Raw genomic sequence first — 128,480 nt, 5'->3', positions numbered from 1 at the left:
AAAAGTGGAAAACATTACGCCATAGTAGTAGCCTTTCAAATCACCTCTGGGGTTTCCAGCAGTGATCACAAAGCTTTATAATCCATTATAAACCTTTTTCTCATCCTTCTGTTAGCTTTTGTTTGGTGAATTCTTTTAGTGAATGTCAGGTAGTCCTGAAGGGTAAAGGGACTGTTTCTGAAAAACTGTTGCTCATGTTTCTGTCTGATTTTTCATGGTCTGTAAAAAGGTTATATTAATCAACAAATGATTGTTATAAAAAAATGAAATTCCATCACTTGGCTACACCAGCCTAGCATTTCACTGCAATCGGTTTGAGCTACAGCTATGCCTCTTCAGCCTTCCTCTGCTGAGGCTGCAATGCTCACACAGTAGAACGACTGCTCACACCTCATTATTGAGGTTATTTGCAGTAGTGTACAAAGAACCAAGTGACAGATGTTTTGAAATGGCTAATCAATTGTTATAGATTTAATTAAGTTGATGCCTGCACATCTTTACAATGTGGGTTTTTTTACCAAAGCTAGGGAAAGGATCTTACAAATTCACTCAAGCCCCTGTGAGGCTTAAGCTTCAACTTTAGAGCATAAATATTGCTTGCATGCAATTATAATAGTCTGGTTTGTCCACTTACACTGGAGTATTGTGTCTCTGAACTTCACTCTTGGAAAGATACATTTGGACTTAGATGTATGACACTTGTTGTTTGGAGTGACACACACAAATCCCCATACACCAGAATGAAAATTCAGCCCTAATCATCAAAGGGAAGTGAGGACTAAATGAATGTGTGTCATGCGTATCCAATTTCTCCACTGATCATCCAGAGAAAATAAATCACAGCGGATGTCCTTCCATTTCTTTTTTGTTTAAATAGCTAGAAGGAGTTCTGTGTTAAAGTCAACCCGGGTTTCTCCAGGGAATACTGAAATAAATTAACATTGGCTGATTAACTGTTTTGACCCATATTAAAGCCACTGGAAAATGATAGGCCTATTTTGTCATGGCAGCACTCCAGCTTTTTTGTGTACTACTGGCATTAGAGCATAAAACTGGAGGAGCACATATCAACTAAACTAATAACCAATTTCATTAATTTTTAATAAGTCCTTTTTCTGGGACTGTACTCTTTGAGATAGATTTATTGTGCATCAGTGTCTCAGCAATGTCTAGTGTCCAGCTATGCTGGGATCTCCTGCCATCTTCCCATTATGCATTTGAAAAAAGACAGCACAAGTGATCCACATAAAAGAGACAAAAATGGGGAAAGGTATTGCAGAAAGATCGGCTTGATTAAGGGGAAAATTTGAAACAGCACAAATTTGCAGATGACTATCCAAGTCACATTGATTTTCAATGAGAATAGGATAGCTTGCAGTCCCTCATCTCTCTCAAATGTTCCCTTACACCCTACGGCAATTTAATTTGGAAAGAATTGTTGGAAGAAATCTGATAGGTGTATAAAATGAGCAGTATAAAAAGCATGCTGTCACAGCAAGGGCAGTGCCCCGAGACTCAGAACATGCTCAAAAGTTAATTGAAATCAATTGGAGATACTTCTGTTGACTTAAATAAGCTCTGGATGAGCCGTTGGGAGACCTAGTTTCAATACCCAGGTTTACCACAGATTTCTTGAACGGCTCAGGGCAAGTCACTCAGGGCCATATACAGAATGGGATCCAGATATTGTAATGGGATTGCTTGAAGTGGGAAAAGTGAGAAAGGTTCTCCATGCAGCCTCACAGTTCAGGGCTCTTTTCAGAAGCGAGTTATGAGCTGCTAAGGTAAAACAAATAATAATTTCTACTTAACCTGTGGTGCTTACAGTTGTAGGATGCTGTCAAGACAATTTTAAAAAGTTTTGAAAATGATGATTAGGCATTTCAGATTATAAGAACAGCATCTGCAGTCAGATTAGCTTGAATAAAATGTCAGGGGCCACCAGTCCTCACGTTTCAGAGCATAAACTGTCCATCAGCTGGAATAATGAAGCAGATACCTCAGTGGAACTGTAAGGTACTGTTAAGCAATTTACAGTACCATTTATTATGTGCTGTTATCCAGACATATCTTTATGTGGATACTCCCTTGGAAAAGGGGGTCTGTTCTCACTGCCCAGGGAATGGCAGACCTGTCTGTAACTGGGGACATTTCCTGGAGGTGATGAAGGCTCCTGGTGAGTGCTTTACCCTCAGACCCACTGTGCTGGGTTCTTCTGGCTGCTTTAACCTCTTGTAAGCTCTAGCAGTGTTTTTAATGCTGTCAGGAAGGCTCTGTAAGCTACGGGAGCTGAGCAGTGCCTTGTGGGATGGAGCCTTAACCATCTGTCCTGGTTTCAAATACATACACATCCCTATGTCTCTCTGGGGTCTTCTGTTGGAATTGCTTTTTTGTGTTGAATCCCAGATCCAGGATGGTGTTTTTGCTGCAGTGCTTCACCACTGCTCAGGCCAGGGGCCTTGGGGATGAGTACTGAATGTCTCTTGAGGCTCTGAAGAGCTGAGGTTCCTTACCTACAGGTTGGTTAAGGTTGGTTGGTTGGTTAGTTGCTACTGCTTTGCCAAGAGGTGCCCAGGAAACCCCATCCTGGAAATTAAGCCAGTCCTTGTCCTCCTTCACCCTTCACCTCCTAAGTTCTGTCCATTTTTAGCCATTGCTGCCTCCCCTCTGGCTCACAGTTCTGCTTTCCTCCTTCAGTGCTCCAGCCAATAAGGTGCAAAATCTGCATCTTTCCACCACCTCTCCCCATCCTGGTGCAGCGCGCCTCCATTTCAGAGGGCCCAGCAAGAAGGCTGCTCCTGTCAGCAGGGGATGGGCCTGCAGTCCCTGTGCCTTGTGTTGCCTTAACCAGCAGCAGCAGCTGTGATTTGGGAAACCACAGTGAGTGTTAGCAGCTTTCAGCTGAACATACTCAGCACAGGCTGGATATAGATCACCACCAGCTAAATCACTAATGGCTCAGCCAAGTCATAGAATGGTAGAATGGTTTGGGTTTGAAGGTACCTTAAAGATCTTCTAGTCCCAACCCCCCTGCTGTGAGCAGGGACACCTTCCACTAGACCAGGTTGCTCCAAGCCCCATCCAACCTGGTCCTGAACACTTCTAGGGGCATCCACAGCTTCTCTGGGCAGCCTGCTCCACCCTCACCACCCTCACAGTGAAGAATTTCTTTCTAATATCTCATCTAAATCTACCCTCTTTCAGTTTAAAACCCTATCCCTACAGGCCTCTGTAAAAAGTCCCTCTCCAGCTTTCTTGTAGGACCCTGCTAGGTACTGGGAGGCTGCTATAAGGTCTCCCCAGAGCCTTCTCTTCTCCAGGCTGAACTACCTGAACTCTCTCAGCCTGTCTTCCTAGGAGAGGAGCTCTAGCCCTCTGGTCATCTTTGTGGCCTCCTCTGGACTTGCTCCAACAGGTCCATGTCCTTCTTACGTTGGGGACCCCAGAGCTGAACCCAGTATTTCAGATGGGGTCTCATGAGAGCTGGATGGAAGAGAAGAATCACCTCCCTTGACCTGCTGGTCACCCTTCTTTTGATGCAGCCCAGGGTATGGTTGGCTTTCTGGGCTGCAAGTGCATGCTGCCAGGTCGTGTTGAGCTTCTTGTCCACCAACAGGTCTTTCTCCTCAGGGCCATTTTCAATCCATTCTCTGCCCAGCCTGTATTTGTGCTTTGATTGCCCTGACCCAGGTGCAGGACCTTGCGCTTGGCCTTGTTGAACTTCATGAGGTTTGCGCAAGCCCACTTCTCAAGCCTGTTGTCAAGGTGTCTCTGGATGGCATCTCTTCCCTCCAGCATGTCAACTTCACTACTCACCTTTCATGTTGTCAGCAAACTGGCTGAGGGTGCACTCATTCCTGGTATCCCTGTCACTGACAAAGATGTTAAACTGCACTGGTCAGCATGGGGACCCCTGAGAAATGCCACTCATTACTGGTCTTCACTTGGACATTGAGCCATTGACTGCAACACTTTAAGTGCAACTGTCCAGCCAATTCCTTACCCACTGAGTGCTCCATCTGTCAGATCCATGTCTCTCCAGTTTAGAGACAATGATGTCATGTGGGACTGTGTCAAATGGTTTGCCAAGTCCAGGTAGATGATGTCAGTTGCTGTCATATGTGAAAAAAAGCAGGAGATTGTTCAGATGACTCAGGAAAACTTTTTTACGTAGCACTAGTAAGGCAGAAAAACTTGCAGGAAAAAAAGATGGAATTTAAGGAAATTAAACACGGAGATTGCAATGTTTTCCAAGCTTCTAGTCACAGAGGACAGAGAGAAGGAGCCACCAATTTCTGAGAAATTTTGGATCTTCTCTTTGGAGAGGTTTCTGTTGCTAAGTAAAAGTTTACTGACATTTTTCTGGGTTGCCTGAGGCTACCTAGTGAGGCCGGTGCCAGCTTACTTTAACATATCTAACAAATGTTGTCCTGCAGGCTGTGATAATGGCTGCAAGCCCCACATGTTTAAGTTAATGAAAAATCAATCAGAAGTTAAATAGGGCTTTTGGCTTTTCCTGTCTGCATCAAGAACAGAGCAGAAGAGATTTCTTGGAAAATACAGCTGAGGAGCAGAGGATAAATGTATGCTAACAGACTGCAATGTTTAATACACTGTTTGAGCATCATGATCAGTGCGAGTGAAGCAGAATTTCTGGGGAGCTCATTGCCTTAATTTTGTCATGCCTCTAGTGATGACTTCACTGAACCTTAGGTAGCTGGGCCAGGATGAGTGATTGTACCTCCTTACCCCATTCCCAGCTCCCTGGGATATCAGGTGCCTGCAGCTTTGTGTGCTGCAGCCAGCGTGAGATGAGCAGCCTTAGTTCCTGCTGCCTACAAATTCCATATGCCTTTTGCATTTAGGGACTTGTAGAAGGGGTCCGTGAGTGACTTGTGTGCACTTGCTGATGCCAAGGCACATAGGGTGTATCATATAAGCCATGCTGAGCAAACTCCTGTCACCCATTTGTACCGAAGAGAGCTGCATGCTTGGTTCTAAACTGAAAAACTTTACTTACAATTTGCTTGTAAACTACACAAGCTAAGGGAGCTTTCAGTGCCTAAAATGGATTGTGTGTTGTTTGGTTTGAAGAGACTGCTGTTTTCCCAGTTTTATAACTGGGCATTTCTGGAAATCAGAATTAATTTCATAAGTGATTTCAGGTGAGGACTTTCCCTGACTGAAGGGTGGTTTTGTTTTTCCTTGAATCCTGAGACTGAACTAATCCGATGGCTTTGCTTCAGTCTGTTTATGGACTGTATGGTAGTTCTTGCATTCCAGATTGTATGTGTGTAATGTTTGGAAGATTAGTAATGATGTGTTATGACAGCCAAGGGCAGTCCAAGTAAGAGCTTTGTGGATTGTGACTGATGGGTGGGTTTTATGCCACTTCTTTCACCCCGGGATTACTAGCCACAATTTCATCACACATCTTTTTTTAACAGCGGAGGGAAAAGGGACTGGGTTTATGAGGGGATTAAAGCATCTGACTCTCTTCAGCCAGTTTTTAAGTGACAAGCATCTTGACCTGACAGTATTTATTTTATATTTTGTGTGTGGAGATATGGCTTCTTCAGAGCTCTTACTTGGACAGATACTGCCTATTAGCTAAAGTATTTAATATATTTGAACTTAAAAATGCATCAATTAAACTAAGCTTTCCTTAGGCTCTGGTTCAGGGCTTCCTGCATGGAGCTGAGTTTAAGACATATTCTATGTGTGAAATCTTGCTGTCTGTTAAGGGCCTGTGCCTGCAGTGGCTTCTGTGTCTGGGAGAGGGATGTGGTTTTCAGAGATGCTCTATGACTTACATTCTTTCTAAGTACAAATACAAATATTTAAAATGTTTGTGTGATCTCTGCTTTTGTCTCTGTCCCTGATAAAACAGCCTTTTCTTCTTTCCTACTTTGACTATATTTATTCATCACTTTCAAGACCCTCTTCAGATGCATGGTCCTGCCATTTGTTAACGTAAAATGTTGGCAATCTTAAAACCTCCTGAACCATGGACTTGTAAGGAATGTGAAAAATTGCTGGAGCCTGCAAACTACACAAGTTACATCAACTTTTTGCACTTCTTGCTTTCTAAGGGATTTTGTGTATTTCATTGCGACCACAGAGTATGCTTGCTCCTGTAATCATGGAAAATGGGACATCTAGGAGTGATCTAATCCCTCCTCCTGCCCCAAAGGTGGATCATGTTTAAATCATTCCTGATAGATGTTTTGTGCAACCTATTTTTAAAACTGCTAGAGTCAGAGGTTTCAAAATTTGGCATACTCTCTTATTTGCCATTAGGAGGTTTAATCTGAACTTCTGTTGCTGTGATTTTAAGTCTGCTTTCTTCCATCTTATTCACCCTGGATATCAAAAACAATTTATTCCATTCTTCTTTAAAGGTTATTTTCTGCCGTCAGTCTTCTCCTTTGCAGACTGAACAATACTCTTTCCATCTTCCTTTTTTTATGGCTCTCCTTTTGTAGGCTTTTTGATCAGTCCTATCCTTTCTTCTGAATTGCTCAATCCACTTCCTACTTAAAGTGCAACTGCCAGCCTGGATGCAGCATTCTTACTGAGGCCTTATCACCACCAAGAAAAAATAGGGAATTACGTCAGATGAAACTCCTATTTGTGCAGCTCAGGTTGATGGATGCCTTCTTTGAGACAGCATGATATTGTTGACTCATGTTCAATTCTGATCCTCTGTAATACTCCCCAAGCCCTATTCAGAACAACTGTTATCCGTCTAGTCATTCCCCATCCTGTACTTTCCCAGACAATATTTTCCCTTCCTAAGTACAGGACTTAGCAGCTGTTCTTGCTCTATTGAATCCTGTTTTTCAGACTGTTTCTCTGATCTCTCCAAATATTTCTGAAAACTCTTTCTCTGCTCCAGTTTGCCTACGGCACCTTACACCCCCCCCCCCCACCCCCCCCCCACCCCCCAGATTTCAAATGTGTGGTCTGTTCTGTTACCCAGACTGTTGAATAACAATATAGGAAAATGACTTAACCCTTACCGATTCCCAAATGTCAGACTAGACCTTTCTAGTCTGACAGCAAACTACTCATACCAGCTGTGAGTAAAGTTTTCCAAGAAGCTGTGCAGCCATCATCTTGGAGCCTCATCTGTAGTGTGTCACTAGTATTCTGTTAAGAATATGTGCTGAGGTGGTGAAGCTTTTGCTGTGTTACCTATGACTGAGATATTGCTCTTCAAGTTTCTTATTATCCCAATATTTGTCCTTGCTGTTTCTCTTCTATGCCTTTTATCACAAGATGCTGATAAAGGAAGAGGTAAACTCGCTAGTACAGTGGGAAGTAACAAAGGAGAAGCCCTCCAGAGTTCAATTCAAAGGGTTTTTTTATTCTTATTGTTTCCCTGTCTTAGATGCCAGATATTACAATAAACTACTCTGTCATTAGAGATAATAATGGTTACCTTTTTCCTCCATGGTTACAATAATGTTTCAGGGCGGGGGGGCGTTCCACTCTATAATTGTCTGTCTCTCAAGACTGCTTTGTCATTTTTCAGTTCCTATGATAATTATTTGCAAAATCTATTTCTACAAGCCAATGGATGTTCTTCAGATTCTTAGTAGAAATATGACTTCAAAAGCCCTTTTAGCTTTTCTAAAGGGAAAGGACCTGGCAAAAGGTTAGCAGCTGTGGTCATTCAGTGAAACAAGTAAGAACTATAGGTTCTGAACTGAAAAGCTAATTTTAGAAGATGACCTTAACAGGTGAGCAGATCATTTCAGGTAACTTCAGAGTCCTTTGCTTCTCTGCATTAAATGTCAATGTGAATTTGTCTGTTGACTCTTACTCTGAATATATAGATCACAGGAGCTGAGTTAGATTCCAGGTCAGCAAGATCATGTTTTCCACTGGAAGCATTCCAGCTGATGATAAACATCATCAAATAACTTCAGGCTCTCCATGAACATTGATGAAAGCATACCTCAGACTTCAGGGACATATAGTCTCACCTACCCTATCTAAATGCCGCGTGAGTTGTTTGAAATCAGTGTAGTATCTATGCTGCAAATGCTGCATGGATTTAGCACATTCTTGCAAGACATCTTTCAGCTGCAGAGCTTGCCTCGCTGCAGTAGGCAGCTTTTTGTTACATGGCTGTGGGTCAGAATGTCAGTGGATTCCCTTCTTGTTCACTCAGGGTCCACAGTTCCCTCAAGAAGGTTGTCTCAATGTAGTGGCTCAGCGGCACTGTCTGGCATGCAGAACATTCCTGGTTTGTCTCTGGAGATCCGCAGTGCAAGTGCTGACATGTAACACCACAGCTGTGCAATTTGTCAGCAGACAAGGGGAAGGAGCTCTCCCTCAGTCCATCAGGAGGCAATGTAGCTCTGGCGTTCACTCTACATGAGCTTTGCACCTTTCCACAGTCAGAGCACCTAGGCAGGTCGTACCAGCAGAAGGGCCTTGGACAAGTGGCCTGTCAAAAACTCAGTCCTGCAGAACATCTTTCTCAAGTGAGAGGTCCCAGGAATAGATCTGTTTGTCATAGACCAGATCAGCGTGTGTCAGTCATTTTAGTCCAGACCAGCCTTCCTGGCAGAGATAAGTCTCTTGTCCCTGGCTGCTTTCAGTGATATTTCTCTTTTCCTGTTGCCCCTCACATGCTGACCTCTAAGGACAGCAAAGCAGAACTTAGGTATGGTAACTCCATTGGTTGCCAGATGTTTCCAATATGTGGTTCTAAGAAAATTTTTCATCAGAAGAATAATAATAGAAAAATAAATCTTGATTTTGTGTTGGAGACAGCATGCCAAGCACAAAACCCCCATGGACTGTACTTCTTAAAGAAATACAAGGTTTTCTTGATAGCTACCCACTCTTCTTTCTTGTTTTAAAACCCAGATGCTGTAAATGCTCAGCTTAGTCCGTGCTGGTGTTCAGCCTCAGTAGCAGTATACAAGAACTATTGATAATCAAGTGCATCTCTAAGTGAAAAGGGGTTTGGTTCGATACCAAAATGACTTGCAGGATTTTAACGATGAAATTAATATTTTGCTTGGTTAATAAGGCCCAACTCTGCAAGATGATAAAATCACCATGGCCAAACATCAGTTATAGGTACATAAGATGTGCAGTGTTTGGTGCTGTACTACTTAAGCATACTTTTAGAAATCAGTTGTCTTCATACAAAAATTTAAAAGGCCCTACTTTGCATTTAAATTATGTTCAGTTTGTCCTTGAGCATCGGTACTATTCACCTGTATCGAATGGCACTTGGCAGTTTTGCATCAATCAGTGTTTTTCCGGGGGGGGGGGGGGGGGGGGCGGAAACATTAAAGTTTAGACTTTGCCTCCAGCTATGCATAGAACTTGCTTGTCCATAGAACTTGCAGGCACATAAAGAAGATTTAGTATTGAAAGGCTTGGAAAATTAAGCTTTTTAAGGGCTGGATAATATTTCTAGTCTAATATGCTTAAAAATTAAAAATGACTGAGGTAGAATCTGTAATAAATGTATTAATTATAGTTATATTCACTAATAGTAAAAGGGTACTTGTTATTATCCACAGCTTCAGGGATGAGAGAAAAAATCCCCAATATAAATGCACATGTGTTAGAAAGGGATGGGGTAAACAAATAAATAAGCAATTATTATAAATTCTCTTGTGCTTCTGGGGTCATGAAGGATGAGAACCAGAAGTGAGGATGACTGGAAACAGACCAGTTATGCCATGATGTGAATTGAAGTATGCAGTAGTGAAGGCATGGAAAGATAAGCTGCGTTATTAACATGCATGTTTTGGTTATCTCGAGAGCTGAAAGTAACGCCAAGGATTTTTTTTAAAGCACAGTTGTTCCTCAGAGTAATTTAACATGAGTTTTTTACTGTGCCCATTATGCTTCCTTTTGATTCCTTTTTGCTTTTCTTTAAGCAGTTGGCTAATGTAGTTAAAACTATAAACATTTGCCATTTCTAAAGCTAGAAAGGAGCATGACACAAGCCATTAATGACATAAGCCAGTATTTTGGGATCAAACAGTATGTGTAAATATCCTAGGTATGATCAGTTACGCATTCCAACCTTTTCTAAATTTACAATATGTGAATTGAGGATTATACTGTCACCGGCTTGAGGTGCTGAGGAAGTGTACAGGTTTTCACAGTAGTTGCAGAAGGACGACATTAATTTATTCCACATCGTTCTGCATCAGGGCTAAAATTCTGCAGTACTTGCCTTTCATTAGCTGGCTGCCCCAGTATATTTGAAAGTCTTGGCTGTCCATGGATGAGTCTCTGCTAACTTGTCTCCAAAGGTTATCCTTTTGCATCGTGATCTGCTTGAATCTTAAAGATGCATGATCATCACTGCAGTGGTCAGTCCAGCTCCTGCGTTTTGTCTCTCTCCTTTCACCGATCTGAAACAAGGCTGTCTGTCTTGGTGCATCGTTCAAAAGTTTCATTTTCTGATTGTTCATGGCGTGATTAGCCTGCTTCCAACCTAATGTGTTTACTCAAATTCTTCAGGTGATGCTGTTTCCCTATAAATAGCCAAATACTTTTAAAGCACGAGATGTCCCGTGTATTTTCCTTTCAAACCATTAGGAAACTTTCTGGTCCTTTCAAATGTCAGACAATCTTTTTTGTTTGATTATAAAGCAACCTGGGGCCCTGAGCTAAATTTTACCTGGTCCTTTGTAAATGTACCCTGAGTATTTCTGAACACCACCATGCCACTTACATGCAGTCATGGGCAGTGGAGCCCATGCAGGTGCAGGAAAAAGCAAAGCAAGAACCTGCCAGTTGTGTCCACCTGTTTCCATTCACATCCAGTGAAAAGAAAATCACCAAGAAGGAACAAGTGAAAAAGGGTGCTGACTGAAGTATTTTTCAGGAGCAGCTGATAGCAAAAGCTCATAAAGTGAATAGAGACTTACCCAGAAGGCAGATTTCATACACCCAGGCACTGGAAATTTCTGCTTCAGTCTTCAGCTTCTCTATCCAAACAATGATCGGAGAGAACAACAAGCAGGCACGCTCAGTGAGCTCCAGAAAGAGAGTTCAGCATAACTGGGGAAAAGCTAATGTGTTAATAGTCATAATCTGCCACATGTGAAGTGTTTTCCATCTTTTTTTCTGGAATTTGTAGGTATTTTCTTGCGTTAGTTTTAGAAGTCGAGTAAGAGAGTGCTTTCCTGCCTCCCTCCGCAGTGTGTTAAGGAGTATGATGTTGCCATTCTTCCTAGATGAAGTCTTTTATTCCTGCAACTGGATACTTGTGTTACTTCAGTCCTGTTTAAGAGCTGACATCTTATTCTTCATGAAATCATTTTTGTATTTTAATGACTATTTAATTGCTGCTTGTGGAACCATTACAACACTATCTAGATCACTATCTAGATCACACTTTATAAACAGGAATTAAAATTCCTGTGCACTGTAGTAACAGTAAAAGACAGAGTTTATTCTCTATTATTTCTGGGTGCCTTACCCAGTTTGGGAGTAAGTTACACGTGCAGCAGTACCTGAATGGGTTCTGCACTTTGCAGCTTAACTGAGCAGGACATTCACACTGGGGCACAAGGCTTGTGAACAGGCCCACTCTGGCACAGAAGTATTTGTATTATCTACGTTTTACATCTTCCAGTTTTTCAACCCGTTTCCCCTGATAATGGAGGGTTGGTTGTATATTAATTTCACAGGGGATTAGATTTAGTGTATTGAATTCTTCACAAAAGATTAAATTTCGGGTTACAGAGAAACAGACAGGTTCGGACATGAATCAAAGAAAGGTCTTAGACTAGTCGGCATATTGACTTGATATAATCTTTTATTCTTAGATGTGTTTCCTTGCTACTGCGTAACTCTATGGTTAATTGAGCTCTTAAAGCAATGAAGTTATGGCTATTTTTGTTATTTGATGCTGAACTATTTGGGGACACAGTATTCTGTGTGTGCCTGGCTCCATCACTTTTCTACTTCTTACTTTCTCTACTTTTTCTGCTTTTTTTTTCCTGGTTTCTGTCCATACCTTTGTTAATCTGCCCTCCTAAAAAGTAAACATTCTGGCTGTGACTCCATGTATACCAAAGAGCTGTTTCTTATTTATGTCCTACAAGTTAGAACAGCACTTGGATCAGGATTTCGGTTTTGGCATGCAGACTCCTACAACTGGCAAACCAAAAAAGGCATTGTAAAAAAAGGGGGTTGCTTTTTATCATATTTGGAAATGCAGTGAATGTGTTAATCTCAGCTGAGATTATTAGCTAGGAGTGTTTTTTGCATGAGTGCTCATTGACACACATGGCATAGATATGTTGAAAAAATGAACATTTTTAATCTAAAATCATAGACATTTAATAAGGTGGACATAAGCAATGGGAAGGTCAGTGTTTTGCCAGGTCCATTGCCGAAATCACCCTTGGCTGACAGTTACACTAACATAGAACGCAACTCTAGCCGAGGGAAAAGACCTATAGACACGATTTCTCCGCGTGCCTAAGTAACCACATTCCGTATTCGGAGAATAGGAACTTGTACACCAGTTTGCACTTGTTCTGTTCTACTCCAAAATCCAGACCCTAAAATGACATTGTTTGGCCCAGATACTGTTCTTCCTCTCTTATGGCAGCGCTCCAGAAATACCATAAGGCTTGGACAGAGAACTGTTTATGTTGATTTCTTGAATAAGAGAGTCCATGAACCTGTAGTCAGTCTGTGCTTGTTCTCAAGCAGTAATATACCCACCCATTTATTTCCACGTGGGACAACCAGTGAAATAACCTGGTCATCCTAGTGAGCCTTGTGCTAATGTGTTCTGGTAAGGCAGGGACCGGCTGGGGACGAGGGGGCAGAGCTCCAGCCACACCTGATCATGCCAAGCCAAACACTATGGTATGACAGAAAGAGAGAAAAAAAAATCTCGACAAAAAGCAGACATGAGGATAAGGACTGGGGCTTTAAAGAAAGTGAACGGAGAAAATCTTTGCAGAATTTTAAGACCCCCTGCTGAGTCTGAATGCCAAGTTGTACACTGTATGTATTAAATGCAGAAATAGTAGTGCCTAGTACAACACACTTGATCCATTTTTACAACTGATGTAATACAACTGTCTGTGTGAAGTAACACGTTCTTGTGACTATCCACCTTCTAATCCAGGGCCGTGCATTAGTGTCATAGCTGTGTTCTTGCTGCCCTCTGAGCCATGAGTCACCATCTTTCACTTCCTCAAATAATTACAGGCAGCAGAAAGTGTCTGGCGCTTGGTCTCTCAAGGGCTTTCTCCGCCCCTGTGATAAGAAGGAAATTCACACAAAGCCACTTTTTTCTGTAGATGATCAGTCGGCACCTGAGACTCACTTTAAACCTCAGGCAAAGATAGCACCGCATACTAAACTTTTTGTTTCCATGGATTGCCTCACCTGTCTGCCAGATCCTACCTTTCCTTTGCTGGAATATCACCCATCTGTTAGCGAAACAGCGCTGACCACCCCTTGGCCTTCGCTGAACCAGAAAACAATATTGCAAAATTTTCTTCCTTGGTGGAAAGGATGTGAACCTCTGTTGTTTGTCTTTCTCAGAAAACAGTGTGTGTAAGTTGATGTGTCTAAACGAGTACTGACTGCCATTTGTTTTTAGAAAGTGGGTTTGGTGTTGCGTTACTACTAAGTAGCTGTGCAACCAACATGTGGCCAGATTCTCTGCTGCCCTTGCACCTGGTTAGTGCTCCCCATCTGCAAAGTGCAAAGTACGTGATAAATGCAAGTAACTTAAAATTTTCCAGTCACTGGTGGTAGTATTTTGTACCCATTTACAAGGCTACATAACTTGTAAATGACTATGCCAGGTGCAGAGGGGAGGGGAACCTGACCCTCATCCAATATTAATCTTTCCCCTGAATTAGGATTAATTTTTCAAAGAAGCCGGGATGTTTCTGCTTTCCTTGGTGCGTGCATGCATGTGTGTGCGTATGTGTGTGTGCTGGGTGGAGGATGCATGGCATACAGAGGCAGTGCAGGAGTGAGTATCGAAATGGTCTTTGACTCAGCCCTCTCTAACAAAGCGTGTTAGAAAGGAAGCAAGAAGACCTGGAAGGAACGTTTTTGGTGTTGCTTGTTTGCCACGAGCAGTGCGAATTCTGTTCCACCAGTCCTCTGAAATGTCCTCCCAAAACCTGTGCAGGTAAAACCTTTTTGTCACATGGTGTCATCGTGGGGCGATTCCAACCCTTAGTCCCACGGGCAAAGCCTTGCTGGGTAGGTCTTGACCCCACCAAGGCACGTCTTTGGAAGGGGGAGCCCAAGACTGGCAACCCTTTATTAAAAGCAGGTTCTTTGGTTGGGCCCAGACTGGGGTCGCTCTGTTACTCGAGGGGATTTGTATTGTCGGCCAGGGCAGGGGCACGCTCTCCTTCCCCGTTCCTATCGGCTGACAGAGCCTATGTCTGATAAATGACTAATAACATTTCTGCAGAGGTGTCACCGGCGGGGGATTAACGTGGTGCGCACGCTTTGCCCCCTGCCCTTGGGAAGGAGAAGGGGTCGGTGCTTGTCAGCCACGGCCCAAGCCAGCTGGCCGGTGCCGCCTGTGCCTCCCCTGCTGCCCCCAGGCCGAGCCCCGGGTACGGCCAGGTGCGCCCCGGGCCGCCCCCGGCACCGAGCCGCTTGTGCCGGCCGCCCCCCGGGGGTCTCCCCCCGGCCCTCCCCCCCCGGGCGGGGGTCCGTTCCGCCGGGCAGGTGCCGGCGGCGGGAGGCAGCGGGCCCGGCGCCCAGGTGGGGCCGGCGGCAGAGGCGCGGCCCGCGGCGGGGGGGGCTGGGGGTGCCGCCCGCCCCTCCGGCCCCGCCGAGGCTCCCGTGCGGCGCCGGCCGCCCCCGGCCGGTAGCGGCAGCCCTCCCGCAGGGCGGGCTCAGCCGCAGGACGCTGCCCGGCCCGCCGCCGCCAGCCCGGCCGCAGCCCGGCGGGGGGGGGGCGGCGGGGGGAGCGCGGTTGCCTCCAGGGCCGGTCCTCTGCCCCCGCCCTCCCGCCCTGCCGCCGCTGCGGAGGGCTGCGCGGCCAGCCGCGCCTCCCGCCGCCGGGGCCTCCCCGCATGGTCCCCGCCGCTGCCATGAGCCAGGCCCCGGTCCCCCGCGGCGCTGACCCGCCGGAGAGCGATGCCCGCAGCGGGGCCGCCAGCCGCGGCTCCGGCCGAGGGATGCCGCCGCCGCCCAGCCTGCCCCAGCTCCTCCACAAGTAAGAGCCGCCCTCGTTCCGCCGGGCCGGGCCGGGAGGGCGGGCGGGCGCGGGTGTCTCTCCCTCCCCGGCGGCGGTGCCCCCCTTCCCTCCCCCGCGGGCAGACTGACAGCCGGGCGGGCGGCGGGGCGCCCCGGCCCCTTGGCGGACGGTGCCCGGCGGGCTGAGCCTCGCCCCGCTGATGCGGGGCACCTATCTCTCCCCGAGGACCGGCCCCGGCCCCGCTCCCCGGCGCGGGCGTTCTGCCCGCAGGGCCGCCCGTGCCGCTTTCCCCAGGGCTGGCCTGGCACCGCATCTCGCCGGGGCCGGGGCCGCGCCGCTCGCTCGGGAAAGTTTCCTTCGCCCTTCGGGGGTGCCCGCCGTGCCCCGCCGTCCCCCGGCCTGCGGGCCGCCGCATCGCCGCCGAGCTCTCACGGGAAAAGTGACCTGTGCGGGAAAGGTGGAGGGCTCCTGGAGGAGGGCAGCGGGGCGGGCGGCGTTTTGCTGTTCCTTTCCGTGCGGGAAGAGGGGAAAAGTGCATTTGCTGCACAGATGTAGTGGTGCCCACCATAACTTTTCTGGGAAGCTGGAAGGCAAACCGAGCGCTCCATAGCTCGCGCGGGGAGCGTCAGGGAAACAAGTGGATCCGTGCTGGTTCAAGATGCACCCTATCTTATTTTTCCCAATTTGAAACATGTTCAAAGAGATGGGGGCTTTTAACAGAGCCGTAAATCTCCTGGCGAACGCCCGGTTGCGGGGCCATTGTAATTGCCTTCTATTACTTTAAGGTTTGCTGCCAGAGCTTGGCGAGCAGGAGGCCAGGCGCAGCGCAGCGGCATAGGTTGGGGAACGCTTTTGACATTCTGTCCCAGGCCAGCAGCCGGGCCGAGGCCGCGCTGGCCGCCAGGCAGGGCGCCGGTGTGACACAGCACCGGGAGCGGTGGCCCTGCCGCTGGGCTGGCGCTGCTGCCCGGCCACGAGCCCCGCAGCAAGGGCGCTGGCTTGGGCATCCTTTACTGCTTTGTCAACAAAACCCAACCGCGTAACTAACGGAGGAGACGCTGTCAGCTCTCTCCATTATGCTTGCAAAACACAGATGTGCATGTATATAAATACATGTGTGCATGTATGCTTGAACATTACAGCAAACTGAGCGTGAACGTTGTTTTAAGTTGGGAACCATGTTGTCTTTTACAAGTCTGTATGGAAGCGGACTTTTAAAGTTGCTGCAGAGCATGGCCCGTGCATTTCTCGATGCTTGGTTTTCCTTTTGTCTGTTTGCTTTTAAATCATGTTTTGTGACTTCGTTGTGAAAACTTTAATGGTTTCTGTTATCCACGTTTTTATTCCTAATTGGAAATATAGACTTGGGAGTTTGCATTGAAACTGAAACATTAATGGTCACTTCCTAAGTCCGCTGGGCAGCTGCAGTGCTACATATGAATGATTTTGCAACCAGAAGGTAATTTATACCTACTCAAGATCAGTCTTAAATTTTAAACTAGTCTCTAAGGATGGCCCGTATTTTTTCACATTTATCAAGATTTCATGTGGATGTGTATTGCCAGTCAGATCGGCAAAGCTGCCGAGACTGCTTCATGGTTGTATTTCTCATGCGGCGCATACTACGTACAAAGGCATCATGGTTTTGCCAGTCATGCCTGCTAGCGAATTATAAGTAGGAAATCTTGACATGGTTTCCTTTTGAGCCTATCTTTAAGGGAAAGATTTGAGAGGGGTGCCATGTTCTGACTGTTTTTTTGTCATGGTAATGTGACACAGAATGGCAAATGTGGAACATCTCCATCTAAGGTCCTGCAACTCGATCGTACAGTTTTGTAACCGTGTGGCATAATTTGGTGTGTGCCTCTGTGTTTACCTGATGGTTAGTATATCTCCATGCGTCATTTAATTGGAAATGCAGGCAAATTATATTTTGCTTTACTGCTAATAACTTGGTGCTTTGTAAGCTGAATTGGGTATTTGGTGATTGTTAGGAAGGGAGATGTTAGGGAATATCTTAAGTGGCTCTTCTGAATTTATTTCTAATATGCTAGAACAGGTATCATGACTGGCAAAATAGGATGGAAAGGAAAGCAGTGAGTCTTCTACAAAATGATGTTGCAGTTTCATTACTAGGAAAGAAAACACTGACTTCTTTTCCCAAACATTTTAATTTTCTTTGCTGGTTTTTTTTGGTTTTGTTTTTTTGTGGGTTCCGTTTTGTTTTTAACAATTGCCATCTTTTTGCTTTGTGAGCTGCAATAGCAAATGTGCAGTCGCAGAATGCTAATTGAGAGCCATGTAGGGCAGAATATTGTGTGGTGTTGAACTGGATCTCTCTGTTTTAACACCGCTATTTTTCATTATACCACTTAAACTTTAAAAGTTCTATGGATTCCTTCTCTCTCCCCCTTAGTACTTTTGGCAGAAATTTTTGCAGATGTTAGGTGAAGACCAATATAATTTAAAAAAATTGCTTCCTATGTGAGCAGCTGGTAAACTTTCACTGTGAATACTGAGTATTGAACAAGGATTAAAATTTAGCAAAACCGGAGATCTGAAATGGTTTTGGTAGCAGCTACATTGGCTAACTCATGCAAAGCAGGTAGCAGGTACCATGTTCTTTAAATGCCTCTCTTCTAACATTTGTAATGTAATTTTAATATTAAAATATAACTGAATCCCTAGTTTGAAATTCCCTGCTGATAGTACCCAAATACAGTAAGATATAAATTGAAATATGCTTTCTACATGTTGTATTTTCCTCCGAGTGACGTCGTTTCAGTTGATAATAAAGGTCCAATCGTAAGATTTACTGAGCAGTTAAAGCTTTCTATCTATGCAGGTTGTTGTGATGTTTGACGGGAAAATACTTTGTATTTTCCAAAAGTAAAAGCGTTATTGCATTCAAAGTCCTTCAGTTGTAGAGCTGAGAATGGAAAGTTGGTGGAGAAGGGAAACCTGAATTTACAGACTAGAGAGGATGACTTGCAAAAACATGTGCTTGCTAATGAAATAAAGCAGAAGACTGAGAAGAAGAAGGACGGTTGTAATGGTGCTGGTTAGTGTTCGTAACTGGTTTGTACTGCGGTTGTGTGGAAGGAGTGGGAATGCAGGGTAGGGTCTGTAGTACCAGCGGGTGAAACAGGTGTGGGAAATCTCTGAAGAGACCTCAAGTATCTGTTCTGCACAGAAAGGTTTTAATGTGTTTTTGGAACTACTGGTTTATTTGCTCACCCGCGCCCCCCTCCCCCCTTCTGCTCTTAGGAGAAAATGTTTATTTATGATTTGGAGATTTTGTTTATAATTTGCAACTATGTTGCAAAATGTAATTTGTAGATGACAGCTCTGTGTGTGAGAACTTTTCGCACCTGCTGTTCCACGACTGGAGTGCCCAAGCAGCATGAGAGCGCCCAGACTCCTATTAATAATCCCAGGTGTGTGATTCATGGCAGTCTGCTGGAGCAACTTGCTGGAAATAACTGAGAGAAGGGGCCGAGTGGTGACTGTGGGCTAACTATCAAGATGTTGCACAGAGAGTGCTTTCTCTGATAGTCCTCGCTTAAAACATGCTGCAAGTAAACTCCATAATTGTAGGAGACTTAATTGTATTGAAATGCAATCTCTTTGTATGTTTTGATGGTTGGTTGCGTGCTTCCAGTTCTAATGGTTTGTCATGGGTAATATCTGTCCACTGGGATGGAGCAGTTTTTAACTCCCTGTGTTGATACAGGCGTGTACTTTTGTTTTACAGATTGAATAAAGACGTCTTAAAACAATGGGGGGAAAACCAAAGTAAATATTTTTTTTCATAAGGGGTTGTGCCCTGGAGATTTTGAGCTCTTCTGGAAGGAAGATGGAATTTCCAACATCTGCGCCCGAGTTATCATCAGTTTGTGCCGGTTCTGGGGGCAGACAGGAGTAAGCAGGCTGGTGCTGAATACTTTGAGTCCTTTATTTCCTATAGCAACGAGGAGGCAACTTGTGGGGGAAAATAACCTCCAACTTTATTTTTTTTTAAACTTAAACCCCTTATGTTAAACATGCTTTTTGATTTGCTTCCTTGTGCATTTATTTCATGTAAAGTGTGGGATTTTCTTTTTCATTTTCCTTTCTTTCCGCGCCCCCCCCCCCCCCCCCCCCCCCAAGTCAGGGTCTCTCAGGAGGGATAAAATATGAAATGTACTCCCATTATATACATTAGTCACGGCAAATAGTTTGGCATATATGGCAAAGGCTAAACTGATACTTAACAAGGGGATATTAGGAGAAACACTGGTTTTACTGTTTCTCTTCTTACTGTTACTGATCCAGGCTTTTCATATTTATTTGCCTTTTAAAGTACATCTCCAAAATCTGTGTTGCTTCCCTGGCCAACAGAGCTCTGGAAACTCATGGAGTTTGTGTTGTAATAACTTTTAACAGCCCTGAATGGAGATGAAAACAAAACAGAAAGTGCTGTAGCTGTCTTAGCTGAGAAGCTTTACCAAAATAAGGGGCAGGAGCTGGAAAATCAGCCTGCACGGTGTGGGACTTGCCAGAAAATGTGGGAACTAAACCCGTGTTATGAAACTCCTCCTTGGTTTGCCATTCGCCGTTTCTGTATCTTATGAAACTAACATCGAGGGAACCTCAGTTTTCTTGGAGTTGTCTGGCTCCTTGCTGTGTAGTTATTGAGGCTTTTCTTAGACCTCACCTGATGTTAAAATCACATTAAACTGTGTGTACCAAATGTGTGTGCGCATGGGAGGGCAGGGACAGCAATACTGTAGGGGGTGCTTCAGTTTTAAGTTTTAGTTGCTTACAAAAAATAGCATCAGCGATGATAATTACCTTCAAGTCAGGTAATTAGAAGTTCTCTTTCTCTTAACATTTCCTTTTCTTAATATTTCTCACTTGAAACACTTTTTTTCTTTTTTTAAATGTAAACCAGTGACGCCTGCTGTATATCAGGTGAGACCCAGAGCTTAAAGATACATTAATCATATGAATGCTTTCTGTTTTAAAGAAAAATGCCTGAAAGTGTGGGTTTCTTTGTCTTGAACTCTTTTGCGTTGGTTTGGGTTTTTTTTGTTTTGTTTTGTTTTTTAAACTGTCATTTAAAACCTGACAGCTTATTGGCAGAAAAACACAAAAAAAGTTGAATTTGAGGCTTGAAGAGGGAGCACAGAGGTACAGACTGGAAAGGGGTCAGAAAAAAGAATTTAGAAGGAATGCCTTGCATACGAACATCTCATGTAATCTGGCTTGAGTTATCAGTTATCAATCAATTCTTAGTTGCCTGGAAATGTCAAAATTCTTTCACATATTTTAGTGGAGAGAGAGTTAACAGCAGTGATATCAACTTTAGTAAAAAGTTAGATAAGATGTAAAATAAGATGTACTTTATAAGAAGCAATGTAATAAGTGGGTTTTGGACCACAACACATGGCAATGGAGTCCTCTTTACTGAAACGAAGTTCCCTGGATGTTGCTTTTTTATTGGAAATTTAATACTAGTGTTCCCATCAATGGGAAGACTGGGAAATGTGTTCTTTTGTTTTTCCTCTTAATTCAGCCCTTGACCCTTCAAAGCTGCATGCTGCTGAGTAGCTAGGTGTGACACCTGCTGAGCTACTGCTAAGCTGTAGTGATGATGCTAGAATCTTCTGACCCCCCCTGGAGGAAGGGAAAATGAAGATGGGTAAAAAACTCAATACCTTTTAGTTCTGATCCTTTCTGGGGGCTGTCAAAATGAGAGGAACTAGATCTTCAGAGATATATTTGTACTTCATAGAGGACTTCAGAAATTTATTTAGGAGAGTAAAAATGGACTGTTTGCATGAAATAATAATTTTAGTCACTTTAAAACACCCCTTCAAACAGAATCTGCTTTTTCTGAAGAGTAAGCTGTCTTGATTTTTTTTTATTGTTTAAACGAACTTCTTTGATCTGATTTGCGGCTAGACACTTTATCAGACTGACCTTATTCTCCTCAATATACTCACCCCATTTTCCCCCCTCTTCATCCTTTGTAACATTTTATAGTTGACTTAAGGATGTAATCGCTCTTTTAGCCTCTGCCCCTCATTGTCCAGCTGCTTTCTTTTTGTCACGCTAATGACTGGTCACAGTGAAGCTGTTGCTTGACACGCTGAGTGAAACCAGAAAACCTGCCCCTTTGGGTTTTAGAAAGGTTTAATATCTGTCTTGTTCTGACAACTCCAGCCTAGCCTGTTTTACAAATGTCTCTTGCCAATTTAGAAAAAATGCCAAATAAAAGCATTGGGTATTCTGTTGCAGGAAGGGGGCAAAGGCTTGTTTTCTTAAAGGATCAGTATTTATGTCTGCACAGACAATTATTTTGTTGCAGGCTTACTGCATTTGTGGTGTGTGTGCACGTGTGCATGTGCACTAAATGATGCTGTTCAGATTTGTCCTCCATCACCTCCGTTGTTTAAGGATATGCAGGTGGCTCACCAGCCTTTGCAGAATGCTCCAAAGATGCCACGAGCCCTGCCTGACTCTGGGGATGATACGAATCTGAGCTATACTGGTTGTGAAGTGTAGTCCATCTCCTGCATGGTTTTAACTTCAAAGCCTGTGTTACATGAAATGTTAATGATGGTGACTGCTTTAAGAGGGATGGGAGAATATTCTGCTTCATCACTTCTGGATATTTTTCTTACTAGGAGAAGACAGGGACAGGATAAGGAAGTGTTTAACTCCTGTTCCCTCGAGTAATGTCTTCTGCTGGCCAGGAAGGACAGAGAAAATGGTATTGTGGGCAGGTTATAAGCAAACTCCCTGGCTGATTTCTGATCACCTGGTCCCTTCCCTGGCTTACTGGCTTTTGAGATACCAAAAGCATCTGATGTTATCTAGTCTGAGCTTTCCTTAACTTGCCATAGAACTTGCAGTGTTCTGTACAGTAGGCTGCAGTGTATTAGAATTCAGGCAATGTAAAATGTCTTGAATTTGATAATGTCAAAAGCTACAGTTTTACGTGTCGTGGCTTTTTTCCTGAAGGGGAGGAGGCGTGAGTGATGGTGTCTGTGAGCTAGGGCCACTTCTTTGGAAATGTGTGGGAGTTGCTTTTGCTTTTTTACTTACATTTGAATCTTTGTTTTAAGAAATAGACTGTAAGTACCCCTGCAACAAGTGGCTTGATGGCTGGCGGTTCCTTTACTGAGACAATAAATACTCTTCTGTGGTCTTTTGCATATTGTATAATTGAAAAGCAGCAGTAAATTGACCACAGTCTGTTTCTGCAGTAAGAAATACTAGTTCTGTCTCTGCTGATTAACATGTTCTCCTCTTGGGGGAAGATGTGCTGAGCAATTTTATTAGTTTGATGACACAACAGTTCATTACACTGACCAACTTTTATTGTACTCTTTCTGGCCTCATTTTTTAAAAAAGCTGTAAAAGAAAATTGCAAAATACTTATTGAGAACAAAATGCCGTATAATGCTTGAATAGTCTTTTTCACCCTTCTTCATGGAACTAGAACTAGAACTCACCTGGAACTAGAGTGAGGGCAGATTAATTTCTGGTGCAGAGAAGTTTGCTCCACTTTCTGCAGACCTGGGCATCGCTATGTATGTGTGTGGTTTGCAGTCTGGATGCTACTCCAGAGATTGTCAGGGATTTCCTCTGCTCCCTCCCATAACATTCTTTGTCAAGGATTATGCGTAATTCAAACTGAGGATGGGATTTGGAGGAAAAATGACTCTTTGTCTCCTGAAACCATAGAGAGAAATATTAACAAACTAAGGTGAGATTTTTTTTCAGCCCTAGGCTCCTCTTATCTTCCAAACTCTTCCATTAACACATCTTAACATTTACACCGCTGCTATCCATGTGCTCTGCGCCATCCATTTGTGCCCCACTCATGGCACATTCTTGTAAGGTCACCTACAGCTTTCCACTGTCCTGCCAGCTGACAACCAAACATTGGGCTCTCTTCTTTATTTACTGCTTCATTCAAGGTCACTATTCTATCCTGTAGCAACACCTTCTCCTCACGGTACAGGCAGTGCTTACCCTTTTGCTGGCATCTTTCTGTTGACTTTTTTGAGGTGGCTCAAGACATTTGCCTCAGGTTACTCTGATGTGCATTGCGCTTAGGAAAGGGTCATTGATGTGTCTAGAAATGAACATGTTTGTAAGTAATACAGAAGAATAGTGGTTGATAGGGATGGTGTTTTTAGATCCCTCTGTTGGCAGCATGGGCAAACAGGTTCATAGGTGGTGTAAACAAAAGAGCAAAAGTTCTGCTGTACTTGAATCAAAGTCAACTCTTGTATTTTCTGCACTGGTTTGGATATTATTTGAATGTACCTTCCCTTTTCCAGCTTCTGGTGAATTAAAAAGTGCTAACTAACTACTTCAAATCTGGCAGCAAAATTTAAGTTAATCACTTATCAGTGGATCTTTGGTAGATCAGACTTCTAAAGACAAGGAATCATTACTGTTCAACCTAGGTTTTGTAGGTTTTCTGTGTTGCAAAGTATTAAAGGATTGAATTTCCTTCCCCTCCCCCCCCCCCCCAAAAAAAGCAGTAAAATGGAAATTTATCAGGGCTTGAAGGAATTTAGCCATTTTGTTTAGATGGCTAAAGTATATCTATGCAGAATGAAGTAACATGTCTCATATATTACATAAATATGTTAGGTGGCCAAGCCAGTTTGCTTGTCAGGGGTAAAAAAGACTTAAAATCCTCTTTGGATGTAGTGTATATACTTTAAGACTGATCTTGCAAAACTGTATTCATACACGTGAAGATTATTTATGTGTTCAAGGCTTTAGAGGATCGTATCCTTTCATCTAAGTCTGCAAGGTTTCATGACTATTGACTGCTTGGGTTTGGTGGCTTTATTTTTTGGCCAGGTCACTAGGCATCCTGCACAGAAATGTTAAGAGCAGTGATTGCTGATAGGAGCGATCTGGTAGAGTAGAAGCCAAAGAAAATAATAGGAAGGTACCTTGTCTTCCAGCACTGAAACTTCTCTTTTAAAAGAGAGCATGGAGCTGTGCAGGGAGGAAGTGTGGATCCATGCCTCTTTGTGCTTCTGAATAGCGTATTAATGGTCTGACGTGTTTTAAAACCAGTACTCTGGGGTGTGAAATCCTCACTAGCTACAGGGGTTTGTAGAGTCGGGCATGGAGAGGGATTTACAAAGAGCCCATCAACTCCTCTGTGCAGTGCTGCACTGACAGGTGTCCATCACTGCTGTCTTCAATTTGTGCTGAGCATTTGGGAGAAAAAAGGCACGGTCTTACATCTCTTGTCTAAGTTGGCTACTTGCTTTGTTTTCCATGTAAGTTCTCAGGGTTTGTTTTTTTTGGTTTTGGGTTTGTTTTGTTGTTGTTGTTTTGTTTTGTTTTGTTGTTGTTGTTTTGTTTTGTTTTGTTGTTGTTGTTTTGTTTTGTTTTGTTGTTGTTACATTTGCTACAGGAATAACATGAAAGTAACATACAATTTTGTGTTATTTCCCCTATACTCAAAGGAGCTTTTATAAATTTTATGAAGATCCCATTTTATCTGAATCCATATGGCAAGGACATAAACTATTAGCAACTAAGATTACTTTATGGATTGCTGGCATAATTTACAGGAGGAATCTGCTCTAAACTGCCAGACAACCATTTGTAACCTTTTCTGTACAACATACTGTCTCTTACTGTGAATTTTGGCAGTCCTTGGCATTGCTGTGTTTGTAGTCTCCTCCTGCTCTGTAGAATATAAGACTTTTACACAAAGATACAAGCACACAGAAAAGAGACCCCTCCCCCCATTTCTTATTGATCTGTTTAATATGATAGATTTTTCTTTTGTGTGTCCTTCTTTGATGCATTAAAACCTACTGTTTTGCTTTGGCGCTTCTATAATTTCAAGCTGTATTATATGAAAGTTGGTAGCAGTGTTCCAAAGCCGAAGACTTGATTGGCAAGTTTTAGCTGTGAGTAAATTTTCACAGCTGATCCATAAATCCCCGACAGACTATTAGGAGCTTCAGAGCGGCTCTGGCAAGCTCCCCTACAATAATTGTAGTTTTAAGTTTGTTATATTTAGGTTTCTCACCTCTTAGCTGGATGCCAGGGGGACCTCACTGGAAGCAAAGCAGCCCTGTGTCTACTTTTCCTTCCAAGTTGGCAGTTTGTACAAGGAGCACGGCGTGGGAGAAGGGCTTGCAGGTTGACTCCCAGTGGTCAAGGCAGAGACTGGCTGAGTGTGTGACTTGTGACAAATGCGTCCCAGATCTGGGGTTCAGCGTTCCAGTAATTCAAGGAGACTTGGAGTACATCATTTCTCACCCCCCACCTCCAGCCCCTGCTCTTAAGAAATAACAGATTCATCAAGGGAGGCAGAAAAAATGCTTCTTCAGGCTTAAACATGGCAGAGTTGTATATCACTCTGTGAGACTCTTAATTTAAATTCCCTGAGGTAATTGTACTTATCTATCTGTAGCGAAGCTGGCAGAGTGACCAGAATTCGGGAGTGACTGCTGCTGTCAGAACAGAACTGCATGGGTTGAGAGTGGTGAGAGCAGCAGGCGTTTCTTCTGGGTGCCAGGGTTCGATGGTAACGATGTTCTGGATCCAGCTGGAAGCCTTGCTTTGAGACCACATCCCCTTTAGTCTCATTGCTGTATAATCATGCAGTAAAATCAGTGCTATAGTGACTGTATTTTGCATCTTTGATAACCCTGGAGAATGCTTCTTATATACTAGGGCCCCAGTGGGCAGCCGAATAAAGCCAGAGGAGAGGTTCCTATTGTTCGCCGGGCTTTGGATCCTGCTGGAAGGTCTCTGGAAGCAAACTCAGGCTTGGCTGCTTGTTTGAGCAATTAATGAATATGTTTCCTTCTGAAATCTGAACGGCTTTGCCAAGGATGTACTTGCCATTTGGTGGAGTCTGGTGTCTTACTTTGTTGAAGGGGCAAGGGGACTGTTTAGAAGGGTGTGTCTACATGGTAAGCTCTTACAAAGGGATTTTTTTTTCCCTTTCTAGAAGAGGGAAAGATAAATTGTATACCTTTATCCTCTGCTGCGTAAAACCAGCCTCTCATACCTGTAACCCATTAATCGTTTCTTTACACAGGAGGGTGATAGAGAAGCATCATCTAAACTATTTATGAAAAGGAAAGGAAGAAGAATTGGTGGTGGTCTTTTGATCTTATTTACAATTATATATATATATTTATTTTTTAGAGCAAGAAAAGCAGAAAGTTCATTCATATTAAAAGCTCTTTCAAACAAAAATTCCTTCATGTTAAATTTTAATTTAGGAGGACAAGAAACTTTGTTGATTAGGGTCTTGTTAGGATAAGGATAGAGCAAGTAACTATAAATAGTGATACAGTGAGTGATGATCTCGCCCTACAAACTTTGTGTTGAACTTAAGCAGGAGAAAGTAAAAATATCAGCTGCCAACCTTCTTGCAAGGAGGCATCTCTGATTAAAATAAAGGGATTTTCAGTAAAAGAAACCGAATCAGTCAACAATTTAGTCCTTAGTTTCAAGTGCTTTAAATTCATTTGATGGAAGAAGTCAAGTGGAAGATGTCATTCCTGTGGTGGGAATAGAGTGCTGTTGATGCCTGGGCCAGTTTTAAGCCTGACACTTAAACTAGAAATGCTAGGAGTGATAAGAGTAAATGAGCTAATTACGTGTGTGCAAATGAAATTCAGAGCATGCTTCAGCAGCAAGGAAAGACAACACCTTTCATCTGTATATTATAATGGAAAAAAGTTTTCAGAACAATATGGAACTTCTAGCATGAGTTGGTATTGGAATAGGATAGTGGGAAAAAAATACAGTAATTGAAAATGCAAAACAGTGTTCAGATTAAAAAGAAAAGATACCAGTTATATGGGTGTAAGCAAACTACATACATCTTCCTCTGTTCACCTGCGTAAGTGTTGTGCTCTGCTTCATTTCCTCAAGAACTGAATGGATGGGAAGCAGGTCACAAAGAGGACAGTATGGAACTCCTACGCTTTTGGGCAAACAGTTCATTAGATAAGAATGGCAGAGCACCCCTGCCTAGTAATTGCTGACCGGCAGGATCTTAATGCAAGCTTCCGTTAACTCACATTGCATCTCCCTGGCAAATAAAATTTGCAAGTGCTTATTCACAGAAGTAGCTGGAGTGAATCAATGACCAGTTTTTTACACACGTAAGAGGCTTACAGGTGGAGCCAGGCAGAGCCTAAATGACTATAATTAAAGGCTAAACATAAGAGGGGGTGGATGAATCTAGAGCCTTATTGCTGGTTGTTGCTCTAAAATACAAGGAAGGGAACGCAACTGCGGAGGATGAGAGGAGAGTTTAGCAGGCTTGTTTTCGCTGCAGGGTTAACTCAGACTCCTGCCTAGGTTTTAACCGTTACCGTCTAGCAAGCAAAATTAGTCATAGTTAAAAAGGTGCTTTTGAGACCGCTGAGGATTTTGGGGAGAATCTGATCTTCACCTGGATAGCTGACACTTTGGGAAGAATATGTTGGAGAGCAATCTGCATGCTGGTTATCCTGCATTTCCACCATTTCCTGAAGGACAGGAGAGTTCTCCATGGGATGCTATTGACCAGGAAGTGCTTCAGCCCTGCCCCGCTGTGCGAATTTGCCAGAGCGAAGCAGTGTTGAATGGGTTGGGACCTGCTGTGGGCAAGCTTCTGCTTGGGTTGGAAAAGTCAGAGATATGCAGGAAGCTGAAGCGTGTGGGGGAGCCAGGCCCAGAAGAAAAATTAATCTTTCTTTATGTGGGGAAAAGCCTATGTAGTTCTCCCCAACTTCTTTGGGAGAGCCTAGGCGTTATGCCGGCATTAAGTCAAGAAACTTTTCCTTCCTCCCCTTTCTGCAATGTAGTCTTGGTCTAGCTGGTATAGTTTTCTTTTCCAGCTATTAGTTAAAATGAGACTGAAGTTAAACTTATCTCGTTTCAAACTCAAGTCATTTGATTTTCCTTCCTCGTGAGCAGAAAGAAGCATACTTACTACAACTTTAGTAATTGCAAGCGGGAACTGATGGGAAAAGTAAGTAAGCGTCTTTCGCTATGTGGATGTTATTCACCTGGGAAGTGGATGGGGCAGTCGTGAGGTTCTCCAGCTTGCGTATGTGTTTTTGAGAGTACAAGTGATTTGCAGAAACAAACCAGAACTTTTTCCTGATTGAAAGGGTGCCTAGACTTATCTAGGGCTACAGCGGGATATTAATAGAACATACTGCATTTCCTTTGCATAAAAATACGAAGGGCACTTTGCTGAGAAAAAATCCTGCTGTGCCTTTCTGTCTTTGGGACCAGCTCATCACCCAGCTAAAATTAAAAGGTGAAGTCAGGCAGTTCTTGCCCTCTATTTTTAAACTGCTTCAGCATATGCATGTGAGTGTGAAATCTTTCTTTAGGCTTCTCTTAACTTAATTACCTACTTATTCAAAATATTCTCATCTCAAATTGCTGAGCTATAATTATATTAATCTTTTCTGTGGACACACTTTAGCTACTTGATATTTGTTTAATTAGTTTTATGCTTAATTTGTAGTTCTGTGGTTACATACAGTGATGGAACCCTCGTGCTAAGTATTTAAAATCTATTTTGATCTGCTAAAAAATTAGCAAGTAGATGATGGTTTTGCATATCTGGTCCATGTTTTTCTTCTGGAAAATATGATGAGGAAGTCCACTTAAAAAAACCCAAACACCAAACAGTAAAATGGATTCAATGAATTTCGTTTGACCTTAATAACAGAAAGTTACATAATAACTGAAATGTTTTGTTACACTTTCATTTCTTCAGATCTTATGTTCTGTGCAAACTTGTTCCTATTTTATTTTGTTTATAAGCCTTTTCTTTCATTTGGGTGGAAGGGGTGTTGTGGCCCTAGCACAGGAGGTGCAGTAGAACTGTTTATAAACCATAGATTTGTCCCTTTTCTCTGCTGATTTGGAGATACTAAATTTTCCTTCCTGCATTTCAGTGGATCTATGAAAACTCCCCGTCAACCACCTTTGTAATTAAATTGAGCCCTCTCTGCTTGAGCAGAGAAATGTTTTCCAGTCTCCGAGTTTCAGCCTGCAGAGGGTGTGCTTTCCTCCTCCAAACCATCATCTCCCAGCGCAGCGGGTAATGCACCTGCCCTTAGCACCGCGCTGCGCACCCGGCGTTGCACCCAGAGGTACGAAGGGAAAAGGGCATCTGCCCATCTCTGTCCCCTGTGACATCTGTCCTTCAATTTCTTTGACTGTCAGCCATTTGAAGCACAGGCGGTGGGACTGCTTCCCAGCTGACCCCTTTCACAGCGAAAAGGACACTCCTGAGAGAACACAGTGTTTCTTTGCATCGTCTTCTGGGACTGGCTGTCCATCCTAAACATAGTACAAAATGGAGATACGTGCGTTTTCTGTCTCAGTCTTTTCCTGGTTCCTTTGCTTTTGTCAGTGGGAGCAGCTGTGGTGTCGGAGATCTTGGGAGAGCTTTCCCCGCAGTTTCCAGTGTCTGGCCAAGCAGTGATCAGGCTCGGCTCTGCTGGGTCGTTTGTGTGTTGTCAGGTACCTGAAGCTGGATGAAGTGGTAAGTTTTGAAAGGCGTTGCCTTCAGCATCCACATGTTCCTGGAGCACACGTATGGGAGTCTGTATGGAGTCCTGCCTTTGACAACTAAATAAGTAAACGGTCTGCTGCAAACTGGCTTTAGGGTGGCTGGTACCTGGGGACCGCACTAAGTGTGGTTACGTCTCCCCAGGCAAATCCCACGTGCTGTTGATCTGACTCCCTCTCCTGCTTACCAGAAATACCAGAGACTTCATAGGTTTGGGTGTTAGGTGACAGCGTGTTTGTATTGCTGGTGAGAAACATGTTGCTATTCACGGGGTTTAGTGGCAGTCTAGTTAGATAGCTAGACAGTGATGTTAAGTAACACAAACCTGGAGCCACAGTCTTTTGGACACATCTTCCCATGCCAATCTTGGTGCTTGGAACAGTTTGCCCATTAATTTGTTCCAAGCTTCCAGCCCCTGCCTGCCCTCTCCAGAAAACCCTTGGCAAACCATCTCTTCTGTAAATCCTCCTGCCTCAGCTGGCCACTGCCCCTCTGTTCACGCTGCCCTGTCCTGTTGCCCATTTTTGACTTCAAACTGAAAATTTGTCAGCACAGAGGTTGATGTGGGCATTTTACGTCTTGTAAGGAAAAAGACCCCTTATTCTTTCAGAAATGAAGAGTTGCATTTTAAGACTCAAATACGAACATGATGTTCACTGAGACAGTGGGGTTTTTTATAAGGCTAATTATATTAATAGATTTTCTTTTCTGCAACTGAAGACTATAGTCCAATATTAGAAATGCTGCACTAACCATACCAGCAGAACTGCTGCTGCTCTCTGCATCTACTTCTGCTCTTTAGCTTTCAACACTGATTGGGTTTTGTATGTTTGTCTTTGTAAATGGACATAGTTATTGCATATTAGTGAAACACGTTTGACACAAGCATCTTGACAAACGCAGTGGGTTTTAACGGTGTTCACATATTTCTGTGCTTGAAATGGAGCCAGAAGAATTTGTCCTCTGGAATCTTACATTATGTTTTGGCTGTTGGAAATGGAGCACCTGACAGCATTAAGCTATCAGAAGGATTTCCAGTCATGGGCAAGCAGCCATTATGTATATGTTAATCCACAGTAGGAGATTTGGACAGCTTTTGATTTACTAGTGCTCATCTGTTCAATATCAGCTGGAGATCAGCACAGCAGTTAACTTTAAAATTGATTGAAGAATACTGAAAGGGAAAGAAGAATTTTATGGGTACGAAGCAAATCTAGTAGAATTGCTAATTGTGCTTCTAGATTATCTTAAAAGTGCTCTTCTCAAGGTGGCTTAAGGACTGTGTTGTAATTGCTACGCCTGTTTAAAAATATGTTACTGGCTTTGTCTTATTTTAAAGCAGACATTTTAAATTCTCTACTGTCCTTTTCAGTAGATTGGATTAAATAATTGGAGAACTAGAAACTCTATCCATTTTTTAGGAGGTTGAGCATTTATACATTTGAATGCTGCAGAGTTTACATGAACAGATTGATTAGCTGAGCTAAACGTACCGTTTTAGAACTAGACTATAAAAATTTTTGGCTCTTTTCATATTGTGGCTTGAAATAGTTTTAATAGCACTTTATTTGAAGAATTTGAAGCATCCTTGGTTTTATTTCCAAGAACGGTACATGAAATATATTTATTTAAGTGTGTTATAAAACTAAAGAGCCAGGTCATGAAGGGGTGTTCACTAAGACATATAAAAGTAATACAAAGATTCCTGTCGTGATCTCATAACAAAACAAGAGGAGATAACTTTGTGTAGCATGTCATGCAGGTGGAATAGAAAACACCTATGTCAACATTAGTAATACAGATGTATGTAATAGTGTCAACATTTTTATGTGCGCATGGTTTTTTGGGGGGTGTGTGTGTGTGCACTTATATAGAGTTTTATTTATTTAAGGAATTCCTATTTTAGAAATCATTCACAATTTTAGCTATTAATATTGCTAACCTTTCCCAGCATATAAATACTCCATCGTGGTCCCCCACACAGCTGTTGTGTCCTCCAAAAAGACCTGTGCTCCTTTAAACAGGGAATTGGGTAAAAATGGTGTTAGGACAATGATGTATATGATAAACTGTATTGTCCAAAAGGTCAGTTGGTTTCTTACTACATTGCTGGGGCAGTCTGGGTGAAAGCATTGACATGATGGAAACTATCTTTATATTCTCAGGGTGTGATTTTAAAAACAGACAGACTTGAACTGTTCCACATCTTCCCCCCCAGCTCCTGGCTTTTCTGTCAGTTGAGATTCCAGGTTATCACGCGGCCCATGGAGTGACCTAACTTTTACAGCAGCTTCTTTAAGATCAGATAAAAATCGGTAAAACCTTCAATAGGTTTTGCCACATTTGTAATAAATTTGTGACGAGGTTAGCCTGACCTGACTGTTTGGAGGGTTGGGGATTGTGGAAGAGTTGAGAATGTCATATGAGCATGGCTTTGTATAGGGAGTGCATGTGTACAAATGTGTATGTTTTCTTGAGCTGTGGATAATAACCCTGTTGCATATCTCCTTAGGGATGCTGAAGTCTTGAGAGTAAAATGGGAATGGCTGCCTGGGAAAGCCAGTCCAGAGGTTTTATTTGCTGAGCATTCCGCAGGTTGCCCTGTGAAGGGCTTGGCTTTGTCTTTCTGGAAAAAAATATCTCAAGGAGCATGGTGGGATGTATCAGCCCAGGGCGATCTGTGAAGGGGATCCACTGTGAAACTAAACTGCTGTGTGTTGTTGACCCTTGTTGGCTTTCAGCCATGGAGCAAGTTTCACAGAAATGGATCTAAGTGCTGTTGTATAAACTTTGCTTCGCATGTCAGAAGTGGTGCTAGTCCCTTGCTGGCAAGGAGCATGTCTGGCTTCTCTTGGAAGTGAGAGCGAGCCCTGCCGCACACGCATCATGGGCCAGAAATAACATAGGATGCTGGGCATTCCTGATGGGAAAAGTGGGTGATACTAAAGGCAACTGCGACTATACAAAACCCAGTGTTTAGCTGCTGAGTTGCTCTCCGGTGCATTCTTCAGGCAGTGTTTCTTTTCAGCAGCTGACCATGAGCAGTTTTTTCTGCCTCTGCTAGCACAGGAATAACATATAGCACAGCAATAACATACAGCACAGCAATAACCTATAAGCCCCCATGACTGCAGTGGCTCTGTCCGCTGCCAGCCTGTCCCACCCACTCGCTGAGCTGTTTGGGGCAGTGACCTTAAATTTCGGTGTTGCTGTCAAATACCATCACACTTTTGAATCTCACTGCATACCTGACACAAGCTGCTCAGCAGTCACTGGGTTATCTTCAAATCACCTTGCTCTATCCCAGTATGGTTTCCCTGGGCTAACTAATCCACTGCAGGGATGGATTTAGCAAGACAACTTATCAGTGTACATTTGCATTGATATATAATTGGTTAAGGATATAAGCTGAAATTCAAATTTGTACTTAGATATGGTTTTTATTAAAAACAATATCCTACTTAGGATTTCAGTAGTGTATTTTACAAATCACCCTTCAGATACTCTTTCTGGAGCTCAGATGGTTACGTTATAAATGAAGAACGGATTCAGGAGGCTTCACAGTATTAGTGATTATCTTATAATGTTTTCCAGATGGCAGAACATGATGTAATCCATACTGTCCTGTTTGTTCCACTGCACTGTATACTCTGTCATACCCAGTAAGTAACTGAGAGACTTTAAGAAGCTCATCAGGCTGTTATGACGATAGCTGGTTAATCCAAATGTTCTTTAGTACGCTATGAAAACTTCAGATTAACAAATCACTTGTTGGTGAGCGCAGGAAGATTGATTGCTACTCGAAGCTCTGCAAGAACTAGATACGCAACTTGGATTAGTTTAGCTCAAGCTACGCTTTGGTGAATGAGTTCCATTTTCCTCAGGGCTATGAAGTAGTTTACATCTGCTCAATTGTAAATTTCTCTAGCAGCACTGGGTAGTTTTGATTTGGAGATTTCTTTGGAGAAGCGATGGGAATGTTTATTTGTCGTTGTTTGCATTGATCTGAAATAAAACCACAGCACTAGCATCACTGGTTGCGTGGGCATAGTGGCTAAGGTCAAATTAATGGCAGCTTGCAGTTGCTCGTAATTCTGCCAGTGTTCGTGCAATAATGTTGTTTACTAACTGTGCTTTTATTAGGCTGACAGACCATCATTTGAATGGCAAACCCATCAAATTTAAGTAGGCACTTAGCTCAGGATTTTCTCAGCATTAATTGAAGGCGCCAGGGGTACTGTGCTGGGACAGGTGCAGCCTTGCTGCGCAGAGGCAGGATTTGAGGACTACATGGGGAACGAAAGCTCCCTGTGCATCCTGAGATCCAGCTGTGTAGGGTTTCTCACTTCAACTCACATCCAAGAAGTCTTCAAGGGAGATTAGGGCTGGGGTAGGAGGTTTCAGTCCTCTGGCAGTTGTCCTGTAGAGTAGGTTTTGTAGGCACTTATTCAGGCTCTCATACCCTTTGGTTAAGCCCAGAAACATGGGATGGAGAGAAGAATAGCAAAAGAGGCGTAAATACATGGTAGTAACTTGCTTCTGGAAGGGAGGAGAAAATTTAAAAGTGGGTTTAGTATCTTGTGTCTGTCTCATCATCCACAGAGCAGCTGTCCATAGGTTGCCATTGGTAGGACACAGATCGCTGAGCTCGTTGATCTGATCTGGCATGGCACCTTCTGCCCTGTCTGTATGTGTTCAGGCAAGGTTGGAACAGGAGCCGAGAAACACTGGGAAGAAGAGTGGTTTCCAACCAGTTGTCATTTTGATGGTTGTGCCATGTTTGTTTGTGGTGGTGTTGTACACAGTGACTTCCTCATCTGGTTTTTATCATGCCTGGCATGGCTTGGCTGGTAGCTGGTTTTGGTTTTCATTTATCGTGTCTCTGGGGAATTCCACAGTTCAGTGTCAAAACATCCCCTCGTAGGGGAGGAGGAGGAGAGGTTTACATGATACACATGTCTCATTTCACAGTTGCCTGATGATCTCCAGTTTGGCTGCTTGCAAGGAGCATTCGTTCGTCATAGTCCCTCAGTCCAGGCTCATTTATCAACTCAAGCTGTCCTTGCTTGCTGCGGAGTTGCTGGTGATTAATGTGCTTTGCTGTCCTGATTTCTACGGCTTGTCCTGTGAAACAAAATTAATGACAGTGGCTTTTGGAAACTGAGGAGCAGCAGAAAGCTAATTACATTTTTCATTAAATATTCCTACCCGAGTCCAGGGGAACGGCTGTGATGCTCGGTTTTACACAGCCTCTTTGCCTCTTTCTCTGCATCTTTTTCAAAGAGTATATGGAAAATGGGCTCACCAGTGAAATAAGGGCTGGGAGAGTGGACGGAGGAAGGGAAAGAGTCCTGAAAGGATGGTATTTTCATGCCTTTCTTCCACAGCCCCTCTTTTTTCCTCCCCTACTGCTCAGCAACTTTTCTTGCAGGCTTCCTCCCACACAAAACCTTTCTAGTCCTGCTGATGCCCTGTCATGTCCTAATCTGACAGATCCCTAGTTTCTACTCTACCAAACTTTCTTTAGTTTTAAGCTTTTTCTGTAAGAATAGGCTGCTTCTTCCTCAACAGCTAAACCTTGTATATAAATTACAAAGAAGAAATATCCATTGCTTTTTCCTGTTTGCAAGAAATGCCATAGAAAATCACAGCAGATTTGGTACCTTGGAAAGGTTTTTGCTCGGTTCAGCTCGCTGACTTGGTTTAAGGTGGTGGGAATGGAAATTGAGCATTTGTTTGTCTGGAAGAGGTCAGAGATTTTCCAAGCTGGTAAAGAGGAAGCTTTATGTTCTGGAAATGTAACATTTATCAAAGGGCTGAAAATGCTTTATTAGCAGTGGCTTTCTAGCACTGTACGGTCTCTGCTCCAAAAAAAATTGACTTTGGTGACGGAAGGAGTGACTATGACAGACGTTACCTTCCTAGGGAGGAGTAGGGATCCCTTTCCTATGTTTTGAAGAGACTGTAAAACAAGTTGAAATCCTGCCTTGAAGGATTTTTGGCGTGCAGAGCGCTGCTGTAAGCGTAGATTTTATGTTGGCTCAGCGCAGAGACTGCAGGTCTCGTAGTCGTAAGCGCAAAAGGTCAGGATTGTATTTAGCCTATAACTATCAACTCTGTGATACACTATTAGTCATAGAAACTTGAGAAATTTGTTAAGATATTCTCAGTTTGATTTTGATATATTGGAACAGCTTTTAAAATTCCACCATGGTTTAAAGTGGTACTGCCAGTAAGAAAGTCAGTTGGTCAAAACACAGTGCTTTTAAAAGACTTTACTCCTCTTAATGCTTTTTCTGAATTTACCATTACCTTCTAATTTTAAGAGAAAAAAGTTATCTGTAGGTGTACAATTTGTCTGTGTAGAAGTAAATCCTTTATGCGTAATACGGTTAAAATAACCTTCATGTAATTTTTCAGTTGTAGTACAAAATCATTTTAGCAGCAGTAGGTTACAAAAATTCAGAAACAAGATATTTTTTTTTAATGTTGCAAATGATCCTTTAAAGTTCTTAATTATATTTTTATTTCCACCTTAGCCCCCAGTTTCTAAGTAATCCCAATTAGGCAATTTTTGTTAATCAGTAACGTGGTACTGTATTTTGTCGTTGTTTCCTAGGAGCTGTGGTTATCTAAATCAGCTATGTCAAACCATAACTTTTATAGAAAAAGTCAGAGCAAACCATAAACCACTTCTGCGTAAATCACTTACTCTAGTCTTCGAACATCAGGCTGTATGTATTAACCTTGCCCTTTTTCTGTTTAAAGGTGGAGGTTTTTATGAAGTAGTTGTGTAGCATGGTCCAGTCAGTCTTTTGTTATACTTACATAAAAAAGAGTGATTTTTGCAGAAATCATAGAACAGGATATCAAACTCTGTTGCTTGTTTTCCCCTCCCACATTGATAATAGGTAAGATCAAACTGATAACCATCCAGAAGTCTTGTTCTGTGCAGAGACTGCTGAGTAGATTGCGGGGGGTGATGGGACACTGCAGTGTGGATGGGACAAGCAAAATGGTTAATCACTCAAGTTTATCCATCAGTCAGTAATAGCATACTGTGGTATGTTGTGCGATTTTACTGTAATTAAATATTTTCCATTTAGAGATGTTAAAGAAAACACTGGCTCACATTTATTCATATTGTAGCTCATTCTTGCTTACCATTTCAGTGTATATCTGCTCTCAAAGGCTATTGCAAATATGTCCCATTTTTGTGTTTATTCTCTAGATATGTTGAGCACAGAGATTTAAATCATTATCTGAAGAAGCTATTACTTTCTGAGAGATACTGGCTTATTTAAAATTGTTTCACATTCTTGTATATATATGTAGCGCAGAAAGAAAATACATGTTTTCATCTGTATCCCATCAAGAGGATTGTGTGTCATTGCAAAAGCCCTCTTCTAAAAGTGAGAGTTTATTTTTCTGGCAAAGGAAGTACCTTTGGGGTTAGAATCCCAGATTGGAGACAGGCAGGTCAAATTCTTTATCACTTCTAAACTAAACATATATAATGTGAAAGCTATTTAGGCATGTGTGAATCTCCATGGTACTATTTTGAATTACTTTTCAGAGCACATATAGGAAATTTTGGTTTTACATATAATTATTTTTATTTTTTTTTAAGTCGGGCTTGGAAATACTCAGTTATTTAAATTTCTGGATACAAGGCTTTGAATTACGAGGAAATGCACATTCAGGAACAGATTTCATGGAATAATGCTAATTTCATCTGGTCTGGTAGGGATTTTTGTCCTGTTCTGTACGCTGAATCGCACTATATCTGAAGGTTTTGAAAGTCAAATATTAATTATTTTCTAAAGTTTTCTGTTAAATATCAAGGTTATTGGTAGAATTTTCTTCCAGTGAAAATTCTGAGTAAAATGCAAATGGGAGATTTTTTTTCTTGTACAGTTTGAAAAATTATGCTTTCAGTAGTGAAAATATCTTTATGCAACAATGCGATCTAGTCACAGTATGGAATTCTTAAATTACTATAGCTTTGGAAGGTGTCTTTAAAACTTGGTTTCTGATCTTGAATTTAAAAAAAATGTAGAAATTTATGTTATATAGTCTTTAAAAAAATCTATCATACTCAGTTTGTAGAATTTATTATTTTTAAATAAAAGCAAAGATTTTCCTTAAAGAAAAACGTTTCTTATGCAAGACAGCCTTGCAATGGAAAAAGCTTTTTTTTGCTCTTCTGCAAAGAAATCTCCATGTCTCAGCTAAAAAGCTTTACACCTTTTTATTAATTAAATTATGAATCTCAGAAATGGGGTTATTTAATTTTGTTATGAAATTATAAAACTTAATGAAGAAAATGTCGGTCCAATACCTGCCTATTCAAAACAGCTTAAATGAATTGAGAAGTAATTAGTAACATCTAGTGGAACCTGGCAGATGATCTTGTTGTCAATGCATTTACTCAATTGTTAATCTACAAACTGTAACATTACATTGATTTACAGAGTGTCCTGCCCTTAAGTTCTCTTCCAAGCACCCCATTCCCTTTCAAAAGATAAACTTTCCATAGGCCAGTGCTTATCTGCCTGGCTTCCTGGCCGGCTGGGATTTAAACTATACTGGCTTGGACAATGCATGCATTTGAATATTGCTAACTGGTGTGAGTGCTCAGCAAGAACATGGGGAATTACTGAATTTTTATCAATAAGCAGAGGAAAAGCTCAAAAGTAAAGATAATGAATCAGAAAAGGTAACGTATTCATTTAACTTGGTGGTACTGGTTTGTTGTAAGATTGAATAATATAAGTTAATGACATTTCTTTCCTAGGTTCCAAAAAGGAGAACGCAGGGTATCTTAGTGCTGTGTGTGGCTATTTGATCTCTCATTAGAAGCCTTTGTGCCTCCAGTGTGTAATATTATTGTGTTGGTTAGCAAAGGCGGATGAAGGTCTGTGTGTTTTGCTTTGAATTCTTATTGTGAAAGGGCTGGTGGTGGCATTTTTAAAGAAGTCATCTACTTGTGTTGAAAGCATAATGCACAGACACAAGAGAAAGGACTTCAAGGTAGGATTTCTTTTTCTTAATTGTTCCTGTTGCCCTTGACAAACTTGTTTTTTCTCAAACATGATACAGAGTTGTTCCCAAATGAGATACAGCAGATACGGATGCCATTACATGAAGTGCTTAATGTGGTTTACAAAACAACTCACAATGAGATAACTATGGGAATGTTCTCTGCTGCTTTCAGATGCAGACAGTCTATTTTTGACCTGGAGACCAATATCAAACCCTGGATTTTGTCGGGTCAGGGGGTGGGCACCAAAGAAGTTATCTCTTTTTTCCCTCTCTCCTTTGTTGACCACATATCCTTATCCTTCCTGGGTCCTGGGGTGACTGCTTGATAGCACTGGTATTTAAAACGCCTAGATAGGAGAAGTCACAAACTTCTTTTTCTATTTTTAAGGATGCTTATTAAAGTTGTTAGCAAGGCGCAGTGAACTGCAGGGGTGCGGGATGAGACTTGGGAGAACACTGCTAGTGAGACCAGAAAACCATGGAAAAGCATGCTGCCTGCAACAGTGCTTTGTTAAACAGGGATGTATTAAAAGCATAAATTAATCTTACATAAGCTTAAACAATTTGCAAGTATTAAATGATTCATAAACTTCCGCATTTATGTATTTCTTAGTTTTATTTAATAGGTGTACTTTCAGGACAAGTATATTTTTCTGGTGCATTTGGGAAATTTTTAACTAAACAGTTAATTTTTTTTGCTTTTTTATAGGGAGGAGTACTGCAATTAACATTGTGTTTCATTTAAGGGAAATGTTACGTGCATGTTTTTTAAAGATTTACTGTAAGATAAACAGCATTATACACCTTTTAAAGGTAAGATAAGGAGTTGAAGGAAGCTTAAAAATATCTAATAGGAGCACATCAAATTCTGTGCAAACCATTAGAATGCGTAAAGGAGTGCTTGGTTTGTGTTGGAGTTTGGTAATAGCCAGATTCACTCACATTATGTTAAATGTTTTTTTTTTTGTTTAAGCATTTCGTGTCTTGGCTCAGCATTGCCCCTCTGCCCCAAATTCTTGGACTGTCTAGTTTTGAAAGAGCAAAGCAGTTTAACTGCAGAGTTACTACTGTCTCTGTGGGTTAATAATAAAGAATTACATAACTAAGAAACCGTATGTTTTTATTGGTTTTATTTATAGTGGGCTTTAAAAGTAGAAGAAAATAATGTAAACAAACTGTAACTCTGTGAGAATTAAGAAATCTGCAGCTATAAGTAATGCACAGTCTTCCAGAAGAAATGATGAGTATCTGCTCAAAAGAAAAAATCTCTTAAGAGGTTGTGCTGCATAGCTTCTTACTGCTACGGTATCACTACGGATAAATACTGGTTTTGGCAAAGTGGTAGTTCTTCCTCTGTTTTCAGTCTCTTTCGTATCATAACAGCTCTTCCTTTACTGGAGGGGAGGGGGCAAAGGGAAAGAGAAGAAACAATTTATTCAATATAGGCATTTAACTGCAAATGGTTCCCTGTCTAAAGACACATTTTCAAAATTTAAATAGGGCTTTGAAGGAGGAAGTGAAAATGCATGGATTTACGTATTAATGGGAAAATGAATGCTTTTTAGTGTATTCAGATTGTATAAAATGTAATTATTAATAATTTTTTAGTTGCTTCTGTCTCTTCTACTTAATCTTAACATGGAAAATGTATTACAGGAGTATTTTCCTCATGGAAAACATGGAATTTTCTTTTTGTTTGGTGGTTGCTGAGTGGTTTGTATGCCATTTGTTGGCATGCCTACCGACATGAACAATCGTTGTATAATCAGCAATAGTGGGGAATCATACCTGAAAAACAAAATTAAGGTGACAAATAGTATGTATTTGAGCTTGCGTTAGTGAAGCCTGGCAGAAGCTACTATTTGACACCTGCATCTATATAATATTATTAAGCAACGGATGCAAATCTCTGTATGAGGAGGAAGTACTGCTTTAAGCAAAGGAAAATTGAAATTCTTTCATCTTTCAATACAAATTCTTAATCAGAGAAAACATCACAGTGGCAGTTCATGCAGTCCAGTAGCTCATTTATGAGGTCTTCCCTGGACATCTTCAGCGTGCTTAGTGCTGTATATCTGCATTTTCATTATCTGCAAAATGAGTCTCACGGGATTCTGTGTGGAGTGGTTTAAAATGGTTGGAAATAATTTTATGAAATCTGACTAATGATAATTTGACTCAGAATATTTCTGTAGCAAATGAAAACAAGTGCTACATGTTGGTATTGAGTAAGATTAAAAAGTAGTTAAAAGAGCTGAACAGATATTCCTTGATACTGTACTTCTTATCAGTACATAAAGTTTTTCAGTTATAGTCTCAGGTGAAAAACGGGAATTAACACTGAAGAATAAACTGTGGGTTAATCATGTCCCTGCTTTTCCTGTAGTGACAAAGATCTTCATACCCTTTAGGAAAATGTTGACAGTCTATCTTATTATTTACTGTTATGATAACTTGTTTTGTGGCAGTCATCCCCATGAGTGCCACTCCTGTATTAACTACATACAGTCCTACTTGTATGAACTGAAAAATCCAAATCACACAATTCAGTCACTCCTTGTTCTGGGAGTCTGTATTTCCAGCTACACAGGTTTGTTAAATGCTCTTATAAAAATTATAAATTCAGCAATATAGACTTATAATCAGATTTCTAATCCTGTGGATTTTAAGTGTAGATTAATCCCCAGAGACTCCTAGGACTAGATGAGTAGGTATGAAAACATTTGCCTGTTAAGAAAATGTACATTCTGTGTCACAGTGGATTGTATGGGGGTTCTGGTTGCAGATCTATAGAGTTGCCATGTGGAAGTTTTTATCTTTTTTAGTGTCATTCACTGTCACAAAGAAAGGAAAAAAGTTTAGAGGGGGAAAAAAAGGAAGAAAAAAGAACTATAGTAAAGAATAAGCTACTTTGGTCCTAGCCGGATCCTCTCTACCTCTCCAGTTAGAGATGAGATTTCTTCTTAAAGATTTGCACTCATATTATTATAAATGTAATATATATAATTGCACTTACTGATTTGCACAATATGCCAAATATCACCTTGATGCTACATGATATTTATCTTTTAAAAATACTCTGAAGCCATTGTTAAGATACACTAATAAAATCAGGAAGGAATTATATTCCTTAGGAATAATTAGCTCTGAAACAGTTCTTTACATGTACCTTTTTACTCAGTGTGTATACGTTACAGGCATACAACTAAGCAAATCGTGTAGCTTTATAAATCCTATTTTACCAATAAATATGTTCTATCCCCAAAGAGCAGCAGGGAGCGTGAAGTCTTCCTTTCCGGGAACATGTGAATACATTTCATGTTCCTTTCTGTCTCTTTATCGTGTATCACAGTGAGCTTGTACCAACAATTAATGTTTTAGAGAGTCCTGTTCAGCGTTCTCAGAGTTGTGTTTGCATGCAAAATTGCCAAAGGCAGCTGGTTTAGCGTTTTCTGTTTGTTATTCATTAGTCCTGCTGGAGCTTGAAAATGTCCTTTTTAGAATTAGCCGTTCTTTTTCTGATTCTTTGCTTGGGGAAACACGCTAGGGAATCCTCCATATACTCTGTCGTATCTAAGCAAAATAGATGTTAAGGTCCAGTTTTAAGCTTGGTTAAACATCCCACAGAATCCATAAATACTGACTTTCTCAATAAAATGACTGAAAAAAGAATGGGAATCTTGTGTTGAGCAGGAAAATAACTTCATTGCATTCAGTTAGTGATTTCAGATACTCCTTTATGAATGACTGGCATGGGACAGTTTGAAGCCCAAGCCCAATTAATTGTCATTGATGGATCTTAAATCTTAGAGCTGTTGCATTCATGGAAATTTGTTAATTTATTTTTTGGGGCTTGAGAGAATAACAAAAATGACCTTAAAATAAACCAACAGATGAGGAGTTACCCACTGTGGAGGTGTTGGTGACCTTGGCCTCTCTCATTGAGAAGTGCCCCCATAAGCAGCCCGTGGAATTCGTGATTTTGTTTCCTTCGTAGCACAACTGGGACACAGAAACCCTGTTTTCTGTAGCGAGAATGCTTGGATGCCCTCCAATCCAGTGGGAACAAAGAGTTGTCTGTCAGGGTCCCAGGAGCCCCCACATCTGCTTTTTAAAACAGGATGTGGGGAAGGGTAAAAATCCTCTCCATCTGTGACGCTAACACGGCTTTGGGGACACCTGGAATTACCAGAGCCAGCGTTAGAAGCTTATCGCTGGAGTTGATTTCTGATAGACTAAATAAATGACTTTGGGGGCCAAGTTTCTCTGCTGTGTGGGAGCCCAGTGTTTGGGCAGATTTTTCACTGGAGGATCTGGACCCTAAAATTTGAATGCAGTCCTCCTTTGGAAAACTGTGAAATAATTTCAACAAATAACCTTCAGGAGACTATTTAGCCCAGTTTTAGCTTTTATAAAAAAAAAAAAACACAAACCAAAAAAAACCCCAACAACAACAACAAAAATAATCCTTTGAGTAATTTTACTGCATTTTACTGTCCACTCAGAATTTTGTAAGCAAACACATCAAATCTATGCCTTTATTTTTGTTAATTGCTTTCTGCTGATTTCACTTGTGTGAATATCTAACAAAGCAGAGAACATTAAGCACACAACTGGGTGGTTTAAGGGAAGTTCCTTCTGTGCTCAAAAGAGTATTAAAAAATACCTGTGCGTTTTCAGTAGAGCCTGGAAGTGTTTCCTCTGATCAATGTGCAGTGCAAACGGCCCAAGTATGCCCTGTTATCAGTCAGCTTTTAACAGAATGTAAGTAAACAGTTACTTAGATAATTGGCTAGCTAGTAAAAAGAAGAAGAAATATTTTTGTGGACAATTTGTGAAAGGAAAACTGTTTCTAGGCTTCCTCATATTAATTATTTATCTGTCTCTGTTTTCAACTAAATATGCTGTTGGTGAATTCTGTCAACAATTTCAAATTATTAGCGTTGTTTAATTTGATTAAAGCTGTCTTAGGTTCCTGTGTATCATGTCAAAAAGGTTTGTTGGGTTTCTGTTATTTTATTTGTTTCATTTGCAAGGGGGAAACAACAGTGGGCTACCATGTCCTGGCTCTGAGACTTCTGGATTTCAGGAATAGCAATAATTAAACTTGTCTGGGCAACTTATAAAAGCTCTGCTTTCTATTTCAAAGATTGTTAGTTTAAATTAGCGACCTATTTAGCTGCATATTAATTTGTGTAGAATTTTTTAATATAAAAATAATGTGGTTTGGAATACATGTCACAATATATTTTAGAAAGTTGTCATAAGAAAAAATGTGGTTACAGTCATCTTTATTTCTGGAATGTTAAAGTTTGCAGGAAAACAAAAACTGAAAGGTTGACAGGTATAATTGTAATTGTGTTCTTGAAGCTAGTAGGTGAGTACATTAATGACTGCTTTCTGTAATCACTAATCATCAATAGTACATAATCTTAAAAGATCATCAACAGTGTTTGATGTTTTTAGTATTGAAAAAACCACAACCCTGCCTATTAAGGAAGATATACAGTGCAGATTGAGAGGCAACCGAGTGTGTTAATTCTTGTTGTTTCATGTTTGTGTTAAATCCCAAAAGTTAAGGATGCTCATGGTTTTTATGGTCAGCTGAGTTTCTGCTGGTTTTCTCAAGTATAAGTCTGAAATTATATGCTTGGGTTTAAGATTTGATTGTTTTGGAAGTCAGATGCAGTTATTAAGAATAAATATTCAATTTCATCTCTTGTGTGACTCTCTTAAAAGAAAATATTTAAATTGCCATGAACTACAATAGAGTTAATGTGTCAGCTGGGTTGGTTACGTCCTTCTTAACAGAGAAGTCTGTGAAATACTGAAACTATAGACCTGGACTTAGTGACTTCTTAAGTTCAAATAAAGACACCGATAAGATCGTTTGAAGGATTACTTTTAGATTTAAGAAGTAGTGAGTATTTTAAATGGAAAAAAATGTATGAAATGAGGTGATAGGAGGAAAATCCCAGTGACGGAACATTTGTGTTAATCTGTCTCGCAGTTTGCCTTCACTTTTTCTTCTGACAGTCTTAACACTCTGTAATCTTTCGTAATCTAAAACTGGGTATGCACTGCTTTTTCTGTGAAATAAAATATCAGCTAGAGGGGAACAAAAAAGAAAGAGTAACAGTTAAAAACAACCCACCCCCCGGTTTATAACAGAAGTTTTTCTAATTACTTGGCCAAAAGTATCAGTGTTGCTGTAACTTTAAGAATAATTTTCCATTACTGTACTGCTGACAATTTATTCAACATTTAAGAAATTTTTATTTTGGTATTCCTGTTCTGAGTGGCTTGGCTTGCACGTACAGCTGCAGCTGCTGCACTGGTGGCTTGTTGGGAAAAGTGCAATGAAAATTTCCCTAGACATTGGCTGTTATAGTAGAAACATCTTATTTAAAAGCCATCTCGTTCTTTGTGAATGCTCTAAAAGTAAATGGTTTGTATTAGAAACTTGTTTTTAAAATATAGTAACACCTGGCTTCAACTGGCACTTTTTTATCCTTTTCAGTCAAATATTTTCAAATATTCAATTTTCTAAGTAATTTTAAATTATATTTCTAAGACGCATAGTGTAACAAAAGTATAGCAGAGTTGAAAGACCGTTGAACAGTAGTAAGGAAAAAACAACCAATCTCTTGAACAAGGCATTTCATCCGTATGTGAGAGTAGTTAAAATGTTACAGAATTTGTTTCTTTGAAGGTAATACATTCATACTAGCGCTGGCAATGAAGTAAATTTTCTTGAAATCAGCACTGAGCTCAGTAAGTAGCGTTCTGTGCTGTCCAGAGAGTACAGGGAACAAATGCAGAAGCATTATAATATATGAGAGTTGTAATTAAATGTCAGTATGCTACAGTGATTGAACAATACGAACTTTTCATATCAGTTGGACAATTCTTTGATGTGTTTGGCATTAGATTTTGGGGGGGATGTATAACAGATATATTACATAAATATTGTTCGTTATCGTTAATCCACATTATAATACAGAAGTCAACTAATGATTAACTATTTCAGGTTTTTTAATGTTGCATTTTAAAACTGTAAAGATAGAAACATTGTTTTCCTTCCTATCATTTAAATATCTTGAAAGAAGTTTTAATTTTCTTTTGATTGTATAGCTGTACTTTTCCTTTATGGAGCTCACTTTTGTTGTTCTACCTTAGGGGAAAGTGTTTGCCATACAAAAATACCGTAGTGTATTACTCGTCCCCTTTAAAATGGAATGGAAATACAGAGCCATCGCATACATCATGAATCCCCTGTCTAGACACACACACATACTGTACAATCTCTTCTTTCTTCCCTATATGGTGATTTTCTTCTTTTTCTTTTTGAAACTAGTTTAGAAGGCTTGAACCTAGCTGGCTTGTTCAAAAACAAAGAGTTTGTATTAGATTCCTTTTGGTTTTTATATCCAAACTGATTATCAGGGCTTTCTTTTCAAGTACTTTTAAGGGCTATACAAAACAAAAATACCTGGGAAATATCTGGTAACTCCTGTACAATCTGTGAAGAGTAAAGACTGGAAGAGAGAGAGGATGAAATTACAGACAATGCAATAATCTACCGTTTTACTGCAATAACTAATTAAAAATGTAACAACTAAGTAAAAGCGTGAGGACACTGTCTTTCCCACGATTATTTAGGGCAGGAACAGCCTGCCGGTGCTCAGAAAAAGAGGGGGCAGTTGCAGTAAACCTGCTGCATTACCCACCTGGCCGTACACATGTGGCAGGGGACTCCCGGCATGAGGGCGGCTCGCCCCTTGCTCCCTGGTGGCATCCCTGGCGAGGCTGCCGGCATCCCACGGCGCACGGGGCTGCCCCCAGCCTCCTCGCCGGAGCTTTTGCCCTCCGTATCCCTACGGCTTAGATTGCAGGGGGGCTGAGAGGTCTCGGGGCCGTTCCCATGGGCGCCGTGCACATCTAACGGGAGTGGTTGCCTCTACTTCAAAGACTTTGTTAAGGATTAGAGGGCTTTAGCAAGGATTGTGTGGTTTCATTGCTCCAAGCGTTGGAAAATGCAGTTGTGGCTTACGCGGGTAGAGGTTACGGTCCAGTTTGAAAGATGAGCTACAAGAGGTCCCTATAATACTGTGAATTGAATAATGCGAGCTGAAGCGCAACAGAGGAGATAATAAACATGGGGAGGACAAAGGAGAGGAATAACACTGACAAGTGAACTGGGCACACAGGCTGGTTCCAGGAGCGCTGGGGTTGCCTTGAGACAATAGTAAACAATTTAATAGCAATTTGCCAATATATGTTTGGCTGCTGGTAAGGCTCTACAATATCTTGCATCCTTTTTTGTTTACATGTTGATTAAAAATAGAACATATTACTCTTTCTCATGTGAATGAACTGGGATACTCCCCGAGTGCAGTTTAAAGGATCAGTATTATAATCTAAACCATAGAAAACACAGGTGCAGGGAACATAAATAAGATTGCACATGCTTTACCCATTCCATGTCATGAACTGCTTAATTATCCTTCTTTGCTTGTAATTGAATACAGCAAAACCAGGCTTGTGTTTATGAACAGCAATGGGTGATATTTCTATGAGATTCCTTGATGGGATTGCCATCCTGCCTGACACTCTTGAGCAAAAGTCGTTTCCTTACCCTTCTAGCTCATCAAGATCATAGACTTGTTTTTTTCACAGCTGGATGACAGATGAGACTAGTGCGCTGCACATGGGAATCTTCTTTGTGCTAAGATATAAAAGAATGAGCTTTACAGCAGAGAATTAAGGCGGTGGGATTTTTTTTCCAAATAACATGAAGAGCATTGATGTGGGACATTAACAGTAATAGTCAGCTCTAAGGAAAAGGCACCTGCCTGGATGCTTCGTGGGGATAGGGAAAGGCTGTCTGTGTTCAGGCCATGGCTTTGAGTGTAAAACCCTGTTAGAAGTAGCTGAGGTTGGGTGGTTTTGGTGACTCCAGCACAGCAAACTGATAGGGCTGATCTGGATTCCCAGTGAATAAGCATCTGTATCACCAAGCCTGGTTATTGGTCTTGGCAAAGGGAGACTGTATTACCTTAACCTCTGGAGGAGTCGATGTTCTCTGCTGTGTGGGAGCTACTTGGGTTTACTCTATTCCTTCCTGGCTGTGTTGCTGCTCTTTGGTGCATCAGTAGGATCCTGGTGGCCAGTCTGGCGCTTTTTCCCAGTAGAGTGAGTACCTCTCTATTTCATCTTTCTAGGCAACCAAGATTTACATGTGGGTTTCAGTGGCCTTTTCAAGATGCTAAGATGGCCACAATTTGTTCTGAGGTTGCCTGACTCAGCCAGTCGCAACTGGGGGCTCTCCATAACTCATGTAGGAAGTGTTAAAGAGAAAGGGAATGTGAAAGAGGGGTGAAGCCCCTGTGGAAACTGGTGGGCTTCTGAAGTCGTTGTTAGAATTGTGGTCAATTTAATTACTAGCAATTAAGGGTGACATTTGAGAAACAACACACAACACACCACCACCACCCCAAAACCAGACCTGCCATCCCAAACAAGAAGAAAAATGTCACCTTTTCTGGAAGTGCACTGCATGGAAGCAACTTACAGGCTTTTACATACTTTTTTCAACTCAAGGAGGTAGGTTTATTCAGGCCAGTGTTAGAGTGGAGAAAGATTTGTGAAGAGGTCACCAAGTTGTTGGGAGAATTACTGTGACATCGCTGCAGTTAGTGGATTTGTCACTTTGGGGCACTGGAGTGACAATGCGGCTGGTTGATCTCTTCCAGAGACCTGTGGGACTCCAAGATTAAGTTTAAAGGTGATTATAGTATGTTCTGTCATTTACATAACTTATCTATCAGTGACACTTCCCGTATCGTCAAAAGTGTATGTGTTTATATATATAGCCTGCTGAAAGGATCGGGTTCAAAGGATAAACTGTGACAGTGATGCAGACCTAATTTGACCTTGTAAAAAGGTAAGTACCTCCTCCTTGGTTGTACTGGTTTTTATAAAAGAAAAAGCAAATGCCTGCATTAGCTATTTCTTCTTCCACTACACAGGCTGTGCAGGACTTCTTGTAAAAAAAAAGGAGTGTATCTGGTTATACCCCTTGAGTTAAGCTTTTGTTTTGGTTTTGTTCGTAAGCATTTGCTGTTGTTAGACTTGACTCACAATTAGGATAAACAGCTGGAATAACAAGGATTTGGGTCACTGTTAGTAGTCAGCAGTGCCTGTAAGGGTGGCTTTTCACCAGGCTTCATGCCATATTAATCACAAAGTTTGGAGCAGCGGTGAGACCCGTCTCCTCGCCGTCAGACCCCGCAGCCGGTGCACTGGATGTGTCAGCACAATGCCACTGGCAGATGGAAGAATTGCAGTAAATATGCGCAGTTATGGTTTAAGTGAAAAAGCTGTGGGAAAGGAAATACATTAATCCATTGCGGCTGTTTTTTCTTTCAAGTAAGCCTCTGTAATAAATTGCAAGTTTTTGCTGGACTTACCCTTTGTATTTCTAGATTCCTTTCTGGAGTGGGGGGGGGGAGTGGAATAGAAATTGAACTGAAGCATTATAATAAATATTAAAATACAGAAGCAACTGAAAATTAAGTTAAGTTCTGCATGTGGAAAGAAAACCTCTTCCATACGCTCTCTTTCATGAACATGTGTCAGGAGATCCTGGTCTAGCAGATCATAAAATACGCGCTATGCATACGAGTGCATCGTTTGTTTAGGTGGTGCAGAGGTGATATTTAGGAAGTGCTTTAAAGGCAGAAAACCAGAGATCCCCGAATCTGTGGATAGCTAAACGTTATGAACAATTGAGTGTGGGCTGGCTTTCTGAAAGTATATTAAATGTTTGGTCTTTCAGCTCTTTGGGTTTTAGGTACTTTCTTCCTACATGATCAGGAATGTCATGTCTGATCCTCTTTCTCTGATTTTTGCAATTTTAAGAACATTTAGTGTGTATTTGGCCAAAAAGAAGAGGATATTGAATATTTTATGAAACATTTTTTAAAATGTTTCTATTTTAAACTATTAGTATAATTTTGAAAATGCTTTTGTTTCTCAGGTGCCTAATTTTCATTTTGATTCTTATGTCATAATTTTGCTGTTTTCCCAGTTGTTACATTTTTTTATATCCTAGAAGGACCAGATATCCTAAGACGGCAATTTCCTGCGCTGTACAAGTGTGGAGAAAAATACTTTATTTGTCTCCCATTTCCCCTTCTCCCTTAATTGTAAATCACCTTTGAGGCACATGAAGACTTTATTCCTTACTTTTAGAAATACTGTGACCCGTGCTTGGTGTGGCAGCGATGCAGGGTGCCTGCTGTTCCCCTGCAGTGTCTCCGCAGGGCTCCGTAGCATCTCCATAAAGTACGAGGGAGGAGTTTAGGCTCCCGCTCTCTGCAGACGCCACAGCTGCTGTTGCTGTATCAACACAGCTCATTTGCCTGTTTGATGTTGATGTGGGTGTTGCTGCAAGGGCTGGCGACAAGTGGCTGTATGCTGAGGACATGGGTAGCAGGAGTTTAAACTTCATCTGCAGAAGCGCTGTTAAAATGGGATAAAACGCCTGCTCAAAGATAGGGTGGGAGCGACGGAGCCTGCACACAAAGCTGAGCTCAGGGGTGGGCGCTGGTCCAAGCCTGAAGTATCTGCAAGCTGTGCCAGTTGCTTTTGGTCCTTGTTGGGATAGATGAAGCCATGGCAGAGCTCTGTGTTGTTACATCTAGACCCATTTCTTGTGCTGAAGCCAGTTTATTTTAAGCTAGCTTGAAATATCTTTATGCTGCACCATAGTGGGTAATGTATGCAAAGTCATGCATCTCAGTGGTATCAGTTGCAAATGACTCTTCTGTCACATGGAAACCTTACAGGGAAAATAAGATAAATAGAAGTAAATAGTGTAAAACTCTAGCTAAACCCCTGCTGACTCTTAAATATTGGTCTCTTGCTTTCCAGAAATTTTGTGGAAGCTGGAAAGACTCTAGGAAAAGGTGGCCAGCTAAGGACACTTGGCTGAATTAAGTCATGGCTTATGTGGCTTCTGTTGTGTCAGTAATTTCATATCCTCCTAAGAGCTCGTTGATCTTCTTACAAGGGTTTGATGTGAACAAAGTCAGGGCAGAAGCTGATGCAAAATATGTATTACACAGCCAAGTCATGCACAGCAAAATGTGTAAACCCACATGCATATGTCCTGCGGGCGCCTGCTCATTGGTTAAATGTTATTTTTGTTCAGGTCTGTTATGGTACTTATATACGCATGACAACTTGTGTTCATCACCTTCTGATGGCTTTCAGACACTGAAAACACATTTGAAAAAGTGCAAATATTACCTGAATAAGCTAACACTCAGAAAAAGCGTAGCAGAGCTGATTTTTTTCTTTTTTTAATGTCACTGAAGCACATTGTGAGCAGAATAGCTTCAAGTTCAACTCTCAAAGCAGCTTTTGTCCTTAGAGAAAAATCTCTTCCAAAGGAAACTGTGCACTGGCTAGCGCTACTGCTAATGCAGATGGGGCACCTAATTCCCTCACGAAGGAGAAATTGTAGCCATGTAAACAGGAGGAGATGCAGATGTTTTCCTTGTTCCGATCTGCTCCTCAGATAATGCTGTACTGTGCACCATGTGTGCACCACGCCATGTGGATCCTGCAATTCTCAGAAGGGCTTTCTTTAAACATGCGCTGCAGCATTCCAGAGCTGTGGCGACATGAATGCCCATCACAACCTTTCTCCTTCATGCGTCTTTTCTGGTGCTTAACCCATGCCAGATACATAAGTATTTTAGGAATGAAGCTTTTACAGACTGCTTTCCTGTACTGCTTATTTTCTCCTGTAGATTTTACTCCTGTTTCTTGTGTCAGTTGTATCTGTTGTCAGAAGAAAGGTGCAATTCCTTGTTCACAACCAAGGGACTGCAATCTGAAGTTTCATTAGTGTTTGTGCAACTTTCTGCCCCCCTTGCATTTTGAGATACAAAACATGAATCTTTTCTACTCCACAGGCTGATGGGTTACCTTTCTTCTTCAGTGTTTTAATTGTTCTGTTGCTTATCAAAGTGACATACCCCAGATATTTCCCCCCTACCAGAGCAGGGAGTTTTCTTGACCTCAAGACAACAGAATCCTGTTTCTCTCAAGAAACAGCCTAATGTTTTGTTGGGGCAGAAAACTGTGATTCTGGCCTCTTGAGTGCTTTGTGAGCAGTGTGTATAATGGAAATATGTGATGGCATACATGGAGACTGAGAGGAAGAATAATCCTAGGTTTCTGAGGCTGTTTCAGCATCGAGGGAACAATTTCATCAGCTGGGGGAATGAAATCGTCACTCTGTTGTATTTTGGAAAATAAGCTTCAACCTAATTACTTTAAAACATTTTTAAAGTACCTTTTGTTGCATGAGGAGAACATAGCAGTCTTATACCAGCTGACTTTTTGATAAATGTCCCTACATAGACTAGCAGAGGCTGTGACATTCCTCATATCCCCTCTTGATAATCTGAAAATCTTCTGTGCTGGAGCATCTGCTCCAGGGCAGTAACATAGGAACGTCAGATAAATTCTGTGCTTCATTCCCTGGTGGATACGTTAGCCAGCGAGTTATACAACAAGCCTGTGTGGGGAAAAAGGCGTTGCACCAAAACCCAATGGGATGTCTTCCCTAGGAATCCGAAAATGAGAAATCTATTAATGGCAATGCAGAAAGATATTGATGACTAGAAGAAATGGGACAGACTCATGATATGATTACATTATCTAAGCAGGAAATCTTATACTAATCTTCAGAAAGAGCATTGTAAGCCCACTGCTTAATCCCTGTATATTATAGCAGAGCCATAGCTCCGCTGCACTTGAGCTGGAGAGCTCCATTCCCTTGGGTGTTCAGTTTTCTGAGGACTCTAAAATCAGTAGCTTTTCTTGGGCTGTCATGAAATTTGGGGCTTCATTGCATGACAGAATAAGCCTTCTAAGCTTGGGGGATCGTCTGCTGTCATGTTTCGCAAAATACAGCATCCCCTCCGCCACAGAAGCTTTTCTTTCAGCAGATTTTACTGCTTTTTTATATGAACATGTGGGAATAACTATTGTTCTGATCATATGCCAAAAGCAGCAGGGGCTCTGCAGGTTCACCTGCATAGCGTGGGGCTCCCTTCATCTTTAGTAGAGCGAAAGTGAAAAGCTTAAAAATTCATCTGGGGGATAAGAGAGGCAGGAATTTGATATGCAGGAGATACAGATTACCCTACACGTGCAAAGATCATATTGCCAAAAGGGCTTTTAGTCTCTCAGACATCATGAGAGCTGGATAGTCTGAGGAGACGTCCGACAGCCAGTTGAACGTCATTTTTAACCAGCCAGTTTCAGTTCCTTACTATTGGTTGTCGTGATGTGTTTTAGCATGTTCATCCGAGGGCTGAGAGGCTTTTAGCCTTCCTCTGAAGAACTGACTGTTGTGGACAAATATTAAAGAAGGTTTGTTCATCAGTAAGTAAATATTTGTTGTAATGAATGAAAGTAATGGTGCTGATTAAATAGAAGTTGCAGCCGTCAGTAAGTTCTGAAAAAATTAGCACCAAGTGCCCTGTTTTTTCTCTTGATGAATCAGATCTCTGAAAGCCTGTTAGCACTCGGTCTTTCCTGCAAGTCCCCCTGCTTTTTTGTAAAGATGTACCTCAAGGGCAGCAGTGACATCTTGCTCTTGTTCACCTCTCTTGAGCTCTGTTAGTGTTCAGCAGCTCCCCAGAGCCTATGGCATTGCTCTTCAGCCGGTTGTTCAAACGTGCTGGAATGCAAAGTGACCTTCGCTCTTAACGAATGCTATGGAGATCAGTGGAAATGCAGCAGCATATCCCAGCAGTAAATCTGGCATCCTTAATTTCAATTACATGTATTTTTCTAAATCACTTGTGCAACCAGGCTGAAGTTTGGGCTCAATGTGGCTCAAAAGTGGAAGTTAATTCTAGAATTATGAACAAATCCTTATTTTTCAAAGTCTTCTTCAGTTCAAGCTGGAATTGGAACACAGATTTGAAGATATTTAACTGTGTCAATAAGCAATTGAATGCAACAGCCTAAAACTTAATTCACTTAGATTTTTTTTTAAACGAACTTGACACCTGGCACAAGACCTCCAAAGCACAAAAGTGAGAATGATGCACATTATGTTGTTGCACAATCCAAAGTGCTTGCCAAGGAGTAAAGAACTATAATCTCCATAGAAGAGGGAGACAGTAAGATGTTAATATATTTATTGTCCCAGCCACTGATATGTGCAAACATCACATTATTTTGAGAGGTACATATGTGTGTGGATATCTGTAATAGTTAATTACTCCCACCTTCCATTCCAGGACAAGATTACTATAATGTGCCAGATTTGGCACAGAATGTGAAATCATTTAGAAGATAAAGCCAGTGCAGTATGTGTCGGCTTGTTTTTTAAAGCAGCGTCCCTCTATGAAAAATGCAACTTGTATTGTCTGATTCTGAAATAATGGGCTTTTTCTTGCAAGCATTTAAGATCTAAAATTTCTGACTGGTCTTTTATTCCTCTCAACTGATGCAAGCAGGAGCTCCCTTCTTGAGAAAAGCACTGTCTCTGCATCCATCGCTGCGTTGGAGCTGAGCTCTCTGAGTTGCGTTGGCCCTTTGGCTCAGGTGTCGGCATGTGGAGGAGCTCTCCGCAGAGAAGCTGCGGTCCCTGATGGCTTCGGCAGCGTGTGCCTGGGCTCCCAGGACATCCAGCCTCTGGCCGCAGAGCCAGGAGCTGAGCCTGGGCTGCACCCAGTGCTTCAAGTTCCTGCCTCCACAAACACGTGGCTCGGCCATGCTTTGCCCAGCTCTTTGCTGGGGACTCGGCAGCCCAGCCCTGCCTGCAGCCCGCTCTGCCAGGGCTTGGCCAGGTTTGCTCCCTGGAGGAAGCGTACCAGGAGCCTGCCCCTGGAGACTGCAGGCTACACCAGGCTGGCAGGGAACCCAAGGAGACCAGCCAGCCTTGTCATGCTCAGTACTTTTGCACAGGATATTTTGATTGCAAATTAATTAAGGACTCAGGGGTCAGAGGTGAGACTTTTAAAGGCATAAGTGTATGATGAAAATAATTGATTATTTTCCATGGAAATAAATAGAAATCTTTCTCTGGCTTCAGCAAGTTTTGGTATAACATCAGGATAGTTGTTTTTAATTGCCCTGAGTATTCTAAGAAATGAAGTTGAGGAGGTCATGGTCATTATTTACATAGTGGATATTAATTCACAGTGTAAAATTATTTACATGAGTATTCATCTAAGCATGACAAGTGATACAGACTAAGCTTGGGTTCTCTGGACAGTAATCACTGAAGAATTGTGTCCTTGTAAATAAGAAATGAGAATTTATCAAGTATAATTTACACGGTGAACTGGAGTTGGTGAGGCATGAGGTGATAGTTCTGTTTTGGAAGTCAGATTTCAGACTTGTTTGCTGTGCTTAGAGAATGAATTCCAGGTGAGGCTGTGTGCCTGGTTTAGATGCAAGATGATCTAGGCTTTATTTAACATGAATTCATTAAGAAGAGAATTGAAACAGGAATCTGTTTTATCTTTCAGAAGCTCAAATTCTGTTAATTAGGCTTATAAAGAAGACCAGACTTGGTTTTATTTCTTGTGGTAATTAGTCATAGAGAAATTTTGCATTGTTCCCAACCTAGGCAGTCCAAAATCCAAATTATGACCTTCATGTGTCTTTATTTGTTGACCATCAACTTTATTTATTGATTATAAATGAAACCAAGCGTGATGATGAATTTAGGCTTATCATATTTATAGTGTGGTGGGCAAATATAATAACATTCCCAGGGAGAATTAGCTTGATTTGAAAAAACATGCAATTCCTTCTTCCATCCTTTGTATTATTACTAGATTGAACCGTAGAGCAGCTTTTCTGGGCTGAAATGCAGTCACTGTTTAATAGAGCAGAGAAGACCCACCACAGAGCAACTGAGTCCTGATCCTGTAAATCACTACCTATGATCAAATTCTTGTGTTTATCCAGACCTGGTGATTTAAGGTCTTGTTGCCCTTTACAGCTTCCCTCAGCATCCTACCCAAAGCAGTCAACAAGGGAGAGGTGTGCCAGGGGACTTTGTGAGGGAGTTGCTCATGAGTTTGTGGTAGGGACATAGAGACATGGTGACAGACAACAGGAAACTAATACAAACATAAAAGGTAATAAAGGCAGTAAAGGAGATATTTGAAAATACTGTGCAAAATAAATGGCTTTGCATTTCACACCTGCATATTTCACAGGTATTTACAATTACCTGCAGGCTTAATTTAAGGTGAAATGATATTGAAATTGATAAAATGTGAAGCAGAGGATATTGAGTAATGTATCCAGCTCTCAGGTCTGAGTTCTTGCCTTCTTTCCACTATCTTCTGCAGATGGGCTTGTTTGTTTTGTTTTGTTTTCCAGATAAGTTATCTGCTGCTTCTGGGAGGTTTCCTGGTGCGGGGGGGGTGGCTCTGCCTATGTAATTGGCACTTCCCACTTGAATACCTGAGCAGCAGGGAAAGCAAGCTGGTAACTGAGGTCAGCAATTCTCCCGTATGTTTCTGTAGGCACAAGGATTAAAAGACATACTTGAGAGACACCACAGAAGTCACTGCTGTAGTGTTTACTCAAGCTTTATGTCTGATAGAGAAGGGTTAAATTTATTTGCCTGTTGGAGAGTAATAAACAGTTGTCACTGATAATAAATTATCTAAACTGCAGGTGGTCTTTGGTAATGACAAATGCAGACTTTATGACCTATGTTCAAGCTAGTAAACACTTCAGTGCATCTCGGTGCTAGCTGGGCTAAAAATAGCCTCTAACCCCAGTGAAATCTACTTCAAGGATTTCTGTACTTAAATAACATTTGTATTTTACTACCCACACTGCAAGAGAGAATGAATAAGAGGGGCAGATCGAAATCGGTAAAATCGTTATGGAAAATAAGAAGAGTCTAGGAGAGGAGTGATTACAGCAGCCGTGTGCAAAGGCTCACGGGTAACACTAACCATTTGTTTATATTTGTGTCCTAAAATTATGGCAGTGCTACAAGCAAGGAAGCAATTTCCCTGCAACATCTGTAAAATCTCAATCAGCGAGACTGCCATTTGCTTTAAATTGTTTCTCAGCATTTAGATTATTTTTATGCTGCAGGATAGTTATTTTTATGTGATCATGATTCCAATTAACTATTAGGCATCTGAGAACTTCTGCATATGGTTATTAATTGTAGCTGCAAGACAGAAATGCAACAAGCCTTAGAATAGACAAGCAGTCCTAATTTCCTGGGATCTTTCTAGAACTTGCAGTTATTTGCCTGGTGCATTGCTTCAATCAGTATCTAGATAAGCTTGAAGGAGGAACGAACACCTTCCCTTCAGAGCACTGTTTATTTAACTTGTGGAAGGCTTACTGAAGTCGTGTGGGTACACCTCCTGCTAGTTAAGCATGCGTGCTCACCCAGCCTGTTTAAGAGGATGCCAGTGCTGTGGTCCTGCTTGTGGAGGATTTGCTTGATTTCTGTGCCTTCCCTCTCTTTGCTTACCTGTAAAAAGTGCATTAAGGTCAATAGTCGACAATCCAAAACTGTAAACCATAATTAAGGAAAAATTACTAAAGCACCTTGTTGTTCCGGGAGTTCAGTCAGATGATTGAAACACCGAAGGTTCATTTTGCAGAGGCAAGACCAACAATACAGACCTTTAGTGGTAAATCCCAATTAATCTCCTATGATGTTGCAAAGCAGAGAGGAACAGGACAGCAAGTATTATGCCTGTGTATGTTTGCATAGTACCTACCAAAACCTGTATGTTTTGTGCTAGCTGCTAGGCACTAAGGCAGGGTGAAGTATTTTGCCTGGAATCTATAATTTCACTGCAGTGATCCCCATGCAAGCAAGGATGTTTGCAGAAGGGGTGGGATTCAGCTGCATCTTTGTTCAACACATGGAGGCTGTTGCTTATTCCATGGCGGGAGTGGGAAGGAAGAAGGAAAATTTCTAAAACTCAGCATGGGGAAGTGCTGAGGGTATTTCCAATTAGTGTTTTTGTTTCATTTGCATTCTCTGTTATGAATTAAGGTTTACCAAGTGTTTGTCCTAACAGACAGGTTTGTATACTCGTGATTCCTTGTTCTGAAGACTCTGTGCTGCTAGATTGACCCTGTTCACTGCAGTGCCCAGGAGAAGTGCATCCATACTGTCCCATTTAATGAACGCTATAGGATGCCAATAATTGTTGACAGGTGTGTGGTCCGATACCCTGTGGATCCTAGTAATCCATGCCTGACTTTATCCACGGAGCTGTCATTATATTATAAAAGCAGCAGACACAATAAATGTTAGTTTGTATAAATTTAATTTCATGTAGGTCACAAATGCTTCACTTTGACCTGTTCTGAAAGCATGTATGCACATCTGCTCCAATAAGGACTTGTAAGACAGGTTGTGGAAGTAAAGTTATTCCTTTGCTTTTATCTCTGCAGAATCAGGCTCTAGGTGTTGAACTACATACAAATGGGTTTAAAATAGCCCAAAGAGGAGAGGGGAGGTGTACTGTTCCTGTTGTAAGGCTGACTACAGAAAATCCTTGATAAGGATTACTTATACTAAATTGTAGTGCTCAGAATAATTTCTCTTCCTATAACTACTTTGAATAGGGGAATGGAGAGAAAGAAAAAGGTTCCTTACATTCTTTCTCGGATACATGCTTTTTCAGTGTACTGAATTAACTTCTTTGCTATGCTCTGCAGCTTGTAACAATCACCTGCTGCCCTTCATGTGGGTATGTGCAATCCAGTTCTGCTAGGTCTGTCTTGGCTCCTGGGAAGCTAAAAACAGCTTGCCTATCCACATGTAAATGTTAAACACTGCAAATTGCCCATGGGCAAGTGAATCCCTTTTTGCATCTGTTTCTGTGAAAGGTTTGATGTTCCAGGTTATTTATATCCTGTAGCTATTGCCAAATATATGATGTAATTTCCTAACTTGCAGCCTCATGACTACTTGCTGATGTTATTCCATTTCACAAATAGCATGAATGAAATACAAACTTCATACACCTAAAAGAAAACTTGTCTCGTCTGCTTCTCCCACCTGTTGTCTCTCTGTACCCATAGACAATGCGGCTGCTGCTGCTGGCTTTAGAGATCATGCGGCAAACTGCTCCTCGGAAGACAGTTCTTGTATACATCAGCCTGTAAGAAATACAAAATACCTTTTCTCTTTTGTGCCTATATATATATTGTAGGTTCAGGGTTCTGATACATCCCAAGGCGCTGCTGCATATAGTTTTATCTGTTTACATATGTATTTCTCATGGTCCAATAGCCTTGTGTGTCTTGAATTGGTGGGGTCAGGCAATTTAAAATCCACTGCCCTTGTAAAAACAATAATTTTATGGTTTATAGCTGTATGGCGTGTGCACAGTAGGCTAAGCTGATTGGTAACACCAGGGTTTCCCGTGAAGCTGGTGGGATTGACAGCCACAGCTTGATGATGAAGACAGATGGAAATCTGCTGTGTCTGCAGGCGGTCATGCCCAGCAGGTTTTAAGGCTGCAGCTATGTGAACACCAGTCACACAGTGAAGTCAAAGTCCCAAACCCCTGGTCCCTGGAACTGGTAGGATATGGAGGAATGAAAACAGCCTTCCCTAAATGCCTTTTATTGTTAGGCTTCTTGGCTTGCTGCTCGGGAGAGCTAATGTAAGATGCTGGTATTAAAAGAAGCTGCAATTGGTGCAGCAATCTCACTGAGGTGAGGAACAAAGTCTGTCATATATTTGTCCTTCTTTCCCCAGTGAAGATCTAACCTACATCTACTTCACTTCTGTGTTGTTGATGCATTTGCCGAGCCCATGTCAGGAAAGTTGCCGTCATTTAACATTGCTTCTCTGGACCAAGTGTTACCTTCTCTCGCGAGCTGGGCCAGGGCAGGCGATGGCCAGGGTCAGCCAGTGGTTGTATTTGGGTATCGTGGTTGTCTCTTCTGAGGCACTGGGGCCTGAATGCCAGTTTTAATTAATACGAAGAAAGTTTTCCTTATTCCTCTGTGTCTTTCAAGACAGATATCTGGAAGTGATGCTTTTTTCCCAGCCAAGAACAGGAAAAATTTTGTTTCATACCCATCTCTCATCTACAAGAACATTTTTTTAAAAATACATTATTCTCATTTTCCTTTACATTTCACATATTTTGTTGGATATTACTTTTCCACCAATTTTAAATCAAAATATGGATGGTGTCAATAGGAAAATGTATGCTTAGTATCTTTCTATTTGCCTCCTTTTTTAACATACAGATGCAGTTACTCTAAGTATGTAACAGTGTGATATATTTAAGTTATTTATCTTTACACATTATTTCTGGTAGCTGGCTTTAGTCTCCCCATCATCATCTTCATCTAATTTTAGCTTTGCAGATTGGACCTTCTTTGCTTCCCACTCTTACCTGCACGAGATGTCTCTAGATGTAGCTAAGAAAAAAAAATAAAATCCTGTTGTTCTAGTTCTGATCTACAACCAAAAGATAATCGCCAGAAGAAAGGAAGAAAACTATGCAGCAGCTTACAAACTGTTTCTTTACAAGCCAACAAAATTTGTCCTGATAGTAAAGCCCAAGCACAACTCTGGGCCATGTTCCAGGGAGCTATAGAGCTCTGTGTGTGCAGCAGCCTGTACTTCAGAAACTGAAAGGCAAAGCCTGTCTGGACATTATAAGAAGCACATATGAAGGCACTGAATCGACATTTAATTTACAAGACTGTGTGCTATCACTGAGTCAAATGTACAAGCTATGCTCAGCTTGCTGTGAACAAATTGATCCCCTATTACAAAACATGTGAGAGAGAAATTGCTCACGCAGCACTGATGGGCTGTGGAAGACCAGCAGGAGGGAACTGATATTCTCAGTGAACTTAAGAAATGTGTATTGCTGAAATCTTGGTGAGCTATTTGCGTGATGAGGGTGATGAAACTGTTAGGATACTTGAACCCGTGGCAAGCCAGGTTATCTTGACTGAACAGTGGGTTTGCGAAATAGGTGCAACTCTTGCAAGGGAGCTCACCCAGCCCCAGTGGAAGCAAATCTACATCTGCCTAAGCTGGGGCTCTGCCATCACGCTCTCTGGTCCTTGCCTTGCTATACGGTGCCCATCCATTTCTCATACTTCCAAATGCACTGCTTGTTTATGTGCATCTGGTGCAATGTAGTTTTCTATGGGCTATACTCTGTAACTTCCCTCCCTGCCCATGTGGTCAGCCGTACTCTTAGAAACGATGAGCATAAAAAAAAGAAATGATGCTGTATTTTATAGTATTCAAGAATTGATGAGTAACTCATATCCACTGAGTTTTGACTGCATAAGGAATAATTTGATAACCAAGTTCTGGAGAAGAATCCATTAAATAAAACCAGAGATCAGTTGGAACTAGTCTGTGGTATGGCAGTGTGTGGGAGGAGAAGGAAAATAGCTGTGGAATATTTAAAAATGGACCATTCAATATATCAGAGATCTGATGCAGCCAATAGTAACTCACTTAGCATTGCTAAAAATAGATAATAATCTTTTAATACAAGAAAACACAGCACACAATACCAGCTGAATCCATTTCAGACGTCATAAACAGGGATGCAGATGAATTGATCAAGGGAGTGAGATTTGATGGTTGCCTAGGGACCAGCGAGCATGACCTACTTCCCAACCAAGAGGCATATGCTGGTTTACACTGGTAACACACTGACGTGGTGTTTCAGAAAGGCTGAATTTCATCACTTTGGGGAAAATCTTAGGGCAAAGTCGATTGAAAAGAAAAAAATTAGAAGGGTATAAATTAAATTGGGATTTTGTTAAGAAGCACTTGCAAAATATCTGCTGTACTCTTCCCACTCAATAACCAAAAACCAACACAGGGGCATTCTGTCTGGGAAGTTAAAAATAAAAGAGTAAGATCCACGGTAAATGGAAAAATTTAGGTGTTTCAGGAGAAGGGTGTTAGAAAGGAGGGAGACCCTGTACCAGAGAAGGACTGTAAAGGGGCTAGAATTGATGCAAAATCCTCGCAGAACTGTTCAATAAGTACCTCGCTTTCTAATAAATACTTCATTTTCTTTTTGGAAAAGAGCAGGATAACCTAATTGTGTTGAACAAGGCTGTTACAGTAGTCCAAAGTAAATATTTAATGAAGATACGGTAATGTTTATCCTAGTAGAACTGCACTAAAAATCAATGTCTGGTTAGCTGCACCAAGGGATCCAAAGAGTTGGATCTGGAAGTTCCTTGAGATTTTTGTCCTGAGAGTTTAAAAAAATCATGGAATATAGGAGTAAATCCAGACTGGCGAAGAAGGGCTAACCATTGGAAAATGCTGACTGGGGTGATCTGTGTAGCTGTAGTGTTGGTTAGTCTGGTATGAGTAAGGGACAACATTACAGGAATTTTTAAGGTGAATACAGTTAGCAAAGACTAAAACAACAAAAGCTTAGAGGGTAGAACTATAATTATTTCAGTCAGCGTAATCTTCTGTTAGAAGGAGCGTGGTGAATATTTTTTTCTTAAGATCTTTAGTTTTGTTTGATAAAGGTTGATAAAGAGACAGTAAGATTTCATGTTTGGAAGAAAGGTATGTGGCTTCCTATCTCCCAGTCTTTTGGTTTTTAGGAAGAAAACACATTATCAGTACAGAAACTCCTGACTGGATTAAACACCCCAAAACTTAGAAATGTCTGAGAACCATTGGCAGTAGCAAATTTCCTTCAACTAGGGATGTTTTCAGTGTGATATCACAGGGGCTTGGCAACACTCTTATTCAGCATTTTTACTAACAGTTTGGAGTAAACCTAGAGGCTATTCACTAGAGGCATAAAGATTACTGCAGTTTTAAGTAACAATAGGACTGTAACCTTAGTTTGTGTAGCAAGCTGGGCCCCTATTAACGCAACACTTTTTAATGCCAAATCCAAAGTAGTACGTTCAGATACGGCTATTTAAATTTGCATAAAATTCCGTTTTAATAGTAAGGGCAATAAGCCACTGCAACATATCAGAAGGAGATAAACCGAATCAATTCTGCCTCTCTTGACTAACATAGTTCAAGACTGTGGTGTTTTGCAGGAAGTCTTGCTTTCAGGCAAACGTGTGTTGCCGGGATAGCTGGGTGAAGCATCCCAGGCTGTGGCACACAGGACAACGCAGGGTGGACCACTGGCATGTCCAGCCTTGAACTTTACAAAACTGTGATTTTGTGCAGCCTTATGAGAAGAGGAGTGGAAAAGGCAGATGATGCAGAGGGTCAGGATTAAACCAAAGCTTGCAAACGGAGGAAAAGATTGAACAAGCGGTTTTCCAGGTAGAGACAGGAAACCTGAATTGTGTTTATCCAGCAGGGAAGCAGTGAAAGGATTAAAAAGGGAGAAGTGGTAAAAAGTGGTATAAATCTCTCATAATCTCTTATCATCTCCAACTGCTTTGCTCCCTCCTCTGCTTTGATTTCTGGCTCATGAGCAACGATTTTTGCTAAAATCCTGTTTCTGTTTGTTTTAGAGTGATGGGAACAGCTTGATCACCAGTAGTCAGCGTTAAGTACTGGCTCCTCATGCTGTGGCATCATATCCTTGTCTGTTACCCACACCTGTGTCAGAATGAAAAGCAAGACAGGCTGGGGATGATCCTGATTTGTCTGTCTCGCTAGAACAAAACAGGCAGTAGGTGAGGAATGCTGAGATATTTGATGGTTCAGGTATGCTGGTTTCCAGACTTTCAGACGGGCTAGCTTGCAGTGGGTTTTGGTTTTTTTTTTGCTATAAATAGGGTTGTCTACACGCTAGCAAGCTGCCCGTGGTGGCATGTAATTATAAAGGTCACAAGTCTGTGAGCCCATCTGGATCTTGTGTGTTCGCCATTGCAGTGCTGGAGACTTGTCTATAGTTCCCTCTTGGGCCAAAGATCTTTAGATTCTGTAAGGGTGTTTGTGCTGGGCAAGTGGTCATCACATAAATACTGTATATGACTCAGCTGTCATATGTTGTCTTTGATGTGAAGGAGGCTTATAACTTAATGGAGTGTGAAGAGATACTTACCTAGTTCATTTTGCTCATACTGAAAGATTAGCTCCTCTAATGTGAGAGCGGGTACACATCACTCCTGGGATTTTTGCTTTCTTTCCCTGAACATTTTATTCTACAGTAAGGGTGGAGCAAATGCTGTAATAATAAATAAATAATTTTATAAACTATTAAATAATTATATAAATAATTTAATAAATAATGTATGAATAAATAAATAATTAAATAAATAAAATAAATGTATAAATATAATACCATACTACATAGCTTCATTGACACTTAGTAAATGGGGACTACTGGAAGCAACAGAAGTGGTTATTTGAGTTATTCCACTGGCTTAAACCCATCAGTAGCCCACTGAACATGAAACACATGCTTCAGTGGCCTGGAAGAATTAGTGGGTAAGCAAATAACCACATGATTGATTTTTAACTTTGTAAAATTACAGTATATTATAGCTTTGTCTTTGGCAAGTGTTCAGCTCTAACCATGGGTGGTAATGCCATTTCGACTATACTGGAATGTTTTGTGAGGGGATTCTGTAAAAAATTGACGACAGAATCTTAAATTTGCGGGCCTATTAGGATGTTCAAATTGGCATTTGGGAAGGAGGATAAGTGTTCCTAAGCTGTGAAACATCAGACCACAATTAGCAAGGTTCCTCTGTGCTTCTCCTAAAGCAATTTACATTGAGCTGAATGGGACTCTTGGGCTGAAATTCCTCCAGCGGTGTCAAGGAGCCTGTGCTTTTGCTGAGGATGGAGATGTTGTGAAGCGGTGTGAGGCCAGTGGGCTTTCCCCGGGCGTCAGGTGGTGAAGCATTTGCTATTGGGAGACCAAACAGGTAAGTTTTAATTCAGAGCTCTGAGACCTTTCACAGATACAACCACATTCTTGTTAAGCTTCTTGAAATCACAAGAGATTTTGAGATCTTTTGCACACCCTACTTCTTATTAAGCACATAATTTGTAGGCTTCAGGCAGACTCCTCCTCTTTCTTCTTTTGGCAATGCTATGAACATCTAAAGGAAGAAAAGAAGGCATGGGTATCTACCACAGTGGTAATGAGCGGCTCAGACCATAAATTGGGCAGGCTTAGATGGTGAGGGTGCAAGTCCCCTGACCTTCAGAGAACATCACAGTTTTACTGAGCATTGCCCCTCCAAATGGGTGAAGCTATCTAGGAGGACCGAGGTAGCCAGTGCTATGTGGTCTGCAGCTACACCAAGTCATAAAAATCTTTTTAAGAACGTAGTCATCTTAATTTTGTATATGTCTCTCTTAATGTATGTATTACATCTGTAGTTGTTTGTACTGACGTGAAGACATCCATGTATATGTGCATATTTCATCACAGGGGCTTTTTATTTCTATTCCATTTCTACAGCTTCTAAGAGATATTTGCCCTAATTTCAGTTGCTCATTTTTATGTACGTTGAAAAGTATTAAGAACCTCCCCTCCCTAAAATAACTTCCAGTGTTTAAAACTGTCTATAACAGAACATTTCTAGAGTTCACTTTTGCTGCACGCATGCTACTGATAACAACTTTAAGTGGGCTCAGCCCTTTCAGCACTCCAAAGACAGACTGCTTGTTATGAGACCTTCAGCGGTTGTCCTGGCTATCAGGTGGGTTGTCAAAATGCAGTTTTCCCCTTTCACTTAATAATTCCTCTTAACTTTTTTCCTGGGTTCAAGCAAATCAAACTTGACCAGATACTACATAGAGCTCATCTGCATGGCAGCTAATATTCCATGTTAATAGAGAACTTTTTCTTTCCCTTCTGTTCATGCACTAAATGGCTGCTAGGACTCCCTGGTGGGTCTTTTAAAAAAGTAGAAAAGGTCAAATATGTGTACAGAGTGCTTCAAAATTATGATAAAAATGAATCTACAACATTTAGTTGAAGAGAAGTTGTATTGTTTGTAAGCACTTTCACTCACTGCATGCAAGTCCCACGCTGGAGCAGAGTGGGCACAAGGGCAGTATTGTTTGCGAGTCCTGGCGTAAATCCCTGTCTTACTGCTCCAACACCCCGGAGCAATGCAGAGGAATTGCAACGCTGCAGGCAAATTGCTTTTTGCAAGCCATTCAGTGGCTGCTCTGGAGGACACACTTGCAGTGGCGGTTTGACTGACGGTCATACAAATGTAGCGTGGTCAGAAGACATTTCTGGTGGGGTTTTGAGTCCTGATGATTTCACACTTCCGCGCTGTCCTGTGCAGATGCCAGGGTACTGATCTTGAATGCTAGCCCAGAATTCCCAGAGGGCCAGTGCTCAAGTGCTGGATGCAAGTTATAAGACTTCTACAGATGGTTGCAAGGCAGTTTTAAAGGCGCTTTTGGGAATGTGAGAGCTGGCACCAAAATTATTTTGGAATACAGTCCGTCAGAAAGATGTGATATAAAACAGATTTCTGTGTGCTGTTATGAGTTAGTACAATATTAATTTGATTTAATTAGTATCATCCAATGTAAAGAGAGATTGTTTTGTGGTTTCTCACTGCTTTTTATGAAAGTCTTTGAAACACAACAGGCCATAACAGTGTATTTGGCTTCATTTTTATACTGAATAGTGTGTGAAGAGAAGGCAGTTAAAGGGCTGCCTTCCTCACTGCCGTGAGTACAGTTTCGCTGGAATTATGGCCACTTAACTGACAGTAAACTGGATCAAAAAGCTGGTCTAGCAAACCTTTGTTCATTTTGGGCCTGACCCAAAGGCCAGGCAGGGAACTGGAAATACTTCCACCAATCTGTGTTCTGGGTCAGAACCTCTATGAAAACCATTTTTATAGCTCAGCTTTTATGGCTTCATGTGTCTTATAAATTACTAGGAACTGACATCCATAGGTGTAAAATCATTTGGCAAATGTGTCTTTTGAGACCTGGGACATGGAGCGTTTTAAAGTTTGAAACGACATCTTTGGTAGGAGAGGTTAAATGATGAGCATTTGAGAACTTAAGTGAGATTCAGAGCTTTGCAAAGGCTTGACAGGAAGAGGGTGCTTTTCTGTGGGAGAAAAATCTAAATCAGGATAAAATTCTGTGTCACAAAGGGTCGTCCAAATCACATGCTGCAGCTTGCTTCTCTTTCTCGTAATGCTGTTTGACATACTGTCAGCAACACCAAGTATGTTTTTTCCCTTCCTCACCCTGTATGTGTCAACACATTTACAGCTGTGATTAAGAATCCTCTGTTTTAAGTTTCATATGTTTTTGGATTATATTACACTGAAATAAGCCAGTCTTCATCTGACAGTGCTAAACTGTGTGTACATCACATTGCTTTTCCATAATAAAAGAGCTCTGAGAAGGAACCGTGTGTGAAATAATGGAATCGTATATGTGCCCACCAAGGGAAAAAGTTGAGGAGAAAGCCGAAGGCAAGCGTAGCTGAGCATGAGTTTACTCCTACAGTGTGTTGGAAAATGCCATAAATGTATTCACATTTTTTTAAAATTCTGGAGGGAGGTGGGAGGGTCTCTAAGGTGACAAGTGAAGATTTACTGCCATCTACTGTGCAGCTGAACCCTGGTTATGCATAATACCTTTAAAAATATACAGATGTTTTGGGTTGGTAATGTTGTTTTGGAGGGGGATATGGGTTAGGATTTAAGTTATTATCCCAGACAGACAGTGGGGTCTGAAGTTTTGCTTCAGCAATGGCAGGGCGATGGTGCAGGCCAGAAGCTGGTGTGTTAACTTTGGGACCCTGTGCGTGACCAAGCGGCTGGGTACAACCCTGGGCTCTCCCACACGGGGTTACAGCTACAGATCCCAGGGTATCTTTAAAGATGTTGTCCCTCAAGTGCTAGAAGAACCTGCATCTGTTTGTAATGGAGCTGACTTTTATTATCTTCATAAGGCAGGAAATTAATCTTAAAAAACCCAGACTTGCTGTGGGTGGTATCGCTTAGCAGATTTGCTATGGAATAGACTTTTTCCCAGAGGTAGGGATTCCTTAAAATTTCTGCATGTTTTTTAAGGCAAAAGGCAAGACACTGAGTGGAAAATAGTTTAAAAGCGTTTCAATGCCACAGCAGAGAGGGGAAGCCTAGAAAGTAGCTTCCGTTAGTTAGTGCCCTCCTACGTGTAACAAGGAGCCTTTTGAACTTCTCACACACGTTTTGCCATGATTTGTGACTTGTTACTGCAATATAAATCTCTACTTAGTACATAACTGGCCGGGCTTCTTAGCATGGGCATCCTCCAAGTGGAGCTGCAGGTCCCTTCACGCCAGCCAGGAACACAGCCCTTCGGATTACTGAATCCCTGTGCCACTCCCAGGCCAGCAGGATTCTTTAGGCTCTGCCCTGTCTCCTGCCAATGCAAGGTTGTTCCAAAATTTGGGAAGTGCATCAGCCTGCGCCAGCTGCTGAACCCACACCAGCTCGCTGCGGTGCCTGGCCATTGGGGTGTTCGGACGCAGGTGCTGCCGTTCGAACTTGCCCTTTGGGATCTGCATTGCACTTCAAACATTTGCTAGACAGGTCTTTGTAATCTAAGAGAGAGATGAAATGGTCCTCCAGCATTAATGCATCTTTTCTTTACATTGAAACCATGCATTTCTTTTAAGGTTTAATTAAGCCTAGAAAAGCCTTGAATTGGTTTTAAGGCAATTCTAGGCAATGGGGAAGTGAAATGATCAGGGAATGCAGGCTGTTGTGAAATCCTTTTCTCTCCCAAGCACAGAAGCCCCCAGTCTTCTTTTCACATCTTCACCTAGTTAGGTGCAATGTTATTTGGGATCAAAACTTAAAACTTAGTTTAATATATAGGCACAGACCCCCACGTCCACACCCATATGTTTATATTCTTGCAGTGGAAGGGCATGAATCATTTAGGGAAGAAACAGGAAGGATTCTTCTACCTTTTGCTTCTTGCAAGATTGCAGTTTCTTCTGAAAAATTTGTATGCATTGGCTTGCAAATAACTTGGTGTGGTGCCTTGCGGCATTTTGGCAGAGTGAGCTTTAATTTTCTGCTGTTTAATATTCTTCTGCTGTATAGGATCTGTGGTGCTGGTCTTATTACAACTGCGTACTACTACAACCCTGTTGCATATAAGTTTATTTCTTTTACTGTAAAGGTGCAGTAAAACCTGATAGTAATAATGCTAATTATATCAGGAAGGAAAACAAACAGTGCTGGCATTAGAGAGCAGTCCTTTTTCACACTTCCAAGACACCGTTATGGAGAGGTGAAATTTCTTATTAAATTGTTGGGAAAAAATTGCATCTCTCTTCTCTTACCCTTTCTACTGTATTGTGTAATCATCTCTTTATCATCATTTATCTAGCAGTTTGCTAGAATTAGAGAAGATTTCCACAAGGATAACAATGTCTGGTTTCTAACTGAGGCTGTTCCCATCTTCTGTGGAGTGTTGTATGATGTGGGTGTGTTTTTTGTAGTCTGGGAAAATCAGTCACTGAAACTCTGATGGATATGTGTGTGCATGTCAGTTGTTAATTTCTTCTAATTCATTATCAAATTTCTTGATAGATCACTCCTGAGGCCTCTGTATAAAGCATGTTAAAAAACCCCCACTGTTTCTGGAAAACAGATCCTGGGAGACTAATGAAGTATTCAGATTGTCACAAAGGCTGGTGTGGAAAGATAGATTTTCTAGCTTGCTTTTAAGAGTTCTGCTCAGCTTGATCATACTTAAGGCTTTTCGCTGCGGTATTGGAGTTCAGTGTGAAACTATGCAGTAACTATTATGTTATTTATACAGTTTGCTCCTAGTCTGTCAAAGGAATGTGTCAGGGTGCCTACTGTTAATGAGTTCCTAAGGTACTAGTAGGTCTCATGCATTATAAGTGAACAAGATGTACTAGAAATACCACTGTATAACTTTTGCTGGACTACTTGAAGTTGTGCTACTTAAAATAGTGCTGCTTAAAACTGACGGATACTTTTAATGACATTTTCGGTTTTCACATTTGAAACAGAGTGTGGAATTCATTCATTTGGGGGGAGGGGTCTTACAACGTCTGCTCATATTTTCTGCCTAGCTGTGCACCCTGCTGCTCTAAAACATGCGTTCCCCGGGAGTGTATTGGGGTGGCAAGATCCAGATGTAGAAGAGGGACAAGGATTCTTTCCCCAGTGGAATCTGGCTTTTTGGCAGGCGCTATAGGCAGACAGGTGTGGGCAACTTTGGAGCTGGCTTTAGGTCTGTCACTCGATAGGGCTGCTAATGAGCTGTTTTATGCTTCCTTGCTGTAGTGGATGATGTTGTAATTCCGAAGATGGTCTCGGGTTTCCTTTTGGGAGTATTGTCCATAGCTCCTCAAGAGATCTCTGCACAGGATCTTTCATGGAGCTGTAGCTGAAGTCTTTTCTGATGCTCACATGTAAGTTATTCTTTTAATAAACCAGAGTGCCCACCCAGATACTGGTATGCTCAAGCATAATGTGCTGAATTATTTTCTTCATGCCTGATGGGAGGGAATTCCACAGCGTAATTGGCTGCACAGAGCACTGAGCAGGACCAGAGCATGGGGCAGCACTGTGCCTTGCAAATGGCGAAATGCCCCTTCACAGTCAGAGGCATGGCGTGCGAGAGTCTGTAGTAGCCTGTCCGAACGTTTGCCAATGCAAACACATGAAACTCAGAATTGCAAGCAGTGCCTGCAGTTGAAAACAAGCTAGGGGAGCAATTTTAAGTCATCCCAACTGGGTCTTGGTCAGTTTATACGGTGACCTTGTCTTGCAGTTTACTTTGAATATGTGTCTGAGAAGGGGATTAAAATGAGGTCATTACATAAATATATTTTTAATTATATTGAAGGATTTTTTTTCTATCACTGTGGTGTGATATGTTGATGTGCAAATTTTGGACTGAATCTTGTATTGTAAATGCACTGAGGCTCCTATGTGAACCTTAACAGCATCTTCTCAGGTCTCAAATATGTTACACAGCAAATTCCCCGTGGAGGCTGAGTCTGTACTGATGAGATCAATAAATATTTTATCTTTGGCCAAGATGAATGGTAGATCAAGAATACAGCCTGCAGTGCTTTTTATATTTACCTTTACAGTAAGTTGAAAGCCATGACAAAATGTATTGGACGTTAACTATTTTTTTTTCCCTTCTCAGAGTTTGAAAACCTGACCAAATATGTGTAATCTCTGAAACACAGCTTTAGAAATCAATCCAAGATTTTGCACGTTGAGGAAAACTTTTTTTTAATAACCATTTTTCTTAGTTTTTTACCATTTTTCACTTTTACATAATGGTGTTTTAAAAAGAGATGCCCAGCTACTTTCAAAGCAAAAAACAGGCATGTTTTGTTTGTAATCTTTTACTTGGGACAAAGAAAAACAGTCAATGAAGAGTTTAAAAGGTTTGATGTCTTTTCCAGTGTGTACAAATACCAGTTAAAAAGTTTTTATGTAAGTAGTTTTCAGCTGGAATAAAAGGAAGACCCAGTTTATTCGAAATACCCCCAAATCTGTCTGTATTCCTAACAGCGTTCCCCAGGTGTCTTCTGTGGGTTTGGTCTTAATCGTACGAAAAGTTGTTGTGAACTTGTCATGTGCTTTTTCAAAGAAAGTAATTATGTGTAGATATGTATTGTTCCTACGTATGGTTGTCTACATCTATGGGAAAGCGTAATCACATTCTTTTGCAATTACAAGCTGCGACCAATGAAATGCAAAGAGCACACAGAAGTCTGACTTCGGTGTGCATCCTTCTCTTGACATATACTAGAATTTTTAAATGACATATAGAATATTTTAAGTATCTCTGAGTAGTTCCCCACTGCCTACTTCTTTATGATTATTTGGGCAGTTGCTTTCAGGCACTGGGGAGAAGAGAAATATTACAAGAAGAGATTTGAGGATGGAGGGAAAAGAGGCCTTAGATTTCAGTGCAGAGGGCATTGCACTCATGAGGAGGAAGAGGCACAAGTGAGCAAGTGGGCCCCAAAGCTGATAAAGCGGGAGGGAAAAGAGCATTGCCAGTGCTGTGAAGAGTTTGAAGGTGAGGAGTGACAACATGGGCTTCATGCTCCTGGACCTACAGAACCATTTGAAGAGGGGGAACATTTGGGCAGGAGCTCTGCCATGGGTTGGAGGGGCGGGGGTCATGCAAACGTTACGAAGGGGTGGGTGTCCCATTAGTTGACGATTGAGATGCATGTTGAAGTTCTATTTGTAACCTGAAAGTAAAAAGACATGGATAGAGAAGCAGCAAAATTTGACCACCAGATGCGGGAGGAGGGAGGAGAGGACCCAGAAGGTTAGCAGCGTGGAAAAGAGGACAAGCAGGCAAGAGGAGGACCAAGAGCAGGAGAAGCCACGAAAGATACCTTGTCAGAGAAGAGAGATGGTCTGAAGTGTGAGAACCTGCCAGGAGGTCAGGGGGAATGCACCAGCAGTTTGGTCTTGTCTGGATATTTGTTGAAACTATTTTCAGGTCAGTTTGGGAATATGCACATTGACCTGATACCATTATTCTGCCTACATATTTCTCTCATACTGTTTATCTGTCCCTTGCACAATATGAATCAATTCCTTGGTCTTTTACTCAATCCAGAGAAAGACAAGGAGAAGGCAAGCGCATGGGCTCTTTCCGCTTTTTCCTCTTTCCCTCCTTTCGAATACTCTGAAAAGGCTGTATGGCAGAGGGTGACTGGGGCGCCTCTCGGGTTTCCTACATTCCGAGCCAGACATCCCCATCTAGTGGCTGTTCCACCTTCACTCACCGGGTACCAGTCTGGGGAGAAGGATGCCTTGCACATCCGCACAGCAATAAGACCAGTTGTAGCCCTCGTGCTCCCTCCGTTATCCCAGTGTTTTCCTTGTGGATGTCTGAAACTGCTGTGAATACAGAATAAAGTACTTACAAATTTTTTTCCGTAAAGGAATTTTTTTACTACTTATAATTTGCGTGTGGAAAATAACTTGCTGCTATATTGAAGGGAATTATTTTACTACTGCTTCTGACACAGAAAATGCAGATGAGAAAGTTTTTCATCATACCCGTATGTAGAGTGAGAAAATACAGCAGTGTCAGGGTTGTTTGCTAACAACAAAATGACAAAAAGAATTGGTTACTGGATAGTAATTCGTGAATTAAATTATTACATTAAAGTAAAATCATTGAGACCTTATATAGCTTGTATAATGATGCAGTATCATGTTTCTGCTGCAGGTAGCCCTTTTTTGGCCTTTCAGAAAAAAACATAATCACCCGTTTCTCTTGTGGCAGTCCTGCTCCCTACAGGTTTCACTATAACTCACTGGATTTGGTCCCACGTGGCTGATGGGCGCTGGTGTTTGGCCCTGAGTGAGGAGCAGTTCAAGGCTGGGGTTTGGTTGGGATTTGTCCTGGTGAGGGCTGTCGTGCAGCCGTATGGCCCTCCCTGGGCGTGAGGGGAATGGGGCCAATGGATGTGCTCAGGATGTCACGGCCTAAGATGGCGAGACATTTTTAGGACTGCTTGGGACTGGAAAGGGAAACAGGGAGACCCCCAGTTACGTACAGGCAAACCCAAGGCGTGCGCCAGGCTGGCGACTACAACCCCCCAGCTTCTTCCTCACAAGAAGCTTTACAGCGCTTTCTCCATCGTGGAGTCCCCTCCACCCCGGGCAAAGAAGTCACGCGTGAACTTGAGTGCAGGAATGGAGCTAGATTTTTCTGTTTCTCTCCTCAGTCTTGGCCTTTTAATTCCTTTTGCCTCTCTTCTTGAGGGCCTTTTTGCTTTATCTACATAGATACATATTCAAAGGTCACAGGATAACTTGTTGGATCCATCTCTCTCTCCGCTGAATTAAAAACTCTTGAGGGCCAGTCGGTGTTTGCCTTACGTCAGGTAGGGCTAAAGTGTAGCCGGGCTTACGGCTGCCTGCAGAGTTTTTGGGAGGTACTATCCACACAGCTCCCCCCATCCGATACCCAGCGCCTGTCACGGTACCTGGGAATAAGTATTTTCTTGCTGTGTAAACTGGGCGCTGAGTTTCCCCCTCTGAAGGTCTGGGTTGGTTCTTAAATGTCTGGGGAAAAAATTGCCTGGAGGCAGCTCCTGTTACTGATCAGGGACTGGGGTGCAAGGGGAAGGAGAAAGTGGCTTTTGATCCCTTCTTCTGCAGTTGGGGAACATCTTCAGGAGTGCCTGGCTGAGTACTGAGTGCAGGAGATGGTATCCATCTGACTGGAATCGCTCACCTGTGTTTATTGCTGGTATGAATCTTCATCTGAAATTCTGAGAACTTGTTCCATTTCCCCCTTCGTCAAATGAGTATTTTTAACGTGTATTTTATATAATTTTTCATAAGCTATCTTATGTGGAAGTTGCCTACACAGGTACTTTCTGTTCCCATAGCAGAAGTAGAGGTGTTTCCACATTTCATCTGCTTTCATTATTTATTTTTTCTTAAGCTGTTAATGACTAAAAAACCATTGGGTGGCAGTATCAGCCAGTGAGCATCTCAAGTAGTTGCTGAGCTAAATGCAAAAGTCTAGATAGGAAAGATTACGAATGACAAGTTTCTTTAAATGGAAAAAATGCATTGGTTTGTATTTGTAAAGGCTGTGTTTAACTTCACACGATATATGTTTTGAAAATCTTTTAAATAACATCTATAACTAATGAGAAGATACAATGCGTTACAACAGGTTTGTAGTTGCAGGTAAGGCTTTTGAACCTGAAGTTCTTTTCTCTGCATAAGTTCAACCACAAATTGAGAGGGCTCCCTCTGATTTTATGGTCGAAATACAGTGAAATGCCAAAAAGCCCCGAAACCAAACAAAACCCCACCAGTAAGAAAATAATGAACTTTCTGATTGTATCACATTTAGGAAGGTAGTTACTACCTCTGCAATTGCTGCTGAGACAGGTGAGGTTTTAAGGACTTGGCGATAAAGAGTCAGCTGGTGTCACGATATTGTTGTTGTTAAAGGAGTTACCCTGATGCCCAGAGCTCAGACCTGGCCTGTTTTTAATCAGGGTGGTGACCTTTTTGCTTTAATTTCCTTAGGAGGGAAAGTTTTAATTTGTAATGTCAAAAATTCTTTGGGTTTAGTTTTTTAAGTTTTTCTTCTGAAGTCCCTATGAATGTAGACCAAAATTAATCCCGTGCTAAGGGTAAGAGAAACTGCTGTGCAGGAGGAGCTCTGGGCGGTGCGCTGTGCGCTTTTAGGGCGTGCTTGCACAGGAGCTTAGGTGCTGTTTGAGCTTGGTGTTCCTGAGCTGGGCACACACATTGTGGGAACAGCATCTGGGCTTCACATCGCATGTTTATTTTAATTTTCCTTTTATTCACTTTTTAGTTAATACAAAACTCAGTTATGTGTTCGGCTTCACAATTGGAAAATAGTATTTGTGATGACCCACTATTTAATTCTACATTTGGAAGCAGAAGACTTTAAATATCAATGTATTTGTAGTGATGTAAAACTTGCAAAACTCACTAAGAGTGCGCACTTTAGGCTCTATTTCGAGCTAAGGTTGTGTTTTCTGTAATAGGATTCATAGTTATTTTTGTCGTGGTATATGGTGTCAGCGCGATTATAGGCATTTTCACAGAACTACTGCTCTTTACGTTCACGTTGTTAACTCACAGCTAAGTTCAGGCTGGCAAGACCATGAAAGCTACAGGCAAATTTTAACTTGTTCGTAATATCCTTCACTTCACAAACCCCATCCAAACAGGAACATTTTGTGTGGTGCCAAAAAAAGCCCCACTATCATGTTGTTCACATCTTGCTTTCAAATGCACCAGATAATGCCACTTGTTTAAGCTTAGTCACGTCTCGGGGAATGTCAGAAGTCTGCATCACATGAGCTGCTCCTCAGATTTCCCAGCCCAGTATCAGCATGTTTTCCTGGGGAGCAGCGGTGTGGAGATGTTATTAAAATGGCTCATCCTATTTTTTAGTATTGATATTTAAATCTCAGGCATATTCCTGTGATTTTCATGCAACATTTCACATTGACATTCAGCTGCTTTATGTGAAAAAAGTATCTTTCTTTTCTTAAGGTGTATGTATCAGATGGAAGAACATATATTCTAACTAACCACGCTGCTTGCATTCTTGTTGACATTTTCATGTTCTGCTCAGCCCCCAGATTTACCACCTTTGAGCAGCTTTGCGCCTGCCTTTAGCTTAATTTTAAACACGTCTATCCTCTCCACTGCATGATCTGTTTATAGACCTGATGGTGCTTGTCCTCCCTCCTTGGAGATCAGGAGGCCAAGAGGACTGGCTTGTGCTTCATGCCGGCAGCCTTCTCCAGAGCAAATATAGCACGTGATGGACAGGGGAGACACGCGATACAATCTGGGTTTGTTCCCTACTGTCTCCCGCCTTCATGGTGCTGGTGATAAATGTACCACGTACAGAACCTGGAGATGCTCCAAACTGGGCAGATCATTGAGCCTTTCCTCCTCAGCATCACTTTTGGATGCTCAGGTGCCACTGTACTCATCATGCCAGCTGTGCAAACCCTAGAGAGAATGAGAGATGAGGAACCAGAAAGGCTGGCAGCACCGAAACGCTGGGCTGTCTTACGCCTTGCTATTGGGAAGCTTCTATTCAGGACAAAATCTGCTCAGCGTGTCTGACTGTGCCCCAGAGGAAGGCGCTGGCTCTGTTCCCAGGGCCTCTGATCCTGTTTCAAGAGTCAGAAATTGATTGACATTGCTTCCCAAGGCCTCGAGCGTGTGCTGTGTCTGTCCCGTCCCTCCCCGGTGGTGCACGCGGAGTTGGACGCCCCGTATGTGCCCATAAAGGGAAGGTTGGAACTTTCTTGTTGACATTGGCTAATCCAGCCAGGCATGCCAAGGGGCAGCAGAGTGTGACGCTCACATGTAGCAGGGCAGATGGCACTCGGGACTGGCTGTCTCCATCACACCCCCCAAGGCTGACATACAGGACAGGGAAAGTGCTTTTTTACATACCTCTGCACGCTCCCAACAAAGCTACTGATGAGCTGGGCTGTGGGAGCCCCGCGTATTGAGCAACACTCATTCCTAGAGGAGAAAATTAATGCATCTTTAGTGGGCTGCAGGTTAATGGTAGCTCTGCAATACTTTTAATTCATACAAAATCTGTGCATTGTATTAGGTGAAAATAGCCGAGCAGGGCAAGAAGCCTTGCCATAAATGCCAGCCTGTATTGGTGAAAGCCTACTTGACCAGTCCTTCTTTTCTGGATGTATGGCCAAATGAGACAAAACCCAACTAAATGCTTCATTACTGAGGGACATCAATTACTCAACGACATCTAGGTAGCCCTCTTTAAGTTACCCATATGCTAATGCTGGAGTGGGCAGCAGAGTTTGTTGTGTGTATCATTTTCTTCCAAACTGCAATGGTGAATGGAGGCTTTGCCTTCAATAGTCAAATCAGGGGTAAAAGCATCTGAAAGTATTACTGACACAGAGGCCACAGGCCAGATTACAGCCAGAAGACCCAACTGAAGACTTACTAAATCTGATGAGAGAGACTTCAAGACTGATCTGTTGTGCTGGAGGATTTCAGGTAATCCAATCAGGTAATTCAAAAACAAGACACCTATGGAAACTGCTCAAGGTCTCTTTATAATTGTGCTTAACGCTTACACTATCTTCAGCTGCTGTCCCATCCACCAGATTGTTTCCCTGTGTGATAATGAACCACTGCGTTCACTATGGACGAAAATACAAAACCCAGTAGAAATGACAGAAAATAGGAAAAATACCATTAAAGCAGGTAACTGTCCTCTGCCTGTAGATGGGAACCAGCTGGCACTAGTGCAGGCAGCAGTGAAAGGTCTTCAGCCCACGGTGCACACATAGGCAACTGGGGACTTACTGGTCCTGTTTAAAATTGAACTATTTTCTCTAAATTGTATTTTCTATGGAGCTAAAATACTTGTGTTAAAGCATTTGATTTTGTGCAGTAGTTGAACTAGCTATAGAACAAGCGTGGACGGTGGACACACGAGCAAATCCTGCACGCTTCCTTCTGGGCATTCGGAGGTTGGCTTGCTTCTCATCCCAGCTCAGCAGAGGTTTTGTGGGCTTGAAAGGACCATTAAATGATCAAGTCTGACTGTAGGTGTATCAGATATCTCATCCCGTGGTACTCGGAGAGTGCTTTGACCCTCCCAAAACCAGATTTTACAGCTTATCCCAGCAGGTTTGATGCCAGGGAGCAGGAGTGACCCTGACCCTGGCAGCAGCGCTATGCTGTAGTCTGGATAGTTTATACCAGCAGTTGGGTTGGATGCTGCCAGTCTCTGAAGCTTTACTCTCTACAGACGCTTCAGCAACTAAGAAAAAAGTTAGAAATGCTGATACAGGCCTGTTTTACTATCTAACAGCAGCTGCACCCATAATCCTGGAAGACTATGGTAAGGTTTGTCACTGTTTCTTGCTGTTACGCTAAAAAGTACTTATGAACTTTGAATGAGTTGGCTAGTGGTCCTCCAAAAATGTCAATGTGTAGACACCCAAAAATTTTGGAATCACAGTTCTGTGGAGTATTTCTGTTTATTAGTTGAGATACAGACATGTAAGACAGATATTTACTTCTCCTGTCTGTCATAAAGAAGCTGTAGATGAAGTTGACTGATTCCAGTCCCAGTAAGGAAGCTGGTTTGCTGTCCTGGCAAAATCAGGCTGTAATAGTGGCTGCAAAAAGAATTGTAGCTGGATTTTTTTTAATCATTTGTTTGAATATTACTATACAGAGCAGGATGAGAGTTCAGGAGGAGTGACTGGCTGCAAATAAAATCAGAAAAAATACATGTGAAGTTTTCTGCATGAACTGTGATGACAGCTTCTTTATCTCTTCTTTCTTGAGGGAAGAACACTTCTGTTTTATTGCATATGTCATTATAAAAGTTGAGATGGATGTAACAAACTTCTTTTAAAGAACTTAGATTGTTACATCAGTTCTTACAGTAGATCCAACCACAAGTCTATCTGTCTGCCAGTGTCTCGTGTTTTAGGGTATTATAGAAAGCATGACTATAAAGCTCATTTTTGTGGAATATGGAGATAAGCTTCTTCCAATCCCCACGCTGAAGATGGTGGTTTATGCCAGGAGATTTTCAGGCTCATGTTTCATCCAGCCACCAGGATATGTCATTTATCTGATAATCTTCTCTAAGTGGGGATGCTCCCATATCTGGAGATCTCTGTCCATTCTTTTTTTAATTCTGCTGTTTAAATATTCAAATTGATCTGTCACATCCCTGCTTGACTTGCATTGATGCGTCTGACTTCTCAGGATGTTTTTGAGATGATGTACTGGTGTTTTTTGTAACAGCATACTGTGATCCAGAAGCCCCAGAGACAGGGACAGAATCTGGTTTGTTTTCTTGGGGCTTGCTGTAATAAAAATATATTTTTAAATGTGTTAAGAGATATCAGAGTCCAGAGATTATGCTAGGCAACATCTGTGAAAAGGTTGACCTCTCAATTAGAAAGCCATGCCTAAACAACCCCCAAGTAGAGTGTCAGAGAGCAAAATTTCCTGAAAAGCAGGACTTCCAGCTCCTCATCGGGTATATTACTGTCTTTGACTCGATTTCTCTCCACGTGTGCCAACTGCTCAGTTAAAATTTGCTCTCAGCTGCATTACTTTCTTTGCTTTTTTTGTGTGTGTGATACAAGTGGTCTGAATGATTTTTATTTTTTTTTCCTTACCTCCACTAATACCCAGAGACTTCCAATGAGCCTTTCTAGTCTTACCAGCCCCTGGAAGCATCATATTACCTTAGCGAAGGTGTCAGGCAGTTGGGAGACCTCGCATGTGCCTGCAAGGTGGGTATTGAGACTAGCACATTGTTCCTATCTGAAAACAATGAAATCTGAAATTTAACCAGCTGAGAGGCTTCACTGTTTCTCTCTGAAGTGTATTCACTTTCAAAAGTAACGTGTATTTTAATCACTTTTAATTAAGGTAGCAAAAAGACTGGAAAGGTGCATCATAGCAAATGTTAACTGACTTATTCTGACCGGCAGGTCTTTCCTCAGAGGGAGGGAGACAGGGAAAGGAGTAGCTGCTTGTGTCTGTCTGGTGGGTTTTTTCTCTTCCTTCTTTCTTTCTTTTTTCTTTCTTTTTTCCCCATCTCAGCAGATAGATGAGGCAAGGACACACCACAGGGATGAGACTTGCCAGATTGCCTGGAACGCTGTTGTTTTGGGGCAATTTCTTTCTCTGGGTGTGAAGCGAAACATGAGTATCTGACGACAGATGAAAATGCCGGTTAGGGAAAACGGTAGAGCTGAGCGAGTGAATCTTTTTCCTCTCTAGAGAGACCAGGGAGCGTACAGCCTGCGTGTTAGGTAGCATTTTCTGAAATCAAATCGCATGTGTTACTTGCCTTGCTTTCCTTCGTTGTTGGCCTGCTCTGACTCGGTGGAAAAAATGCAAGTCCATCTGCTGACACAGTCCAGTTGGCCAGCCCTGCCCGTGCCGAGGGGCCGGCAGCTGCAAACAGGGAGGAACCTGCAGCGCTCAGTCACAAGCCATATGCGGGCAGCGGTGAGGATTAGCTCTGCTCCTGGCCGGAAAGGTCCCGACGCGGTTCCCAGGCTGAACTTGCCATATGTGTTTCACGTGATTGTCCTGAGGGTGACGTGAAATGGAGAGTTCAGATTCGAGTGAAAGTTGGTTTGTGTTTCTTCGTCCTGGTTAATGCAATGCAGATGCAGAGGAGAGCGTGAGGGCGCCTGTGCAGGGGGGAGATGCGACAGGCGGCAGAAAAGCCCCGTAGGTTTTACTAATTCCTTCTCCTTCCCCTGAATTTTCCGCTGTTTCCTGATGGGAGTTGCATGTGTGAGGGAACACCTGTTGGGTGCCTTTCCCCTTTCAGTCACAGTCTTAGCCATCTCCTAAAGATAGGGCTTTTTTATTTGGAGAAAAGCCAGAAACTTCAACAGTAGTTTTCTGCTTTGGAGAGGTGGGGAGGGAGCTCTGACATGGCACAGGAAGGAAGAAAGAAGACGAGAAAGAAATTAGAAAACATGGATGGAGACCCCTCTGGGCTCCACTTTGAGCAAGTGTGAAGTATCGCAGAATTATAATGTATTTTTTTAAAAGGTAAGAGGTACATATTCACAGGCTGATTTAGTTTGTCGCTTCCCTTACTGCAAAGTAATTTTGGAAGCGGCATCCTCCATAAAAGGATCATGTCACATACAGGCGTTTCCAGACTGCTGCTATTAACTGCAAAAAGAAAGTTTATCAAGCGCGTACTGTATCCCAGGTGGTTAGTGGAGTGGCCAGCTAAACAGCTGTAAGGAGAGTGGTCTGATGGGCTGAAGGGGCTAATGTACCCTAGGCACAAATAGGAATATTTGGCTTATTTTGATCTTTGGACACAGGATAACAGCTCGTTTATTTCTTACTTGACGTATACACTATGGTATGTTAGAAGCAGGGACTGGGAAATAGCATTTTTTATGTCTATGTTAATTTTTGAATAATGTGAAATATAGGAAAGATCATAATTTTGCCACCCAGATGTAAAGCATAGAATATTTTCATTTAGAAAGGTACAAAACTTGTTCTTGAAAAGCTTTGGTTTAACAAGGACGGATCAGACACGTGAAGAGACCTGCTGAGATAAGTCATCAAATACTGCGTTAAGGATGGGAAGGGTTTACTTTTGCTCTTGCCCTTGCTTTGGAGTCCCAGCACAGCCTGGGGGGCAGGTCAGCGCTCGTTTCCATTTGGGACATGGGTTAGCGCTGAATAATGAATTTCCTTTCTCTTGACTGTTTCTGAGCAGGCAGATAGCTGACCTGAGCAATAATATTAACCCAAATAACAACAGTGTCTTTCCTCAAAACCTCAACTGTCCTTAGGAGAAATCTGAACATGGACAAATTGCTCAGGGGCTAAACCACAACATATTTGAGTGCATGTTTTAAGAAACGGTTAAAACTTTAGCTGGGTAATGTTTGTTGCCTCCCAGAGCGAGGATATGCTTTGTAAAAGTCAGTCCCTCTCAGTCTTCGTTAGCGTGCCGTGTTTTTGCCACAGTTTGCCTCATTAATCTGTGACCCTCTCCCTGGTAGGACCCCATGGCATTACCCTGTGCAGAAACAGGATTTTGGTGCCGATACATGAAGAGACGGAGAACATATGGCATAAACATCAACCGATATTGTTTGCCATCCACACTCGCTGCGTGTAATGCAACAAGACCGGCTCCTGGCAGCCACGTGACCCGCCTTCCAGTCCTCCATTTGGGGTGGGTTGGTTTTTTTTTTTTCATTCCTAAGGTTGTGACTTTCTGGAAGGAAGCTTGTAAATAGTCAGGGCACAGAAAGCAGGTAGAATGTCAGTGGGATGTTACCAGGAGGCATGTGCACAACGCTGACATCGGCTCCTGGCCGCGCTTCCTCCGCACCGGCTGGTTGCTCCCAGCAGCCCTATATGTTGCAAGAAGGTAAGATCATGTCGTGTCACCCGCGTCTTCCCACTGCCGCGCCGAAACTCTTGTCTCCCTTGTCTCCAGCAAGGAGGGACGCTAATCTGCCAAGCGGAGTACCTTAGTGATCTGTAAAGCACAGCTCTTTCCGTAGCGAAGGGAAAAGGCAGGCGTGTGCAGCTCTGGCGGTAACAGCTAACTGGGATTTCAAGTTAACGATACGATCTGGTTTGTGCAGTAGCTTCTTAGCGCGCTTAGCTTTTCGTAATACCAGGGCTCTTATACTTTAAAAGACATTCCACGCCAAATTGTATCCTATTGATTTGCCATGGTTAACCACCCTGTAATAAGCCTCATAGTCTTTGTGAGTAGACACAAAGCAGAATTAGATTAATGTTGTTTACAGCCAGTGGGCAAAGAATTATTTGCAGAATGTGAAAGAAGGTAAAATACCAAAATATTTCAAAGACAGTTGAATCTGGAAATGCTGTCATTAGACTGTGAATAGAGTTCCTTGGAATAAAAAAAGAGAAAGAATCAGAGCAACATTATTAATGGGGGCTTGTGGGGGGGTGTGTGGGGGTGGTTTGGGTGTTTGGGAATTTTTTTGAATAACTGATACTTTATAGCTCAAGACAGCTTTTTAATTTTAGAAGTAAAGCCTGGGAAATAAAAAAAAAATTGAAAGAAAATAATTACATTTTTAAAAAAAAAAAACCCGAACCAACCAATAGTGGTCACAACTTGCTTAGACATCTTTTCATGCAGAAAACTGAATCTGAGTCCCAGAACATTCTGACATTGAAAGATACACCAGTTACACAAGGTGTAACACCTACTATGCCAAACAGCAGAATGAATTAAAACCTATTTGTCCTTAGTTGTATAAACTACTTAGACATCTAGACTATAGTTACTGAGCAGAGCATGTGCAGTACAGTAAAAACAGACAAAACCAGCAAGTAAAAATTAAGAGGAAATAACGCACTGCTTAACCAAAGCGTAGTGGCCGGCCGCCTGCATTGACAGTTTTGTCAGCAGGACTGGGCAAATGCCCAGCTGAGCGTTGTGGACAGGTTAACATCTTCACACTTTTTCCTTCTTCACAGCTGCCACATGCAGTGCTCTGAAACCCAATATTTTTCATCAAAAACTGATTCTTATTTTCCATCTTAGTGTACTAATCAATTTTACCATGCAGAGCTTGGAGCATATTCACTGTCAATTACTCCTAATTAATACTGAAGGCAGACAAAAAGGTAGAGCAAAATAATTGGCGTTATTTAATATAAAATGCCTCTCCAGATTTTATTTCCTTTGTGGAAAAACTCTTTTGGTCCCTGTTCAAGATTTAAGCACCGGCCTGTTTTATGTTTTGTTTCACAAGGTTGATTGAATGGCAGTTTATTATTCAAGACAATAAATTAAACTTCTCAAAGCTAAAGAGTTCCAGCAGTTCTGGCACAGGCTGTTTTCAGCCAGAAGGAACACGCTCAGGTCTGATTCATACTAACTGTTGCACTTTAACATAAGAAAAATAAATAAAACCTCCTATATATTTTGCAAGGTTCACATTAAAATTTCTTTAGCATAGAAATTGGGGTGCATTAAAGAAAAAAGTGAGCAACATTCGTTGCAAAATAGATAATGAAAGCTTCTAGGCTAAAATACACTGCGTATTACTTCCATGTAACAGTATGAATATTATGACCTAGTATTAAAGGCTGATTTCAAACAGATCATGAAAAGAGAGCAATCTTCTTTGATGTTCTATGATTAAATTAAATATAACCAAAAAAGGATACAGAAGCATTGCTCTTGCTACAGTGAAATCAGGAAAGGCTTTGGAGCACACTTCACTAACAGCTGAATTAGATCTGGGCTTTGTAAGATTCATGTATAATTTAGGTATACCGGTAATGCGTGTAGGTATGTAAACAATCAGAATTTATAACATTTATGTGCTTTTAAAATATACATAAAAGGAAAATGAAAAATAGGCTTAAGAATATAGTTATCTAATATATATGTTAGGAAATCAGCAGAAGTTCTGGTTTTCTAATCAGAAATCTGATTAAAAAAAATAAGTGAAGCTGTGTTGTTGGGTGTGGTTTTGTTTTTTAATTTATAACTTTATGTTGCCTACTTTAGAATAGTAGCCATAAAGAGAAATTATATTGGCCACTTTAGATAGAAGGTATTCCAGTGTTTTTTCTTGTGCACTCCCGTGCTATGGTGGTTAGTAAGACGTAGCATTTAAACAGCTTTTAGAGGAAGTGGTGATAATAGATAAATTATGAAATTATTGTTATGCTCCCAGGTGACTTTTAGTCACCAGCTGCCGCTTTTCGGCTGACCTCGGGTGCAAACAGAAGAGCTCAAGGTTTGCGCACCATTTCTGTAGCCCGTGCCGTTGCCATTATGAATGCTGGCTAGTGTTCTCCTAGGGACTTAGTTTACTAATGTGCTTTTTCATTAAACTTTTCAAATATATCATTGGGACTAATATTTAAGAATAAAAGGATAAAAAAGGTGAGTTTAATATTTTTCATTTTTTCCACAAATGGCAATCCTTTCTTTGAGCACAAATGAAGCTACTTAGAAGTAAAAATCCTCCTTAGTACTTTACCCTTTCCACAGTTACATGTCATTTTCCTGTCTACAAACTGAAGAATTACCTTTGTAAAAGGGCTTTTCTATTGTCTTATAGTACTGTGAAATAGAAAGGGTTTATTCAAATGAGGGATTATCTGCCTACCACATTATGCTTCCTACTTTTGACACACAAATGAAAAAGGCTGTGCCTCCAGGCTGTGTGAGATATTGATATGCTCAAACTTATTATTTTTGTAGTGGTTAACAATACCGTGCAGAAAGCACATCAGCAGAAGGTGCGGTGAGATATTACTGTAATATCTTTTCTAGTAAGTGTTATATGCCAAGGATTATTCTTCAGTTGGGCATTTGTCTATGTGCTCATGTAGAAAGCCTTTGAAAGGTTTCTGACTTGGGGGGCATTTTTGTTGTTTTTTTTTTTAAAGGCTGTATTTTCTTTTTTTTTTTTTTTCCCTTAAGTTATAATAAGCTTTATTCTCCCCAGATTTCTTTTATTTTTGAGGGGAGGCTGGGAGCAGCACTGCAAGCACGGGGCACAGCAGCGGGCGCAGTCCCCGAAGGAGGGGTGCATTTGCTGGAGTCGCTCGCCCCATTCCCCTGGGGTTACCTGGCTCTGCCAGCGCTAATCTCTGTCCTGGCCTCCCTGCTCACCCTATGGATTTGCATCACTGTCCACACCACCTTTTCTTCTCCTTTTCCCCTCCCAAAAGGCCTCCTGTGCCCCTCGGCCTCCAGGCAAGCCCCCAGGGCTGTGCCGATCGCTGCCCGGGCAGGAGCAGACGGGGGCTGGGGACATGGCCGCACAGCACCCTGGCACTGTCCTCTGCATGCGGTCCGTGGCTGTCAGGGTGGCTGGGGACCCCTAACACCCCTTCTTGCAGGAGCCCTGCTGGGATGCTGGTTGGCAGGGATAGTCCAGCCTGGGTATTTTGCACTGTAAAGGGTATTTGAAGCCTAGATGATAAGGGCTGTTGCAGGAAGGGTGCTGGGGAGGCAGGCACGGGCAGCGTGGCACTGCCAGACGGGCACAGCATGCCCTGGAAGCTCCATAAATCTGTGATGCCATTTCTCTACTAACTTAGACCTTTGCGACATGTTACGGAGGGCACTGATCTGGTGCTATAGCTGTTTCTGACAGTTTTTAGCATACATTTAAAGTATTTTTATTTTTTTAAAAATACAATTTTGAAATTCTTTAATTTCAGTGAACAAAGAGTTACATTTCCTTGGGAAGCAGTTGCAGATAGATGGTTACAATATAGCTAAGGGAATTTGTATGGCTGCCTATTGAAATTTAAAGTATAGACCAGTGTTTGTATGCGCACAATAATCCTCAGATACATCCCTGACATACTGTGGCATATCATCAAAACAGAACAAGATTTAAATGTCATGAAACAAAGCAATAACTTTTCCAACTTCTGGAAATTACTTACAACCTTGGCTTTAGGTGGTACTTTTGCAGGACTGTGTCCCTTACTTGAAAGGAGTTGAACTTTGCCTAATTAAATATTTATTGTTGCATGGGGGAAAGCAGAAAGAAACAAGCCCAGTATACAATCTGGAGTTCCACGCAACATAAGAAACATATTTCCAGGGTAAAATATATACTGAATAACGGGGTGAGGAAGCGTGATGGCCAGTGCGGACTTCGGTGGTACCTGGTTTTGTTGTTCTTGCGCCATAAGTGCAGGCTGTTGTCTATGGCACTGGATTCAGCATTTGAAAGCGGCTAAATCAAACAGAAGCAAATGTTGCTGTAATGAAACCAGATCAGATTTTAAACAATTCCAAACAGCTCTCCCAGAACTATAAAGCAAGAATTGTTTATAAGAAATCAGTCTCACCAGAGATGATCCACCCTTTTTATCTTGCAACTGCAAATAGGACAGCTGCTTTTTTTTAGCAGAAGGGACCACCAAGGAGGAAATAGCATGGTCTTTTCAGCACACAAAGCAGAGCTGCAAGGTTGGTAAGTTGTCCTTGAATTACTGGTGTTTGGGGAGAAAATGGAAAGGTGCATCGCGATTCCCTTCTTGGGAACAATCTTTAGTCTATTTGGCACTTTTGTTGATGATTTGGGTGAACAAAGCACCCATTAAATCTGCAGCTAGCGCCAGGAGGAGAGGATTTATGATTGCTCTGGAGGCAGAATGGGAATCCAGAGTAACCCTGGCAAACCGGACCTGACGTAACCTGGATGCAGCATTGATGAGGACAGTATGAAATGGTGATATGATAAATCCATTGGACAGTCCAAAGAAGAAAGGATTGAGCTAGCCTTTCCTGTGTGGGAAGTCAGACCAGCTGAGCTTCAGAGAACACTCCCAACCAACGCCTCTCGGCTGGACAGGGGCTGGATGTAACAGGGGACCGCGGGGCTGTGCTGTTACGAAGCAAAGCAATCACACTGGGCGTTATGAACAAGTGCAATGCACAAAACGTGCAGCGAAAGGAGCTGGGATGGTTGTAGAGAAGATTGGATAGCAGCTTGCAGGAAGGTAAGAGAAGCCCTTCTTGGTGTGCATGGGGAGACTGGTTTGTGCTGTCAGCAGAGAGCCACCACAGGCTTTAAGAGGAGCTTTATAAGACTGAGGGTTGTTGAACAATCAGTTGTCCCTGGAGGTTGTGAAATCTCCACCAAAGAAGGTTCCTAAGAGCAGATTAAATAAATATATCAGGAGTGGCTGAGTTCAGCTTGATCTCACCTCAGGAGCTGGTCTAACCATCCTCCTAAGATTGCTCCCCATTTTATTTTTGTGCTGACAACCATTATCCAAGACACAGCGACTGTGTTTGCCCCTTTATCGTGTCCCTTTCCCAGTGGAAGTTGCCCGACTTCTCTGCCTTTGTTTATATGCAGAGAACATTTTGGCTGAAAGTTTCAAATAAGTAAAGAGGACTCTCAGTAGGAGGCAGGCACTTAACTCCTATTAGCTTTGTAAACCTTGAGTTTAGCAGCTCTGTGATAACATTTTACGTTTCGTCTTCCAGCTGTTAGGTTGGATGATTGTCCAGATAATAGAGTTTAGCATTGTCAAACGTATGCAAAACTCACTTGGCAAAGCACATGTATATATTGGCTGATGTTGTATTTTACTCCCTCAATAGTATAATGGAGAGCTTTAAAAACTGTTATTTGGAATAAGAAGGGTTTTACTTGCAGCTTATAAATGTATTAAAGTAGCTTAAGGTTTTTAGTGCTCCCCATCATTAGCTGAACTTACTGTGAAACATGATCTCTTCTTTTTTGTCATTTCTAACTAGAACTCAGCAAAAAAAAAAGTTTGGTGGCAGATGATTTTGGAGCTTAAATTATAAGGGTGGAGGGGTTTTCTCCATTCAGCAGACTTTCCAAGCTTTTCTGACCAAGAAAGTAATTTTACTAAAAGCCAAAGAAAATATTTCTTATGTACTTGTGGAGCTAAAGAGAAAGTAAACAGTCATTTAGTATCAGCCAGATGCAGTCTAGAGTTTAGGAAAAAGTTCCTGTGTCCATTTTTTAGCCAGCGCTCCAGTTTTTTATTGATGAAAGTGCTGAGTTTATTCAGCAAGCAAAAATGAACGTAAACTTTGTATTCTTAATGGAGTCAGCGAAATAGCATAGCATAAAATATAATTTAAATTATTCTAATAATGAATATCTATAATTGAGATTGCTGAACTTTGTCTTTACTTCTACCAGTGTTTGAAGTGTGGCTTTGCAGTTCCCTTGAATTCAAGAAGCTGAATTCTGTCGTCACATACAAACATAATCTCACTGAAGTACTGTCAAATGGTGCATTTTTATTTGAAGACTAGGTTTACCTCTAAATATCTTACCAGCTCCATCCATACACCAATTAATTTGTTTATTTTTAAGGCTTTTTAAATTTGTCTTTTAGTACAGCGGCAACTGTTTTGGAGGAGTTTGAGAAGGCAGTCCCATGTGTTTTGAATACATGATGCATTACAGGGAAGGGCTGTTCACACTTCCACATAGCAGATTATAATTGATTTTGTGTTTGGAGAATTAGGAAATGGTTCTCTTTGATGTATTCAAGAGCTCTGAATTAAAAATTTAAAGTTTTCTAACTGTTAGAAAAACTGATTTAGAAACAGCTCTAATGGATGAAAGAGCAGTGTACTACTGCAAATACAGTCTCAGGTCTAATACTATCCTAACGCAGAGTAGTCACATCTAGGATACTTGGGTATCTTAATATCTTTGGCCATTTTAATTCTGAAATCAACACAGTAATACAGACAGCTTGGGAAAAAATGTGCACATTTTGGAACAAAAAAGATTAAAAATTTATCTTTTAAAGATTTTGACAAGTAGATGTGATTACGTGTAAAGGCAAATGTGTCACAGGGGAGGGAAGCAGCATTTCAAAGATTTGTGAGTATAAATACTTCCTAAATAAAAAGTTGCAGCTAAGGTCATAACTTTGTTAGTTCAGATCTTTTTTTTAGTTATTTCTTAATTTTAAAAGGTGCTGGGCAGCACTTTAAAATCCTTAATTTTGTCATTTGAAAATCAAGCTCTAGGTTGTCGGTCTGTTCTAATAGATGTGTTTTGTGTTCGGCCTTTTCATTGCTCTTGTAGACAGGATTACTCAAATAATCCAGCCATCTAGATTACTTCACCTCTGCCACTGTGTGTTGCTCACTGTTCTTGGATGCTAAAAGCATAATAAAGATTACAGGGGTAACAGATGGGCTGAACTGATTTCTAGCAATATAGCTTGCCAGTGTTTGCAATCTCATTGTGAGTATTGCAGTAGTCGACGCACATCTTCAGCTCCTGCCTCCCAGAGCTGTGAAAACTTGCCTGGTTTATGGATTTCTTTGTGGAAACTGTACGGCAGCGCTCCTGCCTGTCATTATTTTAGTAAAGCAAGACCATTTCTGGCTCTCCTGGTTGTACAAAGAGGTTGCTGGTATAGCCCTGCTGTACAACTAACATTAAATAAATAAACAAAGAGGACAACTTCTGTTTACTTTTTACATCACTGACCTTATAATTGGGAATGTTTTGCACAGGATAGAGCTAACTTTGGCTGACGCAGGCTAATTCCCTGGGCACTTGATGGAGAATGAGAGCTTCATTCAGCTGCTTTGACTCATCTTGTGGCAGAGACCCCCCACGAGCAGATGGGGGCTGTGTTTTGGTAACCTGAGGATGAGATGGGGTGGGAGGTGTATGTGTACGAGTGGTCAGTGGCCCCCACAAAATGCCTTAGCAGAGTGCTATCTTCACTTTGCATGTGCAGTTTCCAATGGTTTAGTAAATCTGTAGCAGGATTATTTTCAAAATGATGTTACCAAAGATATAAATATTATGGTTCTAGAACAGAAAGAGGGAAAGGAACTTTCAAAGCTGTGCATGCTGGTCCCATGTGTCTCTTACGTCCTGTATTTCATAACAGAACAGAAATCCTTAAATGTGGGTGTCACTCTAAAAGATGCTTTATACACAGCTCTTCTTCCAACCTCCCATCTGTGTATTTGCTTTTCCCACTGACCCATGAACATGCCCTTGCTTCTTTGCCTTGATTAGATGATAGAATATTCTGTTTCTGCTGTGGGAGGATAAAACTTGCAACCTGAAACACCCTGAAATCTGAAAATTCTTAACAGGCAAATGGATTTGGAGGCTGTGGCTATTCCCAAACCTATTGGTGTGTGGGAATGACCCTTCTCACTAACTCCATCCCTTTGTGAGTGGCTTGGGGGCTGCAGCTTCTCCTTACGTGTTTTTTCTGCAGGTAAGGCTCCCTGCAGCCCCCCAGCCCACCCCACCGCTGACTTGCGGTCCAGGGATGGAGCTGGCAGGTGCAGGGAGCAGGGTGCTGCCTGGCTCCACAGCAGGGCTTGAAAGCTGTTGGCCTGAGATGGCCAGAGGAGCCCACCATGCAGCTGTGCAGGGCGCTGCTGCCCTTGCTGCAGAGCCAGGGAGCAGCAAGCGCCCCGGGCATGCCCAGCGGGGGGTTGCTCTGGCAGGGCACTACTGATGTGCTGGGGGCTTCTCAGAGACAGTGCTCCAAAGCTGGTCAAAACAGGGAGGGGCTGAGGGAGCTTCAGGGCTTGTGGCAGTGTCAAGTGAGGTGGGTTCACTGGAGAGAGGGAGCCCGTGCCCACATCCAGCAGGTAGCCACCAGAGTTGGGAAGCAGCTGCAGCTGTTGGGACATGCATGCTGCCATGTAGGCTTGCCGCACGGTGGAATGGGACTGCTGGGAACAGGAGTAATCTGTGGCTCCTGAGCCTGAAAGCTTCATATTCTGGCTGCTGGCTTTTCTTTTTATTTTAAGACCACCAGGCTGTTCTTACTTGCACGCTCTATAAAACTCTTAATTTTTAAGAGTTTTACAGCTTACTTAGCGTACTGAACGTATAACCAGCTATAAAATGAATCAGTTGTTAAGACTGCAGCATGTCCCACACAGCACATCATAAGTTGGGATGCTGCAGATGCTGGTGGCACAATACAGCCTGGGCACAGGTTTTTGCCATGTTCCCCAGCAGTGACAACAGTATGCGTGCCAGTGCGGGATCCCCCGCTCGCTGAGCCCCTCGCACCCCACGGGGCTCCTCGGTAGCTTTTCTGGGTCCTCAAGGACTCACGGGCTGGGTTTTCTGACAGCTTCCATATTGTTTTGACTGTACTTGAACCCTGACTCTCATCCATAATCAAATTTACAGCAAAGTGTGCTATGAGTGCAAGTCAGAGAGTCAGCGATGGAAACCACACAGGAAAACAAAAGGCACCTCAGCTCTGAAGCTCACTGGTGTCAGCTTGTGCTGGCAGGGAGTCTTGTCATTACATAATGATGCACTCATCCAAACGGCGTTTTGTATTTTGGGAGACAGATGTGCCTTGCAGTTGCTAGTGGAAGTTAAACGTTAAATATGAAACCCATTCATTTTCTCTTAGTCATACTTTGGATTTAAGCAGATGTTTTCCTAATTTGTGGTTTTCAAATGTAGCATGCTGACAAGACATTTATCATTAACTACAACTTCATCCATGCAGTTTAGCAAATTGGCCAATTATTAACAGTGAGGGTTGTGTGGCGGTTGATGCATAGCTCCTGCTGCTTTGAAAGGCCTAAATTGAAACTCAATACATTTTTACAATATAAATTAATTGAGCTTTGGACCACATCCCTGTTATTCGAGTGCTTTCTGCTCTCATTTTCAGAATGAACAGCCATTTGTAATGTGCTGCGTAGCTCTGCTGTCTGTGAGCAGAGGCTCCTGGTGGTGGAAAAAGTGATGGCTAACATTATTCTTCTAGGGGTGTGAAAATGTCTGGTGATATCCAAGCGTAAGCAGCATGACATACAGAAGGGAGCGTGGCCATGGGACGGTGTACCTACATGTGGACCAGGCTGGCTTTGCCACAGATGATGCAGAGGGCACCCTGAAAGGGCACAGCAGCGGGCTGGTAGAAGCAGGATGGGTGCAGCTGCCTGGAAGCTAGCGCTGCCTAGTATTTTCCATTATGACATTTTGCTTGCTTATAACTTTGCTGGACTTTACCCATTTTGATTTTTTTTTTCTGGTTTATGTTTGTAGGGTTTGATGGGGTGGGGGGAAGAAGGGTTGGTGGTGGTGTTGTGTGGTGCTGTGAACTGGTGAGATGTCCCAAAGCTGCCTTCCAAAGCCAGGAATCACCATATGCCTGAAAATATAATCTATTTTCCCAACTCTGGAATTCAGGCAGGCAATTTAGTCATCATTTATCCATCTAATGTACAAGACTTGAGGAAGAGCACTTAATGCACCTCTGATTTCTAGAAAGTATAAAGACCTTGATTTTCACCAGCTGGCACTGCAGAAATTTTGCCTTACATTCCCATGAACTGTGAAAACTCTTCGGGACATTTTGTTCGTAGCTGCTCCAGCTTCTGGCAAGTCATTCCCTTTTTTTTCCCCTCCTCTATATTTGCATCTGTACAACAGGGAAACGATATACTTTGTTACAGAACGGGCTGCCGTGCAGGTTAATTAAACGAGAACTGTAAACAATTAAAACACGTGGTGCATTTCATCTTGCTTTGTTCAGCCAGATGTGCTAGGTGTGAAGTATCTATAGGGCTGGCTTTACAGTCCCATTTGATGCCCTTTTCTTCACATCCCCTTGCTCTCTGGGAAAAGGGAGTCATGGTGACGTTGCAAAATCAGTCAGGAGCGGTGAAGTCTCAACAGAAAGGCTGGGGATTGCAAGAAATGCAGCAAAGAGGAAAACTTGTAGATTTGGCGATGTAGATGGTGGTGGGAGGGTTTGTGTCACCTCTCTTTCTGGTCTGCATTAGAGGTGTGAGTCCTATAGGTACTTAAAATGAGCTGAAGAGGCCTGATCCAGACGTTGATGAGGGGTGCAATGGGGGTTTTAAAGCGAGACCTTTGGTGTAGTTGTCTCCCTAGTAGCTTTTTGATTGAAAGCAGCAGATGTGGAAGGGAAGATGACATGTTATGGCTACGTTCTCAATCACCACCTTGCATTCTCTGGGTTTAGATAAGCTAAATCTCCGGAAGCAGCTGCATATCCCATGCCAGGCTTTAGCGGGAGGTGAGCACGGGTAGATGTTGGATGAATTTGGCTAACCCAGATTCTGATCCTTTGCAGCGCTGCCAAGCTTCTGGAGAAGAGTCCGTTCTCCGTCGGCACCCCGAGCCCCCTGCTCCCCTCGCCGGCGAGCCTGCAGCTGGCGCAGCTCCAGGCACAGCTCACGCTCCACAGGCTGAAGTTGGCTCAGACTGCCGTCACCAACAACCCGGCCGCTGCCACCGTCCTCAACCAGGTGCTTTCCAAAGTCGCCATGTCCCAGCCGCTCTTCAACCAGCTGAGGCACCCCACTGTGATGAACACCCCGCAGGGCCACAGCACGGGGCCACCGCAGGGACCTGGCATCGCCGGCACTGGGTTCCCCTCCGGCGGCATTGCCTTTCCTGGCCAGAGCCCAGCCTTAGCCACGCCGGGGGGCAGCCTGGGGCCCGTCCAGGCCCAGACTCCCAACGCCATCGTCATGAGCCCCTTCGGAGGCGTCATGGCTTCCGGCTCCAGTCAGCAACCCGTGGTGGTGGGTCTTAACAAGGTGGGTGCCTCCACCTCCGCTGCTGCAGCTGCTGCGGGGGGCTTTTATGAGTACAACAAGCAAAACACCGCTGCCGCCACCCCTCAGACGTACGCCTCGGAGGGGGAGCAGCCCAGCCAGCATGGCTTCCACGGCAGCGGGGCCCACGCAGCCTCCTCGGCAGCAGGGCCGCGCTATGAGGGTCACTTCGGGGCTCCCGGCCCGCTGCAGCACGAGGCGGCGGCGGGCGCCTTTCCCAAGGAGGCCTATGGGGCGGTGGCGGCAGCACAGCATGGGGCACCGCGGGCCTTCCCCAGCGACCCGCACACAGGCTCCCACCCGAAAGGAGATCCCGGCCCCGTCTTGCATGGCAGCGGTACAAGCAACCAGTGGGAAAATATCCCTAATTTCCCCGGCCAAAACAAGCCTGACCTCGTGCCCAGCGACAGCCTGTGGTCGTCAGCAAGTCAGCAGCAGTATGAAATAAGAAACGAGCTCTACAACCCTGAAGAGCCGACACCTGACACAAAGTTCAGCGCGGCTGCCCCCCCGGCCTTCGGCCGCCTCAACCACAGCAAGCAGAGCTTCAGCAGCCCTCGCATGAGGCAGAAAGAGGAGCGGAGTGGCGGCGCGCCCGACCTGCCCGCCCGCTCCCTGCCGCCGCACCAGCTGGGCGACCTCCGCAGCACAGCCCCCCTCCACTTCCCCCACATCTGCACCCTGTGTGACAAGAAGATCTTCGATCTGAAGGTGAGCGGTTTTAAGGCGCCCCCAGGGCACGGTTTGGACCCCTGAACAGGCTGCCTGGCGATTGATCTGCCCGCCGGCTCCTGCCACCCCTTGCTACCAGCATCCATTGCCACCGAGGTGCCCCGAGAGAAGCGGAAACAAAGGGCCATAGTTTCGCGTAGGGTGTCGTCCATCTGTTTCATGGCAATTAGTGGGGTTTCAAGATCTGGTTTTGTTCCGCATCTCGCTGTGAAAGTTGGTGAGATTACAGCGCTGGCGTGAGAAACGTGAGGTCTGAGCTGGGGTCGCAGCTCATCTCATGGGCCCGAAGCGAGGGGAGGAGGAGCCTGAAGCCGATCCCCTGCTTTCCAAGCCAGTATTGTAACCACACATCAGCAGTTTCATCTGCCTCTCCCTTTCTCTTTGCATTTCTGATCCCAACATCTTCCTGTGACAGCCTTGTGGAAGCAGTTTGCTTAAACAAAACAGTGCATTTTGATAAAACTATTTTAATAATTCCTCTGTTGGAATCTCTTCCTCCTCCTAGAATCTCTAAGGAAAGTTTAGAACTCAGGGTCCCCAGAAACTTTGTCCTGAAAGCAAGAAGCTGCTCAGCACGTGTGGTGCAGACCACGGTCACGCTTCTCTGTTCATGCTGCCAAGGGGAGCTGCAAATCCAACCCCACCCTTGAGAAGCAGCTTCCCAGTTGCCCAGAGAGCCTGTGTGCTAGGTCATGTTATACAGGTCAGGTCTGAAGAAGGCCACTTACGTGGCCTTCAGAGCCACACAGCCATTCGTGGGCTCTGGCTGGGGTTATTCTGGCCTCCTGGGGAGCCCTGCTCAACAAGTCCTCACAATCTTTTCCATCGCCTCGCAGGACTGGCACCTAACCACAAAGGCATGTGTTTTCATGCTGATGGTGGCCTGACGAAAACATTACAACAGCGTGTGTATAGGAAGGAAGATGTCCAGCAAATGAAATAGCCCCTGATACTTACACGGCCCAGGGCTTTGGGATATTTGAATACGTTGGCTCTTTCATGTTTCCCTTTTACTCTTTGAGCAGCTGCTTGCAAAAGGATTTGCTGTGGTTACTGCAGCTACAAGGCTGGTCTGAGGCAGCCCCCATCTAGGGCATGCTGGGCATTTATTTTCTTCATTACCATTTAAAAAGGGCAGGGGAAATGTCATCACAGCGAGTTTTGGTTCATCTGTTCGTCAGCGTTTAATACACTGCCTCATTTGGATCATAGAAGTGTAAAGAGCTAAATGTGATTGCACAGATTTTGCTAATCTATTGAAATGAATAAGCGCTGCCCTGGCTGCCCTGTGTGCTGAGCACCTTCTTTATGGACACTGCAGCAGCTGAGGGTGCTCAGCACATGCAGGATGAGCTCTTCAGCTAGGGTGAAGTAACTGAATTAATAGAAATATACTGGATTTAAAAACTAATACAGAGAATCTCTCCTTTTGTAAAGCAAACGATAATTTTACCTACAAATAACAAATCAGTAAATGCATTGGATGAAAGTGTGCTTGGCTCCAGCATCGCACAACATGATCTTCAGTGTCTCAGTATTGTTTTTAGAATAAGGTAAACTGAATGGAGAAGCAATCTCTTGTAAATTTGTCTCAGGAATTTCCTATGCTCATAATCTCTTTGTTTCAACATAGGACTGGGATCAGCACATTAAGGGAAGTCTTCACATCCAAAAATGTATGGCTTTTTCTGATAAGTAAGTATTATTTTAGAGACAGTCTTCCAACTGAATTTCTAACAGACCATCCCTTACTTCAGTGGCTTTACACCGGGTATTTACTGTCTAATAATTAAGCTTTAATATTTATGGCACTTTATGCATGTTCATAAAGTTCTTTTCTTTCTTTTCCAGCATTGGTGTCCGATGTGTGTTAAGCTCAGCAGATGGAACATTGCATTTATCACCAAATAATGCAGCAGTTTTCAATCCATCTAGTATCGAAGGTGAATGGTTGTATGTGCAATAGTTAAAAACACTTTTTTTTTTTTTTTTTTAATTGAAAGTGAAGTCACTCTCTGGGGGAAAAGTGGACATTTTACATGCAGTGCGAGTTTCCAAGGTTGTGCACAGAAAAGCTAAGAGCCAGTACTGTGCCTTTCAAAGTATGAATTTATTATTCTTCCAAACAATGGCTTGTTTTCACAGTACAATGAAACAGTCTATAATTTGGTGTAGAGACTATGAAATGAATTATGTAAATGGGGCATTGCTTACTGAGCACACTAATGCAATTAATATGAGTCAAGATTTTCATGAAATCTGTATAATCCATTATTTAGATTATCCACCAAATGTCGGCGCATCTTTTATCACTACGTCAGCAAGATCCTTTGGCCAGCCAGGTCCTACATTTTCTTCTCCTCCATCAGGGGTAAGAGTGAGTACCTAAGCAAACTGATCTCCTTGTCAAGATTCTTGTTGAAGCCACTTCTACTTACTGGAATTAAAACTATGAAGGCTTCATTTTAGACAACAATCTGATTGTTCACTCTGTTATTTCAACTTCTCCACAGTGCTTTTATGCTTTTGATTTTGGCCAAATCAGAACCTGATTCTAGGGGTTTTTTTCAGTGCTTAAGGTTGTTTGCTTTTTAGAGGGATTTGGGGAGGAGGGTAAATGGTTTTGTGTATATCCCATTGACATTTCCCCCCAGCTTTCTGAGTCTTTTCAGCCCAGGGAAGTCAGCTTCAGCTTGGAATGAATATTTGGATTAGTTTTTACTTACTCTGAGTATTGATCCCAGCAAGCAGCCTTCCATTTCTCTGGTTATTTATTTGTAGCAATTGCTTTCTGCCTCTCCCATGCTGGGGTCCTTCTCCCAGATAGCAATAGTGGCAAAGATAGTGGCTGCACCTTCGCTGTTACTCACCTGGAGGTCCCAGGTCAATTCGTTATATTGTACTAAATTTTTCTTAGTTTATTTTAGTGTACCATTTATATCATCTGCTGCCACCGGTAGCCTTTCAGCAAGTTTGCTTTTGTGTACAGGCTTCTATGACTTAAGTTTATAAGTGCCACACCCCCACATTCAACGCCGGTCCCCAGTTATATCGCTCTAATGCCCACTTGAATTCCTAGCCCAATAATCAAAAAATACCAGAAAAAAAGGATAGCGTTAAAAGTGGTTCTTACACTGACAAAGCAGGAAGATTTTAAAAGGAAAAACAAACAACAAAAAAAAGGGGGAAAAAAAGGAAATAAAACCAAATCATATACATAATGGAAATACAAAGTTGTTGGAGTTAAAATGAAGCTTAACATATATCGGAAAGCTATGATTACAGCTAGAAACATCAAGGACTCATGTTAGGGCGTTCATGGAATAGCAGCAGTAATCCAGGCGTTCCAAGTTTTCACCTTGTTAGCTTTTGTGTATATATCCTGATTTGGTCTCAGGCACTTTGGAAAGCCAGGTTGAATTGTGTCCCTGTGCACTCCAGTTCGCCTCAGGCATTGCTCACAGAATCGTCACCCAGATTTGTTTAATCCAACCAATTTTCTACTGCGTGGTTTTGCTGTGCAGGAGGTTATTTGGAGGGATTTGAGCTTCTGCCTGTCACAGACACTGTGTGCGCAGGGGAGCAAAGAGCAGAGCTGCTCATGACAGCTGCCTCCAAGGTCAGAGGTGGAGTAGCAGCGGGTGCAGAGGAATGTTCCTTTTCATCATGTCTGTCAACCTCACAACAAATGAAATTACTGTTAATACCAGTATCGTTTCTCCTTAGAATCTGTCACTATTTATCATTTAAGCTGCCTGCAGAAATCCTCCATCTGAATGACCTGCAGTACTATGAGAGATAAAAGAAACAATAACTTTGATTTTGCTGGACACTGTAAATCCTCTTTTTCTTCAGAAGCTCACTGAGTGGACAGCGAGCTATATTAGAGGTGTTAAGACAGAGTTTGCCAGCTGTCATTCACTCTGCAACCCAGGTGGCTTATAATTTATTACACCTTTGCACGGTAGTATTCACTTTCAACTAAGCTGCTGCCATTTAACTGAGCAGTGCGAGATTATACTTGACCCTGCATGTAATCATAAACAAAGTGTTCAGATTTCTGGAAGAGCTTGCTCTGTGCTTTCCATCTGCAAATAACTCTATCCCTCTTCAAAAGGCAAATATAGTGCTACAAGTCTTCGCTCGGGCATGGAGAGCCATTAGCACTGGAGGGATGGGACTGTCAGTTTCTTATTTAGACAAATTTCAGGTGAAGCTCAAGAAAGGGATAAAGATTTTGAAGAGCAAGAAACAAAAAAAAAAAACCAACAAAAAAAAGGTAAAAAAAAAGCTGTAATAAAAATAACCAAATTAGATTGGTGAAATAATAGGCAAACAGTATGAGGTGCATTTTGCTGCTGTGCATCCAATTATTTTTGTAGTAGTTGTGCAGCTGCCTTGGTAAACCTCTGTAGACATTGGCTGCAAAGTTAACTTACAGTCTTATTGAAAACTACATTCAACGCTTGACACACAACGGCTCCTCTAACTTCCTGACTGTGGATATGGAAGGTGTCTGTTCCTTTTCTGACTGTGATTTACAGCTCTATTTAATGAATGGATCCAATTTAACTTCAATCAGCTGACAAAATTATTGCTTGGTACAGCCCGTCGACTTCTAGTACAAGTATGTGACCATTCTTAATCATGAATTACAGCAGATTTATAGCGTACCATTTTGATTTAAGTCATTGCCAATTGTGGGGAGATGGTAACATCTTACAGTTGTTTGATTTAATACCGCTGAGCACGTGTCCAAACATGGGCTCTGGAGTCTAGGTAGGAAACAGCTAAGTCTTTCTAGTCCCATAGACTCTTAACATACCATCTCTTAACAGATCAAACAGAACAAACAGAAGGTGCCAGGTGACCTGGGGTGTTCCTACACTGGGACTGCATTTGCTGTCAGGAAAGTTTCCTTTTCCTCTGCTAGCTGTAGTTGTATTCTTCTGTTGTGTGCTACATGCTGCCTTGCCAGTTGCATGCAGCCATCACTTCCTTTTCTGTTCAAGTGGAGTTGAGTTGCTTCATCTTTTTCAGGATCAGGTCTTTGTTATTTTTCTGCTAGAGAAAACATCTTACTTCTGGACTTTTGCACGTCTTTGACTTACCTTTCGCACCTGGGCAGGCTCTGTAAGATGCAAGCTGAATAGCAAAGCACTATATAATACAGGGTCTTGCTGCAGCAAAAATACACAAATGGTTAAGTGGTGAAGCCTGGAGGGAAGGTAATGGGATGAAGGTGTAAATAAGATAACATCAGCTCTGTAACTTGTGAACTTGATGACAAGCCAAACATTTGTGATGGCTCTGGTGAACTTGATCCCACAAGACTATGTGATTTGCATCTTCCCTTGAATGGAACAATTTTAACTGAAGGTAAAGTTACTTCTTCAGTAAAATCCCAACAGCAGAGGTCATAAACAGGGAAGTAGTCTGGGAAGGCTTAATCCTGTGTGAGCAATGTTTTGCGTGTCATTAGCTGGGGTAAATTATGTTCCTCTCTGAGTATACCCTGATGCCTCTTTGCACAAGTAGTAGAGAGCCTGCTCTCCATGTCAGGGAGACAGGCGGCTCTTTGGGAACTGCCCCAGCACTCCAAAATAGACTTCCACCCTTCGGAAGTGATTACCACACTGGTGCTGTGTGCCTGTGCCAGCCCAGTTCAGGAGCTCTGCCTCTGCCTGTCCAGTGGTCCCCGTGCCCCCCCTGAGGTGAGAAGTCCCTTCTACTGTGTGTTGTTGCAATGAGAGGGGAGAGTAGCAGGTTTTCCAACCTGAGGTACAGCTGTGTGTCATCTCACAAGTTAAATGAGGTCACTTTTACCCCTGGCCTGGTCTGTTCCACCAGGGCAAAAAAGGAGGGTTTAAATTCAGCCCCTGCTGTCCGGAATGCCTCTATAGTCACCTAAACTGATTTCTAACATCCACAAATTCAGCAGGGACTGCAGTGAGCATCTGTTTCCATTTCCAGGCACCACCAGCACCATGTAAATGGGTGTTTATGGAATACTTGAAAATACTAATCTTTTGCGTGTTGCTTGCAAACTGTCTGCTAAGGGCCTTTTACTCAGCAATAGTGCATGGTGCCTTCATGTGCGGGGAAGGCACAGAGCCCCCAGTGGGACCAAGAGATGCAGACAGGCTGGGAAAGCCCATCTGGCTTGGCAGAGGAGCCACAGGGGTTGTGCTGGTGTACCAGATGGGTAGTGGCCCCACAGGGAGCTCATCAGGAGGGGCTGAGACCCCCGTGGCAGGGGCACCCTCTGTATCCAAACACTGAGGGGCCTCCAAACTCTTGCTGGTGCAAAGTACAGGGGCAGTGGCCTGTGTCTGTGGCAGCCCAGCCCTCTGATGTGACATGCCTGGGAACTGAAGCCCTGGAGTCCATAATGTTTGAGGTGGAAAGTTAGCTTCTGCAGCAGTATCGTTTATCCGGTTTGAATGAGAGCATCTCTTCTCTAGATCCTCTCTGGACTTTCTAATGTCCAGGGATGGAGACTCCATTGCAAGCTGCACTGCAGTTAAACATTGTCCTTTGCATTTGTATTTCTAAACCAAGATGTTAAAAACCAAGGTTTTAAAAAAAGAATATTTGTCCTTAACAGGTACACAGAACAGAACATTTATTTTTTTTTCCAGAAATGTAAGGTCTTATCTAGTGGATGGAGTATCTAAGATAAAAACATTGTTTTGAGTTGTTTTTTTCCCCAGTTTCCCCAAAGGAAATCTACACTGGGTCGAGTTGTTCACATCTGCAACCTCCCCGAGGGAAGCTGCACAGAGAATGATGTCATTAACCTGGGCCTCCCATTTGGGAAGGTCACCAACTATATCCTCATGAAATCCACTAATCAGGTACTGTGTATTTGTGGTCACTGGTATTGACATCTATTGGCATAAAGACATACTGATATGAAGACTGAGTCTTTGGGGAAAATCTCTTTTTTTTGTAATAGAAACTTAAATAAAGGAAGCCTGCCCTTAAAAAAAAAAGGTGGCGTTTTTTTTTTTTTTTTTTTGAGATGATGGCATAGCCATGACTACTGCCTCATAGTTCTTGTTAAAAAACCCAGAAATCTCAATGAAATGTTGTAAAACTTTACTTTTAATAATAATAATAATAATAATATTAATTTTTAAAGAAGTTAGTAACTTAGCCTTCTTCTCTCAGCCATTTGTTAGGGTTACTTTCAGACTTCTTTTGTTCTGTTTGGGAGGTTTTTGTTGCTTCCTTACCCATACTTGTAGAGCTGAACTGGGTTTTGGAGAATGATTTGCACTCTAGCCTGGTTTGGCTGCCCTACGCTGCTGAACTGTTGTTACAGCAGAGGCAGATCCTGCAATGGTGTAATTACAGTTCCAGGCTGGTGGCAGAGCCCCCATGCCATGGCTGCACTGGGTGACCATTGTAAAGGCTCTCCCCTTACAGGGGGCACTGACACCTCCCTCCCTCCCTTTTAATCTGCACCAGATTGTAGTAGAGGGCTTTCTTCAAGGTACCTGAAGTCTACCAGTGGTGGTAGGCTGGGAAGAGTTGAAAATACTGTCTCACATAGCTGCATGAGACAGTACAGGTGGATGTAGAATCCAAGCCAGTGGGCAATTTTGAGACTGTAATGTTTCAAAATGCAGTCATTACGCAGCTATGAGCGGTATTCCTCAACCAGTTAAACCGCAGTCACTTCTAATGCAATTTTTGTGTAAATAAAAGTGCTAGTTGATATCATTCAGGTTTTTAAGACTTGGGGGGGGGAGCTTTTTTCTGGCTGTTCATGCTCTGATCTGCTTTTTATCTGGCTCTCTTGCAATTCTGCAAGACACAGATTACAATCTCAGGACTGGTGCGTGCTGCAACGTTGCAGTTCTGCATCCTGTCATCAGCAGCTGACCATGGTGTAGAAGCACCAGTGAGGAAGCAAGGCAAAGGTGATGCTATCTTATATTGAGCAAGATTAGATTCCAGACATTTAGGTTTTAACTAAACTGGCTTCTAAAGTTGTGTATCGGCTTTAATAGCTGGATTGAAACCATTATTTGCAGTTAAAAGAAGGCTGAGGAATGGACTGAGTGTTACTATTTCAGCTCCAGAGCTGGAAAGCTACCTAGTTCCGTACTATAAATGAAAATTATTGTGCTGCCTTTTTCTCTCTTACACTTTGTATTTTTAATTTTGTAGTAGATTTTAAAGCTCTCCCCATTTGTGCTAGGCCTTTCTGGAAATGGCTTACAGTGAAGCAGCCCAAGCCATGGTACAGTACTACAAAGAAAAACCTGCTATGATAAATGATGACAAGTTACTTATTAGGATGTCTAAAAGATACAAGGAATTGCAGCTGAAGGTAAGATAGTCATTCCTGATCAGTTTTCCTGAGTTTCCATGGCACGTCCTGGAGAATACATCTAAAAATCTTTGCTGATTACTGATTTCTAAGTAATGCTTTAATACTATGGAAAAAGAAATTAGGAAGGGTAAATTAATGGATGTATGTTAACGATCTTTTACACTTAGCTGCTTGCTCTTTTCTGAAATATAACTCTTGGAAGAGATCCCATTTTCTCTGGTCCTTGCATACCATTATTTCAAAAATCACTTCTGAGCTTCCTTCTGGGCAGGCTCCCCACGTTGCTTTGTCTAACAACGGTCTGAAACACAACCATGTGTAAGATACAACATGTCAGCAAAAATAAGACAGTCCTATGCTTTTAGTCAGGCGTTAAGCCTGAAGCAATGCTTTTCACTGCTTGCATGCTTGAGCCACGGTACAATCTCCATACTAAGCGGTGATGAGAGGGCTAAACATCACACTGATTTCTTTTTCTTTCTTTCTTGTGAATGACCTAAATTAAAAAGCAAGATTATCTAGGTTTTTTTACATTGAGTCAGAACAGAGCAATAGTCTTTTGACTTTCTGTATGTGTGATATTTCTGATCTGGACACCTGAGTGATGTCCAAATATGAGTGCTCTTGTAAGCATATTTATGGATGCTTATATACTGCCATTTGTAATGCAAAGAGAGTACTTTTTTTATGGAGACTTGGACTGGAACTGGCAATGCAGAGCTGAAAAGCTTCATATTGTATTACATAACACAGCACAAAGTTATTTTATAGAAGAATCGTAATGTTGCAGTTTATGAGGTTAAGGGGCCTTTCATACATTGAGGAAAACCAAGTAACTCAGATGATTTGGTCTTACCTTTGGAAAAGTCTCTTTCTCTCCTGTACATCTGTAATAGATTAAGGAGAGTTAAATGAGTTGCCAAAAGTTTGTAAACCAGGGCAATCTTTCTTAGTGTGGTATGGTGAGAGGTTCAGATGTAAGGTGGTGGAGACTGTGCATCTTTAACATAGAGGCAGAACAGGAATTAGCCAGGAGAGTGTGGTAGTTTGCCTAGATCTCAGGAAGATTCTCAGCCTGCTTTTGATGTCATGAAATGGCAGTTTCTGATGTCATGAAATTCTTTTTCTCTGCATCAGCAAAAGCCCTTTCTCTTTGTCAAAAACAGACAAACAAACAAATGTGCAATATGGAAGGGGGAAGATGCATGAGCTATTTACCGCTGCAGACTGTTCTGAGTTTCTGAATGACTATGTTGATCAGCTGTGCATGCTCCAGGTTTTTGATAAACTGCATGCACTTGAGCCTGGAGTACTGCATCTTTTGTAAATGACCTTGAATCTCAAGTAATCAACACTTCCAGTATGCATCTTTCTTGCACTTAGCTTTTCTGAATCTCTTGTGTCTAAGCAGTTTTTTAGAGCTATACTCCAGAATGAGCTAAACTCAGATGAAGAGAAGGCAGTTCATTCCCAGAGGATCAGAGAGAGACAGCTAAACATACTTAATTCAGATACTAGACAAAATGTCTGATTTGTTTCCTCTTACATCCAATTCCTAGCAAATACTCTGTGGCGCATGTGTAAAGGATGAGCTAGTTTTCAAAGTCTGTTGCCACAGCCAAATATGAGGAGACAGTGCTACAATGTAACAGAGCAAATTTTCCATTTGTATCATTTTACTGCTTTGTTGATACCAGCTGCAGGAAAGAGTGTAACCACAACACTGAAACCAAATATTCCTCAGTAGCAGAATAACGGAATGATGCATGGATGCTGTTTCTTGAAGGGCAAATCACCTATATTAGCTTGGAGAGTAGTGCAGCATGCTAAGCAGTGTCTTTGTATTATTCAGAAACCAGGTAAGAATGTGGCTGCTATCATCCAGGACATTCATTCACAGAGGGAGAGGGACCTGCTGCGTGAAGTGGACAGGTAAAGTTTCTCCGTAGTTTGGAATTTGGACCTGGATAAGTCTGTAAACCTGCAGGCAGAAAAAGCATTGTGTGCTTCCTTCTCTTATTTGCTTTCTTAATTTGGATTTCACCTCAAATCACTGTAAAAATGTAAGTGGGTACAACAGTAGGTACAGGGTCTAGATAATGAGATCAGATTGAAACTGTATATGTTATGAACATAAATGAACTCTTTTCTGCTGATGATGACGCAGAAAGTGTGCCTGGCATGCGAAGAACACACAAATGAAGCTGTTCCCCTGCCCTCCCGCTTGAGTAAAAAGTGTAAAGGCTGGGAGTGCTGTGAGACCTAGAGGGAAAGAGCCCGTTCAGATTAAACATACTTGGATATATATCTGATCTGCCTGACTTCTGGACCTTCCAGCAAAAATGGAGAGGAATCACAGTCCTAAAATGTCTCTTTTAAGCAGGTGACCTTTGTCATTTTTGTCTCAGAGATGCCCGAGATGAGTGGGTATTAAGGGTACAGACATTAGGGTCATTGTAAAGGTATTAACATATTATAAGCTTTTAATGCTAAACCCCTGTGAGATGCTTTTAAGAATGAATGAATGTATTCTTGACAGATCTGTGGGGATTTAGTTAAGCTCTGTGGACATGACACTGCCTCTTCTCCTGTTCGCTGTGTTTGCAGCTGTGCAGTGCATGTCCGTGAAAAGCCTGGGATCTCGGGTTCACAGGCACCAGGGCAGTCCCCATGTGTTTCCAATGTACAAGAACTTGGAAGGCCACAGCGGGTCAGCCAGTTAGTTACAACTGCCTTTTCTCTTTGCAGCAGGTATGGCACGGAGAGGCCCCGCTCTCGCAGCCCCATAAGCCGCTCCCTGTCGCCCCGTTCCCACACTCCCAGCTTTACTTCCTGCAGTTCACCCCACAGCCCAATGGGGACTGGCAGGACCGACTGGGGAAATGGGAGAGAGTCGTGGGATCAGTCCCCATATTCTCGACGGGAAGAGGAAAGAGACAGCAGAGAATGGCGAGAGAATGGGGATGAGAAGAGGGACAGGACTGACACATGGGTACACGAGAGGAAACATTATTCCCGACAGCTGGACAAGTTTGATTTGGATGAACGGATTGAAGGAGGCAGAGGGCACAGAGAAAAATACTTACGGAGTAGTTCCCCTGGCTCCCTTCACCCTTTATCTGGCTACAAGAGCAGGGAAGATGACTATTACCGAAAAACCTCCAAGTCAAAATCTGAAAAGTTTCAGAGGCAGGTGCAGGATTTACCTGGGAGATCTAAGAGAAAGGAAGAAGCAAAGTTAAGGGAACGCAGGCATTCTTACAGTGAGGACACTGCCAGGGAGGAGGTGGCTGAACAGAAGCACAGCAAAGCATCTGAGGGCTCCAGGCAAAAACAAAATGATAAGAATAAGGTGAAGAAAACTGAAAAAGACCAAGAAGAAGATGCTGCTACTGAAGGCAGCGATGTGAAGGAAACCAAACCTGCTGAGAATGAGGTAAATAGAGATTTCAAACTGTATGTAAGAAGGCGGTAAATGCTGAAATAATATATTTTCTGTAATATTTTAGGTCAGTTATTCTGGGTGTGTTGCTGGTGACATCCAGTGTTTTGCCTTGATAAAATCATGAATAAAGTCCTAGCAGAGATCTTGGGAGATTATCTTGTCCATGTCTTTGCCCAGATCATGCAGATCTAGTATAGCATTGCGGTGCTGGGTGCGTGGACATTGTCTTTCTGTGTCAAGTACAAAACCTCTGGGTAACCAGTGAGGGGAAGAGGACAGACAACTGAAAGCAAAACCAAGTGACAGTCTGCTGTTTGTATGCAGGTTGTGTGTGCAGGGGCAATTGCCCTGCTGCTGTCTCTTCTAAATCTGTGCAGAATATCTCACAGCTGCTCCCTCTGCATCCAGCTCCTCCTTTCACTGCCTGCGGTTTGGACGGAGTTACCTAGGAATTAAGGGGTATTTTACAGGGACGCACAATATTTGTAGGACAATACAAGGAACTGGTTGTTATACAGCTAAAATGGGGAATGAACTTTTAATGAGAAACATTTTACTTTTGGTCAACTCAGCAGAGTAATTGGTTTCTATTAATTCCATGTCCTTACCCTCAGCTGTGGCAGGGATAATTCTCACCAATCCCTTCAAAGTGCTGGCAAGAATCTTCCCATGGCTGAACACTGAATCAGCTCACCTGTAAAATTATGGGATCTCTGGAGAAATGCTCCTAGTCAGTAAAGCGGCAGCATTTGTGAGTTGGATTCTCCACTGGGAAAAAAAGTGGAGGGGGAACAGATTAATATGCCTCATTTGCTCAGTCCCAGTACAGCCCATGCTTACATCCCTACCCTACAGGGATCTTGTTACTGGCTTTTGGCCACCTTGCCTCCCCCAGACCCCCTGGTGATACACTGCCGCCAGCCACCCCCCGGGATGCTGGCAGAGGCGGCTGCAGGGCTGCTTTGCTGACCGGGGGTCTGTCTCTAGCTCGTGACTGCGCTGCCAGGCCATCTGTGGTTGGTTTTAGTTGACCTTGTGTTAGTTCTTCTCAAAGGCAAGGTTGGTGGAAATCTCTGTATCTTGTCACTCAGCTAGTCTCTGTAACAGGCAGCAGCACTAAGTCACGCCATAGATATGTGTGTCGGTACCACCTTTTGCCATCTTTCTCCTCTGGCTGGTGTTTCACTATGATGGATGGTTCCTTGGGAGCAGATGTCAAGAGAGAAATGTCAGACAGCATCCTAAATCACAAGCGCTGCACACTCCTTTGCATGTTTTTCAAGTTATTTTAAAGTGACTTTGTTAAAGGCATACCTCTCCAGGGACCTCTGCTAATGATTTATTTTAAAAGGAGGAAATAGGTTTTAATGCCTTGAATCCACACTTTTGCTTTGTGGCTCTTTACCAAGTGCCAGGTAGTATTATGGTTTTGCTCTTTTGAAGTATGAAACGTGCAAGCAGTTGCATTCTCAGCTGATCCTACATCAATGAACAAAACAGTTGAGGTCTTTTGCGGAGTTTTAACACTGCTGCTCTCCTTACTGTGTCTGAGCCAACATAACAGATGTGCGTAGAGAACAGAGGAGTGGAGACTGGAAATCTTAACGAATTCACATTCTCCCCCACCTGTCTTCTAGCCAATTCTATGATATAAATTACATCTCTCTAATTTTGTTTAAATTTCTTTTTCTTAATCCTTATTTGTGCCGCTTTGCTAATGAAATCCAAGTGTTGGGTCTTTTCCCACAGTCCGGTTGACTTGCATAAACTTAGAATGTGACCTTGTGAGTGACTTTGCTTCCCTAGACCCAGAATAGAAACATACTAAAGCACCACTGTGTGTTACTATACATGTATATGTTGTATTTATTTTAGCTTGGAAAAGAGGAGCAAGTTCCAGAGAAGAGCTCACCTTCAGCTAATAAACAAGGAAAAGAATCTGGAGAGATTTTTGAAAACACCAGAAAAGAGAAGGTTGGTGATGCATTGTTGGTGCAGCTTCCATGACAAATGAGTGAGAACCCAGGCTTGGTAGCACATTCTCCCAGCTGAAATATTAAACCCCCACGGAAAGGCGTGTAAAGGGGTTGTAAGAAGGGGGTTGTCTAAATTAACTTGTCTACTCTTGACCTCTGCTTTAAGGGCTAGCTTTTCCTGAAGTCTCCAGAACTCTTTTTTTAGTTGCTCTTTGCCCATGTACATACATAGCCCCTGGCACTGGCAACTGTAAGTAACGTATGCCCAAGTGAACTGTGTAATTTTGTGAACCATGCCCCAAAATAGGAGATGTGGTCAGTTAGTGGAGAAGAAGGGGACTAATGATGAAAACTTTTCAGAACATTGGCCTTAGATGGACTATAGATAACAGCCTCTTCTGATTGTTTCTGGTTTTAATTAAATTATATCTGTACAGCACCCCTACTGCAGCATCACAGTCGGGGACAGCAATGTCCTTGGAATTCCTCCAGCTTCATATCTGTAGGGTCATGGGTTGATGGCCAGATATGGAAGCTATTGATATCTGCTGCTGTAGAAAACTGATCTCCTGGCAAGAACAGTGTCAACGCCCAGAGTTTTTATGCTCTTTTAGGATTCAAGGAGGGGAAGTGTGGGAATGGCCAAATAGGAGGAGAATACAGATTATTAATAGATTATGTGTACTCAATGAGTCTGGGAGTTGAAATCTAAGCTGCAAGTGTGTCTTAAAAGTGACATGTACCTTATAATTCTAATACTTCTGACGTCCAATATTAATGCCTGAGTCCTATAAGTCTGTAACTGCATGTATGAGGTATTTCAGATTATGTACCTTGGAGTATAACTGTAAAACTGATTTTTCTTAAGGTCTAGGCCAATCTCTACCAACACAGTCCCTGGCAGAGGGCTCTTGCTGGTGGAAGGAAATGGCTGCAGAAGGTAGCTACGTTTTCTCAGTCACAGCAGGAGTTTAAAGGACCTAGTCCAGCGAAGTGAAAGCCACAGTGGCTAGACTGGGGTTCAATGTTTTGCCATTGTGCTGCCTATTTCTTGCCACCCTGGGATGGAGGTAGAGAGGGAGAGATTCATTTCCTTGGTGAACACACAGTAGCATCTGTAGCATAATAAAGGATAACAGGTTGTACTTTGTTCTACTGCTTATAGAAAGCTAAGAAGCAGGAGGCTGGAGAGACTGTAATCCCCAAGGCTGTTACAGAATCTCCTCAAAATGAAGTTTATGTAAAAAGAGATTGCTTGTCCTTGTGCGTAAAGTTGAAAATCACAACACCAAGGCCTGTTGTTCTTTGAAACTAAAATATGAGAGGGGTTAGGCACAGCCAGATGGAAGTTCTTCCCAGTTACTGATGTTCAAAGCCTACTTTTAACAGTATGATCTATAATCACTGATGTCTCAAATGTTTTACATCTTTGTGACAGGATCGAGACTGGGAGAGTGGAAGTGAGGTAGAGGGTGAGACCTGGTATCCTGCTAACATGGAGGAATTAGTAACAGTAGATGAAGTGGGAGAAGATGATTTAATCATGGAGCCTGATATAACTGAGCTTGAAGAAATAGTACCAGTTGATCAAAAAAATAAAACTGCTTCAGAAATGTGTCTCTGTATGTCAAACATGTTAGAACTGAAAAATGATCACAGCTGCTTAACCAGGAGTGAAGACAAATTTGCCCATAAAGCTTTAGAAACAAACTTCAGATCAGCAAAGGGCAGTGTAGCTTCTAGCGGCTGTCGGGATGATGATGAGGATGATGATAATGATGATGCTGTAACTGAAGCATCAAGCCTAAATCTGGACCCTGAGCAGAAGCCAGAGGAATTGCAAGAAGACCAATCTGCTAAGGAGTCTGATCCCCAGCAGAAGGAAGGAAAAATTGATAAGAGCTCCGACACTCGTTTAGAGCTCGAAGATCACCATATACCTTCTGTTCATCTGAAAGAAGAGACTCTCCAGCTCCCTGACACATTTATAGATGATTACAAACAGATGGGATCACAAGGAGCTGAGAGCAGAGAAGTTATGGAAATGCTTGTTAAAAACACTAGTGAAGAAACAAGACCTGGAAGCCAAGAGAGTCCAGAGGCCAAGGGTAACTACTGTTTTGGTTTTTTTTTCTTTTCAGCCCACAGGGAGCCTTGCATGTTTTCTCTGACAGTAGACTGAAATTTATCGCTAACAAGAGTAAATGTTGCTAATAGTATCAAGACTTGTCCTTGGAGCGGCTCAGTAAAAGAACCCCAGTGCCTTTCGCCAAGCTAAACCATTAGAGCCTCTTAGCTGAATAGTGTAAAGGAAATATGATAAGCAGCTTGCAAGCTTTCTGAAAGGCATAAGCTGCTATAATTGTCGTGTCGAGGTTCACATGAGTTTCGATGAAGTCTTTCAGTGCCCTGCTAAATTTATTTCGAATTGTCAATGAAATGAGCGACAGTCTCTGAAGGTCAACAGAAAAGTATCTGTAATGTCTGGCTGGCTCCTGGACAAGGTGGGTATTCTTACACACTGTACTGAAGTATTAGTAACATGGAAATTATCTGCAGATTGTTATTTCTCAGCCCCTGTTCATGCAAATACATGCCTTTTGTCAGGACTTGCCTTATCATCTCCTGTTATCTACCGCATGCTGCCTTTAATATAACTGATAGGACATGCTGTGAGATAATGCCAATAAATGTAATCATAGCTGCCTATTAATATTTTAGCTGTCAGGAAAAAAGGGATCTTGAGTGTCTGAAAATGAGTTCAGTTCCTTGTCACACTTTCAAATGAAACTTGAGCGAATGGAGTGTGTATAATGAGGTGAAGTAGAAAACAACGTAGACCATGTTGGCCAGGAATGCTCTTTTTTGTTGCTACCAGAGACCGTGTGGTGGAGAAGGGGTTGTGAACAGAAGTTGCTGAAAGATTTTTATGGGTGCAATTTTTCACCAGAAAATGCTGGAACATTTAACATCTGATTTTGAACTGACTTATTCCTCCAGGACAGATTTGCAAATTGCTCAGTTCACAATACTTACCTGTCTGGCCTGAAGACAGCTTGCTAGGCTTGCATATTTGGAGATAACACTGCCATGCAAACTCCCTCGGACTGGGGATGGCAAGGTTGGCTCCCCTGGGCTGCCCACTTCACGGGCAGCCGGCTGACAAAAGAGCATACCCCAAGAGCATAGTTACTTTGGAGTTTTCAGCATCTCAGCTTCCAACTTGCCAGCAGGGAGCCTGGAAGCTCCAGGGGATCTTGTGCTTCCCAGGTTTCTGCCATGCACTTGATATCTGGGATCTGTAGTGCAAGGCTCTAGGCTTTCTGCAAAGGCAGCTGCCAGCTCAGGAGCCCAGAAATCAACTTAAATTGCTACAAAGACTCTGGGTCTCTTAAGAAGACCTAACTGAAGCTTGTGGGTTTTCCAGCATCTCTGCTGCAGATTTGGAAAGCTGGGATGGGGTTAAAGTTAATCTGAAAGCCAACCTATCAGCATTTTATATTATTTTATTTTAAATCATGTAATAGGCATATTTAAAACAATGAAGAAAAATTCATTCTCATAGCCAGAAATTGCAGATCTTTGAACTACAGACTTGAAAGGCAGGAAGGGTTTGGTTTGGGCAAAAATGTATTTGTTTTATGAGAAAATATATCCCTTATATAGATGAAATTTGCAATGCAATAGAAATGTTGTCAGGGTAAGGGAACTAATTCTTTGATGTAAGAACTGAAGAATAGGAATCAGACCAGTTAATCTGTAACTCTGTTGCCCTGTGATAACAAATTTCTCTTTTTTGAATAAAAGCAATTCACATGTTGGGAAGGGAGAGCATCTGTTCCTTTCACTGGCTTTACCTGCCTCAGCAAATCAATTCACTGTTTTCCACGCCTTGAATCTCCAGCCTGTGTACATTAATGTTGGTCAGCAGGGACCAACCATCCCATCCCTACTGGCCAGGAACCAAAATCTTCAAGTGGCTAAGAGCCATAAAGCAGAAACTGTCCCTTGGAGAGCTGAGGATGGGAGAAGAGTGGCTCCAGGGGAGAGGATGACAGTGATGCTGCAGGGGTCCTACAAGAGGAAGGTTTGCTCTGCCCGCACACCTCCTTAGGCAGCGTGGGGACTTGCTGGCAGCAGGTCCTGCTGCACCCCCTTTCTCAGCAGCCCCTGTGTTAGCCCAGCTCTGTCTCTGGTCATGCAGTACCATACGTGGTTACAGAGCTGCAGTCGGACCATGCTGGTGCCAGAGGCACGTATAGTGTTATAGATCTATTTAGAGATTAAAATATGAAAAGAAAAAACATAATGAATGTGAAATTAGAAATAGAAAAATGGTCTGCTGGGAGAAACAGGAGTGACTGCACAGTGTAGTACAGCTGTTGGGAGTTGTGCTGAGCAGGCCTCTGATTTAAATGGAAAAGCGTTTTTTCCAGATTTTACTTCATATATAGATCCACCTAGAAAACGTTCCCAAGAAGTTTACTAACGTTTCTTTAAACTAATAAACTGTTTTCATTCAATACATTTATTCATTTGTTAAGCAAATTCTAGGTACTTGGAAATGAGATCTCTGGAATACCCGGAGGTAGAGCCTAAAAGAAGGCACTCTCTGCCAGGCTGGGAACAAGAGGATGTCTTCACCGAGCTCAGCATCCCCTTGGGTACGTTGGGACACCCAGGCCACCCTCGGCCTGCAGTACCACCCACTGCAATACCTAGAGCCTACAACAAGATGTCACTTTAAGGCTACCTACTGTATTTATTTTTCAGAACAGATGTGAGTAGAGTGAAGGAACCGGGTACATGACAGAGGGGTAGCTATTGAAAGAAATGGGCTTTTGATTATAGATCATTGCTAATTTCATTCCACGTGAATGCCAAAAGATAGCTGTTAATGTCACTGATGAGATGAAATAAGTTGCCTTGGACTATATTTGAGAAATACTTAGTAATTTAAAAGTCTTTGTCATAAAAGTATTGCTTATACTTTCACTATAAGCAAAAGTATTTGTCTTACTGATCACGAGTAAAACACCTGGAAGATGTACATCCTAAAGAGCATCTGTGTAACTTAAGGATAATTTTACTGCTAATTGCTATTCTAGCTCTTGAGTTTGTGCAGTGAAGTTTCCAGTCAGTATTATGCACAAGAAGGTACTTTTTAAGATATGTATAATATCTAAGAGAGAAGTGGAAGGTGTATTTGCAATGCACAGGATTTAAAACTGCGAAATTAGGGAAATCAGAGAAGTGAATCGAGGATTCAGTCTTCATATCTATGTCATTTAACTAAACAGCAACTTTTTACTTTGAAAACAAGTATTATGGAGGGGAAGGGTTTCAACTGACATTTTAATGCAATTCAGAATTTCTCAATAGGTGTGGAATTTGTGGTGCCTAGAACTGGGTTTTATTGCAAGCTCTGTGGACTCTTCTATACAAATGAAGAGACAGCAAAGACAAGTCACTGCAGAAGTACTGTTCACTACAAAAATCTTCAGGTAAAAACATGCTTGGAGGTAGCTAACAACTTGCGCATACATAGACAGTGCTACAAAAAATTAGTTTTTATTCTGTGGGACAGAATTTAGATGAAGTGAAATTTAGATAAGCAAAACTTTTCAGTAGTTCCAGTAGTACAGTCATTTCTCACTCCCTGATCCTTGAAATCAACTTCTGGGTCATAAAAAAGTGAGGCCAGGTGATAACTTCATTTTCTCATCTATATTTGGTCCTCATCACCAGTACAGCATGCAATTCACATCTTTAATTCCCTGTTCTTGAGGGTCCCAGGTGTTTCTGTCACTGGGATTGAGCTCAGCAGCAGCAGGGCTGCTGCTGAAATAAGAAATGATTTCTTAATTTCAGCAGCATTAAACATGCCACTCGTTTAATAATGTTGCCAGACTTAGTTGTGCATTGGTGTGAACTTCTGCAGCGTGTTTCAGCACACAGTCCCTCTGTGACGCACAGGCTCTCCGAGGCATTTCCTGTCACCCGCTGAAACCACCTCCCCGTGCTGCAGAACAGCACGGCGGGTCAGCCACGCCGAACACCGCTATTGAATAATTCCTGTAAGGGTAGGCAGAAATGTGTAATTACCTCTATGGATTCCATAAGCATGTCAGCACTTGATAACAGCACACAGAGACCACGGGTGCTTGCAGTTCAATCAGAAGACCGTACCTTTATCGCTTTTCAGGTGCACGGTTGATACCATCAGTCGTGACAGCATGAGCACTAACTGCCCTGTGCTGAGGACTCCTCAGAGGAGGTAGCCTTGCCTGTCATCTCCTTGAATCCCTGCCTGTGTGCAGGGTGTGCACCCTGCAGAAGACACTTTTGTTGGCATTCGCATACTCTTAGTCATGAAAGAGCAAAGCAAAGCTGTGCCTTGTTTCTCCGTTTCTTCCCTCTGCCCATAGTAAATGTTGGAGCTCCGCTTATCTTCAAGTAATAGCTATCCTTCCCTAGCTAGCTAGTAGGCATTGGCTTTTCTAGTGACAATCAGAGTCAAATAATTTCTCTGGGAGAATTTTTCTTCTTGACTTTGCTAAAGTTACATAGCTGTAATCGTACAAAGGCCTCTGTATGGCCTTTGTATGATTACACACAAAAGACTGTGCCTGCAGAGCTGCGATGCTTGCTAATAATGGAGCCTCCAAGTGTAAGCTTGAAAAACAGGTGCCCAGTTTTCATGCCTGTTTTTGTTTCATACAAAAAAAAAAACCAAACACCAAACCCAAGAAACTCATGCTAAAGCAAAGACTGCAACTCCAGCCCCTGCCCCTGGCAACTAGTCCCATGGGAAGAAGAGGTTTTTTTTCATTTTCCAAGTTATTTTGTTAGTCTTAGAAAAAAAAGGTCCAACTAAAACTGAGCCAGTGTGAAAAAAACATCTTTTTGTCCCTGTTAAGACATTTCCCATGAGCACTGTGGAAGATCTCTAACACTGACTTGAGATAAGAGAACAAAGACCACAAAAGCTGTTAAAATTAAATCTGTCAAATACGGTAATAAAAACAGGCTGTTCTGTGAGCCGTACCTCTTATCTTACTAAATGGAGGAAGTAAACATCGCATCCAACTTCTGCCTGCTCAAGTGGAAACTCAGCAAATTTTAAATAATTGTTCTGTATTACTAGAACTCTTTTAGTTGCAATTATGCACTCTGCAAGAAATGTCAGTCTTCTCCTATGGTGGTGCAATTTAGCGAGTGCATCCGCCAACATAAGAACTATGGACTTTAACTCTTACTGTATGTGAAGCTATGGGACTGCCGCTGCAGGCTGTCATCTTGCCTAAATGACAAACACCATTGTCCCATGACAATGACATTGTTCCAAATGCCCTTATGGCTATAAGTCTTTTATAGTTCATCTGCTATTTGTCTCCTTGAGGCCACATCGAAAAATATATGTTCAGTGTTTGAATTTGAATGCAAAACCAAACAGGTTATTTATGAGTTTTATTCCAAAAGCCTTGCTTAGATTACGATGATGATTTTGTCTTGAATTAAAATAGTCAGCTTCATCGGAGTATGGTGCCCCTTGAAGAACAGCAGTCACGGAAAAAAACCCCACAATTGTTTGTCAACCTTGCAGACTTTTTGTAATTTTCCATTCTCTTCAGCTTAATAAATGACTTTCCCAGGTGGTATTTATATTTACACATCCACTGCATTTTTCATGTCCAAAAAATGCATCATTTGGCCGTCCTTCCCACCACTACCACAAAAAGCTGTCAGATTCATCTGGTGTAAACTACCTTGGCAGCTCAGTGCAGCATTTTATCCTGTTTTCCACTGGCTTTATGCAGTGTTCATCAAAACTTGTATTTAAATGAAAAAATACCTTTTCCTTGACTGTCATTTTGCTATAAATTAATTTGAATGTCTGGTCTGTGAACTTCAAAACTGATGTTTGTGGTGCTTATGATAACTGACAATGTCAGCTAAAGGTGGTGGATAAACCTCAGTCTTATTTTGGTGGGTAATCACGGAAAAACAAAAATGTATGGGTTATCTGATCCAACGACAAGTTTTAGTGACTTACTACCGTTCATGGTGTACTTCTTCATGTTCTGAACATGTTCTACATGTTCGTGTACTGAGTACGGTACATGGATCACTTCTCCCAGCCTTTATGGACCCTATATCTCTGTATACTACTGTAACATTTACTCTGGCTTTCTGCCACACGGAATTTTGTACCCGGGGATCAAGACTGAGAGTTTTGTAATTTCCACAGCCAAATCTCTATATTCAGAGTAACAAGGGTACAGTCGTCATTTTGTCACAGGTATACCCATTCTTTACCACTACTGAGTCCCTTTCAGATTTACCTCTGACATCCAAAACTTGTATTTACATGAGACAACCTGCCAGTCCTAACACAGCTCTTGATTTTTTAACATCCGTTTCTCATTTTACTTCTTCCCCATGGATGCCAAAGAGTAATCGGTAATCTGGGGGAATCCTGCAAGTAGGTGAAATTTTCCAGTGATGTGAGATGGTCTTTTCAAAACAAATCAGAATGAATAATCAGGTAGAAAAGAGTTTTATAATCCTAATAATGTGCAGGTCAGTTATTCTTACATGTGGTATATGTATAAGTAATTTATAAGAACATCTCTATGTTATTATGTGGTAATTTCCCATGTGTGTCTTTACACTAGCTGCTGCTGAAGAAGCTTCTTTCAATCCATTTTTAGGTCTGTTGACCTTGAATAATTACTCTGACCACCATTTTCAGACCCATACCAGCTCATCGTCTATTTTGTGCGCAGCTCTGCCAACTAAGAGCACTGCCAAAAGGCTGAAAGCCTCACTGGCCATGCCTGTATTTTTAAATCACACTGATTGCTTAAAGCACCAAGAGTCTTTACCTTAGAGAAACACAATAAACGTAAATGCTCTAGCCAGACTGCTAAATTGTGTTAATTATTACTGAGTTTGATTATTCCCTTAAAACAAATGTTCTTGGGCAAAAGGTATATCTTTGACCTGGACATGCTGAAAATGTAATATATATATATATATATTTGCTTTAAAATGTGACTCAAAAACTGCATCTGTTTTCTGACACACCAGTTTTATACGTGCATAATGCAGCTGACTCAGTGGAGTTAGTTCCTGTCCTGTGGTGTATGGGAGTAGGGAGTTTGCAAGGAGAAAAGGTGAGGTCTAGTTACAGAAACTGATGGGGAGTCATGGTCCTTCTGGTTCTGTCAACAGTTCCCCATGTGGCACAGTGTAAATCACTGAACCTTTGAGGTTCTCCATGTATTCAGGTAGTTTGCCTGATGCAGCTGTATTTCCTGGCTTTAATTTTCACCAAAATGGGCCTCCTGTGTGCTTTCTTCCCTTCTGAGATGCTGGGATAGTGTGGGAGCTCTGAAAAGGCACAAAGCATCCCATGTTGAATATTTTAAGTTTTGGTAACAATGCTTTGTTTTTGATGTGACTGCAGAAGTATCTGTCCCAGCTTGCAGAAGAGAGCCTGAAAATGAAGGAAGAAGGCAGCCATCTGCCTCAGGATGACACTGGCATTGTTCCTCACTTCACGAAGAAAAAACTATGATGCAGATGAACTGGAAGAACTATAATGAGTGAATGCTGATCCTTTCCTTTTTTTTTTTTTTTTTTTTTTTTTTAATTTCTATGATATAACTGTCAATTTGCACTGTACAGAGGAGGGGAAATAAAGAGCATGTTCCATGCATCTATGCCCAGAGTGCCATTAAAAACCAAAATGCCTGAAACTGTTTCCCACGGTGAAGCAATGCTGGCATATCTGTAAGAAGTGGAGCAATTCTTTCTCACACTCTGTGTGCTGGGAGTGGTTTCCTAGATTAAATCAGAATTCTCAGGGATTCTTAAAGTTTTAATTCTGATGTGATGCATCAGGTCAGGTGGAGTATTTTAGAAGCACTCAGCATCCTCCAGTGGACGCTGAAAGGAAAGGAGATGTCACTATAAATAGGCTTTAATGTTGCTTAAAATATCTTCAGCCATTTCACTCGCTGCCCCAGTAAGAAGTAGCATTTGCATAGGACATCTAAAGCCATTGTGCTAAAACTAGTCAGTAGATGGCATAATATAAACCCCATAAGCATCCACCTCTGTGTATCGTAAGAGTTTGGTGAAATGATAAAATGTTTGTGGTGTTAAGTGCTGACTGTACACTGACTGTGTTGTACGAGCACGGAGGCAGCCACAGTCTGTCCCAGGGACCTTATAGCCTGAACGCAGCACAGCGAGAGCAATTTGAATGCATGTGCTGACAGCCAACCTGCTCTGGTTTCCAGCGTTTTCCATGGTGTGATCAGGATGTTTTCCAGGTACCACTGTGTTTGAAACCCTTCATTTTGATAGTTCTAAAGGGTGCCAACTTTGAGTCTACTGACTTGAAACTCTCATGAGAGGCTTTTTAAAGTGCCACATGTTTGGACCATGTCTCTTTTAGACATTTTATTCAAGATCCTTGCTTTTGGGGTCTTTTTGTTCTCTTTCAAGCTTGCTTTTCCTCAGCTTGGCAATGTTGAATTTTCCTGGTTTTTATGGAAAGATGCCAGACTTTTAATATTGTTTTTATATTTTATTTCCCTGAATTTTTTAAGGTGAATACAGCAACTGATGGCTCACAGAGTGCAGCACTGAGAACACAGGATGCACCAGCAGCTCTGGCATTATTACGAGCTATTGTTTCTGCACAGTTGTTGCTTAGTATTTTGCAAAGTCCCTTTGAAACGCACTGTACAAGTTTCTGGTTCATTTCAATAGGGCTTTGTGTAGTAAAATGAATACAGAGGCAAACCATTGCCAGAATTGATCCTGGAGTTATGCTTTTATAAAATGCCCTGCACAATCTAGACAGGTGGGGGTTTGCAGCCATATTTCCGTTCTTTGCCTGACTCTAATATTCATCACAGTATGTTCTGTAAAAATTACTGGTGCTGGATGTCCTGTTTAGACATTGTGCAGAGGAAGTCATTTCCCAGAAGGTTCTAGGCATCCCTAAGAATGACATGGATGTCACAAAATACTGCAAAGTGGCTAAATTGCCAACAAAGTATTTGTTCCATTATGTCTTCTGCCAGCAGCCATGCTTGTTCTCTGAAGCAGCCTGTAGCCAGGCAGTGTGTCTCAGAGGTGCCTGGTGGTGTTGCCTGAAGTCCTGTTCCATTTCATGGCCTGTGCTTTCCACTCGTTTTACCAGAGGTGGGGTCAGATTTCATATTTGGAATTCCTGCTTCTCACAAGTTGAGGGATTCTTTGCATCCCGGATTCAGATGTGGCCTATCCAAAAGACAAGGGGAAATGAAAAACATTGCAGCCTAAATCCTCCTTTGTCCAGGCTTGAAGTATGTTAAGACTTGGGTCCATCTGTCATTTAAAACAGCTTTCTTTTTGTTTTTCCATATGGAAAAAAATAATATTGCAAACCAGGTATTTTTCCTTCAAGGATTGGGGTTTTTCTTTGTTTGTTTTTCACGTTGCAGTGAAATTTGAGCACAGGGCTGTTAAGGCAAGAGCTTGTATTGCAAGCTGTAAGATTACCAAAATGGCAGTAAAGATTGTGCAATTGTCTTCAAAAGCACAGCTCTCAAGCTGTCATGTATCATCTGAATATGAAGTTCCCTTCATGCCCTTCAGCACAAACTGAGTGCAAGGGAAGGAAATCACTACAAATGCAAGCATCAAATCTTTGAAGCTAACCCTGCTATCAAACTGGAGCTCTCACCAGCCTAATGGGAGCTTGTTAGACCATGTGGTTAAGCTTAATTGGATGTGAGACATAGCTGACTGTATATCAAAGTCATATGCCTCCAGCAACTTTATCCCCAGGTAACCTCAAATGAGAAAAGTATCACTGTTATTATTCTTTATTTGTATTGCAGTAGAAGCTACAGGTCCACTGCCTTTATTATAGGCACGGTACACATCCACAACAAAGGCTTTCCCAGGCCAAAGCGCTTTAAATCAGACTTTCTGAAAACAGACAACAGGTGGATACAGGCAGGCAGGGAAAGCAGTAGGTAACCATGGGATTTTGACTGGCAGCAGCAGAATAATGAAAATGAGTGTTTACCCAGGGGCTTATTCTGGGATGTACAGGAGATGATTCAAACTACCTTCCCCCTCCTCTGGTTCTGAACCAGGTTCACTCCCATTATTCACAGCTTGCCTATTTAACCTTTTTCTTTTTTTTTTTTTCTTTTTTTTTTTCCCCTGGCCACTTGCATTAGACATGCAAAATCCCCGAGAGAGTGGGCCTTGGCATCCTTCAGTCCCTGCCTGCTGAAGTTTCGGTCTCCATCCAGGGCTCCAAAAGCTGGAGTCTTGACTGAGCTCACCAGGAACCGTCCTGGCTCCAGGTACCTAGTCAGGGCCATGGGTACAGGCCCTTGCTTGCCGCTGAGGAAGGAGGAGGCTCCAGACGGCATCTCTGCCCTCTGTAGTTTCCTCTTCTGGAGGTAGATGACTCAGGTGAGTGATGCAGGTGCAGTGCCCAGCCCCACAGATGTGATCAGACCCAGATATTTGTAGAGGTGGTTTGGACACCCCGTCTCTTTGGGCTCTGTCCTGACGCAACAGCGATCCTCAAAATCCTGGGTACGGCCAAACAGGCAATTCCTCTTCTAAGAAGGTCCTTTCTCCCCCTAAAACTCAGCATCTGAAAGCAGTTAAAAGCAATCCTAAGTCTCAACCAGGTCCTAATGATCCCTATGATGAGTTTTCAGCCTGATGCACTTTAAGAACTCAGAGATAATCTCCTTCCCCCTCCAACAGGCCATCATGCAATGCTGGCAGGCGCTCAGCTCCCCAACTTCTCTCTACTACCTATTCTGCTGAGGAGGAAGGCCACCGTAGGCAGCCACTTACCTTTCTCAGCTTGTGTAAAAATGTGTTCTTTCTTTTGGTTTATTATATTTAAAATCTTGACTACTTTTTTAGTTGGCATAATTCATTATAAATATAATCCACGCTGTTTATTAATACATATTTATTTATATATATATATATACAAACCACAAAACAGGCTCAGGTCTAGCCAAACAACTATTGATATTTAAAAAGGAGCTTCCTTAATATATAGAAATCATTTCAACACATCTCAACCAAAGATTGCACTTTTTTTAATAGGAACTATGTTTTTCATCTTTGTGAAATACGTATTGATCTCAAATAGTCTTTAATGTCAATCTGCAACTTACTTTCCTTGAAGTAAAAAAATAAGAGAATTAAACATTTGCCCCATAAAATCAGACAAAGTTTCATATTGGCTTTAACACTAAATTAGTGTTAGGCTGTTATATTCAGGGTTTTTCTATTCTCTAAGGATTAAGGCTGTGATTTGTTGAATTATACTTGAACTGGACCAGATGTACTATTTATTGAGCTTATATAATCTTGTTAATTTAAATTTTGGCTTGTAAACAGTTGGAATTTGTTAGTACTTGTTTAATTATGTAGGAACTGTCACCAATATTAACTGATCTGTGTAACTGATTGCAAAGTATTTCAATTTGTGTTTCTTAAAAAGAAAGATTTTAATAAAGAGAATTATAAAGCATATACATGGGTGGGCAATTGTCCCAGCAACAACATGCTTCTAGCTTCCCAGGGGATCTATTAAAAACTAAAAAATAAATAAAAGATAGTTTGGGGGTAAGAAAGAAACAGGAGACCAAAATGTTTCCTTTTAAATGTAATTTCTAGAAGTTGTGATTCTTATCAGGTAGCCCCTGCTGTACAGACTGCGAGTGATTGCCATCGTCTGGTGCTGAAGTTGAAGTGTACATATCTCAGCAGTTCACTCTGTAATTATTATTGTTATTACCCACTCCTGTCCCTCTAGATATGTCCTCACTTCCCTTTTTCTGTTTCCAAATGAATGGGCAAGTTGTCGGTCCGCACTGGCTTTTCTCTGTCTCCATCCAGGTTGTCTTTTCATCCTGAAAGAACCATACAAAATCAGCCCCAGCCAGGCACTTTCTCCAGCTCATCTCTACCCAAGTCCCCATGTTTGCCCGTTTACCCTGTTTCCCTTGCACTCTCCCTCTGCCTTTGCTGATTTTTTCTTCTTTTCAGCAGACTGCCCTCCGGGGTGCTCTCCCAGCTCCACAGGGACCTTTCCCACTCCCCAGCCTTCTCCCTGGCTCACTTCCATCGCCAGCAACTGGAGCTCCTGGGAGGAAATACTCAGCCTCAGTCAGGGTGACGTAAAGACATGCTTGTACTAAATATTTAAAGAATGCAATGAGGACAAAAGCCAAGGGGAAACTTCACCACCAGCTTTGATTAATTCACTCAGCGGAAAACACTAGGAGAAAGACTGAGACAAGGTGACGTCCGGTCCATGTGCAAGGCAGGCCATGGGGCACCATCAGAGCAGGAGCTGTGCCTCCCGCCACCTGCTGAGGGAGGGAGATGGGTCTGTCAGCCCCACCGAATGGCCAGGGCAATGGGTCATGGGCAAAAAGTCTGGCACTCAGGTTTTCTGACTCCCCAGTTCATGAGATCAGTGCTTTAGCATCTTTTGAGTAACTGTTTTGCAGCTGAGGCACAGATATAATGTATTTTAAGCACAAATGGTTTCAGTTCTTCTGTCCTAGATGTAGTGAAACCTTCATACATGTGACCTTGATACCACCTCACTGCAGCCCTGAATGTCTCACTCTAGAAACTGGGCAAACCAATTTTGTAAGTGTTAACTAGGCATCATAAATCTGTAACAGAAAAAATTCTAAACATCACGATTTTCTTGTTGGAAGGGGGAACTCAGGTGTGAAAGACTTCACTAGTGAACACCAGCCCGCACCCAAGTACCAGCTTGGCCTTTTGGCGCAAGGCTGTGACTGACCTCACTTGGACAGCCAGCCACAGCCCAGCTGTGCTGCCTGACCCACGGAGCGGACCAGGTCCAGGCTGTCTGAAGACAGGACCCTCCCCGGGAAGCTGACCAGGAGGGAGGGCAGGGGTGCGTGGGGAGCTGGGATGGCGCTGCCTGCTCTGGATCGGGCTGCTGTGGGGCTGGGCCAGTGGACACACTGCCCCGACACAAGCGGCGCTGGGGCTGCAGCACATGCCGGCGCTGTGCGAAGCAGCCACCCTGCGCCTGCTTTTCAGCGCCAACGCAGCCTGGGGCTCGGCCCTGTTTGTGCAGGTGGCAGCAAGGGCAGCCCAAGAGAACAGGTTTGCCTTTGCTTACTTTTCTACATCCGACTCCACCAGCCTCCGCTTATCTATGTCAATATGTTGAGCGCTCCTCAGGTGCTTGGCTTGCCTCATGCAGTGCTGCAACGTGAAGCCATGGGAGTATGCGGTATGTATTTGTGGAGGAAAAGTTCTCCTGTTGTGGAGAAGAGGGGGACTGGGCAAGGACCAGGGATTCTCCCCACAACATCTTAGTGGAACCGAGTAATGCAGCAGTGAAACAGAAAATAGCCTTTTCCCTTGCACAAAAGAAATTTCCATAGGGGTCAGGCTTCTCATTGCAGGGCCCAAGCTCGCCTTACTGACCTGGTAGCCAGGAATCCCCTCCACCACCCCTGGCGTGTCACACCTCCCCTCTGCTTGCCTTCAGCGGAGCTACGGTGTGTTACAGCACTGGCAATCTGGCCCCAGTCTCCATGAAACACACTTGTCTCATCCTAACTTAATATATTCACAGCACCATGGAAACACGACTCCCCAGATGCTGAGGTGACAGAAGCAGGGGTGGTTTCCATCTCTTCCTTCCTAACTGCCCCCTTCTACAGCCCATGTGAGGCTCAGGAAGGCCCTGCTGGGCATCCTGCAGCTTGGGAGCAGGCAGGGAAGTGGTGGGGCCACCAGGATCCACCTTCCGCACTGTGAAGATGGTTTTCTTAGGGCTCATCGGCACATAATTGCATCAGCCTACTGCAGGGTGAGATTTCTAATCAGATAGCCAAGGTGATTAAAGCCAGTAAGCTCTCTCCTTTCAGTTCACATCAGGGTTCTGGTTAAAGGGCCATCTGTCAGGAGCAGCTACCTGAAGTAGCTTCACTTAAACTGAAATAGGAGCATACGTCAATTTTTAATTAACTGGGTCAGATCTGAATGAGTGGGCATGTCCAAAAGCTTTTTGTAAACTAGAAAGCCACGCAGGGCAGGCTGAATACAGCCTATTAAATGTTTAAATAATTGCCAGGCAGAGTCTTGGCCAATTCCTCAAGGTAAGACTTCAGTATCAGCAGCACAGCCCTGGGTGAAGAGGCAGCTTTTCCAGCCCGATTTCTTCCCAGTGCTTTAGAAATGAAGGTTCCTGTTCACAAGCTGTGATCCCCTTACTCCTAAGCCTTGTTTGAGGACATGCATATTAGTTCCACCTTCCTTAAACACCATCCTGGTGTCTTTAGAGGACACAGGAAGCCTGTTTTGTTTGTGGGTTTCTTCTCTGGTGGGGCTGTGTTTGCATTGCAGCTGGTTTATCTTTGGCAGATAGCAACGTGTTCTTGGCAGTAAACTTTCACCTTGAGCTCAGGGGGCGTAGCCACACTGTGTTTTGCACACCTGTGGTGGGGAACTAGGAAAAATTTGCCTGTTTGTTTTAACATCACTGCTGAGATGTTAAAACCAGTTTCACAGAGGTGCTATTAGTGCTTGGTAGAGGTCCCGACTCCCGAGATGTGGGCATGCTGGAGGGCAGCGTGCATGCGTGCGTGTGTGTGCATGAGCAAGACTTGTGCTGCCTTGCATGGACTTTAGCATTAAGCAGCTGGCAATCAGATGTACTTCTCCAACATTACAGTCACAAGTAATGCTGTTTTGGTGTGTGCCCAAGTGGAGTTTCTAACCTCCTTATTTCCCCTGTTCACTATTCCTGCCCATGACACTCTGTCTGTGGGTACGAGCTGTGGTGGTGAGCTTGCAGAGCCACTGGCTGCACTGAGACATACGCAGGGACTGGTATCAGTATCCCCCGAGGTGCCCGTGCCCCAGGTGCAGGGTCTCTGGGAACAAGACAGACCTTAAACAGGCACGCTTATAGCAGGTTTGGGCCCATAAAAAGAAAGTACACTGAGACCAACAGGAAGAGCAGCACGGGTCCGTCCTGATGCTCTGGGGATCGGCACCGCTCCGGCGGGGCTATTCCAGTGCCTATTTCCATCTGATTGCAATCGGGAAAGATTAACTCAGGCAGGATATGCTAGATATCAGTCTGCCAAGAGATCAGCGATGCAGCCAGGATGCTGTAAATGTTCCCAGAAGCCTTCTCCTTCCTTTTCTCTCACAGATTAGCCTGGCTGGGGGTGAGGGTGGGGACAAGGGGTATTTTGGTGAGGCAGGGTAGGGATTTGCCATTGGATATTGCCACAGAAGGAAGCCGAGCTGCCGCAGGGGTGCACGGAGATCTGGCAGTGCCTTGTGTGACTGATGCCAGGCTGTGTATGAAATGGACCCAAGAGGTCTGAAATAAGTTGGCAGGGCTATGCTCATGGGTATTTCTCACTAGCAAGCTGATGGCCCTGTGAATGCACGTTTGTAGGCTATGTGTTACTTGCTCCTCTGCTTTTCTCTTCCTGCAAAGGCAGATGATGATTCACGAGCTACTGATGCTGTTCAGCCATCGGCATGTCTCTTCACAAACCTCCTCCATGGGGTCTGATCCCCAAACCAGTGGTGAGAGTCTGGTTGGATTGAGGGCTACCTGAGCCTTAAGGTAAGTTAAGTACCTGTTTACAACAGCATCAGATGCAAGCAGTGCCTAAGCAGCGTGAGAAAGCACTGGGATCTGCTAGCCCAGTGAAACAAGAAAAAAAAAAACAAACAACAAAGTGAAAGAAACCTGTCAGAAATACGGTTTGGGTGCATTCCCCCTAGGAGCTGCCCCATCTTGCTGCACTCATGGCATGTTCACACCATGGCAAGGAATGGCATGAACTCACTTTCATGAATTACTTCTTGTCAGCCAAGCAAAGTGGGAAGCAAATTATGTTTGCTTAAACCACCATGCAGGTGGTCGCAACCAGTGGATGTTAGTTCCGAAGGAGCAGGGGAAGTGCGTGCACCAGGAGTTAGTGTGGGTCAGCTGATACATGATAACCAGCACCGCTGTGGTATCTTGATTGCTTGTGATTGTGTGAACATGCCTGAAGATGCAGATGGTATAAAGCAGAGCAGTGCTTATGAGGGTTTTGAAGCTTGCATCTGCTTATTTGGTCCTGGCGGCTTTCAGCAAAGACCACCCACTGAAATGAAGAATCATTTTCTTGAAATGCAAGTAACCAAGACATGTATTCAACCTCTTTCAATGCCCTTCTATGATTTTGTGGAGCCGTTGAATTCCTCTTTTCCTACAAGAGGTTTACTGCAGTGCAAAATGAGTTCCTGGAGCAAAAAGCCACTCCTTTCTAAGGGTATATGGGTTGTTGAGGCTCCAGGTCTTCCATCTTTAAAGATTAATGCTTCAAGCTGAGTTGTCATAGGTTGCTAAAATAATCTTTTCCCACCGTTTTCCTCATGTCAGCATTTCTAGAGCTCTAGTGCGTTGTGGCTGCTCTTGTTATGTAAGGATTTATGAATGGCTGCAAAGTTCAAAGGCATATTGGTAATCCCAAGTCCCGAAAAGCCCAGAGTCAGCCCAAGCCCTGCCCCATTTCCCAAGAAGAAGTTGTTTGCCAACTCTTTCTTTTCCTAACTTATTTTTATAATTAGCCCACAAACTTCAGGATCTCTTTATTCACCTCTCAGTATTTTGAGCATTTAGGTTGTACTAGTTTCATGTTTTTGAATCTTTTATCCACAACCTTGAGGGCTAGGGACATACTTTGTTTGTAAATGAAAGTTACAATTCCCTTGTTTCAAGGAGCTGGGATTTTAAGATATATTCCCCAAAGCATTAAAGTTGTGATAAAATCACAGGAGTTGCCAGCATTGCACAGAGTCTCCTCTGTTTGGAAGAGGAGGCATTGGACTGCAGCGAGCTGCAGGCATCACTAGCTACTGTCGTGTTAGTGAGTCAAATAAAAATAACACTGTGATTAAACATCAGCTCTGCAGGCCTAACTAAAGAAGATAACCTCATCTCTTCCTAGCTGCAGTCCTTCACAAAAGCGCTGCCTTTGTAATCCTCCGGATTAATGTTCACACTCAAGCTCTGCCCTAGAAGGCCCTGCACCCCTGGCAGAGTGCATTTAAAAGTATAAAGCCCTCTCTGGGATGCAGAGGAGGCTGGTGCCAGCCAGGCACTTCCTGGGACACGTGGTTACAGCTGCTTCCAAACTGGGAGCATTTCAGGCCAAGAGATCTTCCTTTCTTCCCTCCCTTTCCTCTTCACTGTTGCTCTAATTTCAGCTTCGTGCCACCTTTCACGCAGCCCCCCTCAGCTTGAATCAGATCCCTATTGTCTGCACGAATCCCTTCCCCCAAACGCCCCTGCTTTCCAAGAAAAGTCCTGCCTGCCAGGACCGGGCGCTCTTCTGAGTCTGTGGCTTTTTGTCGGGTCCTGGGCTGAGCTCAGGTTCCTGTTTGGACCAGCGTGAGGTCAAAATGGAAACAAACTCAGGAAAACCCTTCACTTCAGCAAAGCCTGATGCTCGCTGACTGCACGCTGGTGGCTGCTGCAGCACTCCAGCCTGAGACTGACGGGTAATGCGGAGTGAAGCAAATGATTAGCATTATTAAAAATGCTTTGCAATTATACAGCACCTTTTCATCTAGAGATTTCAAAGCTTCATAGCACTCACACAAAGTTACTTATTATCCCTAGCATTTAGCAGAGTCAGGAAACGAAGGAAAGCAGCTAAGTGACTCGCCTTAGGTCATGCAGTAAGTCAGCGTCAGAGGTGGGAACTCGGCCCCGAAGTGCTGACTCCGTGGCTCATGCCCCGACGTGAGGACACACCTCACCCTCTCCTGTTCCAGTCCAGCTCCTTGGGGGATGCAGCGATGGGAAAAGCGCTCAGCCCACCCAGAGGGTCAGCACAGCCCGGGCAGCGCCCATCAGGCACCTGCCTGGGAGCAGCAC

At 42.5% G+C, this 128,480-nt stretch overlaps 1 protein-coding gene across 2 annotated transcripts; it reads left to right on the top strand.

Annotated features, from left to right (window-relative positions):
• The first annotated feature begins 14,966 nt into the window (after positions 1 to 14,966).
• On the top strand, positions 14,967 to 118,081 carry RBM20 (RNA binding motif protein 20). Of its 2 annotated transcripts, none has more exons than XM_056350908.1 (14): positions 14,967 to 15,208; positions 93,498 to 94,695; positions 96,350 to 96,411; positions 96,568 to 96,659; positions 96,996 to 97,087; positions 101,430 to 101,573; positions 102,926 to 103,057; positions 104,913 to 104,992; positions 105,812 to 106,496; positions 108,381 to 108,479; positions 109,920 to 110,589; positions 113,026 to 113,145; positions 113,864 to 113,985; positions 117,954 to 118,081. In XM_056350908.1, the coding sequence occupies exons 1-14, from the start codon at positions 15,066 to 15,068 to the stop codon at positions 118,062 to 118,064; spliced, it is 3,750 nt and encodes a 1,249-aa protein (XP_056206883.1). In that variant the 5' UTR covers positions 14,967 to 15,065; the 3' UTR covers positions 118,065 to 118,081. The 2 variants fall into 2 exon arrangements, with proteins under 2 accessions (XP_056206883.1, XP_056206882.1); XM_056350907.1 differs by having other exon boundaries at positions 105,809 to 106,496.
• The last annotated feature ends 10,399 nt before the right edge of the window (positions 118,082 to 128,480 follow it).

Source organism: Falco biarmicus, chromosome 9 (assembly GCF_023638135.1).
Source record: "Falco biarmicus isolate bFalBia1 chromosome 9, bFalBia1.pri, whole genome shotgun sequence".
In the NCBI taxonomy this organism is placed as follows: Eukaryota; Metazoa; Chordata; class Aves; order Falconiformes; family Falconidae; genus Falco; species Falco biarmicus.
Note: the sequence above shows the minus strand (reverse complement) of the source record. Positions and strands in the feature narration are given on the sequence as shown.

What these genes read in the sequence shown, in the direction of transcription:
- RBM20 (XM_056350907.1), top strand. Translation starts at nt 15,066, where the DNA reads ATGGTCCCCGCCGCTGCCATGAGCCAGGCCCCGGTCCCCCGCGGCGCT. An exon ending in TTTCTTCTCCTCCATCAGGG is followed by an intron (nt 97,088 to 101,429) that starts GTAAGAGTGAGT and finishes TTTTTTCCCCAG; the next exon opens with TTTCCCCAAAGGAAATCTAC. An exon ending in TCATGAAATCCACTAATCAG is followed by an intron (nt 101,574 to 102,925) that starts GTACTGTGTATT and finishes CATTTGTGCTAG; the next exon opens with GCCTTTCTGGAAATGGCTTA.